Consider the following 109,719-nt stretch of genomic DNA (forward strand, 5'->3'; position numbering starts at 1 on the left):
ATGCAGCTAAATCAATGCTTAGAAAGAAATACATGCCATTAACTGCTTATATTAGACAAGGAGAACAAATTCAAATTCAGTGGTGTAAATTTCCACCTAAAGAAACTAGGAAAAGATGACCAACCAAACTTAGTATAAATTACAGACTTTGGTTAATAATGAAGTATCAGTATTGGCTCATTAACAGTAACTACTGTATCATAGTAATGGGAAATGGGATTGGGGAATTGGGGTTAGGGGCATGGGAAGTCTGTACTGTCTTTTCAATTTTTCTGTAAATGTAAACCTTCAAAAAAAATCTGTTAAAAGGAATAAATATTAGCCAATGTGATTCAGCCACACATTAAAGGGATGGTCCATCATGACCAAGTAAGATTCATTCTAGGAATGTGAATTTGCTTTAACATTCCAAGAGCAATCAGTATAATCCACCTGTTACCAGTTTCTTCTGTTAACAAAATTTGACAGAATTCAACACCCATTCGTGATTTTTTTTTTAAATTTCAACAGATTAGTAGTAGATGGGAACTTCTTCCACCTGATAAAGGAGATCTAGATAGATAGATAGATAGATAGATAGATAGATAGATAGATAGCCAGCCTTTGGCTAATTTTATATGAATGAATGAATTTTATATGAATGAATGACTAGATGTTTTTCCTCTAAAATCAGCAATAAGACAAGATATTTACTCTTGTCACTTCTACTCAACAGTGTACAGATAGATCGAGCTAGTATAATAAGAAAAGAAGAGAAGGAATGCATAACGATTGAAAAGGAGGGAGAAAAGCCATCAGAGTTTGTATAGGATTGAAATGATCAGTTGTGAGCCTGGGCGGAGAATCTGGCTCGGCCCAAGCAGAGGCACTCTGGTGAGGGAAAGAGATATGCTCCATTCTGGTGGTCGCCCGGCGCTGCCACATGGTTTTATAAACTGAAGGAGATCCAAATGCAAGGTCAGTATTCCCCCATGGGAGATTTGTGGTGTTCTGGGGAAGCGCAGGAAGCTAAGGTGCTAAACTGTAAAGACAGAGCGAAAACTCTTGGCGTAAGAGACCGACTCATGCTAGAGGAGGGACCCGTAAGAACCACACAGCAGTTTCTATCTCAAGACACGTGTCATATTTTGGACCCGTATGGTGTGGGAGGTGAAAGAGCTAAGCGCAAAACACCCAAAGGGCAGATTTTCAGGGCTGGGGAGACAGAGCACTTTTAGGTTCTTAACCAAAGACCTGGGAGGATCACAGCTGAAGAACAGGGATGAACCAGAGGTGGGCTGAACCCGAGTCATACAGCAATCCTTCCATTCCGTAGCTCAGTCTTAGACTGAGACAATCAGCCTCTCCCCTTATTTTCCTAACAGAGAAAAGTAGAAATCCTTGCTACTGAGAGACATAATTTGCATAGTCTCCATGGTCCTTTTATACACAAAGTCTAGCAGTGACAATTAAGAAAGTAGTAGACATGCAAAAAGGTAGGGAAAAGTCACCAAAAAATAGGAGACCCACTGGGGATCCAGACGGTGGAGTTAGCAGCCAGCCCATAAAGATAACTATAACTAATACGTGAAAATAAATGGAGGGATGCTCGGGTGGCTCAGTCGGTTAAGCATCTGCCTTTGGCTCAGGTCATGATCCCGGGGTCCTGGGATCAAGCCCCGCATTGGGCTCCCTGCTCAGCAGGGAGTCTCCTTTTCCCTCTCCCTCTTCCTGCCACTCCCCCTGCTTGTGCTCTCTTCCTCTCTCTCTGTCAAATAAATAAATATAATCTTTAAAAAAGAGAGAGACTAAATGGAGAAAAAGATGCATTAAATGGTAAAAAGGTAGAGAATTTCAACAGGGTATTAGAATATGGTTAAAAATCCAGTGACCATTCTGGAATTGAAAAAAAAAATCAGAATTTAAGAACTTTATCAGATAGCTTTAACAGCAGATTGGACACAGTACGTGATTGGTTCGGTGAATTCAAGCGAACTCAATAGAAAATATCCAAATTGAAGTATGCGGAGAAAAAATATAGGGGTAGGAGGGACAGAGCGGAGCATAAAGGAAGAAAAATATGTAAGGCACATTCAAAAGTTCTAACACACATGTACCTGGAGTCCCAGAAAGAAGAGAGTGACAAGGCACAATCAGTGTTTAAGAAATAATGCCTGAGACTTTTCCAAACACCACAGATTCAGTTATATTCCATTATATAAAGCACAGCAAAATCCAAGCAGGATAAATATAAAGTAAATCACATGTAGGCTTATAACAAACTGGTAAAAAGCAAAGACAAACTGTAAATGCAGTCAGAGGCAAAAGGAACCATTACCTTAAAAGAAGTAACAGAAAAACTGGTAACTGACTTTTACTGTAATGTCTGGAATACAGGGAATCAAAAGAGTAACATTTAAGGAGCCAAAAGAATAAGTTGCCAACTTAGAATTCTATACCTATCAAACATGTCCTTTGATGTTAGAGGTGAAATAAACATGTTTTTGACCAAACAAAAATAGAAAACGATTACCACCAAACCAGCCCCAAAAGAAATCAAAAGGAAGTCCTTCAGAATGAATGAAAATAACCCCGGAGGGAAGGACAGAACTGCAGGAAGGAATGAATGGTACCAAAAAAGGATAAATAGGTAGGTGAATATAAAACAATACTGATTACTTAACCCAGCCATAATGATGATGTAGCCTAAGCTTAGAGTAAATGTATGAGCACAAATGAACGTCAATAATAGTGCAAAGGACGAGAGGAAGTAAAGTTCTTGCCTTGTTCAAGAAGTAAAAATATGACCTTAAGGTAGTTGCAGTAATGCAGGGTTGCAATTTAGATCCACTAGGAGAAAAAAAAAATATATATATATATATATATGATGCAAACAGAAGTGAAAAATACAAAAATAGTTGATAAATCAAGAAAGGCAGGAAAGGAGGAATTCAGGAACAAAGAATAAGTGATACAGAAAAAAATCAAACCACACGATGGAAGGTTAAATTCAACCATGTCAGTAACTAAATTAATTATAAAGGGATAACTGGTCCAATTAAAGTTTTAAATTGTCAAATTGGGCTACAAATACAGGACCCAACTATCAGTGGTTTATTAGAGACACACATGATATATGAGCACGAAGGTTGAGTTAAAAAAAATGAAAAGAGATATTGCATGAAACTATTAGCAAAAAGCTGGTGATTATATTACTATCAAATAAAGTAGATTTAAAGGTGAGATGTATTATTAAACGCAAAAAAGAAGAAGCAGCTTTCCAAAATTCATATGCTCCCAGTTTAAAAGCTTCAAATATTTAAAGCTAAAATAACAAAATTTTTAAAAAGAAATGGAGAAATTCAAAATCAGAATTATAGATTTTAATACATTTCTCAGTAAATGATAAAACAAGTGAGCAAACAATGAAGTAGCAAGAGATGGAATAGTAAATAAAATGATTAACCAGCTTGACCTAGTTAACACACATATAAAACATATTCATTAACTTCAGAATGAATATTCTTTCTAAATACTTGTGGAACATTTGCCAAAATAGACTATATGATGTGCCCTAAAGCAAATAACAACAATTCTCAAAGGGCTAAAATTAAACAGATTATGCTCTCTACTAGAGTGAAATTCAGTAAAAAACCTAAACAAAAAGATAACTAGAGAATGTCCAAATGCTTGGAAATTAAGCAACACGTGCCTAAATAGTCCATAGGTCGAAGAAGTAATCAGAATAACAGAAAATATTTTGAACTAAAGGCTAATGAAAGCTTCTGAGATGCATCTAAAAGTAGTGATTACAGAGAGATTTATCATTTTAGATGCAATTATTAGAAAAAAAAAAGACATGGAAAATCAACTTTTCTTAACTTTTCTATCTCGGTAAGCTAGAGAAACAGCAAATTACACCTAAAGAAAGTAGAAGGAACGAACTAATAAAGATGAAAGCAGAGATCAAATTGATAGGAAAAAGGATAATAAAGTCAACATAGATGAAAGGTAGGCTTTTAAATAAGTAAATAGAATCTATAAACCCCTGGCAAGACAGATCAAGAAAAGAGAGAGAGAAAAAAAAAAAACACATATTATGTCACTGAGAAAAGAGATCATTGCTACAGATCCTACGAACATTAAAAGATATGGTGATATCAAGTACCATTTATTTATGCCAATAAATTTGACAACTTAGATTAAATGAGCAAATTCCTTGAAAACATAACTTAAAATACAAGAAAAAGTAGAAAGACTGCAGTCTGATATTCATTTAAAAAACTGAATCTTTAATTTAAAACCCTCTTTCAAGGAAACCTCCAGGGCCAGTTATCTTCACTAATGAATTCTTCCAAATATTTAAGGAAGAAATAATGCCAATCATATACAAATACTTTCAGAGAATAGAGACCAAGAAAACGCTTCCAAACTTGTTTTTTAAAGCTAACATAACTCTGATAAGAAAATCTGACATTTTTATTATTATATATTATAAGAAAGGAAGGGAAAATTACAGGTCAATATCACTCATAAATATAAATGTAAAAATCTCAAGTAAACTATTAGTAAATCAAATTTAGTGACACATAAAAAGGGGAAATAAATCAGGACCAAGTCGTTTAGTCGAAGAATGTAAGGTTACTGTAACATTCTTTCAATGCAATTCACCACGTTAACAGAATGAAGAAGAAAAATTATATAATCATCTCAATAGATATAGATTTATTCTTTGACAAAATTCAATATTTGTTCATAACAAACTACCGGAAAACTGGGACTAGAAAGAAACTTCCTTAATTGAATAAGTGGCACCTACCAAACAGCTAACATCTTTTAATAGTGAAATAGTGAATACTGTCCCCTGCAATTAGAAACAAGACGAGGAAGGCTACTATCACTGCTTCTATTCAACATTGTACTGAAGATTCTAGCCAGTGGAATAAGGCAAGAAAAAGGAAAGGCATAAGACTGGGAGGGAAAAAGTAAAACTAACACATATTCACATATGACTGATGGTATATGTCAATAATTCAAAAGGATTTGTGAACAAACTATTAGAATTAATAAATCCAGAAAGTTTGTTTAAACAAAGTGACTTCACCAATCAATTGTATTTCTGTATAATCTTAAGACAAATTGGATATAGAACTTAAACATCCACTATTTAGAAGGGAATTTTTAAAAATCAAATGTCTCTGAATGAAAATAATGAAAAAATTGCAAGATACACTGAAAACTATAAAACATTGTTGAGATAAATTAAATAAGACTAAAACGGAAAGACATTTCATTCGTATTGATTAGTAGACTCAATACTGTTTCCCTCCAAATATCAATTATCTCTCCTAATTGATTTATGGACTCAGTAGCATCTCAGTCAAATCCCAGCAGGAAATTGAAAAGCTGACTCTAACATATACACAGAAATGAAAAGCAACCAAAATAGCCAAAATGGTCTTGAAGGAAAAGAAAGCTGGGGTACTCACACCACCAGATATTAATACTTAAAATATAAAGCTACAATGCTTAAGAAGACTATATGGTTTTGGTGGAAGGATAAACAGATAGAAGAAGGAAGTGAGCTAGTGTCCAGCCACAGACCCACACTTCTATGGTCAACTGATCTTTTTTGTAATGGCCAACTGATTTTTGACAATGGGCCAGTGAAATTCAAGGGATAAAGGATGCTTTTAAAATAAATGTTCTAATGTTCTTCCATCAGTTGGCTATCCATATAGGTAATAAGGAACCTTGATCTTTACCTCACATCGTACACAAAATTAATTTGAAATAGATCATAGATCTGAATGTGGGAGACAAAAGGGTCTAAAGCTTTTAACTGAAAACATAGAAGGATGTGTTTTTGAGATCTCGGGATAGGCAAAAAATTCTGAAACAGGACACCAAAACCATGAACTAGAAAATAAGTTTCATTAAAATTAAGACCATCTGTTCATTAAAAACAGCAGGAGAGTGAAAAAGCAAGCCCCATACTGGGAGAAGATATTCACAATACATCTACATGAAAAATCAATAAAACAAAGACAAACAACTCATTGGCCAAAAAACGTAAGCACTTCACAAGAGAGGATGTCCAAAATGACCAATGAACACATCACTATTCATCAAGAAAAAGCCAATTAAAACTACAATGAGACATCACTACACACCCTCCAGAATGAGTAAGAATAAAGACTGACAATACTAAGTGTTATCAATTATGTGGAACACCTGGAACTCTCTCACCTAATGTTTTGGGGAGTGTTAACTGATAGGATTACTTTGGGGGAACTTTTGGACAATTTTATGTAAAGTGAAACATACACCTATCTCATCACCAAGCAACTTGAATCCAGGGTAATACCTAAGAGAGATTACTATACACGTGTCCCTCAGAAATGCTTAGAGTAGCATACAAAAATGTTTCTAGTAGCTTTGTTCAAAATAGCCACGGACTGGACAAAACTCACATGCCCACCAACAGTAAAACAGATCCCTGCTACAGTCACACAATGGAATACTACACAGCAATGAAAGCAGCAAACTTCTGCTCTTCTCAACAATATGGGTGAGTCTCACAGCAGCAATAATGACCAAAAGGAGTAGATGTTAAAATCTATGCACTGTTCGATTCCATTGTCATGCAATTCAAGACTTAGCAAAACTAACTTGTGGTGATAGAATCCAAATAGTGGCTGCCTCTCGGTGTTTTTGGTGGGTGGAGTCTTCTGGGGCTGGAAATGCTCCATTTCTGGACTCAGGCGTTGGTAATAGGGGAACATATAATTTGTGAGCATTTGTGATTTGTGCAATTTTCCTTACGGTTGTTACACTTCAGTGACGAGTTGAAAAACAGAACGCTAACAAGGAGAGCTGCTGACAATGGGAGGGGGCAATGGGTCGCCACATCGTTTGCTGGAATAATTATAAATCAACACAAACTTTTGGAGGGAAAATTAAAGAAAAACCTTAATAACAGACATACCGTTTACCCAGTAATTTCATTCTTAGAAAAATCCCTAGAACCAGACAAACTGGCAAAGATGTGTTCACAAGGATGTCATCACACAAAGCTGTGTGCACAAGGATGTCACTGTCATTATTATTACAATGTCAAAAAAAATTTGACAACACCTGAATGTCTTGCGACATGCTGAATACAATGCAGCTATTAAAAATCCTATTACAGACGAAAGGTTATGGACTTCTGAAGATGTTCGTGTTATATTGCGACATGAAGATATCATTTGACTCTTGCTTCTCCTCCAGTGGCCTTCCATCTGCTTACATTGTGATCTGAGATTTCTGATGCCTCCTCCTTCCACCCACGGTTCTTTAGACAGGCTTTATTTTTTTTTTAAACATTTTAGATTTGCAGAAACATTGCAAAGATATTACAGAGTTCCCATATACTCTTCACCCGGTTTCCCCTGTTATCAACATAGACATTAATATGAACATTGGTGACAGTTAACCAACCAGTATTGATACATTTTTGTTAACTGAAGTCTAGAGTTTATGCAGATCCCCTCAGCTTTTCCCTGCAGACGTTTTGCTGTGGGATCCCATCCGGGATAGACCTTAATACTTTAGTTAATGTATCTCCTTGGGTTCCTCTTGGTTCTGCCAGTTTCTCAGACTTTGCTTCTTCTGGGTGACCTCAATTTTGAGGAGTAATGGGTGGTATTTATAGACGGCCTCTCTATTGTGGTTTACCTGATGTTTTTCTCATGGTTAGATTGGGGTCATGGGTTTGGGGGAGAAAGCCATTGGGAGTTTGATGGAATGCCATTACATTTATAGGATAATTTGGGCAGAATCGACATTTCCACAATCCTGAATTTTCCTTCAGGGATGTGGTACATTTCTCCAACCGACTCCAGTCTTCTTTTACGATCGTCAGCGAAGTTTTATAGTTTGCTTCTTGTGGACCTAAACATATTTCTTGTTAGGTTTATTTCAAGGTATTTTATAGCTTTCGCGGCTGTGGTGAGTGGGATCTTTCGAAAGATGCTAAATTACATTTGTTTCTAAATTACATTTATTTCTAAATTGTCCTTGCTGGCCTCCTGGAAAGCCATTGATTTTTGTAAAGTTATATTCTGACTAGCCATCCTAATAAATTCACACATAGTTTATGATAGTTCCGACTTGATTCTCATGATTTTTTGATAGCCAAGAATCTCTTATGCAAATAATTATTTTGCCTCTTTCTTTTAAATATTTATGCATCTCAGTTCATTTTCTTTTCTTATTACATTCGTTAGCAGTTCCGAAGCAATGGTGGTTAAGAACAGAGACAGCAGGCATCTCTGGTTTTTGACTGACATCAGCTTTTCTCTTGCTTTTATGATGTTTCTTATAGGTTTCTGATAATCTCTTACATTTTGGAAATGTCCTTCTGTTCCTATTTTAGTAGGATTTTATATTCAGAATGAAAATTGAATTTATCAATGCCTTTTTTTAAAAAAAAAGATCTTATTTATTTATTTGACAGAGAGAGAGACAGCGAGAGAGGGAACACAAGCAGGGGGAGTGGGAGAGGGAGAAGCAGGCTTCCCGCTGAGCAGGGAGCCCGATGCGGGGCTCGATCCCAGGACCCTGGGATCATGACCTGAGCCAAAGGCAGACGCCTAACGACTGAGCCACCCAGGTGCCCCATCAATGCCTTTTTTGATATGTGAGAATTAGCATCTTTTTTTTTTTTTTACATTATCGTCTTAGTACGATAATTATTGCTCTGTTTTGTTTCTTTTCATGGTGCCAATTTGCTTCCTGGACCAGGCACCCTCAGGGGAACTTCTCTGTCAGCCTTTGCCCTCTGCAGCTGGCGTAAAGCTCACCTAAGACTCCCTGTACTTCTGGCCACCTCAGAGGGCAAGGCACATACGTGGAACTCAAACAATGACTGGCCTACACAATTGCAGACAAAGCTCACATCAGCTACCGATGGTGAGTGCCCGATGGGGGGCCATGGGAAAAGAGAAAGCCCATTTGCTCACCCAGAACCATAGGAAAGGCACAGGGATAGGAGGGACCAGGACCCTCAGAAGGTTGAGGTGAAGTCTATGGCTGAAAATACGGAATCTTTATTTAAAACCTATGCAAAAAGCAGTGAGACCCCCCAGATTGCCCACCCCATCCCCTCCCATGGCAGTCAACGGGCTACCCCTCTGCCACACCTGCAGACTACTAGAGTTGTCTTTTCTAGAGAAATGGACACAGAATCTTCTAACTTGACTTCACCAGGCATTGAAGAGGGTGGGAAAGTGCTAAATTAAAAACAGATAACCTGGGTGCCTGGGTGGCTCAGTCGGTTAAACGTCCCACTCTTGATTTTGGCTCAGGTCATGATCTCAGAGTCGTAAGGTCAAGCCCTGCACTAGGCTCTGCACTGGGCATGGAGCCTGCTTAAGATTCTCTCCCTTCCTCTACCCCTCCCCACCTCTCAGAAACAAAACAAGAAACAAAGATAGCACACACACACACAAAACCACAGAGGCTTAAGCAGAAGTCGGAGACCTCCAGCTTCCTCCCCACTCAAGTCCAAAATTCGAGGTCTTTCTGACCTGGCCTCACTTTGAACTCACCTAGGACTAGACTTATCACCCCAACTCCCACCTCTGTCCCCCCTCCCCATACACACTGGTAGAGTGGAGGATCACCATTTGCCAAGGAAGAGAAAGCCTGCATCCCACGGACCACATGGAACCAGCCCACGGTAACCTCCAGTAAGCCCTGTCTACAAATCCGCCCACCCAAGCACACAGAGCCCACTTATCGCCCCACTCTCAAGAAGGAAAAGGCAGCCAAGGATCACAGGACATTGGAAAAAAAAAAAAACCTGCAAGAAAGAGAACACAATAAATAGGGAAGAAAGCAGGTAAAGGAAGGAAAGAAGCAGATAAGACAGAGAATGGTGAGAGGGGGCAATATTCCTACGGAAGATAAAACATTGCACCCATTAAAAATAAAGGAAGCTGTAAGAAACAGAGAACAAGAAATCTTGTTTCTATTTTTTTTAAAGATTTTATTTATTTGAGAGAGAGAGAAAATGAGAGAGCACAAGCAGGGGGAACAGCAGAAGGAGAGGGAGAAGCAGGGGAGCCTGATGTGGGGCTTGATCCCAGAACCTAGGATCATGACTTGAGCTGAAGGCAGATGTTTAACCGACTAAGCCACCCAAGCGCCCCAAGAAATCTTGTTTCTTAATAAAAATTTTAAATATGAGAACCGAAAAAAATTTTAGAAGAGTTTAAATGTTGAAAGATAAGGTCATGGAAATCTCCCAGGAAGTACACTAAAAAGGCAGAGATTGTGGTATATTGATGGACTGAAACGCTACTCTATACTCAATATTAACAGCCTGCTGGTCCAAGCAACAACATGAATGAATCTCAAATATTGCTGAACAAAGGGCTGTAAAAAAACAAATGAAACAAACAGAAACCAGACACCAGAATAACAAGAATATGTGACAGAGGGGCTCCTGGGTGACTCAAGCAATTAAATGTCTGACTCTTGATCTCAGCTCAGGTCTTGATTGCAGGGTCATGAGTTCAAGCCCCACATTGGGCTCTGCACAGGGCGCAGAGCCTACTTTAAAAAAAAAAAAAAACAGAAGAAGAAGAAGAAGAAAAATACGTTACAGCAGTCATAGGTATCCCACAAAGCCAATAGTATTATCGACTCTTTTCAGAAGGTTTGCTGATCCCTGCTAGAGGAAAAAATGTCTCTAGGAAAAAACAAAACTCTGATATATGATCTAACAGTTTTGAGGATGTTGAAAATTATAGTGAAAGGCGTTCTCTATAGTGTTGGAGGTTGGATAAAAATCTCAGCTGTTAAAAAAATAAGCAAATGAAAAAAGACGAGTCGATCATGATCTATTATGAACTCTAGGAAAAACAAAAAGCTGTAAAATAAAGGAAATTTAATTATAGTGTGTCTTTGGCTCAGCAGCTCACAATATTCGTGTGGTCATTATAATGAAAACATTGAGTAGGAACACAACCCAACATTGAGATCTGACCAAAATGAGCCCGTGATGGTGGTAGGTGGGGGGCATCAGGGAAACAAAAATGAATTAAGGAAATGAATGAGTGAAAGACTCCCATCTACTGTGTCGGAAAAATCAACAGATAATGTCTCAAACTGATTCATCAGAAGTTAGCCATCTAAGCATAAAATTTAGGGATATGGAGGCAAGTACTAGCTGCACCAAAATGAATTCCAGATGGATCAAATATTTAAACAAAATATTAAAAGTCAATTAGAAGAAAATCGAGGAGAATGTTTTTATGATTTCCTGAAGAAGGCCTTTCTAACTATGCCCACAAAGCCATAAATAAAGGAAAAAGAGAAAACATTTGAATTTCCATATAGCAAAGGACGTCATAAATAAGCTCCCCCAAAAATTCTGAATTGAGAAAATAAATTGCATTATATATTTCAAACAAAGGCTTTTGCTATCCTTAATACGTAAACTGCATTTAGAAATCAATAAGAAGACACAAGTTTCCGAATTTAAAATGGACAAAGGATATGATCCAGCAATTCACAAAAGTACAAAAGATAAGTAACCTTGTGAAAATATGCCCATTTTGCCAAGAAAATCATGTCACTTGACACAACAATGAAATGTATCACTTGCACATCAAATTATTGAAGATGAAGCATCCTGGTGACACTGAGCCTGAGCGTGTGGAGAAACCAGCCCACGCACACAGAGTCAACGAGAACTGACATCAGTTCCATCTTTGGAGGGCAATTTGGCAAAATTGCTTCAGAATGTATAGCTGGACATATGTTTTGACCCTGAAATTCTATCTCTGGAACTTATTCCAAGGGAATAATGAGAGAAGCACACAAAATATACACGTAAGGACATCTACTTCAGCATTTTTACAAGAGAAAAATATGAACTAACCTAAATATTAATTTGTTTATGAGTCGTTACAGTGGTCTCCCCTGGGTGCCTGTGAGCTTCACGTGAGAAGTGGCTGTCTTGTGTACTATCCGGTGCGGGGTAGGTCTTAGTGTTTTAGGGACGGATGGATGGATGAGTGAGTCCATGAAAGAGGTGAGGGAAAGAGGGGGAAACAATGTTAAAGGTTATTTGCAGTAGTCTAGTTCAGTGATTCTCGTATTTCTTACTTTCACATACTAAAAATTTCCCCCAAAATAGAGGAAACTAATTGCTATACTTTTGATAACTTTTTATTTTGCCAAGTAAGGTCACTGGCGGGAAAAAAGCCACAAAGCTACCTCCATTGTTTACATATGCTGTAACCACCAGTTCATAAAGCAAAGAACATTAACACCAAATTAATAGGGAACGCATAATCTCAAATACAAGATCCTGTAAGTCGAATAGATTTGCTTTATGAAATGATCTGTATTGGTTTATGGCTTTCATCTTCTTCACAACCAAGGAGAAGTTCTTCTCCGGCAGATGTGTCTCCATGGAGAGGCATGTGAAAACTGCTCTGTCGTTTTATAGATTGTCAGACCGAGGCTCTGAGCAGAGGCAGGACCCAACTCTAGTCCCCCAGCAACCAAACAGCAGGAGGAGGACCAGAACCCACATCTCTTGACTCCTGGCCCAGCGCTGTCATCAGGACAGTGCCTATGACCCAGCAACGTGGCTGCACGTTCCTAGAATCGAGCTTTGGAGCTCATCAAACTTCAGATCTGACCTGGGCATAAATTATCTCCACAAGAGCCCCAGGCCTGGTTCCCATACCTCCGGTAGCAGGAAACTCACTATTTGCAGTAGCAGCCCCTTTTATTGTGGGAATGGCTCCATTGTTCTGGCAGCTGTCCCCGCCCTGCCCCCCAGCTGAAATCTGTCTGTCTGCGGTTGCACCCAGCAGTCTTGAATCTGCTCCCCCATCTGCACCAGGCCTGCAGGTTTTGGAATATGCGGCATTCAGGAGTCTTATCCTAGAGTTGGCGGGCACTGGAAAACAACTTCTCTGATACCTCCATCTCCACCCTGCCCTCCTTTCTTATCCCTAATGGACAAGAAGAAAAGAACAACACTGGGAACATATTTTAGCATTTGAATGATAACTGAGTCCAACTTTGCCAACCAGATTTAGAGAGGAGGAGACAGAGACTTAGGGAGAGGGAGAGAGCTGTAGAAGCCATCTGTTCCAACACCCCACACAGGAGAGGTCCCGCAAGAGGCAGGCAGTTGCAAAGATTCTTGAATTTGGGAGCAGGGCTGGAAGTCCAAGGTCAAGGCGCCGTCTGATTGGGTGTCCGGTGAGAACGCACTTCCTGGTTCAAAGATGGCTGTCTTCTGTCCATCTGCTCACGTGGTGCAAGGGGCGGGGGATCTCTCTGGAGCCTCCTTTGTAAAGGGCACTGATCTCATTCATGAGCACCCCACCCTAGGACCTAACCATCTCCCAGAGGCCCCAGCTGCTGATACGGACATATGGGGGATTAGGTTTCAACATATGAATTGAGGAGGGGGGAGCACAGACATTTAGTCTATGGCGCTGGGAAAGGGAGTTTTGGTGTTTTCAGCTTCTCCAGTGGGCACAGCGGAGGAGCACCCTGCCTCCCCGCCAAGCCTCAGAAGGTGGGAGACTCCCCAGTCACTGGAAGGGATGTCAGAGGCTGGGCAGCCAGAAAAAAAGAGACGTGTCCACATCAACCTCATCTCTAATGTGGGGCTAATTAAACAAGAGCCCAGCCTACTCACTGGGCACTCGTGAATGTAGGTTGTCACCTGGCAGCCAGGGTGATGGTGTGAAACCTGAATCCGCTCCTGCGTCTCCCCGGCTTGAAGGTGGCCAATGGTTTCCTCTGCACCTCAAGTCGATCCAAACTGTGGGAAAGCATGGGGCCAGATCCCTGCACTTTTCCCCCTCATCTCCTTCCCTGCATCCCCTCCATGCCACACGCTGGGCACACTGGCCTTCTGCCACCTCAGCTAGGTCCTGCCTCAGGCCCCTTGCATGGGAGGGCAACTCTTCCCAACTCTCGGTGCGTTTGGCTCCTTCATCTGTCAAGACCTCCACTGAAAAGCCACCTCCTCAGTGTGGCCTCCTGTCCTCACAAGGTGAAGTTCTCCTTTGCCACCATCCCACTACCCCCCACCGCCACCCCAACCTCCTGGACACATGGTAAGCAGTTGTTAAGTGGGGCTGGCTCCGGCAGAAGGGTCTGTTTCCTGCCATGCCTCAAAAGGAGGAAATAATGGGGGCTATTTCGGGGGTATAGGTAGGGGATTGTGGTTTGGGCTTCCTGGGGAGCTGGCAGGAAAGAGGCAAGCTGTTTGTCAGTTGAGCAAAATATAGCAATGCCGATCTGACCCAGGGCATTAGGTTTTAGCCATCATCGGCAGCTGGGCGAGGAATCCCTTGGTCTTAAGCCAGTCCCTCCTTCCTTCCAAGAGAGGGATCCCTCAGCTGTTGGGCAAGTGAACAAGACCAGACCAGGAGAGGACCGTGCCTGGCTTAACACAAGGCCCGCGGAATCCAGGTCCCTTCAGAAACTCTTCCAAATGTGGATTTATTGTAAATATTTATTTCTTGCAATTAAAAAGGGGGGGCATCTTTAATAGAAGGCAGACGAAACAAAGCTGAGTCACTAGGATTAGAAGAGGGAAAGAGGGAATGAGGAGGAAGCAGCTGCCAAAGTTGTTGGGAACAGGGGTGGAATTTGGCTCTGAGCTTCCTGGCAGCCAATGCAAAAAGGGAAACCCGATCAGTTATGGAGCTCTTCTTATTAGCAAAGGACATGCTTGCCAATTCCACGGGTGAAATGCAGTTGATTTTCAGGATTTGTGTTTTCCAGGCACTAAATCTTGAATGAAATCTCTCCCTTGAGGGTTTAAGAAGGATCATCAGTTGATGCCACGAACAACATGTTTTATAGCAAATGTGGAAGTGAATTGCTAGTGATCCAGGGGCTATTTAGTTCGTATCACTGGATGTATATTTTGCAGGATCATTATTAGCAGTAGGTCAGAAAGGCCTCACATTAGCTTTTCTTTCCAAAGAGCTGAGCTTGATTCACTTAGAGCATCTCAGTGTCCTCCCAGGGGCCTGGAGGTGACTCAGTTTGTTAGTACCTTGTTTGCAGGGGGACGTCATGAAGTACCTGACCTCACACCACAAAGTTCTGGTCACTTCCTTTTGTGTGATACGCCCAAGAGAGAAATTTGGGAAATAGTTTACCATTAGGTTGAAAAGCTGAATTATGGAAAAGGACAATGGGTCAGAAGTGTCCAGAGTGGAAGACATTGAGCTAGGGAGATCTGGGTTTGAAACTTATCCTACCTCTAACTAGCTGTGTGGCCTTGGACAAATTTCTTAACCTCTCTGAGCATGGTTTCCCCGGCTGTAAAAACAATGATGATGATATCTGCCTTGGATTATTGAGTCAAGTGGTAATGTCCTGAAAGCGTGTGCAGTGTGTTCTACTCGCTTCCATCCCCTTCTCCCCCTTCCCTGCTAGTTTCAGGGAATTCAAGTGGAGCTCCCACCCCACCCTTACTTCCTCGTTTTAGGCCCAACTCAGCCCACAGAGGGGAGCTGAGGCACAGCCTGCCTTGTCTAGACCGCTTGTCTGTGGCAATTACCTTCAGACTGAAGCCACTTTCTGTCTACACTCGCCCAGAGCACCTGTGCCGACCCTTGGGTTGCCATGGGCTCCCTTGGAAGATGGTCCTAGCAACTCCCCTAGCTTTGTTTCAGGTTCTTTCCTGTGCCTTGGTCTTGATTATGTGGCTATGGGGCAACTTCTTGAGGGTAGAATGTGGGACCCCTGGTCCAAACTCTTCACGTCTTGCAGGAAGACACTGGAGCCCACAGAGAAAGAGTCCCGTGCTCCAGGGTACACAGTGTGGGCAGGAGGTTACGCCTCCGACCTGGGTCTCTGACCCGTGCAGTGTCTCCCTGCTCTCCGAGGGTCACCCCTGAGGCACCTGCTCCCCAGTCTGCAGTGCCCGAGGACCCGGCCCCACTCCGCAGATGCGGCCCTGGGACCCAGTGTTCCTGGCAAAGGGAAGGCAGACTGGGCCACACGGATGAGATTTAAATAGAAAACCAGCACCACAAGATGCAATTCCCTCTTGCCTCACTTACCAGCTCGTTCCCTTAGAAGACCTTTTTTTTTGCTTTTTGGAGGCTGTGACCACACTCTCTCTTTATCCACTTGGCTTTCTGGCCTCATCTCCAGTTCCTCTGCCCACCCACTCTCCACTCCAGTCACAGCTGACCACATGCCAGGCACCCCGGGCACTTTATCACCTCTAGGTCTTTGCTTGCACTATTGCCCTTCCTGAAATGCCACCTTACCGCTGGTGGGAATTCCAGACGCCCTTCCCCCTCGCCTCCCTGCCCCACAAGGCCCACTTCTGACATCACTTCCTCGGTGGACCCTACTCCTTGAAGGGAACGAATGGCTCCTTCCTCAATGCTCTTCCCCTGCCTAAGCACTTGGACTCCGGTATAATGCTTAGGGCAGTTGGGTGTGCATTCATCACTGAATTATTTCCAGTTCGCTGTGAGTGCCTCCATCTTCCCACCAGGTGGAGACCTCCTAGAAGGATCCTGCTTAACTATCTTGGTACTCCCTGTACCCAGTACTCTGCCTGGCGCGGAACAGATGTGCACTCTGGGGACATTTGTTTGTACTGGATGTCATATAATTATGGCATTAGTTACCGTTACTTGAACATCTGCCATGAGCAGCCTGGTGATGGGCCCTTGAAATACAGTCTCAGGGCCCCTCACACAGAGCTGGCCGCAGCTCTAGGGTTCGTAGTGTCCCTCACTCTGCAGACGAGGGAACTCAGAGAGGGGAAGTCACTTACTCAAGATCATCCAGCTAGAAACAGACGTTGGATTCCAAGAAGCTGTGTTTTTGATGTCAAAGTTAAGGTGGAAAGATGATGGGGTACCTAAAGTTTTTTCACCCCCCCCCCCCCCCCCCCCCGCAACATTCAGACTCCGAGAGCCCCAATCACATCATGGGCCTCGACCATGGACGCCCTTCTTGAGTCCGGGCTCCCAGCCAGCAGCAAGGTTGACTGGGAACTTCATTCCCTTGGGAGGCGGCCTCCCTAGGGTGGTACCCACCGGAGCCTTCCTGTGCCAGCTCTTGCAGGGCTCCCATCGATGGACATTTTGGGGAGCGGAGTGGGTCTCCCCTCACTGGGCAGCGCCCCACCTAGGCGCCTTCGTGGGACGGAATCCCTCCAAGCAACCTCCGGACTGGGTGGGGGAGGCGGCTGTTAGGGCTCGCGTTTTAGAGCCAACGTAGCAACAGCCTCCCGGGGCAGGAGACCTTGCAGTTCCGCCACAAGCCTTGCAGACAATGCCAAGAGAAAGGGGTTATTTTGGGAATGGTTGTCCTGGTTACGCCATCCCGCGGTGTCCTCTGCCCCATCGCCACCCCTCTGGCTTTGTGGGCGCCGAAGGAAGCCTTTCAGACTTTTCAACACTTTGTCTTTATGAAAATTCCGCCCCATCTTTTCCTGGCTACCTTGCTCTCTGTGATATTGAATCCCATTCACAGATGGAGAAACTGAGGAACCGAGCAACGAAGGGAGGCTTCAACGTCTTTACCAAGTCAGCCAGGGACCCGCCTGCCCGATTCTCAGAATCTCAAACCCCCGGTAGCGAATTTCGATTTGAAGAACATGTGCCGTGCCCGACTTAAAACCGCAGCCCCACAGAAACAGTTAACCTATCCAGCGCACCCCCAAGTCCCTTACCCTCAGCTTGCCGCGGGTCTCCTATGTTTTACGACTTTAGTTTGTATCTCCAAATTGCTGGGCATTCAAAGGGTTAAAAGGGACCAGGAGGGGGCCTGCTGCGCGTGGCGGGGTGCCTCGAAAGGGTTAAAATTATAAACGCATTAATCCCCCCCTAACTATTTGGTTCAAAAGGGGCAGCAACGGGGCCAGGAGAGCCAGGGAGCCCCCCCAACGGAATGACTTTTTAAAATTCTAGAACTTTTAATTCCGACCAAAAAAAAAAAGTGTCCCAGTTCGAAAGTTCTTTTAACCTTTTCTTTTTTCATTTATTTTTTTTTTCTCGATTTCTCCGCGGGCTGGATTATAAAACTCGCCCTCTCCTTTTGGGTTCGAGGAGCTAGGTTCCCCCCTCCGGGTAGCGCGCGGGGCGGGGGCCGAGGGGGCCCCGGGGAGTTTTCTCCGGGGCCGGGTTGGGACGCGGCTGGTGAGTCCCGGCTCCGGCCCCTGAATTGGGGGGTCCGCGTCTGCCCCAAACGCCGCTTTCTTCCGTTTTCCATGTCATTTCCTGTACTAATAAGATGGTGGTCAAAGCAGGGGAGGAGAGCAGCAGCGAGTCGCCGCCGCCGCCGCCGCGCCGAGGCTGGCGCTGAAACTTTGCCTCGCCGGGGACCAGCGCGCCCGCAGCGCGGCCGCTCCCGCCGCGGGGGCCGCCAGCCGGGGCCGCGCCGCCTCCGCCGAGCCGCCCGCCGGGCCGCCCGCGCCGCCCGGGCCCCGCGGCTGCCGCAGCATTCCCGGGAAGGTGAGTCAGCCCCGGTAGCCAATGTGGCCATTGAAAATGGCTTCGGAAAGCGCTCGGCAGTTTGCCAGCGAGCGCGGGGGCCGCGGGTGCAGGGGTTGCGAGCGGCTGCGGGGGGCGCGGGCTGCCGGGGGCCAGTGCGGGCGGAGCTGGGGGCCCGGGGCGGCGCGGGCGCGGGCTGGGGGGGCGGCTCGTCCCGGCCCCGAGGTGGGTTAACCCTCGGCAGGTAGCTGCCGCCGCCGCCGCCACCGCCGCTGCGGGATTCGGGGGCCGCCCCTCCGCCTCCTTCCTCCCCGCTCGCTCCTCGCTCGCTCGCCTTGTTACAATGTAGCCTTTTCTCTGCGCCGACGTTCCGCCCGCTGACGGACGTGGCCGCCGACCAATGGGAGCGGCGGCCCGGGCCGAGCGTTCGGAATGAGAACGCGGTGACACGGGCGGGGCGGAGCGCGGAATGCTGGAGGACTCTCTGCGGCCGCTGGCCTAGTTCTCGGGGGCACTTTCGGCTCGGCGCCGGGGGCTTATGCGGGGGGCTCGGGCCCTTCAGGAGGCGATGGGGGCCTCCTCCAACGCAGCCCGCGATTTCCCGCGAAATGTGGCCGAGCCGGAGGCCGTTTCTTTAATGTATTTTAAGTCTGAGTTGCCGTGTAGACTCTTCGGGAAATCTCTCTGGAGTAGCCTCCATCCCCCACTCGCAATCCTCAAGGTGCTCTCTTATGCAGAAACTGCAGAAACTTAGCGGCCAATGACCTTTCTCAGGTCAAGGCCAGCGCGCCCTAAGCAAGTCGCTGCAAGGAGAAGACACATTTCTGGAGCGTTGGGCGATGCTGGTTGAAAAGTTGCTTGTGTCTTGAACTGGGTTGGGCGATAGGGGCTTGACCTTTGGGAAGGGCTGGGGCTTAGGAGAGAAAAATGTTAAATCTCTTCTTAGACGTTCGCTTCATGTGGAGAAAGGCTGTGGTATATAATTTAGAGTGGTTGAGAGGAAACACACCCAGTTCTTTGTGTGCGGGGATAGGAGGCAATAATGAGAGATTGCTCTTGATGCCTGGAAACCCTATAAACTTAGGGGTTTTTGTCCGTGCTGGGGCAAAAGAATTTTCCGTGGAGCCGGATGCCAGTGGCACCCAAGCTTGCCTTTGTCCCCAGTACCCCTTGAGGGGAAGGGTGGTGTTGGGGGTGTGCGTCCGTGGGCCCGATTCTGTAGGAGACTGTGGTGTCCTTACCTGTGTAATGGGGGCATGGTCTTCACCCACCAGCTCTCCGAGAGGTGGGCAGAGTTCTGTGTGGGCAAATGTGTAAGGACCTGCCGGGAAGAGCCCCAGCTGGTTGCTTTAGTTTAATGAAAGGGGTTTCTCTGTTGGAGTCCTTCCCCCTCCACCGCATAATAATTGTATGACTTTGGATTTGGCACGGTTACTTTTGACCTCTCTGAACCTTGCTTGTCAAGGCCCCATCCAGAAAATGGGGCCAACAGAGCCTGTCTGGCAAGGCATTGTGAGATTAAAGGCGATAGAGATAAAAGGCCAACTCCATGCTCCACACATGATTTGAGAAGTGCTGTTCTCTGGCTGGGATTATCATGGCATCTACTATCCCGGGAAAATCAGAATTGCCCGATGGGCCTCACCCACGACCATCCAGTTCCAAAGTGACAGGGTCTCCAAGGAGCAGCTGGGGCAGGGGCTAGTTCTCTTTCCTAATGACATTCTCAAAGATGAGGGGCTCCCCTCCCTTGTCCCAAGAGCCCTGATCAACCATCACAACTATCGCTTATATCCAATATTGGCATGAGTTAGAGTTCTGTCTTCTAGACCCCTTGGATTGATGCATTTCATAAATTTGTTGTCGTTGGTGTCTTTCCTCCAAGGAATCTGTCCTCATGGGGACTTGGATGGGGAGGTGGGGTTTCCCTGGTTCTGGGTCACTGGCGAGTGTAAAGGAAGTAAAGACCTCTGGACTAGGATCAGGAGTCATCCGTGTTTATTCAGCTGCCTTGTTGGCCTGTCCTCTTGGCTGTATCATAGCCATGACCAACGCATGACATCCAAGGCCATCCCTTGACTCCTGTCCATCCTCCAGAGCAGTGCTCTGTCTCCCCAGGACAACATTCCGAGCCTCCTAACTGTCTACCTGCAGCCTCCCCTCCTTGCCAGCCTCCATCTCCCAGCCAGAGCGAAAAAGATCACATCAGGCCTCCCATTTCTTGCTTAAAACACTGAAAAGTCTTCCCAGTGCTTTTGGGATAAAGAACCAAATCGTCCCCATGACCTAAAAGCTCTGGAGTGAGCTGGCCCCTCCCTCCCCTTTCCTAGGTCTCTTCTGGAACCCTCCCCATCTCGATCTCCCTGTACTCCAAGTATTGTTCTCTCCTGCCTGTGCCCCGCCCTCCTTTTGAAATACTGAACCGGTTGTGATCTAATGAACCAGTGGAGGCTGGCAAGGGCAAGGTGGAGCCGGAGAGTGTGTGTTGGTCCTTGATACTATCCCCTAAATGCTTCTGGTTCACCCAGGCACAGCGCAGGATTGAATCTAGGGCCCCTTGTGCTTGGGTGGGGCCGAATGGCTGGCCCATGAGCTGTGAGCTACAGTGACACAAATCACTTGGGCCAAAGCATCTAGTGGCTGGCACAGGAGTCTCCAGAGCGCTCTTTTCCTGTGGCATGGCTCTTTTCCAGTAGGTGGGACGGTGGTTGCTTTTGCTAGCCTGGGCCCCTGAGTTGCTGTGTAGGATGGAAGCCCTTGCTGCCCCACGATGGACGTGCAGCTGGAGTGCTAACTAAACCTTTGTTGTTTTCAAGCACTGAGATCTGGGGGCTGTTTGTTACTGCAGCATAACCTAGCCTGACCTGACCAATACAGGGTCTGGGGGAGCATTCCAGGCAGAGACAAGTACATACACAGGGACTCCGGAAAGCTCAGCCTTAGCAGCCAAGGTGACCCTTTTGACAAAAAAATATGAGTCTATCAACCCCTGCCTGGAAAACCTTTGGGAACTCCCACTGTTGTTAGGAAAAAGATAGTAATCCTTTAGCTGCCCTCCAGACCCAGTGGGGACACCCTTTTGCATCCCTTCATTTGCTGTGTTCCACCTGGCATGGTGCTTTCTTACATTGTCCCCTCGGCCCTGACCCATGCACCGCACCCCCCCCCGCCCCCCCCGCCTAGGCCTCCTCATCCTTCATCTTTCAGCTTCCACCTCACCTCTTCAGGGAAGCCCTCCCTGATTAGGTCGAGCCCTCCATGACAGCCTCTCATGACCCCATGTACCTCTCCTTTGCAGCACTCGTCTCTGTAGTGATTTTACAGTTGTGGGTGTGATTATTGACCGTGGTCTCCCCCTTGCATCAGACCAGGAGCTCTGCAGGGACAGGGCCTGGGTGGGCTGCTGTATTTCCAGTGTCTGCACACAAGGGCCGATTCTGAAGAATCCCAGAGCACTGACTGTAGGTTCACTGGGTGCCAGGGGCTAGGGACAGCATAAATGAACGCTGCTTCCCGGGTATGAGGGCAGGTGGGTCCGGCTGGAAGGAGGCATCGGGTATGGTGGGCAAGCTGGCCTGTGGAGGACAGGTACCAAGCTCCCCATACCTACAGGGGTCTGTGCCCCAAAAGGACCATGTTTTTGAGAGGTCTGAGAGGATACTCCAGAAGGGCAAGAGTGTGAGAGTTAACAAACCATGAGACTTTTGCTGATTTAGAGAGTATATGATTCAGTGAAGGGGACTCAGAGTAGGAGATCCGGGGGTGATGAAATTGATGATGATGAAAACAGCGAATGTTTATTGAGGGCTAATTGTGCCCCACTTAGGGTCCTAAGCATGGCTCTGTAGAAACCCACTCCACAAGATATGTATTATTATTTTCATTTCACAGATGGGTAAACTGAGGCCCCAAAAGGTGGAGTAAAGGATCCAGGGTTACACAGGGGTATGGCCATGATTGGAACCCTGGCATTCTGATGCTCCCTGAAGGATACTTTCTCAGAATGAGGGCAGAGAACCCCAGACCCACCAAGGAGACCCCCCCCTCTGGAAATGTCACATGGGGTTATAAAACCCTTCTTGGGGGGTAAGTTCCCGGGAGGTAACACCCACCTAGTGTTGGGGTTTGTGCAGGCAGGTTTCTGGCTCAGAGCTCCTTGGTGGTCTTGATGCCAGGGCTGGTCTAGAACCATCTGGTGCATCTCCACCCCTGCTGGGGCCTGAGAGTCCTTGGAGGCCCTGGCGCCCCATGTTCTCAGAGTGGGGCCTGGGAGAGGCTTCCCCACAGCTGGCCCAGGGGCTGCGCCGGAAAAATAAGCTGTGCAGAAAGAAAAAAAAACAATGAAGAAAAAAGAAAAATGTGCTGTTATTTTTAAAACGCCTGTTTCCTATTGCAGATTTGTATCTGCGTTAGAAAGCCCAGTGTTCGCGCGGTGCGGCCACACTCGTGGTGGTGTCCCTGGGCGAGGCTCTGTAAGAGGGGAGGAGGCCTGGGGCATCCTTCAGTCCTTCCTTTCTTCATCAGGTGGTTGGGGTTCGTGTGCTGTCCCTATGCCGGACACTGTGCTGGGCTCGGGCGTGTATGGGGAACCCAGTCTCTGCCCCTATGGAACTCATGGACCAGCGTGGGAGGTGAGCAGTTAACCAGGCAGTTACAGATTCTAACACAAGGGTATAAGGCAGATGGCCACCAACTCTAAGTCAAGGAAAGCTTCCTGGAGGAGGAGGCAGCCTTAGAGCTGAGTTTTGAAGGAGGAGGAGACAGCAAAGAAGGGAGAGGCATTCTAGTGTGGGGTATGGCTTGTGCAAAGGTCCGGGCACACAGAAGGGCTTGGAGAAGCTCAAGTAGTTTAGTTTCCCTTCCTATAAATGGAGACAGTAGTATCAGTCCCGTGCCACAATCTTGGAAGAAATTTTTTTTTCTCCCTGTTCTCATGACCAAATTTAAAAGGAACATATATCGTGTCCCATGAGGTCCCTTCCACATCCATTTATGGATGGGGAAGCTCAAGCAAGTTCAGAGAGGTTAAGTGACTAGCTCCAGATCACACAGCTATAATCTAATCTTCCCAGTCACCTTGAGAAACCCATGTTTAGAAAGGGAGCCTCAGGGGTTGCCTACCTGTGTTACCTAACGATTCCCAGCAGGTCTGCTGGGTGCTTTAAATGTGGGATTTAATTTATAAGCCCTTGGTTGTGGTTTCAGGCCCCTCTCCCCACCTGGGAATCTCATGAGTGTGAACTTGCAGGCACATTTGGACAGACCAAATGAGTCTCCAATGAAATGACATGGGGTGAGGGAGGAGAGGAGAGGGGAGGGGGCAGAAGGCTGTGGCCTGTCCTGCTCCCCGGCATCAGCCTCCGATCCCGGCTGGATGAGGGGTGAGGGGTGAGGACCCTGTATGCAAAGGCCCACCTGGGCCTCTGGAGCCTTCGGTGCCTTCTAGAGCTTTCCCTTGCACCGCTCTCTCTAACCTTCCCAACCCAACCCTGAAGGCCTACAGGGGCTCTTCCCAGCTTCGCCTTTTTCCAGCTCCCCATCACTAGCCTGTGAGGCCGGCAAGTGATGGCCCCCAGCTTGGAGCTGAGAAGTTGGGGGCTCACAGAGGGGAAGCAGCATGCTGGAGGTCGTACCGTGTAGGGAGTGACCAAGCTAAACCCCAGACTTAGGGCCCCTTCCTCTGCCCCCACCGTCTTCCTGCAATCATCGGAGCAGGATGGGGAATTCTGAGAACTTCTGGCCCCGTCTCTGTGCCCAGCTCTCCAAAAGGAGAGGCTGTGGGGTTCCTGGTGACTGTCTGCCGTGGTAGCAGATCCCTCCTTCCTGAGGGGACAGAGGCAGCTGACCCCAGGTCAAGTGCGTGAGGAGCTGGGTGGGGCGGGGGAGTGGCCAGCGGGGCTACTCTGGGGGGCTCGTGGTGTTGCTGGGAGCCAGAGTGGGACCAGCAGACGAGGCGAGCAACTTGACCTGGGCACTGAGCTGGGCTGGTATGGACGTCACCAAGCAAGTAAATATGGAACCGCCCCCACAGTGTCAGCTTTCCCAGAGTGGCTTCTCCCACTATCTCTCACTTTCCCCGAGGGAAAGGGGTGAGGGCCGGGAAGGGATCCTGCTGCCCGATGCTCAGGGGATGGAGATGGCCGGCTTGGGAGACTCTGGGACGGCCGAGGGGCCCGGGGAACAGCCCACCGGACCCTCGGCCCCAGCAGGGAGTGAGCCTTTCGTGGGGGCGGCTGACTGGGACCCAGCCCGGGTGGACTCAGCATTGTCATGGCCCAAGGTACAGGGAGGGTGGGCTCGGGTGGGTGGGTGGTGGTGGGGGGAGGCGTCTGCAAGCTGGGGCCTGTCCCTGACCTCGAAGCCCAGCCCTTCCGTGCCCCAACCCAAACAGGGTGGCGTTTTTCCGGGGCGGTGCAAGACACCTTTTCAGCCAGCTGTACCCCAGGGGAAAAGCCGGGCCAGCCAGAGGGGCTGGTCTTTAGAGAGGAGGTGAAGAGGTCAGAGGCTCAAGGCTTCCCAGGGATAGGCGCGGGGCACTTAGACTGGGGTGGGGAACGCCAGGGGGGCAAAATCTGCAAAGGAAATCAGTTAACTTAGCAGGCAGGGAAGAATTTACCCCCCAAAAAAGGACGTTGGGTCTTGGGTGGAGGAATAGCAGAAAGGGAGGATACAGGGCCGGGTTTTGGGCAGGGTGATCTAGGCTTTTATAAACATCAGTAATAGCCAGACTGAAACAAAGCTTGTAAGTGTGGATGGGCCCTGCCTGAAGCCGTCCGCTGCCCCCTCCTGCTGGTGTCATTAGCCTCCATTTACAGAGGAGAAAGTGAGGCCCAGAGAAGTGAAGTGACTTACCCAAGGCCACACAGCTATGAAAGGCAGAGCTGGGACTTGAACCCAGCTCTCTCTGAGTCCGGAGTCTGAGCTCTTCTCCACTGCGTGGGGCTGCCTCACTGTTACTGCCCTGGGAACTGCTGCTGGAGGCTGTGCCGGGAGGGGGTTGGGGCCTGGAAGACTTGCAGGTTCTAAGCACCTGCCCTGGTGATGCTGGGCAGTCCCGAGACAGTACAACGTGGGCCAGCTGCAGCATCACGCCAATCCCCCTCTCCGCACTTCTGTGTGCTCCCCTGAGAAAGGGGTAGCGTGGCCTAGCACAGGCGCTGCCCATGTTACTGGGTGGTTAGGACCTTCCCATCCAATATTTGGGTCAGCAGATGTTGGTGGAGTGCCCCCTTGGGCTCTGGAGGGTCATACATAAACACAGGATTTGATGGGCCCTCTATCCAGAGAGGGTGGCCTGGAGACCCCTGCCCATCTGTGAGCTGCGTGTGACTGGTCTGCAGCGAGATGGTTACAACATCGAAAGTAAGTGTCCAAGAACTCCTATTGCAACTTGACATTGCTGCCTTGTTTTTTAAATTGTAATTTACAAAAGCATCCGTTGGCAACAGATTGGAAAACTTAAAAAAAAAAAAAAAATCTCTACCACAAATAGTGTGAGCAGCTCTGGCCCAGATCCTAACTGTGATTGAAGGTAGGAAGTGCCCTACTTGCTCGTGGATGTGGTGGGGAGGGGAGCAAGTCATTCTGCCACCAGCGGTGGGAGAGGGAGAGCCTGTTAGGCTCCCTGGAAGAAGAGGTGTGGAGCTGGACCTGGAAGGAAGAGTAGAAGTTTGCCAGATGAAGAGGGCAGGACATTTTAGGCACTGGGAACAGTATGTGCGAAGGCAGACAACATGAGGATGGGGCGTTCAGGGAAGGGCGAGTGGTCTTGGGTGTTTGGGGAAGAGGTAGAGGAGAGGCAGGCTAGGGCCAGACTGGGAGGGCCTTGAATGCCAGGCTAAGGCAGGACTTAAAGAAGATAAGTGTCCAGAATGTTCTGGAAGCGGAGGTCCTGAGGTGGGAGATAAAGTCACAGCTGAGGAGGTGCTTTAAATGACCGAAGGGGCCATCCAGGTGGTGTTTCCTTTCGGTCTTCAGCCTTCCAGAAGGCTGTTTCTTGGCGCCCAGTGGGATAAGTTGCTGGAGAGTGGGCCTATCCTTGTCCCTTCTGAGACAGCTAGCCCCATGGTTCCGCTGGTGCCTGGCGCCCCACCCCCCCAAGTCAGTCCTGACTGGACAGGCAGGCAGTGCTCGGCTGTGAGCTGCAGGCCTTCCCAGGCTGTCCTGGTCAGTGGGTTGGCCTCTGGTGGGGTTGGCTGGCCATGGTGGAGCCCTTTTATCCCCCTGCCTGATGCTCCCAGGGCTATAAGCTGTCAAAGGGGGTGTGCCAGCCGCCCCAAGGAGTCCAGAGCCATGCCAGGGAGTGTGGGCAGGAGGAGGGAAGGCTGAGATCGGAGGCTGAGGTGGGGGGGTGACCAGGCACTGAGCCTGGTGTGTGATGGTGTGGGGTCCGAATAGGGGCTGAACCGTGGCCAGCCACCTGAAGTGGCTTCTGGCTCAAACCCTCTGTGGGGTCAGGGCTGAGGCCCGCATTTGTGGCCGGAGGAGCGAACGCTTGGTCGAGGTGCTGAGGGATGGTTCACGTCCCATCCCGGTTCAGCTCAGGTGAGCAGACAGCATGGTGTCGGGGAGCTGTTGCCGCGGTGCAGCTTGGGGAGGAGAGGAGCCAACCCTCCCTGTCTGGGGGCTGCTGGGAACAGCCATGGTGTGTCTGGGCCTGCATGTGGCCACAGGTCCACGGAGAATGCTGGCCTGCGGGGAGGGGAGCTACGGGAAGCCCGTCTCCTGCCAGCCCCACCTACACCCTCCTCCTCGGGGGGGGGGGGGGGGCTGTTCAGAGTGGCCTGGCCTCCCGCTCCTTCCCTGCAGCTCCCTGTCAGCTGGGCCCGACACAGCAGGCGGGACTGTCTGGCTGCCATTCACGGGGAGTCCAGCTGCCCGGGACCCCGAGGGATGGGGCTGGGACGCGTTCGCAGCCCGTCTCGGTGCTGGCGTCAGGACCAGCGGTCCCTGAGGAGCTCTGGTTTTGACAGTGGCCCGGGTTGTGCTTGGAGGCTTAAGGCTAGAGTCGTTGGACCTCTCGGGCTCCCTGCCTTGGGCTGGCCCCGCGCCGGACTCAGTACTTGCCAGAGCCCTCAGGTCTCCCCGAGGTGGAATAGGGTGGCCCCGGGACCCCTAAGCCTCCTATCTCAGGCCTTGTGCTGCTGCTTGCCCTTCCCCAGAGCTGGCGTTTTTCCCTGTGAGCACCAGGTGGGACCGCCTTGCATCTCAGGGGCCCCTCTCCCCACAGGACACCTGTTCTGCGGGGCCGGATCAGATCCTCCAGGGCTGTGCCCAGGACCCAGGGGCAGGTCCGGCCCTTTGGCTCATCGCAGACTGTCTTGGGCTTTTCCGTGACTGAGCACTGCTGTTCCTCTTCCTGATTCCCCTCTGTGGAGTCGCCTGCCTCTGCCCCAGTTCCCTGGCTACCGGTGAGGCAAGGACTCTCTGGCCCGGCTCCCAGGGTCCCCGCCCCCAGTTTCAGGTAGAAACTGTACTCTTCCTTGGCACCTGCCAGTGGCTCCCTGCCCTCCCTGAGCACCCTGGCCCTCAGCCCAGGACAGGGGCCAAGAAAGGCTCCACTGCTCTTTCGGACTCACTCCTGTCTCTGCCCATGCGTCCTTGTCTCCGCCTGGAGAATCCCTCTGCATGCCCTTCCTGGTCCCTGCCTGGGGCCAGAAACGGGCCCCCTTCTGGCTGCTCCTGGGCTCCCGGACTTGCAAGTCGAGCTGCTTTTGACACTCAGCTGTGGCCACCTCCTTTTCTCAGCGCCCAGTGTCCATGGTGTGGACGGGGGCCTCACATGTGGTGGGAGTCCACAAAGAGGCTATGTGGACGATATCTCATTGTGTCTACACAGCAGGCTTAGGAGTTAGATACTATCCGTCCATTTAGCAGATGAGAGGGTTGAGGCGCTACAGGGTTCAGTGACTTTGTCCAGGTCTCATGAGAAGTCAGGGGCAGGCGCAGGGACTCAAACCCGGATCTCTCGGCTCTTTTCTTGACCCCATTGCTGTCTTGCCAGGTAAGGTAAGGGCTTCGTCGACGTTTGCTTGTTAGACTGTCAGGGGCCAGGGCTATGGCTGGGGCTGGGGCTCAGCCCGCTGGGGGTTGGGGCTCACCGTGTGGCCATGGCCGCAGCTTAGGCCCAATGTCCCAGGAGCATCCAGCCTTGTGAGTGGTTTCTTCTCCTTCTTCCTTCCTGAACTCTTGTCCCCAGTGTGAGGTCCTCCCAGAGACACGGCCCCTACCCTGGGAGCCTAAGGCTAATACCAGGCCTGCTGGCCAGTGGCTAGGGGCTGCTGGGACTGAGGGGCTGGGGCTAGGAGTCCCTGGGGGGAAGGGGAGAGGGAGAGACTGGCCTGTGCGTCCTTGCCCAAGTCATAGTGAGGGCCCACAGCCTCTCCCTGCTCCAGGGTCTGAGGGTCTGTGCTTCCTTGAAGCCTGTCTTGATGCGGGGAGAATGCGAGCTTTGCTCCTACTCCCCTGATAAGGCTCTGAGGCTCAGAAGGGCCAACTAACCCACCTAGCCCTCGTGTTCTTCAAATTCTTTCAAATCCCTCCATCCCAGTGCAGATGCTTGCATACCAGTAGCTCACTGGTTCCAAGGCAGCCTGCTGTGTCTTTTTTATGCTGTTTTACTAAGTTTTTTAATGATGTAAGGAATATACAAATACATTTTTGTTGTTCTTAAAGTCAAATATTATTTAAAAAGTTAAATATTATCTTCCTTCATAACCACAATATTCCAGCCTCCTCTGCACGGTTAATCATCACTGTTATTACTTTGGTACATATCCTTCTAGATATTTCTCTGTACATCCACTCACAGACCTACAAGAAGATGTGCCATTACAGTACGCGTGCGTGTGTCTGTGCGTGTGTTTAAACAAATGGTTATAGATCATTCCGTAAATGCTTTTCTCATTTAACGTTGGATCTAGGACATCCAGTCATGGTTTTACCTAGTAAGCTATCATAATTCTTTTTCTTTCTTTCCTTCTTCCCTCCTTCCCTCCTTTCTCTCTTTCTCTTCCTTCCTTCCTTTTTCTTCCTTCCTTTTTCTTTCTTTCCTTTCCTTTTCTTTTCTCCTTCCTTCCTTCCTTCCTTCCTTCCTTCCTTCCTTCCTTCCTTCCTTCCTTCTTTCTGCTACACGGTAAATTTTGCCATTATCCTACTGGTGGACATTTAGGTTAATTCTGATTTTATTCTTGTGCCTCCCTGGGCTTACCTAGAGTAGCTACTGCTGGGTATGGGAGCCTGTTGCCTTTTTTAAAAATGGTCGCATAACACTTAAAAGCCGTCCACAGAAACTTTCTTCTCACCGAACCAAATGTCTCCCTGTAGGGCCCAAACTATTCCTGGGTCTCTTCTTTAGAGCCAGAGAGAAAGGCTGCTCTCCTGTCCCCTGGCGGTCCCCAGAGGGCTGGAAATAGTAGCCATGGCCCCTGGAGACTTTTCTGCTTCACAGTTGGGTGTTTCTACCCTCACTCAAAGGGCATGCTCTTGAGTGACCCATCTCCTCAGTGGCTGTTGTGGTGAGCGGACTCTGGGGTCACTTGGTTCTTGGTTCAGATCCTGGTGTTTCTGGGGAATCCCCTTCACCTCTACCTCTGTGTGCCTCAGCTGCACCCTCTGTAAGACAGAGAGGACAATAGCATCTCTGCCCCAGAGCGTCGGAGAGGACCAAGGAAGTGAACACGTGTAACATGCAGAATGCTGTGCCAAGCACTCCGCCAGATCCCAGTACTCGTCTCTCCTGGGCTCTGTCGTCTGTATTAGCTCCACGCCCCCTCCGCAGGCAGGCGCCCTGTGTCCCTGGTAGGCAGCCTGTGACAGCTCTGGCCGCTGCAATGGTTGGATCCCACTGTCCGCTCCCTGATTTCCCAGAGGAGGCTGCTGCCTGGGAATGCGGCGGGTGATTGGAATACTTCCCGGCCTGGCCCTGCAGGTTCTGGACCGGGGCCTACGGGGAGGGAAGGAGGTCAGCCTGACCCTTCGCTCGGTGGTGGTGGCCAGGAGCCTAGTAACGTAACCCCACACCTCGGGCAGATTTACTGGCTCTCAATGGGGCCCGTTGTGGCCGGGGATTTGATCTCCCTTGGCCTGCAGGGTGGGCAGGAGAAGAAAGCAGCTTGGGGCCAACCTCTCCCCGGAGAGCCCTGGGGCCCCTCTGGGCTGCACTGGCTGGTCCAGTGGGTTTGCCTTTCTGCTTATGGGGGGGGGGGGGGGCAGTGAATCTCTGCTGGTGATTGTCTGTTTAGTGCTGGAAAGGATGGCCCATTTGCTCTTTCCTCACTCCCTGACCACCCTGCAGGTTCTAAACCACCGCTCATGCCACCATCTCGCCAGCTTGTCACAGCCACCCTGTGAAATGGGTGGCTTGGCCGAGGCCATTTCACAGATGCAGACACTGAGGCTCAGAGTGGTTCAGTGATGCTCCCAGAGCCCCGCGGTTAGCCGCCGGTGGCGTTGAGAATATCCCCAGGCTGTCTGGCTTCGTGTCCAGCTCTTTTTCATCCGGCCACCGAATGTGATGGTCTTGGCAGAAGGTGCCCTGCCGGGCAGCCCGGCGTGACCACTTGCCCTACGGTCGGCAGCCTGTGCGGTCAGTGAGCTCAGAGGGTTGGGATTATTTCCTGAGAAGCGAGGAGCACCGTAGCTGGCCCAGGGCCCAGCCCTTCCCCAGCACCGGCCACAAACCCTCTCGGTGGCCCAAGGCAAGGGGGGACAGAGTGTGGCTGCTTCAGCCGCAGCTGTCTGCCCTACTGGGGAGGGGGCTTGCCCTCTGAGCCCATCCTGTGTGTGGGCAGGGGGCTGCAGCGCCCCTCAGGACTCGGGGTACTCCTCCCAGGGAAGCAGGAGCACAGTCATCCTTGGGCCCCTTTTAAAACTGGAGAGAGCAAGGCTCAGAGAGGCGCAGGGGCAGCTGTGAGCTGCCAGTTGGTAGGGGGGAAGCTCAACCCCCCACCTCCCAATTCTAGATGTACCCTCACCACTCATGCCGTTGGGTCACACCAAAGCCCTTAAGCTGGCCCAGCTCTGAATTCTGAGCATGGCTGTTGGGGTCAGAGGGCTGTGGGCTTGGGTCCTGGGTCAATAATAACTTCCTATTAATTGATCCCTTACTGTGTGCCTGGTGTTATTCTAAGTCTTGACCCGTAACATTTCACTTAATCTTCAGAATAACCTCATGAGGTGGATACCATTATTATTCTCCATTTACAGCTGAGGAAACTGAGGCACAGACAGGCTGAGTGACTCCCCAGGGTCCTATGGGGGTGACACTGGGATTTGAATCCCAGCAGCGTGTGGGAACCACTCCAGTGCTTCTTAGGGCCAGGAGGACCCCCCGGCCCCCAAGGCGAAACAGCCCCGTCTTATTCCCGGCAGTGCCTGATACACGGCACGTGTTGCTGCACGCGTGTCGGGTGGAGCCGCAGCTCCCTCTTTCTGGATGTCAGTGACGTGAATACCAAGCCACCTTTCCCCCAGCACCAATGGGAAGGGTCCGTTTAGTGTGTTGATATCTGAACGTGCCGACGGGCGCAGGGCTTGGGCCGTGGCACACTCCGGTCGCTCTGGGGAGAGAGTGCCACTGAGCTGCTCTGAACCACGTACCACGAGTGAGTGGTGCTGCTCCGAGCCACGGCCCTGGCGCTCCGCTGCCTGCCCCGGGGGTGAGTTCTTTCCACGTGGGCGGCTGCGGGATGTCCCCCATGGCTGGCCTTGGGCTTTCTCTGGGCCAAGCCAGGGGCCAGAGGGACTCAGGGTTGAGTACTGTGACCGCGTTCGTGAGGGACCCTTGCATTCCTGCTGAACACTCACGGCCTGGGGGCGATTCACACACACACACACACACACACACACACACACACACACACACGTGTTTTCTTGTCAATTTCCTGAGTCCGTTTCTCACCCAGGCTCGGGAGGTGAAGGGACTTGCAGGTTCCCACAGGCCTAGAGTGGGATCTGGTCTGCTTCCAACTACTGCCCCCTCCAGGTGCTCATGTGTCCTCTGGGGGTTCCAAAAGTGCGGGTGGGTATCAGACATAACCAGATAGGGGGGCCCCAGGAGGTCTCTGGATGACTTCTGCCTCAGCTGTCCCTCTAGGTGGGGGACCCCCTCCCACGCAGATTGCTGTCTTTATGCATAGTTTTGATGGCAGGCTCCCTGTAGCGGGACTCAGGAGCTGCAGTTCTATCCCAGGCTCTGCCACAGGTTTGCTGTGTGGCCTTGAGTAAGCCCCTTCCCCTCTCTGGGCCTTGGCGTCCAGCCCTGGACAGTGAGACCACGGGGTTTGCTGAGATCTGTCCGGTGCCTCCATGAAGGGGTATGATTTATGCCTCATTTTCTCAATGCCTTTTTAAGATACTAGGATATTGGGGACCCTCCACCTAGCCAAGCTGGGACAACTGGGCTTGCTTCTGGTGTTGACTAGTCCTGAGATGGTGAAAAGCCTGTCTGAGGACTTGCCAGGGAATCCCCGCCGGGTCCGCTGCCCTAGGCCCATCCTGAGAACTCGAAGTTCGGCAGACAACACCCAGCGTGGGGGGAAAGCACATCTTTTGGAGTATTTTGGGAATTCTGGCTTTGCCCCTGACCTTTGGCTGTCGACCTGACCTCTCAATGCCTTCCTTTCTCACCTGGGAAATAGGGAAGGTGATGCTGTCCTCCCGAGGTTGAGATGAGGATGGAATGCTTGGGCATCTCCCCAGCAACCCGCTGACACTTAGCAGGTCCCCGGTGGCAGGCATGGGTCTGCTGAGCGTGGTGGGGTGGGAGTCAGGACCGTTCCAGAAGCCTTGCCAACAGCCCTGGAGGCTGAGTCCCGAAATAGAAGACCCCAGAGACAGAGGCTCCCGATGGCCAGGCCGGCCTCTGCCAGCCCCCGGGAGGCCACACTGAGCTGGCAGCGTGGGCCTTCCCTCCCTCCTGGGCCTGTTGGCTGCATAAATTACTCGGCAGCCTTTGGGCTAATTTTACCTTCTTGGTTTTCATGAATCATTTCCCATCCGGGGGCGTGTGAGAGAAATGGCAGTGGCTCTGCCAACTGGATGCCCCGGTGCCAGCCGCAGCAAAACGGCTGTGCTGGGCCCTGCCTGTGTGCTCTCCGAAGCCAGGACAGGACACCCGGGGACCCCACGAAGCGCCCCCGAGGGCTGGCTCCTTCCAGCCATGTCCCTGGACCTTTGGGTTATCACGACCGGGAGTAAATGAGCCACAGCAGGTCCCGGAGCTGGAACTTGGGCTAACGCGAAAGAAATTTGGCAGGACGTGTGGCCTGACCACGATGGCCCCCAGGCTCTGTTCCGACCTCAGCAATGACGCGCTTCGAGGAGACACCCCTGTGGCCTTGGGGACTTCTGCGTGGCCAGCGTTTGCCCAAATGCTGAATTTTCACAGTGACCCAGTGCCAGAGCTGGCAGGTCCTGACAAAATCAAACCCAAGCACCTTGGAGGAACTGGGGCTCAGACGGGGGAAGGAATTGGCCTAAAGTCTGCCGATCAGTGGAAAAGGTCAGGCTCATAGGTACTTACGGACAGCTTACCCCTTTGCTCACAGAATCCTATGTGACTGCTGTTATTCCCATTTTATGGAGGGGTGACTGAAGGCGCAGAAAGGAAAAGAACTCCTCGTCCCCCGCTGCCCCCGATGACATAGTTGTAAGTGGTGGGCAACCATCCACACCAAGCCGTCTCACCCCGGAGCCCCGAGTTCTGCACCACGCTCGCCCGCGGAGTGCATTTACAGGGTGGCTCACACCCTCTCATCTGCTTCGTCCACTCACCAAGTGGGTGTCGAACCCCTGCCGGGCACCAGGGACCGTCCTGGGCCCCGGGGAGGTTGGGAGCAGCCGGAGTGGACAGAGGCTGGGAGGCTGATGAGGTCCCACCCCAGCACCCCATCCTGCCTGAGCCCGGTTCTCAGAGGATGGTGTCCATGTGGCTCAGTGGTCTCAGCCACGGGCCGTGAACTCAGATGCAGGGCCAGGCAGGGAACGCACCCGAGTGACACAGAATGGCTGAAGATCTGGAGAGGAAGCGCCTTGCCCATTTCAGGAGCCTCCCCCCCCCACCCCTACCCTCCAGCTCTGGCAGACTGGGGCCACGTGGGGCCACCTGCCTGCTGTTGCCAATGCTTCTGATTTTCCAGAAAAGCTGACCATGGGATTTCTACCTGAAATCATCTGTTTCTTCGGAGTTGGCAACGAAAGCGAAAATAAAAACTGTAAACCAAAACCAAAACCAAAAATCAGCCACCAGTTTGTAACCTGTGGATCCTTTCTGCTGCTGCCCTTCTACGGGCCTGTCTCTGGTTGGAGCAGGTTCTAAGGATCCCCTCCCCCCAGGGCCACCTCTCTCAGGAAGTCCTTCCCGACCTGCCATGAAGCCTGTGCTCACCGCGTGACTGTAGTTTGTCACCCCCCATGCGAGACCGCCACCTGGGAGTAGTGGAAAAAGCGTGGGCTTTGACTTGGATGGATTCTAGACAGCTGCTGTGCAGCCTTGTTCCAGGCACTTGTCTTCTCTGAGCCTCTATTTCCTGTCTGAAAAACAAGTAAAGTAAAACTGCGCTCACTAGGTTTTTGAAAGGACTAAAGCCAGTAAGACCAAAACTCAAGTCAATCAGGACTAGGCAAAAATGGAATTTTTGCAAAGTCCAGGATCATGTACAGCTTCAGGAACAGTTGGATCCAGGGCTCACACCGTGTCCTTGGGACTTGGTCTGTTCATCTTACTCTGCTTTCCTTTGTACTGCCTCCATTCATAGGCAGGCTAGTGTCCGTGGTACCACGGTGGCCGGCTGCCGGCAGATCCATTGTAACATCCCATCCTTTCAGCACTCCCTCTTCCCCGCAGATTGCTCCAAAGCCCCCAAATTGCCGCTCATGATTGGTGGGGCCCTTTACCCTTCCCGCACCGTTCACTATGACTTGCAGATTTGAGTGCTGATTGGTTGCTCCTATCCCAGAATGGAGCTCTGAGGGGACTCTCCGAGGACACCAGGCTCCTTGGTGCCAGCAGGGGGAATGGATGCTAGCAGGAAAACCTACAGACATCCTACCCAGGCTGCAAGCCTTAAGAGGGCGAGGACCTAGTTCACCCTGGGGTTGCTAGCACCTAGGACAGTGCCTGGCAGGCAAGGAAGTCAAGAGTGAATGAATGGATATCCTCCACAGTGCGCATCGAGCACCTGGCACAGAGCCTCACGTCAGCCATATCGTGCCCCTCCTGCCTCCTTCCTGGAGGGCTGGGATAAAGGTCTTGCACCCTTGCCAGCTTTAGCCGTCTGATGGACTGTCATGGTTCTGCAGTGCCTGCTCAGTACGGAGCTTGCCAGCTCAGCTGGGGGCGCCCCGGGACACCTGTTTGTTAGGGCCGGCTTGACAAACAGTAGTTGTGATCGTCGGGGATCACACGTCCTTGCATTCACATGAATGCAATCACATGAGTCCCCGAAATCATCTCATTCTTCGCTTCTTTACTGCCCGTGTCCAGGTAATTTATGTTTGTTACCATTTTGAGACTGAGCTACAGGTAGAGTCCGATTTCAGCAACTGTAAAAAGGGGCTGTAATGCACCCTGCAGGGCTGTGGGGAGGATGAGACAATATAATGAAAACGTGGAACACCTGGGTGCAAGGGCTGGCACAAAGTGGGTGCTCAGGCGAGGCCAGGTTCCCTGGGAGTGCCTTCAAATCAACGTCTTCGTATGAGCCTTTCCATGGAGACCTTCGTGAACGGCCACTGAGGACACACGGAGACACAAACACACACGCCTATGCGTGCACACAGAGAGTTAGGGGAGAATCCCAATCTTATGGCCAAGACTCTACAGGTCAGCAGGACAATTGACTCCAGCGCAGTGAACAGTGAGATCATTACATGGGGGCACTGGCTACTGCACCCCCAATCCCATGGGGTGACACGGTGGACCCAGACGGTGCCTGTGTGGACAGTGGCTTACACAGCACTGGAAGAATTCAGGGCTAAGGTCCCGGCCCCTCGGGTAGCCAGCAATGAACAAGCCAGTTCCCCTTCTCGGCCTGAGCGCCACACTGTGGTCGCTTTGACTTACTTACTTACCTCCGTGACTAGCTACCGAGATGGCTCCGCGGCCGAGGATGGTGAGGCCTTAACAGTCTACGTACTCAGCAGGGACGCTCAGGACCCTTGGCAGACCGCCTTGCCCATCTCACACACACACACACACACACACACACACACACACACACACACACACAGAGGCCTTACTTGTCCAAAGATAGGGTGGTGGCCTGGCCGCTGATAGTGAGCTCCTGGGGGAGGTATTCATCACGCCTCTGATGACAGGGGCCCCGGCTTGGAGCACCTTGCAGTTGCGATGGGTGCTTCCCAACTTTTCTGCGCATGCCCATCACCTCAGGTGGCCTCTGGTGCGGGAGGTCTGGGGAGCGTGGGACTCCGCGTTTCTAATAAGCACCAGGTGGTGCCCTACTGCTGGTCTGCAGACCGCACATTGAGAAGCCAGGATTTAGGTGACTTTTGGGGTTTCTTTTGAGATTCTGGGCAAGACTGGATGAAGAGAATAAATAGCCAGGGAGAAGGACAGAGGTAGGAAAGAGCAGCGAGGCAGGAGGAGGAGGAGGAAGAGACTGCTGGAGAGGTAAAGGCAGGGTGCCAGGCCCACTGGGCCCCCATGGTCCCCCAGTGACTCCCTCCATAGGCCTTCCCCTCTGGCCTCACGGTGCAGTGGGACCCCTTTCCTTGGAGCCGAAACGGCACGTGGGGTTTCCCCAGAACCCTACCTTGCTAAATGCAGTCTCCAGCTCCTTGGGGCAGGGGAAGTGTAGGTCTGAGAGTGCACAGGACACGCTGGACAGGGGCTGGAGAAAGGAGGGATGGGTGAGGGGAGCCTGCCCAGCATGGACGATGGCAGTGGGCTCCTATCTCCCACCACCTTCCTGTGGGAGGCCTTGAGCAAGTCACTCCCACTCTGGGCCTCTGTTTCCTAGCCACGAAAGGAGGGCCTTGGAGCCAGCGGCCTGGGGGCAGGCTCTCAGCTCCGAGAGCCTATAGGAGGCGCTGGGATGTGAAAGCTCACTTTCCCCCGCCCTACTCCGGAAAAGCCACCGGGGACTTGGGTGCAGATGGCTTCAGCTCCTCACCTTGCCTTCCTCGTGAGCATCGTGGGGGAGGGGACCTGAGAAGCTGACCAAACTAGAGGCCCTGGGGGTCTCTGACAACTGCCATTCCGGGCAAGCCATCAGCGTGGCATGGCCCTGATCACCCATCTGAGAGAGAGAGAGGGAAAGAGAAAGAGAGAGAGAGAGAGAGGGCATGGGGGGGGGGAAGGTCAGAGGGAGAAGCAGACTCCACGCTGAGCAGGGAGCCCCATGTAGGACTCGGGACTCGATCCTGCAACTCCAGGATCAGGACCTGGGCTGAAGGCAGTCACTTAACTGAGCCACCCAGGCGCCCCAGGCCCTGACCATCCTTAAATGAATCTACACATCCAGGCCTCTTTAAATCATGACCTCCTGCCCTCCCGTGGCACACTTGCAAGTGCGGCCTCCCCGAGACCCTGGCAGCCCCTGCCCAGAGACCCGACACTGGGGCAGCCAGACCCCGGCCCTCTGCGCAGGCACCCCACCTTCTTGCCCAAGCCTTCTGTGTCTGTGCTTGACTTGGGATCTTGGAGGCAGGTTGGCCTCGGGGAATTGGTGTGGACTTCAGAGTCCCCTTCCAGGGGGCCAGCAGGTGGAAGGGAGAGCCCCTCCGCCCAGACCTCCTCTATGGGCAGATGCCTTCTCCCCTTCTGCTCCCTGCCTGGGAGGTGGCAGCCTTTAAACCATAATGCCTTTTAAGATGCCTTTTAAAATGTGTTGTTTTGCAAAAAAGATAGATAGAAGAGTGTAAGACACTTCCTCCATAATCAATAACTCCAGAGGCATTACTAATCTTTTTTTTAAATCAGAAATACATGTATCTGGTGGAAAGTTCCATAAGAAGGCCGGCCCTTCCTCCAGAGCCCTCAGCCCCAGCAGCTGTCACAGCTCAGAGTTCTGTGCAGACATGAGCACGTATACATGGGTCTGTCCTTTCTATTTTATTAAAATAGGGCGTGTTTTTTTAGATAACATTTATACAGCTTACTCGCTTTATGTCAGATGCCATTCTAAGTATACTGCAAATCACTGAATCCTCCAAACAGCCTTACCAAGTAGGTGCTATTCATATCCCCCAAGCGCAGAGAGGTTAAGGAACTCCCCCCAACATCACACAGTGTTAAGTGAGGCAGTTGGGAGTTGAACCTCAGTACCGGGCACCAGGCTCTATGGTCTCAACCACCACTCGGGGCTGCCTCTCTCAGCACGCATGCGGTCTTTACCTTGGTTTTGTTTTCACCGCCCATTGCGTAATCCATCCGACAAACGTTTATCGTGTGCTCACTTTGCACCAGGCCCTGTCCTACTTGCAGGGGTAGAGCAATCAACAGAAGATAAACATCTCCGCCTTCCTGGCCCTTATATTCTGGTTGGGAAGACAGACAGCAAATAATATAAATGAGTGCTATGTAAATTTGATGGTGTGAGTGGCGTGCAGGAGAAAAACAAAGCGAGGAAAGCGGGGTAGGACTTGTCAGGGGACTGCAATTTTATCTCAGTGGCAGAGGATGGGACCTTGAGTAAAGGCCTGAAGGGAGTGACAGAGTGAGCCCTGCGGGTACCTGGGGGAGGAGCCTTCCTGGCAGAGGGGACAGCCGGTGGGTGCAAAGGCGCATGACGGGAGCCCTGTTGCAGACTGAGCAAGGCAGCAGGGAGTGAGGGCGCACGGTGGGAACAAGGTCGCAGAGGGCAAGACTGTGTGGCTCTGGAGAGCTTTGCTGTGTCCTGTGCAGGAGACGGGCTCCCTGGAGGGTTTGGAGCAGGGGCCCATTTGATCGGACTGGTTACAACAGGTTCTCCCCGGCTGTGGGCTGGAGAATGGACAGCAGGGGCAGAGCGGACACAGGGAGACAGTCAGGCTGCCCCTGCAGCCCTTCAGGCCCAAGGGAGAAGTGGCTCAGACCACAGTGGTGGCGTTTCTTCCATGACTTTCTCCTTTGACGGAGCCACCCATTGTCCAGAGACCCCGTCAATTTATTTAACCGGCCTCCAGATGGACTCGTTGGTTATTTCTAGGTTTTTGCTATTCGAGACGGTGCTGCAGTGAATGCACTTACACATGTGTCTCAGTGAAATTCCTAGAAGTGAAATTGGAGGACAGAAGATTATGTGCTTCTTTTAAAGGTTCCCAGGCTTCTACTGCGCTCCATAAATACACCAGCTTCTGCTCTCACCAGCAATGCAGGGAGAGGGTGGGGGGCTCGGGTGATAGCTTCGGGTCAGGCCTTGGGCTTAGGGGAGAGCCGGGGCTGGGCTGAGATGCGGCAGGCCTTCCTGATCTGCCCCTTTGGAGGCCGAGCCACCGCGCAGGCGGACTCCTCCAAGAGACACAGCCAGAGTTCTGGACCCCAGGCAGAGCAGGTAGGTGGGGGCCTGTCCCTGCGGTGCGGATGGTGATGGCTGCGTCTGGTGGAGGCCCGTCCTGGAGGGGCTTGAGGAACACGGGGGCCTAGCAGGAAGTGCAGAAGTAGGGCAGATTCCAGAAGCAGTCGATTCCGCTGTCAGTTCAAGTCCCGGTCTCGGAGACATTGTCCAACACCAACCAATTCTCCGATTCTCCGACACCGACTAGGTGCCCAGCGACCCCCTTCAGTTCTAAAACTCATGCCCCAGATCCCACAGAGGGAAGGCTCAGTCCCACAAGACAGTCCCCGCTTCAGACACCACCTGCGGGTCCTGGGACACCCGTGTTCCTGACCAGCATAAATCAGGGGGTTCCTATGATTTGCCAGAATGACTCACAGAACCGAGGAAAGTGCTTTACGGAGGATCACTGGTTAATGATCAAGGATACAACCCAGATGCAGGAGATGCATAGGGAAGGTGTGCGGGAAGGAGCGTGGAGCTTCCGGGCCCCCTCCAGGCCCTCCTCCAGGCCCTCCTCCAGGCCCTCCCGGCCCTGCCCCCTGTTCACCACCCAGGGAGCTCTCGGAATCTTGCGCAAGCCTTTTTGAGGTAACTTACTGAATGAGAGAAAATATCTGCAAATCATCTATCGGAGAAGGGAATTCATGGGGCGCCTGGGTGGCGCAGTCGTTAAGCGTCTGCCTTCGGCTCAGGGCGTGATCCCGGCGTTCTGGGATCGAGCCCCACATCAGGCTCCTCCGCTAAGAGCCTGCTTCTTCCTCTCCCACTCCCCCTGCTTGTGTTCCCTCTCTCGCTGGCTGTCTCTCTCTGTAAAATAAATAAATAAAATCTTTAAAAAAAAATTAAAAAAAAAGAGAAGGGAATTCATATCCAAAAGATGTAAGTCACTCCTACAACAGCAAAAACCCAAACAATCCGATTATAAAATGGGCAGAGGAGCTGAATAGACATTTTTCCATAGAAGACACACGGGCCAACAGGTACATGAGTCACCATCACTCATCATCGGGGAAATGCAAATCACCACCACAATGAGATAGCCAGACACTTGTCAGAATGGCCGTTCTCCGAAAGGCAAGAGCAAGACTTGGCCAGGAAGTGGAGGAAAGAGGGAGGCTTCGTGCGCTGCGTTGGGAATATACATTGGTATATTCTGGAAGATGATATGAAGGTTCCTCAAAAAATTAAAAGTAGAAATACCCTATGATCCAGCAATTCCACTTGCGGGTATTTACCCAAAGAAAATGAAAACACTAATTTGAAAAGATGTCTGCACCCCCTTGTTCACGGCGGGAAAATTTGCAACAGCCTAGGCTTGGAAACCACCCAAGTGCCCATCCACAGACGAGTGGATAAAGAAGATGTGGTAGAGATATACAATGGAACAGTATTTATCCATCTAAAAGAATGAAATCGTGCCATTGGTGACACCATGGACGGACCTGGAGAGCATTATGCTAAGTCACGTAAGTCAAAGACAAATGCCGTAAGATCTCACTGAATATGCGGAACCAGGACAAAACAAAACCAAGCTCATAGATACAGAAGACTCGTGGTGGCCAGAGTGGGTGGGAGGGTGAGGCAAAATGGGTGGAAGGGAGACAGAAGGTATAGACTTTTAGTTTATTTCATAACTAGTTTATTTATAAAATAAAGAAGTCCTGGGGATGTAATGTGTCACGGTGGCTGTAGTTAATAACAGCATATTGCTTATTTGGAAAGTTGCTAAGAGTGTAGGTCTTAGGTGTTTTCATCACAAGAAAACGAATTCCGTAACCATGATAGATGTTAACTCAACTTACTGTGATCATTTCGCAATATATACAGATATCAAATCATTATGTGGTACCCCCGAAACGAACATACTGTTCAAAAAACCAAAGGATTTTTGTAGATTTCAATCTCTGGGCCCCCTCCCCTCCCAGGAGATCAGTGGGTGGGGCCGGAAGTTCTAACTTTCTAGTGGGTTCTTGGGTGACCAGCCCCATCCTGAGGCTCTGTAGGGGCCCCACCCTTTGTCACTTATTAGCATAAACTCAGGTGAGCTAGAAAGGGGCTCCTTATGAATAACAAAAGGCACTCCTATTACTTGGGAAATTCCTAGGGTTTTGGTGCTCTCTGCCAGGAACTGGGGACAAAGAACAAATGTATTACTTATTATATATGCCACACCTTCGCTCTGCTGGGCTGTACAAGCTCCATCCTGAGGGTGCTTCCCGCTGAAGGACTTTGCACAACGTGGCTGCTATTTGCAACAATGGCTGCATGCTTTCTTGTTCAAGTCATGAAATAAAAGTCCTTTTCTTCCCTTGGATGGGCTTAAGTGAGGTCAGGTGTCCCACCTGGGGTGGGGAATGTCAGGTGCTAATGAATTAAAGGCCAGGTTTATGATCTGGTAACTGGGGAGGGGGAGCGTATCACCCTAATTGAGCATTTCGCAATGTATCTTAGATTATCAATTTGCAATATAATCTTAGATTAATCAGAGCCCACACCTGGAGCTGAGGGTAGGCTCGGTTTGTCCTGACTCTCAGTAGGTCCTGGAAGGGAGGTATTGCACCTGAACCATGTCCGGGTCTATTAGTGGGGCGCCATGGGGGAATGGGGTCCAGGTAAGCCACCAGCAGTGTCTCCCCTGAGAAGCAAACACAGGAAAAAAGTGTCCCCCTTGACCACCTTCTGCACTTAACTCCGGAACCTCTCCCCAACCTCTTTTTATCAAAATCGTATCAATGATGGAGTCAACCTGAAACCCAATCGGGAACCTCGCTGGCTGAACCCCAGTTCTCCAGGTGCAAAATCAGGGGCTGCACTGGGTCAGAGTTTCCCTCCCGGGAGCTCTTGGCCCCGAGAGCCCCTGCAGATAGTTTTCCCTTGTTACTCCTAATGTAAATACATATAGAAAAACGCACGTGTTACAAAAGCACGGCTCAAGATATTTTCACAAACGTAACACACCCAGCGGACCAGCACCAAGATAAGAAATAGAGCACAACCAGCATCAGACAAGCCCCTTGCTTACCCCTTTCTAGTTCTTCCCAAGGATTACCACGAACACTTCTAACACCATAGTTTTGCCCCCTTTTTTTTTTTTCAAAACCTTTCTATAAATGGGATTACCCAGCACGTAGTCTTTGGGGTCTCCTTTCTCAGCACTGTGACTACTACATACCATAGTATGTGGTTGTGGTTCGTTTAGTCTCATTGCTGCATAGTAATCGACCCACTGAGCTATTCTGTAAACATAAAGAAGCTTAATGAATATTGTACAGTTCCCTGTAATCAGCAGGACAAATGAATGAGCATGCCACATCTCTTTGCTTTTGCTTAGGACGATAGCAGCTAACCCTGGTTATCACGTGCCAGTGTGTCTAGGAAAAGATAGGAAAAGGAATGAATTTTTTTTTTTTAGATTTATTTATTTTAGTGACAGACAGCACATAGGGAGGGGCAGAAGGAGAGGGAGAGACAGTCTTAAGCAGACTGCCCGCTGAGCAGGGAGCCCCACGTGGGGCTGGATCTCATGACCCTGAGATCATGACCTGAGCTGAAACTGAGAGTTGGACCCTTAACTGCCTGAGCCACCCAGGTGCCCCGAAAATGAATGGATGATTATACAATGCATGCGGTCTTTTCGCTGGGCAAACACTTTCAAAATGGGAGTCATAAAGAAAAGTAAAAATAGAAGTCTCTCGTGGTAGAAATATCGGGGCCCTTACTGAGCCATCAGTCGATCTGCATTCATTCATCAGATGTGCAATATGCCCGGTATTCAGTCTCTGACTTGGAGTCCTCTTTCCTCCCAACCAATTGGTTGGGTCTCAGCATCCAGGGACAAGTGGGTAAGGATGGCAGAGCCTTAGACATTAGCTTCTCTAGCCATTCCTAAATTAAATGATGCTAAAGAGTTCCTTGAAAGAGTTTTTAAGTGACATTTTTTTCCCTCCTAAGCAAAAAGAAGAGAAACTCTATTTAACACACTGTGCCAAGTAACCACAAGCGATCCCCCAGAATACATCCTCCCAGACCTGTGTGTGCAAATCCATATGTGTATGTATTTCTAAAATGGGATTACTTTGTATCTATCTTTTCACAATTTTTCACTTTTAAAAATAGATTTTACTTTCTAGAGAAGTTCTAGATTCACAGTAACGTGAGGGGGAAAGCATGGAGCTTTCACAGTCTCCCTGTCCCCACACACCCGCTGTCGCCCCCGCTGTGGGAGAGTGAGCAGAGTGGTATGTTTGTTACAACTGATGCATCCGCACTGACCCGTCGTTATCGGCCGGAGTCCGTGGTTTACATCAAGGTTCCCCGGTGGTGCTGGACATTCTATGGGTTTAGACAAATGTATGATGACATGTACCCACCATTACGGTATCACACAGCGTAGTTCCCCTGCCCTACAAATCCCCTGTGCTCCTGCCTGTTCATCCCTCCCTCCTGCTAACCCTGAGCAACCACTGAACCGTTTTTACTGCCTCCATAGTTTTGCCTGTTCCAGAATGTCATAGAGTTGAAATCATACAGCAGGGAGCTTTTCAAATTATCCTCTTTCACTTAGTGACTTTTGCTTTTCATCAACAATATGTGGAGCATGTGTTTCTGTGTCAATAAATATTCTTCTAAAGCATTGTTAATTGCCATCTAATATTTCACTGTGTGCTGTATATTAACGGCTCTCCTGTTTTCAAGGTGTACATTTTTCCCTGTATGGTTTTTTTTTGTTTGTTTTTGTTTGTTTTTTGGGTTTGCTGCTAAAAATAGTGCTGCAGAGGATAGCCTTGTGGACGTCTCTTTGCACACAACTTAATTATGTCCTTAGGAGAAATTCCTAGGTCTGGGGTGGCTCCTACGAAGGTTTTGCTCATTTCAAGTCTTTTGATATGTGTGGCCAAATCACCCTCCAGAAAGGTCGTACCAATTAATTTTTCCAACCAGGAGGGTATGTAGGGTATTTTCCCCACACTCTTGCCAACTTGGAATATTATTGAGATGTTTTCATCTTTGCTAACCTAATAGAGGAAAAATTATGTTTATTTTAATCTATATTTATTTGGGTATTCAAGTTTTGTGGTTTTCCATAAAGCATATTGGCCATTTGTCTTCTTTTACAAATTGCTTTTTAAATATTATTTTCCTTTTTCTTTTTTTTCTTTTCTGTTGGGATAAGCATCTTTGTAGTATAGATTTTTTAAAAGTGTTCCTCTCCTAAAGGTAGTAACTGCTTATAAAGGCCCCCTTTTTAAATGTCAAAAAATTTTCATCAGTGTGCCCACCTGATGCCTGCTCTACTTGAAAACAACAAATAAAATGAACGACAATAAGAACTCGTCTTTCCAGAGTGCTTATTATATGCCAGGCGTTACGCTGTGTAAAACAGCCCATGAGATCAGTTCTGATCTCAGTTCCATTGGACAGGTGGGGAAACTAAGGTAGGACTGGTGGTTGATTTTCTCAAGGTTACCTAGCTTGTAAGTGGCTGTGCTGGTATCATTTGATTAACCAAATGGTGACATGGTGGCATGGTGACATTCGGCTTCTATGAATTCAATAACATTTTAAAATAAATCTATCATTTGTTCATCTTAAAAGTATCTACATACATTTACAAATCCATCTTACCTGTAAGTTAAAGGCATATAATTGATTCTGTCTATATGTTGGGCATATAATTCAGCAACTCCCTGTAATAATTCTGTGCTCTTCCTCCGTGAGCCTGGTTTTACTGTTAAGACCCATGTTGGACCTTTTATTTTTCAAGAAGGGGAAACTGAGGCTCGGGGCAAGGCAGGAAGGAACTGGCACAAGGTCACCTTAAAAAGTTTACAGCTCGGCCAGGACCGAAACCCAGAGCTCGGGATAGCCAGCCCGGGTCCCTGTGTGACTGGGGCTAGCCGTCTGATCTCATGTCCCTTAGTTATCAGAGGGAACAACACAGGATGCGGTGCTGGGACCGGCGTGGACCCGTCACATTCTCAGGGTGCCAGCCGCTAGGGATACCAAGTGGGCACGGATTCCCAGTCCTCAGGCCACATCGGCTGCCGGGCATTCCAGGACCCTGGCATCCCGCCAAGGGTGAAAACAGAGCTGTTGCCTCCTCCATTGCATTCTGCCCCCTCCTCTTGGGTTTGCATCTCATTGCTGGGTTTGCAACATGCCTAATCTCTGCGTGTGCAGACTCAGAGGAGCCAGCTGGGAGGGAGCATTGCCAGCAGCTCTCAGTCCTCCGTGAGGCCTGCTGACCACTCCTCCCCCAGGCCCCTCCCTGGGCGAACAGGTCCAGAGCAGACTGCAGGCATGGCTGCTGGAGCTTCAACTGGCTCAGGTTTTACGGGTGCCCGCTGAGATGGACCCAATGAAGGACACCAGCCTGGGGTGTTCTCTCTCTCTCTTCCCATATGGAAGTCCTGCCACATCCCACCCTGTCCCCACAGCCTTCATGACAGACGCAGGAGGGAGTTGTAATGCATCTCAGTCATGCAAGTGAGTCTCGGTGCTGGTTCACCAGGCAGCTGCACTCCTGCAAGAATGGGGAGAACTTCATGGTGCAGTCAATAAATAAGTGTCAAATACTGAGTATTCTGTAACCCATCGTATTTCCCTTTTTGCTCTAGCTGCCAGGAGGCTCAGAACTGAATGGGCGGCTAGATCATGAGCCATATTACAACAGATTCTTGGTGTAATTGGCATCAATGTTTCTCCATGAAATCTCTGTCTCGTTGAGTATTATGTGTTCGTGTTACAAATCATCACGATTCTTTTACATGATGAAGGTGGCATGTAAATGAAAAACCAGATATGAAAGGAAATGGCCAGTAGACATCTCTACTTTGAGATATAAATGAATGTTTTTCTCAGAGGGGATGGTTTTCCATTTAAGACTCAGACAAGTGGCTGCATGTCTCTGTTCCTCTCTCCCTCCCTTCTCTCCCTCTTCCCTTCTATCCTTATTCTCTTACTGCTGCTTTTCCCTCTTTCCCTTCCCCTTTTTGGGTCCCCCCCCCATCTTCTTCCTGTTCACCCCTTGCTTCTGGGTGGCCAGTTTAATACTAATATCCTTTACAGGCCCATAGCCCTTGGCTCTTCCCAAGGCCTCGCCCCAGCCTTTACCTCATTTATTCCTCGCGGGGATTACCTGGCAATTATGACGATTTCCACTTTACCAAGGAAGACACTAAGGGCTGGTGAGTTTAAGTGATGTGCGCATGCCCACAGGGTACACTTTATGACTTCCTATCAGGTTCAGGTCCAGGACTCACGAGTCTCATTCCATCACACTCTCCGCTGCACCTCACTGCCTTTCCACGCCAGCCGCACCCACCAGGCCACCCACCTTGCCTGGCCGAGATCACTGAGAGCGCCCCGAAGAAAAGAGGATTCAAAAACAATAACCTGCCCACCCTGTCTTCCCTTCTGAGAGCTCTTGAAGAGTTGAGATTCTCAGTAGGGGCAGCAGGACCTATGGAGGGGTGGGTGTGAATTGTGACATGGGTCATTTGGTCATTCATTTGGTAAATATTGAAAATGCACTGTTGTAGGCAAGGCTGAGACCAGGGTGAGGCAAGAAGGCACCTAAGGTGCCAAATTCGAGGATGTGTTCGCTTTCGGGTGCCATGCCTGCAAGTGCAGGACCTGGAGAGGGGGTGTCTCCTGAAAGCGTATGCCCTAGCACGGTGCTTACCTTTCACTAGTTCTGCCCTGGTACCAGGCACGGTTACGAGTGCTGGCTACTCAGAGCAAAAGAGCCTGCCCTCGTGGAACTTATAATCTGTTATGGGAAACGGGTGTCAATCAAATGATCTTGCTAACAAAAGACTGTTCTAAGGGCGACAAGTGCCACAAGGAAAGGGACATGGGGCTGGAGAGGGTATTATGGTGGCCGGGGGTGGGGCAGGAGAACGACAGTGAGGGCTGAAGGATCGGTAGGAGTTTTTCAGGTGTGTTCCAAGTAGAGGACACAGCAAGTTCAGAGGCGCCGTGGCAGGGTGGAGGTGGCATGGGGGTGTGGTGGGGGCATGCGAGTGAAGGATGGAGGGGCCAGAGGAGGCGATATACAAAATAATCCCAAGCAGTCTGTTCTAATACAGTGCCAGAGTCTGCAAATGATTGACTTAAAAAAACAAATCCAACTCAGTGGAGAGAATTCAAGGCCACCCCTTCATGAGGTCACTCGTACCCACCTTCCCGATCAGCTTTCTTCACGTGCAGCTATGCAGAGACTGTGCCTAACCCCCTCCAGACTCAACTTTGTCCGTTTCCACACGGCAATGTCTGTGATAGACTCGAACGCTGGCCACATTGTGCAAATGTACACATGAGAGCAGAGAGAAGCTGGGTAAGCGGCTGTCTCAGTCGGCTCAGGCTGCCGTAACAAAATGCCACGGACAGGCTGGCCTAATCAAAATTGCTTTCTCACAGTTCCGGAGGCTGGGAAGTCCAAGACCAAGGTGCAAGTCAGTTCGGTTCCTGGGGGAGAGTTCTGTTCCTGGTTTGCATACTGATGCTTTCTCGTCCTTACCTGGTAGAGAGACAGAGAGAGCTCTGGTGTCTCTTCCTTTTGGATTAGGGCTCCACCCTTATGACCTCATTTAACCTTTATCACCTCCTCCTAGGCCCTGTGTCCAAATATAGTCACATTAGGGGTAAGTGCATCAACATATGAGTTAGGGTGGGAGAGCACATAAACTCTCAGTCCCTAACACCCGGCGGGGTCACATAGCCAATCACTGGGATTTGAACACAGGCAGTGCCCTTTTGGGGACCTAGGCCTCTAACCACCAGACTTATTGACCTCAGGATGTGTTGTGAGTGAAGGTTGCCCATGGGAGTGAGCAGTGCTCCTCAGGGAAGGAAGTGTTCAGTGATCCTTTACAAATCCACAGGACCTTGTCCCCACCTGGCAGCTGGACTGGTGGACTGCCTGATCCTACCCCAGGGTGATCCTTCTGGAAGAGGCTGGGCTGAGAGTGTGGTATGGAGGTGAACCAGACCTGAAACATAACGCTTGAATCTGGGAGTTCTCCTGTTTCCAATTTACTAAGAGCAGGCCCCAGGCTCCAGTCTAGACTCCATCAGGAATGGACTGTGTGACCTTGGGGGAGTCCCTCAACATCTTCCCGCCCTAGGTTCCTGCCTCGGTGACCTCAAGTCCCCTGACCGGTGGCTGGGGGCTATTCCCTAGGCCAGGAGGTCGGTCCCCCTCCCCCCAACGCCGCCCCAGGCGCCGGGTCCCCACCCTGGACCGTGCAGGTGGGCCGAGGCGGCGTGCGGCGCGCCCAGCGGGCAGGGATCGGTGTCGCCCGGTTCGCCTCAGGCCGCGCCGCAGCCGCAGCGAGTCCGCTGCAGCCGCAGGAAGGGAGCGCGGGGCACTGCCCGCGCACGTCGCCAACCCGTTCCCCACGCCCGCCCACTCCGGGCCCGGCCGCCCCCCGCCTCGCCCCCAGCGCTCCCGGCCACCCCAGACGCCCGCCCGGCGCCCCGCGCCCCGGCCCGCTGGGGGCTGGACTCCCCCGCCCCCGGGCGGGCCCCCGGCCGCCGCCCCTCCCGGGCGCCCGCTCCCTCCCGCTCCCCGCGCGCCCCCCTCCCGGCCGCCAGCCAACTGCGTGCCCCCGGGGCCGGCAAGAAGCCACATGCCCCCGCAAGGAATGCCGGGCCTGGCGGGCGGGGGGCGGCGCTGGGCAGGGCCGGGCCGGGCAGGGCAGGGAGCTCCCCGCCGGGAAGGTTGGTGAGAGGGAGAGAGCGGCCCGCGCCCTCCCCGGCCCCCGCGCAGCCCCTGCGCCCGGCCGCGAGACCTCACACTTTCCCCGCCGGACACGCGGGCGGGACGCCCCGCGGGGCGGCGGGGGCGGGGGGGCGAGCGGCCGGGGGGCCGGGGCGGGGCGGCTCGGCCCGCCCGGGCAGCCCCCGCCCCCCTCCGCGCGCCCCCCGGCCCCGCCGGCTCGGAGGAGGGGGCAGGCCGTCGTGTTTCCCCGCACCCCTCCCAGCCGCCGCCGGCTTTGGGGCCCCGGTGGGGAGCAGGGGGCTGATTAGCCGAGGAGCAGGGGTGTGGCCAGCGGGGCCCCGGGTAGTGAGTCACACACGCTGCTCGCCCAGTCCCGGGCCGCGAGCGCGGTCCCAGCCCGAGCCGCGCGCCGCCCTGGCCCGAAGAGTGTCCCCGGGCTTGGCATGAGGACCCCGGGGTGCCGAGGGAGGGGCTGAAGCCCGGCGCGGTGGTGGAGGAGGGCGGTAAGCCGCGGGCTGGGGAGACTCCCCTAGAGAGAGCGGGTGGGGCTTGGAGTCGGGGCTGGCCCGCCGGCCCACACCAGGACCCCCAGGCCCCGCCTGTACCTGCTCTGAGCTGGCGCAGCGGGCCTGGCTGCATTCCCTGGCAGCCTCTGGGTGAGGGGGCCGCGCAGCCGGGCGCTGAGGGCTCATGTCATCTGCCAGTCCCCCTTGGCCCCAGCTGGACTTGAGTCGGTCCCTCCCCTGTTCCCCATTTGCAGACTTTTGTGCGGAGACTCCTGTGGATTCTTCATACCCTTTGCCCTTTGGTCTTGGGGTCCGGGCTGTGCTATCCAGTCCTGCCCCCTGGCCTGAGCTGCCCCTAGGCCTCTGACCCCATGGGGCTGGTGGCTCCAGTCGTCCCCAGGACCAGCCCGGGATAGAAATGGCATTTCCTCTTGGCCAGGCTACAGCTGTTTTTGTTGTCTCTGTTCTCAAGCGCTTCCTCTGGGGATGGCAGGGAGGGTAACCAGACTCCACGGGACCCCCGCTTGCCCTCTCTGACACTCACCCTTCTTCCCCTGTCTCTTTGATCCTCGTCCTGTGCTGGTCCCGCCTTCCGTCCCCAGGACAGAATGACTGACAACATGAAGGAGTGCCTGGCGCAGACCAAGGCGGCCGTGGGGGATATGGTGACCGTGGTGAAGACCGAGGTCTGCTCACCACTCCGAGACCAGGAGTATGGCCAGCCCTGGTGAGGCCCTTAAGTGGGGGCAGGAGAGGGAGAAGCGGGGAATCTCTGGGCTGGGTTGGTTGGACGCCCTGGGGGAGAGTTCCCACTCCGGGCCCACCGCCCTTCACCTGCTCCGGGCAGCTCCTGGGAGCAGATGTGAGTGAGGGCAGGCTCTAGAAGACTGGAAGAACCCACGCACTGGCCCTGGAAGGCCTAGGCCCAGGGCTCAGAACTCCTACCTTTTCACGATCCCCTGCGGAACCGGCAGCCTGGCTGGGACTCCTCCGCCCGCCCCGCATCCCTGTGTCCCCGTGGCCTCCTGGCTGTGTCCACGGCCCCTCTGCCCACCAGTCTCCCACTCTCTGATAGCTTCTCTGCTTCCTTTACTGGCCCCTGGCCTGGCCAGCTCTAGGAGACCAGACCCCTCAACCATGGAAGTGGAGCCCAAGAAACTGAAGGGGAAGCGTGAGCTCATCATGCCTAAAAGCTTCCAGCAAGTGGACTTCTGGTGTAAGTGGAGCCTGGGGCTGTTCCTGGCTTTCTCCTCCCTTCACCCCTTCACCCTGCTCCCACCCCCCCATCCCATCTCTGCTTGGGAATTTGCAGCCGTAAGACTAATGATAGGCCCTCGCCTATGATGTATTGGACACGGGTCTGGGCTTCAGTTAGCCCTCACCCTTAACCACCGAGGTGGCTCTTATTGGTCCCATTTTCCAGGTGAGGACACTGAGGCTTGCTGGGGGCTCAGGACCCTGCCTCGGGTCCCACAGCCCGCATGCGCACATAGTTGTGGTTCCAACCCAGACCCATCTGACCCCAAAGCTGTGCTGTAAACTTAAAACCCAGGGAGCTACTGACCTCCTTCGCCTTGGCAGGCATGTCTGCTGAGCCCCCAGGGAGGGTAGTGGGTTATTACCACTGAAGACGCAGGGGCCTGTGGCTGGCTGGGGTGGAGCCAGGGCCGGGACTCGTGAGTCCCACGCAGTGTGCTTTTCCCGCCCGATGCCATCCTCAGGGGGGGCCTCCCTGCAGCCCCTCAGCCTCCGCCGTGGGCGTCCTGCCTCCCTGCAGCAACTGAGGCTCTTTCGCTCTTTCCGTCCCTTCAGTCTGCGAGTCCTGCCAGGAGTACTTTGTGGATGAGTGCCCGAACCACGGTCCCCCAGTGTTTGTGTCCGACACGCCAGTGCCCGTGGGCATCCCAGACAGGGCTGCCCTCACCATCCCGCAGGGCATGGAGGTGGTCAAGGAAGCCAGTGGGGAGAATGACGTGCGATGCATAAATGAGGTCATCCCCAAGGGCCACATCTTCGGCCCCTATGAGGGGCAGATCTCCACCCAGGACAAATCAGCTGGCTTCTTCTCCTGGCTGGTGAGTGTCCCCTGGCCTGTGCCTTGGGAGAGGGTGCTAGCGAGAGCGTGGAAGGAAACCAGCAGGGGGAGCCATATGCTGGCCCAGCCTGGCCCGAGAGCTTTTCTGCCATTAGTCCAGGATGCAGGGATGATGAATCTTGCTATCCCCTTGCCCTGGCTGAGTGGTTTGCCACCCTGGGTGGCTCAGGGCCGTGCTGAGGGGCCCGTCTGGCTGGGGTCGGCAGAATCGGTAGTGGGGCTCTAGGGAGCCCGTGGCCAGCCTGCCAGGCAGAACTCAGGGCGATGTCCCCGTGAATGTTCATGTGTGTGTGTCTGGCGGGCCATTCTGTGGCATTGACAAAGGGTTTACCCAGGCCCTCCTCTGGAGTGGGTGACTTGGGTCTGGGGGCTGTGGGAATGCAGAGCATGACATTCAGCCCAAAAAGCAGTGATGCCAGGTGCTGGGCTGAGTGCCAGAGGAACCATGGCCCCTGCCATCAGGGAGTGGATGGTCTGGTGGGGACAACAGGTACTGGCCAGGTATGTGCACACGTGATCATTGCTACGGAAGGGGGAAGACAGGACCCTCTAGGAGCAGAGGGAGACGGTGGTGTTCGTGGTGCTCGAGGATCTGGGGCCTGGAGCCCAAGTTCATTGTGTCAGCCAGCTGTGCTATTTACTATCAAATGTGACCTCGGACGAATCATTTAACCTCCGTGTGGCTGTTCTGTAACAGAACAGTCGTAGTTGATGGTGGAAATGAAATAGGTTAACACTGTGAAGTCTTTAGAACCGTGCCTGCCTTTGGGAAGCATGCAGTGAATATCAGCTATCATTGTTGTTGTCGTTGGCCTATTTGAAGGGTTTGGGCAGGGTTCCTTTCAGCTTGAGACTGGAGGAATGAGTAGCAGTTGGGGGACGGGGCACGGAAGAATGCTGTAGGCACACAGAACAGCTGAGCGAGAGAAACTCCAACAGGTCCAGTGCTTTGCTAGCAATGAGCCCGGGAGTCAGTGTGGTGAGAAATCAGAGAAGGGGGCAGGGGCAGATCACACCACGTTTCATAAGTCAGGGTAGGTGCCGCTTCTCCTGCAGGCCAGGGGAAGCCTTGCAGAATGGGGAGGTTAGGTTGCAGAATGGAGAACCGGGATGGGTAGGAGGCCTGGGTGGGGGGCTCAGGTCAGAAAAGATGCTGGTTTCAGCTCAGGTGGTAGAGGCAGGCACATCTGCAAGAGACTTAGAAAGGAGAATCTCCGAGGTTTATTAATGGATGGGATGTGGAGGTGAGAAAGAGGGTTTGTAACGATCTGAAGAGGAAGGACTGTCAGGGATGACTCTGGGCTCTCGGGAGTCAAGTTTGAACAGAGATGGAAGAAGGCAGGGCCAGTAGAGAAAGTCAGGCTAGAGAGTGGAAAGATGATTCATTAGCCATTAATTAAACCTTTCTTGTGGGGCTCCTTTATGCTGGGCTGGGCACTGAACTGGCCTGTGAGATACAGTGATGGGCCAGATCAGACATCAGTCCTGCCCTCATAGAGCTTATTGTGGGGAAGCTGGAATGAATCAAAGAATAAGATAAAGAGATGTAAAATCATGATTTGGGTGATGAAGAGACAGTGAGGCTAGGAGAAAAGGGAACAACCAGAGGAACTGATGTGGCCAGAGGTCAGGGAAGGCTTCCTGATAGTGGAGCTGGGATTAAGGGGAGAGAATGCCCTCCAGGTAGACAGAACAGCATGTGCAAAGGCCCTGTGGCAGGAGAAAGAGGTTGGCACATTTACAAGGCTAGAAGAAGGTCATTGTGCCTGGAGGGTAGCAAACATAGGGGCTGGGAGGGGGAGACAGAAGCTTGGATGTATAGGGCCCAGTAGACCAAACTGGGACTTTTGCTCTTTAAGAACAATGAGAAGTTTCCTTTATGTTTTGAAAGGGTGACTTTGGCTGCAGCCTGGAGAACAGATGGGGGGGCGGTCATTGGTGTGGAGAATGGATGCCCACAGTCCAGTTAGAGGGCTATGGTCATTCTCTATGGTGATGATGGTGGAGGCTTGAGCTAGGGTGGGGTGGCGGCGTGGAGGCAAGTGAACTGGTCTGTGACCTATTTCAGGGATGAGCGATAGTGACTTGGAAACAGATTGATTGGCCTAAGTGAGGGAGAGGGAATTGGCCAGAGCAAGCCCTTCAGTGTTCTGCTCTCAGCAGGTCAGGAAGGCATCTCTGAGAAGTGAAATGCAGGGCAGGGCCTGGGTGGAGGGCAAGATCCCTATTCTGGTTCTGGACTCGCTGACTTTGGATTGACAGCAAGGTCTCCAGGGGCCGTGTTAACTAGGCAGTTAGCTACATGGGTGTGGAGCTTGGAAAGGAGGTTTGGAGATGTCACTTCCTGAGTTACCTGTGCGTGGGTGTGCGTGGGTGTCCGTGGGGCAGGGGGTGCGGAGGGCAGCCCCCAGGGAGAACAGGTGAATGAGAGGTGGACAGGACCTCGGTGAGCTTTGAGGAACATCCACGGTTAGCGGCCCGGGAGGGGAGTGACCCCGCAAGGGTGGCAGGAATTGCAGCCTGAGAGGGGGGGAGGTCAGAAGGGCCAACAGTAGCAAATTCTGCCAGGAAACCAAGCAAGAGAAGGGCTCCGACGTGTCTGCTGGAGTTGGTGCGAGGGAAGTCACCAGCCACCTTAGCAAGACCCGTTCCTGTCAAACACTGGTTCTCGACCTGGGGCGCTTTGCTTCTCCCTCCACTCTGGACATTTGGTAACGTCTGGAGACATTTTTGGCCATCACAACTTGGGATGGGGATACACTTCTGGCATCAAGATGGCAGAGGCTGGGAATGCTGCTAAACGTTTCATAATGCACAGGACGGCCTCGTACAACAAACAGTGATCTGGCCTCAGTAGTCGATGGTGCCGTGGTGAAGCCCTTCGAGAGAGCAGCGAGGTGGGAGCGCTGTTAGAACCCGGGTAACCGGTAGAGCCGCTTCTCAGAAGTCAGATCCGAGTGAGATCAGTGGAGGAGAGACAGGAGTTGAGAGGGTTTGGCTGCCGGCAGACACAGGTGCAGGGAGCTTTGTTCAGACAGAGACGTTAACATCCTTGAAAACCTGGTGGGAGGGCCCTACTGGAGAGCTGGTTGACTCTAGAGTAGCAATGAGGCGTAGTGGACAAGCTATTCTAACACCGAGAAGGTTCAGATGGAAACATTGCCTATGGAAGGGAGATGGGTCAACATTTTTTCTGTCACTGGAGGGATGCCTAGAGGCTCAGAGCAGATGGAGGGAGGGAAGTATAGTAGCCCTAATAATGGCCCCCCTGGGGATGGCCATGTCCTAACCCCTGGATCCCGTGTATATGTCCTCGTAGGTGGCCAAAGGGACTCTCCAGAGGGGATACATTAAGGCTCTTGAGATAGGGAGATTATCTTGGATTATCAGGATGGGCCCCGTGGAATTACAAGCATTCTTATAGGAGGGAGGCAAGAGAGTCAGACTCAGAAAAGATGGGAAGATGTTATCCCGCTGGCCTTGAAGATAAGAGAAGGAGCCAGGAGCCAAGGAATGCAGGCAGCCTTTAGAAGCTAGAATTCGCAAGGAAGTAGAATCTTCCTGCAAGTTCCAGAAGGAACTCAGCCCTGCCGACACCTTGGTTTTTAGGACCGCTGACCTCCGGAACTGTGAGATAATCAGCAGGTGGTGTTTGAAGCCACAGTATTGTGACAGTTCATTAAGAAGTGATAGGAAGTGAATGCAGTGGGCTTCCGTGTCTGGGGGGACGTCTGCTAACACGTGCGGAGAGGTGGCCAGGGGAACGGCGAGGGTGAGTTCAGCTGGGGTGAGCGAGCTGCAGGTGCCCGTGCCTGTGAGACGCACAGGTGGGCTGTTCGGGGGAGGCCGGCGCATGCGGGTCAGCCGAGGACAGGGGCCTGGGCGTAGGGGACACGAAGCAGGTGAATGGATGCAGCTGAGGCCCCAGGAAGGCATGGGCAGCAGGGGCCCAGCGGCGACAGAGAAGTGGGAGGACTGAGAGCCGCCGGGCTCGCGCAGGGCACGGGCTCTGTGTCCTGGCCACGGGCGGTTTCGTGGTGGAAGCCGTGCTGCTGGGGATGGAGGTGTGAGTGGGAGGTGACCGGAGAGCCAGCCAGGGTGGCTGGCTTGTTTTAAAAGTCTGGCCGCTCGTGAGCTATGATCCTAGGCCAGCTGTGTGCCATATTCCTCCTCCGACAGTCCTGCAGGCGAAGGTCGCTGGCCTTGTGGTTCTGATGAGGGAACCTGGGACTGAAAATGTTAAGCGCACAGCCCCAACTCCCATGGCTGACACATGGTTCCCACAAAGCCAGGCTTTAAGGATGGGAGACGAGGAGGTCTATTCCCAGTCAAGTAATTCCGAGGCAGAGTGTCACTGGTGGTTGTCGTACTTGTACAAGGCTGGAAGGGCCAGGGAGGAGGGGAGTGGATTTTGAGTGGGCGGACTGGAGATAGGTCTTGAAGGATGCGTGGAAGTTCAGCGGAGGCGAGAATCTAGGGCTGTGCTCCCTCCCCCACCCACAAACACCTACACCTTGGGGAGGCCCCGCGGGCAAGCTTGGGGCCTCAAAAGCAGGCAGCTTCCCCGGGTTTGTGGCCCGGCATGGGGCTGGGGTCTGGAGAAAAGGGAGAGGAGGAATCCCTGGAGTTTGCCGTCTGATCCTAGACCAGCTCTGCCAGTCGAGAGCGGGCATGGCCTGCACTTCAAGGGCCCAGGGGCCAGCCCTGTTGTTCCCTTGGAGGTGCCTTCCTAGGGCCTTGGAGCTGGGAGCTGTGACATGGGGATGGGTGCGGGGAGGAAGCGGCTGGGTTCGCGGGACCATTGGGAGGCTCTGACCTTTGTGATCCAGAGAGGTGAGGGGCACTGAAGGCCCTCACAGAAGAGATGTGCAAAATGGCTCAAGAAAGCAGAGCCTGTGCATGTGTGTGCGCGTTTATGTGTGTGTGTGTGTTTGCGAGTGTGCGTGTATGTGCGCATGTGTGCACTCATGTGCGAGTGTGTGTGCGTGTGTGTGCATGTGTGTGTTTCCGCGTGTGTTTGCACGTGTGTATGTTTCCGTGTGTGTGCGTGTGTGTCCTCAGTCAGGGTTTCGGCTGGAGAAACGCAGGAATGAGGAACAGCGCTGCCGCTCAGATGATGGGCTGGTTGAACAGACGGAGCGGGGAGAGGTGGGGTGAACCGCGGCACTGATTTTGGACCAGGATCTGGAAGCATCGCAGCCCAAGTAAACTGCATTCATTTGTCGAGTCCTGTCTCAGAGCCGTACTCGATGTTCTTTCTTGACCTTCTGCTTGCCTTCAAAAGCTCTGGCCTTCATCCCGCACAACACGTTTCCTTTACAACGCCTCCGCGTGTACGCTCTACTCCAGTCAAAATAACGGTGGAGCAGAGGATAAGCGACCTGCCCGGTTTCTCGAGCACTTTCCATGTTTCTGGGTCTGTGCTCAGCACTTGCCAGCGTGATCTCATTTGGTCCTAATAATGCCCCCATGAAGTAGGTATTATTCTACCCATTGTACCGCTGAGAAAACTGAGGCCTGGAGAGGAGAGTCATTCTGCACAAAGCTAAACAGCTAACGAGTTGCTGAGCTGGAGTTCCAAGCCAGCCGTCCGGACTCTAGAACCCGCCCTCTCGTTCTGCCTCCAGGTCCTTCTCCGTCTTCCTCCCCCGTCTCGCCAGTTCTTCCCTGCTGGCCTTGGGTGACTTTGTTCTACTCATCCTTCCTGCCCAGCACTGGTTCCCTGGCCACCTCCCCTCCACCCGGAGGAAAGCTGGTCCCACAGGCCAGGGCCTGCGTTTAGATGGACCCAGTGGCCATTTCCGCTTCGCATCTCTCCACAGCCTGGCCTCCCCTGCAGGAATTTTGCCCTCACCTCTGGCTGCTTAGAAAAGAAACGTCCCCTTCCTCCACCTTCTCATCTCAGTGGGAATGATAAATCCCAGGAATCCTTGCCAGGTTGCCAGACCGCCCTCGACCACTGGCAGCTGGCGACGATGCTGCGGGCCTGAGTTGTTCGGGAGTGCAGGAGGCCGTGGGGTTCAGTTACGGGAGGAAGAAAGAGGAGGCCAGCACAGGGTGTCTGTTTACCTTTCTCGCTTAGACTCGGTCTTGTTCCAGAAGGGATTTAGGGTAGCCTAGCAGGACACATAAAATAGAACATCATAGCATATTAAAACTGCGAGAGACAGAAGAGAGAAAAGCAAGGGCGGAGACCCTAAGCAGCGCCAGGAATGAGTCTAAAGATGCAGACCGTCATGACCCGTGTACGCGCTTTTAGCTATTGGGGGCCCAAATCCGGCAGCCACTGGGGAAGAGGCAAGCTTGGTCAGCTACCAGTGCCTTCTGTCCCTGTCCCCAGTTAGCTCCTGGGGAGGTCTGCCCTTCTGGGTACCGATACTGGACGGGAGATTTCCCGGGGGTCCTCATAACGAGGACTCCATGTGGTGGCATTTGTTCACCTGCTGTTGGTCAGCTCCTCCACCGGTGAGACGCCTGCTGTTCCAGGGGGAAACCGAGGTGCAATGGTATTTCCAGTGTTTTCCATTTCAAGTTCCACTGTAAAATGGAGATTTTTTTTTGAAACTTGGAATGGAACGTGCAGAAGCTCATGACAGCCTCCAGAAAAGTCTGAAAACCCCGGAGTGACTGGGATAGAGGGAAGTAGAAGCAGACGGTTGCGATGTCACAAGATGTCTGCGGGAGCAGGCAGGTGTCACCAAGTTTGGGAGAGCTCGGAGAAGGCGAGAATAACAGGCTTGTCCAGGAAGAATAACGGGCTTGTCCAGGAAGAAAAGAAGGAACATTTGAGACAGGTTGGCTGTGTGTGTGTGTGTGTGTGTGTGTGTGTGTGTGTGTGTGTGTTTGAGGAGATACTTTCCATGCTTGTTTGCTCTTTTCTATTAACTCTTTATTTTGAAATTTTCAGACTCTGTGAAAAATTATAAGGATCGTGTAATAAACACCCACACACCCTGCACCTAATTGACCCATTGCTAGCATTGAATCTCTCTCTCTCTAAATACCAGCAGGCGTGTGTATGCACACACACATTCTTTTTTGTTTTGTTCTGTTTTGTCTTCTGAGCTGCTTAAGATATGGTTGCAGACACCAGGCTTTCTGGGCCACGCGCTCTCATCAGCACGACACAACTCTACAGTTGCAGGGCGAGAGCAGCCAGAGACGGGCCGGGAATGAATGAGTAGTGAGGCTGTGTGCCAATAAAACTTTATTTATGAGCGCCAAATGTGAACGTCATGTAATTTCAAACGCAATTGAGATTTCATCTACATTTCACACATGAAATCACATCAATGAAATTAATATGAAAAAAAATTTTTATAATCATTAAAAAAGGCAAACACCCATGCTTCGCTCAGAGCTGTATAAAAGCAGGTAGGGGGCTGCATTTGAACTGCAAGCGGGAGTTTGCTGACCTCTGTCCTCTGCCCCCACAATAGAATTGTTATACTCAGGAAATGTACCCATGGATACAATACTGTCTCAACTGCAGTCCATATTCACATCTTCCCAGGGGCCCTGGGGAAGTGCCTTTTACAGTCTGCCCCCCATCCAGGACCCTCTCAGGCATCCCCCATTGCATTTAACTGTCATGTCTCATTAGTCTCCTTTATTCTAGAACAGGATATTGACACTTTGGAGAAGTCCTGGGCAGTTGTTTGCAGAATGTTGCACGGTTTAGATTTGCCTGATGGTTTCCTCATGATAGATTCCAATTGTAGCATTTTGGCACGAGGGATGTTGTGTCTTTCTCCCTGTAGATAACAGGAAGCATGTGAGGTCAGTTTGTCTTATCTCTTACCCAGTGGTTTTAGCAACTGTTGAGGATTCTTGCCTGCATCATCAATTATCATTCATGGTTTAACATGATTTACAGTCGACATTTACTACGTGACATCCTTCTGCAAAAAAAAGTGCTCAACTTTCTCCTCCACTCCATCCCTCAAAGTTATTTTTAGCATCAGGATGGACTCCTGAATCCTTCTTTTTCTTCTGTGTGTTCTAGTCCATTCCTGTCATTATTCATTCTGATGTTTAAATCGCCCTAGATTTGGCCAGCGGGAGCCCATTCAGTCTGGCTCCTTGTCCTTATTTTCATCCTTCCCTTACTTTCTGGTGCAAAAAGATGTTCTAGCCATCTCTCCCAGGAGCCCTAATTTGTTTTAGTGGAAATGGTGTGCAGAACTCAAGATCCCTGGGCACTAAGCGTGCACGTGGCTACTGGGGTCTCATTGCTTCTAGGCCTGACCTAGGTTTTGAGGAATGAGTTGCAGCGGGTGGCCGATGGCATCGGGGACCTGAGGGAACACGGAATCACGAGCAGCAGGCACGACGTGTACACAGGTCTAGGGGCACGGGTAGTGTTGAGCAGGGATAGGTGATAGGGGATAGCAGAAGGAAGTGTGCTTAGAAGGAAGAGTGGAAGATGATGCTAGAAAGAAGTTGCTTTTCTCATGTTCTAAGATGGGGTGGATCCTTAAAATACTATCAATTCAATATCAGCTTTTCCAGGAATAAAAGTATGGAGCTCAATCTTAAGATTCCTCTTACGATCAGAAGCATTAAATGGGCTTGCCTTGTATAACTATTGGACAAAAGCTGGTCGTTTGGTTATGAATCACAAACGGAACCAAAGATTCCCCGCCAATATGTACGATGCTGGTGAACCAGTTTTGGCTGGAACTGTCTGTCATTCTCATACTCTGGTATTTTGGAATAAAAGAGCATGAAAATGATTCTGAACTGGCCCAGTATTTCCAGTGTAAAGGAGCTCCGAACTTGACCTTCACCATGCCTTTCCTTCTCAGCACCTGTGCTGGGGTGGCGTTTCTCATCTGTCGTATTGAGGTGACTTTTAAATATATGAATAACTATAGTCACTATGCTGTGTGTTACACACCCAGGGCTTACTTATTTCACTCTGACCATCTTTGCTCCCCGCTCCCCTGACCCCTCTGCCTCTGGCAACCACCAATCTCCTCTCCTTATCTAGGAGTTCAGCTTTTGGTGTTTTTCTTTTTCAGATTCCACGTATAAGTGAGATCACACGGTGTTTTGTCTTTGTCTGACTTAGCATTATACACTGAAGGTCTGTCCGTGTCATTGCAAGTGGCAAGACCTCATTCTTTTTTATGGGTGAATAATATCTCTAGCACATCTTCTCCATCCCTTGATCTGCCGAGGGACACCTGGGTTGTCGCCACGTCCTGGTCATTGTAGATAATGCTGCGGTGAACGCGGGGAGTGCACAGAACTTTTCACTTCAAGCGTTTTCGTTTCTTTCTGATAAATACCCAGACATGAAATTGCTGGATCACGTGGTAGTTCTATTTTTAAGTTTTTGAGGAACCTCCGTGCTATTTTCCGTGGTGGCTGCGTCCACGCACATTCCCAGAGCAGCGCTCAGGAGTTCCCTTCTCCCCACATCCTGGCCAGTGCTTGTTGTCCCTTGTCACGTCGATGCTAGCCATTCTAACAGGCCTGAGCGGGTAGCTCCTTGTGGTTTTGGTCTACGTTTCCCTGATGGCCAGTGAAGTTGAGCACCTTTTCCTGTATCTGTTGGTCAGGTGACTTTGAATGTTCACGGGAGGGGGGTCCCAATGTTACATTAATCTTACGTTAATGTCATTTGAAAAGGCATAAGCATAGATCTAGATGCAACAACACTTCTTCTAGCTCTTAAATAGCTACAGCTATCCAAGACAGGCTTCCAAGTCTAAAATGAATGAACGATACCAACAAACGTAATGCAAATGAACGAAATCAGTGTAACGTGTCGGATGACGTTTGGAACAAAACTGCCGTTTATCGGGCGACCCCTTTATTTTCTTTGTCTCTATTGGAAACACTGGGGAATTTTTCAGTGCACCTGCCTCCATGGATCCTACCCTTTTCTTTGCCAGAATGTTTCCTGTGCTTATTAAGTTTGCATTTGCTCTTCTTTCGCTAGCTCGCGGCAGACAGCAGGAAGTGATGTTGTGTGGTCGGCTGTGCCCGTCTAGCAGGCCACTTCCAAATCTGGTGACCTAGAACTGGGGTTGCATGCTTCTTGTGTCAAGGGGCCGATCGTAAATATTTTAGGCTTCGTGGACCCTCCATGTCCTCCTCTGTTCTGCCCTTGTAGCGGGAGAACAGTCATAGGTGTGGTGTCTTCTAGTCAAACTGTTTATGGATACCAAAACTTGAATTCCATATACCTTTCACGTGATGGAATGTTCTTACCTTGGTTTATTCCCAACCACTGAGAAACATACAAACCGCTCTTCGCTGGTGGGCCATCCAACGCAGGTGGCGGCTGGATTTCCCTCGCAGGCCATAGTTTGCTGGCCTGAGGTGTAGAGCAGCAATCTTGCATGCTTGCTTGGGTATCTGCAGGTCCAGCTGCAGTTCCTCAGTTAGTCTGGGGTGTCTGCTGGTGGCCCCTGGGGGGCTGATTTTGCTGGGCGAGGCTGGGCCGCTGGGCCGCAAGCCACGGGGCGAGCTTGTCACCTCACCGTGGAGCCAGGTCTGCTCCATGTTCTGGGCCCAGGCTGAAGGAGCAGGGGCTCCGTGGGGAAGCTCTTCTCCCAGTCAAGGCGGAGGCCCCAGAGGCAAGTCCACCCTCGGGAGCACATTTCCAGTCTTTGCTGGAAATCCCATCGGCCAGACAAGTCACATGGCTGAAGCCAAGGTCAAGGAGAAGTAGTACCGGCCACCTATAAGAGAGAGCCCAGTGCAGAATCACGTGGCCGAGGCCCATGGGGAGGGGCGGGAACTGGGGCCAAGAATTCAGAGTTGACCGCAGGTGCCAACCGAGTTACAAGCCCAGTACTCTTGGGACGGCAATCTCCTAGTGATTGCTGTATATTGATTTTTTAAATGAAAACATTGAATTAAAAATTCTTGGAGTGAACTTTTGGATCTTGAGAACATATCCAAAGACCCTTGCTTTGAGAGACGCTAATTGCTAGTGAACTTCCTGGCTTTAATAATAGGGGACTTGGGGCCTTCTGGTGTTTGAAAATTCCTTTAGGACAGGTCTTGTTGGAGCCCGATTCTGCAGCCTTAAACCCGCAGGGGGCCTCAGCGAAAGCTAGTGAGGCTCGGCAGACAGCCATACCTCTAACAGCCGCCAAATCATTGCTGTTCATTGGGCATTCAAAGGTTCGTGTGCCATAACTTTGTACACTCACAACCGTTCTATCGGCAGGTGTCTCTCTCTCGCTTTGTCCAGACTGGGAAATGGGGGCTTCAAGGGCCAGGTTACTTGTCCAAGGCCATGTAGCTGATCTTGGGGTCAGGACTTCAAACCAAAGCTCGAGCGCCTCATCTCCAACCCCATATGTGAGTGCCCACATGCTGTCCCCTTGGTCTTCCCACTCACACGGAAACTTCTGTTTCTCTGGGGAGTACTTTTAGAGCAGAGAGTATAACGTGGTTTCCTTTTCCTTGTCTGATTGATGCTGATGAATATTTGGGAGATTTCTTTCTTTTTTTTTTTCTAAGATTTTATCTATTTGAGAGAGTGAGCGAGCAAGCATGAGTGGGGGGAGGGGCAGAGAGAGAGGGAGACAAGCAGACGCCCCACTGAGCGCCGAGTCTGGCGTGGGGCTCGATCCCAGGACCCTGATATTGTAACCTGAGCCGAAATCAAGAGTCGGACATTGAACCGACTGAGCCACCCAGGTACCCCTTGGCAGATTTTTAAAAACCGCTTTATTGCAATATAGTCACTTACCACACAGTTCACCCATTTAAAGTGTGGAATTCAGTGGTGTTTAATATATTCACCGCTGTATACAGCCACTGTCACCGTCAGTGGCAGGACACTGTCATCACCTCAGGAAGAAACTCTGTCTTTAGCTGTCACCCCACCTCTCCCTCCTCCCCCCTCCCCCTTTCAGCCCTCAGGAACCACTGATCTACTCGGTCTCCAGAGATCTCCCTGTTCTGGACTTCGTATGAAGGAGATCATAGGAGATCAGTGAATTCATGTGAATGACTACGTGGCCCTTTGTGACTGGCTTCCTGCACTTAGCTTGCTGTTTTCTTTTCTTTTCTTTTTTTTTTTTTTTAAGATTTTGTTTATTTATGTGACAGACAGCCAGCGAGAGAGGGAACACAAGCCGGGGGAGTGGGAGAGGAAGAAGCAGGCTCCCAGCGGAGGAGCCTGATGTGGGGCTCGATCCCAGGACTCCGGGATCACGCCCTGAGCTGAAGGCAGACGCTTAACCGCTGTGCCACCCAGGTGCCCCAGCTTGCTGTTTTCTAGGCGTTTCCAAGTTGTGGCAGGTCCTCACCGTGCGTGTAGCATGATCGTTCCTTTTTGTGGCCTTTTCATTCCATTACGTGAACACGCCACATCTCGTTCATCCATTTACCTGTCGACAGACGGTTGCGCTGTCTCTAGCTTTGGGCTCTTCTGCGCAGTGCTGCTGTGAACGTTGGTGCGCCGCTTCCTGCGTAGACCTGCTTGTTCTGGGGCATCTACCTAGGAGTGGAATTGCTGCGTTGCTTAGCCCTGTGTGAATGAACTCTGTGTTTCATCATCTGAGGACCTGCCAGACCGTGTCCCCGCGTGGCTGGACCATTGTGCGGCCCCACCAGCCGTCCAGGAGGGCACATCCCTCCTCCTCCCCGCCAGCCCTTGCTGTTAGCCAGTGTGATTCTAGCCGTCCTCGTGGCAATGAGGCGCTATCTCAGTGTGCAGCTTTGCTGTGTTCTCTGCTTTTGTTCTGACGCTCTCTTGTTCATTTCTCTGGTGATGAGGGGGTGAGCCGCCCCTGACGGAGGTGCTGCTTGGGGTCTGGACCACTCCGTGGGTGCTTTTCACACCCGCCCTGTCAGCTGCTTCCCTCTGCCCCGTTAACCTGGAAGACCCTTCACATCTGTAGTATATTTCATGTTTGTTTCTATTTACTTTCCCTCTGGCCACAGGCCCATTCTAACACCGCTGTTATGCCAGGCCTTTTGCCCAAGGCCTCAACCCGCTGGTTGCACCAGTTGGCAGATTTATTGAAGTTGAGTGTGTCCAGGGTACGGGGGTAGTTGGTCCTGAGGCTGGTAACAAGGCCGGGGGGGCGGGGGACCTTGAGTGGACTTGAGTGCAGAAGAGCTGTCTGAGTTGGTTAAGGGGCTCTGGACTCAGACATTCCTGCCATTTGAGGGACGTGTGTCCTGGGGCGAAGCGCTTTACTCTCTCGGAGCCTAGATTTCCTCTGCATAAAATGGGGATGCACAGTCTGTTGGAACTTACCCTCATGAGTTGTGAGTCTTGACGCTTGCTGCAGACAGGTGCATAGCAGGGGATAAGCAGATCACATCTCTCTATTATCTCCAGTTAGCGTCACATGGGCCTGGTGAGTGAAACTCCAGTATGTAAAACCCGGATGTGGAATTTGGGATTGTATGTAAACGTGCCGCATTTACTAGGTCTCCAGGCCTTTTTTGAAATTTAATAAAAGACTTTTAGAATGATCAAAGGAAGCACTAATTCCATTATCAGTTAAAAGGAGGTGAGGGCGGGTTAGATCTGGTTCTCAAGCAGCCCATGTCACCTAGGAAGTTATACTCATATACCAATATTCCAAGACTGCTGCACACATTTTAAGGGCTCTCCCCTTTGCCTTGCCCAAGTCCATCTGTAGATACCAGGTTAGCAGGCCAGGGCCTAAATCATCTCAGAGGCCCCGCTTCCAGCCCAAGCCTTCAGTTCAAGTTCAGGTTTGGTCCCGCCTCTGTTTCGCTCTGCCATTTCAGTTTGCTAGACTGGGGAGTGGCTGGAGAACAGAGGCATTGCCGTCTGTCTCCTGGAGTTCTGGGAGGAGCATCTGAGATGCGCAGAAGTGCTTTGTCAACTGTGAATAGGTTCATAAATCATTTTTGTAACCGCTTTGCTCCAAGAAGAGGAGCAGGGCTGAAAATTAGAATGCTTCGTGGATTCCATGGGTTCCTGGAAGGTTGCAAGCAAATCAGGTGTTTGAAAATCTAATCTCTGTAGCACCCGGTGGAGGCACCATTCAGAGGAGCCCAGCAGGGAGCCCTTGACGCTGGTGGGCGTTCTGCCACCGCGCAGAATGTTCCTCTGTAGTAAAATGCAGATCTTCACGTAGCAAATCTGCTCAAGCCAGCAGCCAGACTGGAAACTCGGGGGGTGCCCGGGGCTTTCCTGGTTGATTCCGAGGTCATTAGAGGGAGCTTGGGGATAACGTCTGTCTCTCTACTGAGTGCTTAAGAGGCGGGCTGTACCAGCAGACACGGGAGTGACCTCAGTTTCCTAATCTGCAGAATGGGAATCATGATCGGAGCTAGCTCACAGAGTTGTGAGAATCCATGAAACGGTGTGTCAGAGTCCATGGCACCGTGAAATTGCTTTTTTGGTTTGGTTTGGTTTTTAAACTGGATATTTCTTTCTTTTCTTTCTTTCTTTTCTTTCCTTTTTTTTTTTTTGAAGATTTATTTATTTATTTATTTTAAAGAGAAAGAGAACACACCCATGCACACGCACACGCATGCACGAGCAGTGGGGGTGGGGGATGGGGAGAGGGAAAGAGAGAATCTCAAGCAGACTCCACACTGAGCATGGAGCCTGATGCGGGGCTCGATCCCACCGACCCGAGCCGAAATCAAAGGTTGGACACTCAACCGACTGAGCCCCCCAGACGCCCGTGAAATGGCTTTTTGAACAGTAGCCACTGGTGTTTGGTTACTGATGTCTTTGTTAATCATTAACCATGGTCAGAAATAGCACTGGGATCCATGTGGACCATGCTGGCCCCAGGAGGCCCAAACTCAGGTTTTGTATTATTTTCTGAGGATCTGTCCACATGAAATCATACAATGTGAGTTTTAGACAGAATTTTAGAGGTCGTTGAGGACAGAGTGAAGATACCACCTCACAAAGAATACTCATTCAGCCCTGTGCCCCTGTAAGTTGTGCTGCCCCCCCCCCCCCCGACGTGGTGGTCCTTCCCATTTGATGATGGCCCTGCTTCCTCTCGCCTCTTCTTCTCCGGGCTAAGGGACCCCCTTACTGGGCTAATCACCCTTCTCCGGTCAGGCCCAGGCTAGCAAGGCCTTTTTGACATCACTAGGGTTCAGAGCCCCAGTGGGTGCTAGAACTACTGGGTTTAGAGGGACCAAGGAGGGTAAGGACCAAGGGTAAGGTGAGGGAGACACTGAGAGACCAGCCTTCTGCGGGCTCGATCCCGAGCACCGGGCCCTGGCTGACCATTCCTGGACCATCTTGGTCTCAGGCCTGGAGGCCTACAACTTGCTGTCTACTCAGGGTGGCCCGGGCTTCTCAGTGACATGTGACATGGTCTGCAAGCTCTGTGTGATCCTGCCCACTCCTGCTCCTTCCACCCAGAACACCCACCCCTTCCTATTCTCCCAGACCTCAGCTTCGATTCCACAGTTCCCAGGAAGGTCCTCAACCCACTCCCAGATGCCACCTCCCGCTCTGACTTCCCCTTTCCGCAGATTTGCCTGCCACCGTGCTGACCACGGGCTGTCACAGTGGTCTCTCTTTTGTGGCTCCCTGGACTGTGAGTTTTACAAGAGCAAAGACATTGTCTCCCTGAATTACCATTTTATCTGCAGAGCGGAACGCTATAGCTACTCCCTCGGTGATATCTGTTATGTGAATGAATGAATGCTTGGTTTGAGAAAATCCTGATTGGTGGGAAAGATAAGGCCAGAACTATCCCGCAGCAAGCCTCCAGATCGGAGCCAGCATCAGAGGCCCGAGGCAGTTCCCCCTTCCCCACTCTGTCCCTCCCAGCTCCCACCAGAGCCTCTCTGCCCAGTGTAAGCCGTAAAAAGGCAGATCGCAACAACTCGGTGTTGACCCCAAGACCTCCCACTGCCCAGAATTAATGATAGCTAACAGTTGGTCTCTTCATTAAGAGACCAGAGATTGCGATTACCGTCCTGACCAAAATGCTAAGGACAACTGTTGACTAAGTGCCTCCCACGTGAATCATTACAGCAGTGCTGCAGGGCTGGCCTTTACCCCATTTTACAGATGTGGAAGCTGAGGCCAAGGCCACCCACTTCATAAATGGTGAAGCTGAGAGTCTAGCTGATTCCTCTGGCTTCGTGGCTCTTACTAGCACTCGGTGCTCCCGTTACTGGCTGCAGGGCCTAGAGATGCTTTTTTCTTTTTCCCCCGGAGGGAGAGGAGCAATCGGAAAATAATAATGTAGGGGGATTCATATTATGATCAAGTACAGAGTTCTGTGAAATTCCAGGGCAAGGTCCCTGAGGACTGGGGCACCATCTGGGGAGACTGATGGGATGTAGATGGGGAGGGCGAGGTCTGAGCTGCATGTTTTCTCGTTTGGTCTAAGAATTTTAAACCCCAGAGGCAGTATAGCCTCATAAACAGACAAATAAAGGAGAAGCCTCCTCCTGTTCTCTTCTTTTGTTTTCCTCTAGAGGTAACCAGAGTTGAGAGCTTGCAACGTGTTTCCCAGACTTTCTGTGCACGCGCTAGTCACATGGTGATGGTTGCGGGGGGTGGGGGGAGCCCATGCCGATTTCCATGGTGTAAACGCTCCCGCCGTGGCCGATTTCAAGGTACTGGTGTGAAGTCACTGTACCGTGCGGTGGGAAGAGACAGGCAGTAGCAACTCTTCCATAGCATTTCTACTGTTCAGACACAGTAGGTGCCCACTGCCCTCAAGAACACCGATGATAGTCAAATAGAAAATAATTAGGAAGTGGTAAGCGTTGAGTATTTACTACCTTCAAAATACTGTTTCTTGAATTGTAGGTTTATATCATTAAATTTTTAACAACAGCTGTTCAACAACCGGTTCATGAAATTCTGGAAGATTTCAGAGTCCGTGCTCATTAGCCAGCTCCAGCACACCACTCGTTTCCTTTTCCCTGAAATATTAACATTAGATCGTTTTTTTTTTTTTTTCTTTAATTCACTTTTTCCTTACAAGGCTCTTCAGCCAACCATTCGTTCGGTCAGCCAGATTCTGTCATGCGCCATGTGCTGGGTGAGGGTCCAGGGCCGGGCCACCGTCATGAACAGGATAGCCACGTGCCTTGCCTTCGTTAGCTTATGGTCCCTTGAAGGAGACAGTCGATGGCCAGACTGACAAATGAACCCCATCGATGTCAAAATTGCCCTGTGCAATTAGGTCTCTAAAAGGAAGTGACAGGTGATGTCATAGAGATAAAGCTGGGGGGCGGGAGTGGCGGCAGGCGGAGGGCAGGAAGTGGCAAGGGAGAGCCTACTTTAGGTTCCGGCCAGACAAAGCTTCTCCTGAGGAGGTGACAGAAACTGAGACCCAAAAGATAAGAAGGACCAGTCACGCAAAACTCAGTGGGGAAAAAGGTACAAAAGGATATGTTCACTGGGGTGCTGTATCTGGGAACTGTACAAACCTGCAAAACCGTCTGTACATAGAAAACTCCTTGTGTAGTAAAAAGGGGAAGGCTTCCCACCAGCTCCACGATGGTGGTTAACCTTGGAGAGAGCGGGTGACGTTGGAGGCAGAGATGGTCTTCAACTATGTCGAGGTGTTTTCTGGAAACGAGCGAGGTGGGGGACACGTATGGCTGGAGATAATTTTTGTTGGCGGCCACATTGGTCTTTATAATTTCTGAATGCGTGAAACATTTCACGATTGTTAATTTTTTAAGAGTGGGGCCAAGAGGTCATAGGCAGTGAACCGTCCCAGCGTAAAGGCTCCCTGTCAGGTCCTGTGGCTGCAGCCCGTGAAGGGGAAGAGGGAGACCCACGTCAGGGAGGTCGGCGGGCATGGGCCTCGGAGGCTGTGACCACGGGAGCGGATTTTATCTTAAGTGCTGCTGAGGATCCTTGGCGAGGGACGTGAGGGGGTTTCCACTCATAAAGATGACAGCTCTGAGGAGAGCGTGGAGCGTCAAGAGTGCAATCGGGGGAGGGGAGTTAGGGTCTCCTGTGGTTGTCTGGAAGAGAGCTCATGGCTCAGACCAACATGGAAGCCGCTTTGACATCTGATGGCAGGACTTGCTGAGGAATCGGACGGGGGGCGTTGAGAGAGCAAGGGAGGAAGGGTAACTTTCTTTGTTTTTGTTTTTGTGTTTTTTAACAGCCTTTTCAAGATATAATTTACGTACCAAACAGCTCACCCATATGAAGTGTGCCCTTCACTGGGTTTTGGTAGTAGAGATGGCTTTCTTTCTGACACCTGAGTGGATGGTGGTTGCAGATGCTGTGATAAGGAAAGTAGGAGAGGAGCAGGCTTGGGGGTGGGGGACCTGGGGGGGTACCTTGGGGGAGGTACGTTTGAGGTGCCCATGAGACATCCAAGGAAGGGAAGTCACGCGGGAAGTCAGATATTCACAGCTGGGGCTTGAGGTGAAGATTGTGAGTAATGAACAAGCTGAGAGTCTGGAGATGGCTGTGGGTGAAGAAGGTGTGTGCGGAGGGGGCACAGGGGCTTCTAGTCCAGATGCATTGAGAGTTCATGCTTTGACCAGCCCTCACCCTTTTACCCCAAACATTACAGTGAGAGTTCAAAAAAAAAAAAAAATGAGCCTCCCCAAGACCAAATCTCTGAAGCTAATGAAGACAATGTTAAAAAGACAGCCTCTGGATATCAATAACAAATGAATTCACTCTGAAATGAAAATTATATTCTGAAAATGCATTTAAAATAACCGTTTAGGCTCCATATCAGGAATAGGTTTGACTGTGAGTAACTGAGATTCTAAATAATGGTAGCTCACGCTAAATAGGAGTTAAATTTTCTGTTATGAATACATCCTAGGCCTGGTGCGGTGGCTCTACCCCACTAAGCCCTCAGGGAACCAAGCTTGACCCCAGCTCATCACTGTCTCAGTGCTTGGATTATCCTCATAGTTTAACTTTGGTTGCTAGGACTCCAGCCATTACATCTGCATTCCAGGCAGTAGCATGGTGGAGAGGCATGTATCAGCTGTCTTTCAAAGAAGTTTTCAGGAAACTGACACATGACACTCCCACCTACATCCTATTGGCTAGAACCTAGCTAGCAGAGAAACCAAGAAATATATTCTGTTTTTTTTAAATTAGTTTATTTATTTAGTAATCTCTACACCCAATGTGGGGCTCTAACCCATGACCCGGAGATCAAGAATCATATGCTCCCCTGACTGAGCCACCTAGGCACCCCAAAATATATGTTGCTACAGGTAGCCAGGTGCCCAATTATAATCCAGGGTTTCTGTTACCATGGACGAAAGAGATAATAGATAATGAGGGGTAATTAGCAGTCTCAGCCTTAGGATCCTTGAAGAAATAAAGGAAGGATAACAAGCATTAAAAAGAACAAACAGTGGATTTTTGTTTGTTTGAATTTAAAACCTCTGCTCTTAGAAAGATATCATTAAGAGAATGAATAAACAAGCCTTAGATTAGGTGAAAACATTCATATATCGTATGTCTGATGATGGACTGGATCCAAAATATATTTTTAAAAAACTCTCAAAATTCAATAATAAGGAAAAAATAACCAATTTTAAAAATGAGCAAAGATTCAAATAGACTCTTCACCAGAGAAGATATGCAGCTGACAAGTGACTGCATGAAAAGATGCTCAGCGTCCTTAGTCATCAGAGAAGTAAAATTAAAGCCACAATGAGATACTGCTTCGTGCCTATTAGAACGGCTAAATGAAAAAGACTGTCGATACCAAGTATTGGCAAGGTTGCGGACCAGCTGGTGGGTCCATACACTGTTGAATGGGAATGTGAAATGTTGCAACCACTTCGGAAAACAGTTTAGCAGTTTCTTGAAAGTTATACATATACTTACCGTGTGAGTATACTTACATTCCCCTGCAAGGTGTTTGCCCACAGGAGATGTGCGTGTCTACAGAAAGACTTGTAACCGGATTCTCTTAGCAGATTTATTTGTAATAGCCAAAACCTAGACAGAACCCAAATATCTACCAAGAAGTAGATGAAACCAACTGCGGCGCATCCAAACAATGGAATGCTGCTTCCCAGTACAAAGGAATGAAGTCTGATACACACATCAATGTGGACAGATCTCATGATAATTGTGCTGAGAGCATGGCTTCTGTTTGATTTCATTTATATAAAATCCTAGAAAATGCAAAGTAATTTATAGTGATAAGAAGAAGCTCACTGGTTGCCTGTGGACTGGGGATGGGAGGGATGGAGGGGGTAGGAAGGGGAGATTCTAGGGCACAAGGAAACTTGGGGGTGATGGATATGTTTGTTTTCTTGATTGTGCCAATGGGTGTATACAGTTGTCAAAATTTATCAAATGTACATTATATGTCACTTATTGTTTAGTAAAGCTGTAAGGAAAGGGAAGAAGAAGGAACGTGACTTTGTGAAACAGAGAGGTGGAATGAAGAAAAGATGGCTATGAAGATGCTGAGAATGAAAAATACTCATTGCATTAAAAGTGCTCATTTAAAAAGAAAGGAAAAAGAAAGGAAGAATGTTAATACGTGGATAAATTCTCGACTGGACACAGTCAAAGAGAGAATTAGTGAATTGGAAGAGAGTTCTGAGGAATATTCTCAGAGCAGTGCCCAGAAAAAGAGAGAGAGAAAAATAGAAAAAGGTAGTTAAAAGATATGGGGGTAGTCCCAAATATGTTTAATAGAAATTGTACATGAAGAGACTGGAGAAAGTAAGAAGCTGTATTCAAAAACATAAGAGTTTTTCAGAATTTTCCAGAATGGAAGAAGAGATATGTCTTCCCTAAGTAATATGCTTGTCAAATAATGAGAATTTTAAGGAAGTAAATCCTCCACTTCAAAACCACAAAGGGAAATTGCATTAAATCAAAAATGAAGGGAAAGTCTTAAATTATACCCTGGACAGCCTATCCACGAAAGAACAACAGAGCTTCCCGAACAGCCTATGGCAGCCTTTTGGGCAATCTTCCAGGGGCTGAAAGAAAATTGAACAGTCTGCCTAGAACTCCATACCCAGCTGAACTCCGAGTCACGGGTGATGAGGACATCTGGACATTTTACAGAAGAGAAGGGCCCAGCCCAACCCTGTGGCTCTTGACCAGTTCGAGGTTGGGGAGAGGAGGAAGCCCCTCTCACGTGTGCTCGGTCATCCAGTGCTGGCCTCTGTTTCTCACAGAAGCTAGAGGGAGAGAAGAAGGGCTGGATCTAACTTTCATCGTTGCAGTGCAGGGCTCCTGGAAGTGCTGCCTGTCCGCCATGTTGTCAGTCTTCCGTTAGGACAGGAGAAGCAGACGGGATTCCTGGCCCCAGCTCTGTTTTCAGTCCTTCAGCAGTAGGGGCATCGTAGCAGGAGGGCAAGCAGAAGGGAGGGAGGCCCTGGCTTGGGGAGGAGCCCAGGGACACGAGAGCCTCTCGAGGGTGGCACCTTCTAGACTCTCTCTCTGTCTTCCAGATTGTGGACAAGAATAACCGCTACAAGTCCATAGATGGGTCAGATGAGACTAAAGCCAACTGGATGAGGTGAGTCCTGCTTTCTGCTGATTTCCCGGGAGCCTTGCCCAAACTCCACAAAGGAAGCCAAGGGAGTGTGCTGGGGCCTCTGGGGCCTCCAGTGGTGGATACTGCTGTTTGCAGGGTTTGGGATATGTGTAGCTCTGGGGGACCCTCTTGCTTTCCCAGCCTTCCATCAGGGGGCTCTGGAGGAGGCCTGTGGGTTAACATCTGCACATTCGTCCCTGTGTCTGGAGTGCCCAGTGCCCCCAGCTCCGGGCAGCATTCCCGCCAAGGAGGGGGCGGCCCTCCACCTGGGACTCTGGCCCCTCTCCCAGGGCCGACTCCTGCCGCAGGGGTGCAGGACTCATCCCAGTGCAGCTGCCAGCACTCGTTGACGTGGCCCCGTGGAAAAGGAGGCTTCTGGCACCGTCTCTAGCTCAGTTTTCGATGGTACTTGCTGCCCAGGCGAGAGTACTTCCCAGAGTGGTTTTACTGTGGTACCATGTTTGGGACAGAAGTTTGCACCAGAAGGATCCCTCCTGGCCGGCCAGAGAGAGCCGGAGACTGGCCCAGGCCTGCCCTGGGGTGGCTGACCGGAGCCTGGGACTGAGGACTCAACCCACAGCTCTCCTGTTGGATCTGTGCTGCTGGCCCGGGCGGGGGTGCCAGGGCTGTGCCCCGAGGGGACTGTGCGCTGTGTGGGAGGTCAGACTCGTACTGGCACCTCCTGGATGCCCCTCTCTGGGCCCCAGGAGCCAGGACAGGGAGTTTGGATCTGGGTTGGGAGGGCAGGGAGGGCCTCGGACGGCCGGACCGGGGACACCATGGATCAGGCCCCCTGTGGGCCTTTGTGCGGTTCTGTGACCCGTGGCGGCTGGCGGGATGCAGGAGAGGTTGTGCCCAGAGGGAGGGCAGTCAGGAACTTCCTAAGAGGGCGCTTGCGGCATCGTGACTCTGCCACCTTCCAAGCACACGAGGAGAAGTTGGTCGGAGGTGGGGACGCTGCAATGAGGTCTGCTGTTCTTTTCCCCGGAGCCTTCCTACCCACCTGTGCTCCCCACCTGCCAGCTGTGGAGGAGGGTCAGGGGAGGGACAGGGAGGGTGAGAGGGGCTGCGGTTTACACTCTCCAGGGCACGCTAGGATTTGTCTTCTTATTTGTCAGGGCGGCTGTTCTCACCGCCACTGAACAGCGGCAGAAGCAGAGGTTCCCCGGGGACAGGTGGACCCCTCCCTCCAGCCCCCTTGCACACCATCTGGTGAGCCGGTGCCCTTCAGGGGGCTCCGAGAAGGCCATGGACACGCTCCTAACCGCCCTCTGCCGGACCACCGGGTGCCAGTCAGCTCAGCCCTTGCAATTCCCCACCCATTTGCAGAGCCGACCGTGTAATGGGGTGCCCGCGGGGGACGGGCCCTCCCAGTCCTCCCAGGATGTCCACCTTCCGCCGTGGAAATTGTTTCTTCCTACGGCAGTTGTTGAAGGAAGGTACAGACAATGTGCGGCCAGCGCCCAGATGACAGAGCAGGGGGCCTTTGAGCTGGGCCCTCCAAGGGGCCAGGATTGCGTTGGAGGGCACTGTGACCAGGGACACAGAAGTGGGGACCGGACCGCCGGCCTGGGCTTCTGTTCCCCGTGGCTCCCATCTGGCTGTAGGCAAGCAAAGGAGAGTGTGTCTGAGTGCAGTCTGGCATCAGGGCCTTTCTGCACCGTCGCCTCCGAGGCTCCGGAAACGTTGCCGGCTAAGTGGCTTCCGGGCCTCGCTTCCACCCATCTCTGATCTTTCACCCTGGGGACAAGGCTTTACCACGAGCCCTAGGAAAGACATCATCTGAACTAACTGAGCCATCATCCGACACCCCAGACATTCTCACTTCATCGGGCTGAGGATGGGCCCACGGTGTTGGTATTTGTAAAGCTTTCCGTCGTGAGTCCAATTCGCGGCCCGTGTTGAGAACCCCTACTCTGTACTGCCCTTCCTGCTACAGCGGTAAATCGAGGCCCAGAGCAGGGCAAGATCTTACACAAGATCATGCCTCAGGGGCAGAACCAGCACTTGAACCCGTCTCGGGGCTTCTGGGCCCGTGTTCTTTCTGCTTGTGTACAAGGGCCCAGGCAAGGCATGGCCTCCTGGGCTCTGTGGGGGGTGGGTTGTGCTCCTACTGCCTTGCTGGCCTGGGGTCTGTCCTCGGCCCATTCTGTCCTATCTGCCAGCCCCATTCTGAAGCAAGATGGCGCCAGGGTAACCACAGCTGGTGGGGCCCCTCCCATTAAACGCTCAGGAGTAGGTAGGGGCTTGGGGGTGTGGTTTGTTGCCATGGAAATGTCTCTCTGGAGGTCATAGGACAGGAAAGCCAGTTCATCCTGGGAATCTGCCTTCCCCCTTAATGTCTAGCTTCCTTTTGCGATAGCGCGTTCCAGTGTGCAGACATCTTCTCTTGTACCGTGACAACTTAGGGTCTCGTGCATGAGTGAATGGAGTTGGCGAGCTTTTTCAAAACATTAAGTGGTGGGCCGGGAAGAGAACGGCGTAATGAGTGTTGACTTTATGGCATCCCTATGCTAGGGGCTCTGCATTCGTGAGATCGGTGGTCCGAAACCAGGGGCTGTTTTGCTTTGAGACACGTTGGGTGGTCACAAGTGTGCGGGTGAACGCAACCGGTTTCTATCGGGCAGAAGCCAAGAATGCTGAGAAACGTCCTCCATGGCCCAGGATGCCCCTTGCCACTCACAAAGAAGTTTCTAGCCTCAAATGCCAATAGCGGTGAGATTGACACCCCCCCCCCCCAGGAATTCCTTCCCTCCGCTGGAAGGTGGCTTCAGAATTACCAGCCTCATTTTATAGAGGGGGAGGCGGGCTTGCGCAGGAGACCCGGCGTCTAACTCCAGGTCTGTCTGAGTGCGGGACCCGGGAGCCTGTCACTGTCTTGGCCTGGTAACAAAACCCCAGCCTTCCTTTCTCCTGAGCTACGGTGCTCTGGGTAGGCCGTGTGGGGAGGTGAGGGCTGAAGGATCTCTGTGCCCCTGGCCTCTCGCCGCGGTCGTGGGAGCAGCCAGAGGAGTGACTCGGGCTCCGGGTTTCCCCTCCGCATTTTGGGTTCCTCTCTTGGGCGGTTCTCGCTCAAGGTCTCAGTCAAGCAGCCCCCGGCTCCTCTGTGCAGATGGAAGCCAAGGTCACTCCTGGTCTCCGTCACAGCAGACCTTGTCTCCCGGTGGGCGCTCACGGACTGTTCACGTTCTGCCCTGAGCTGCAAAAAGGCCTCAGCAGCCCACCCCCAAAAAGGCTGCTGCTGGCCAGCACTGTAGTCGGGGGGGAGCCTACACACACCCAGAGTGGGAACCTGGGGGGCACTTGGGAGCCTGGGAGGGGGACAAAGAGAGCCACAGGACAGAGTGAGCTTTCTGTGACCACGCCCTCATCACAGGCGTCCCCAGCGAGGCCCCACACCGGGAAGCCCGCTGTCAGTAGTCACCCTGTGTCCATATTCTTCCTGTGAGCCATCTGTAGGGGCGATGGCCTGTTCTGACCCCAAGAAGGGCCCTTTGTTCCCGTGGAGTGCTTGAAAGCTCTCGGCCACCTCTCTGCTTTCCCCTCCCTAGTCGCGACCCCGAGCTCCGTGTGCTTGTTGCTCCTGACCTGGCCGGGGACGGGGATCCGGGAGAGGCTGAGTGCACGGCCGGGCTCTCCCCGCTAGCCAGGGCTAAGGCAGGGGCCGCCACCGAAGGCGTCTGACTCGGGCCGCGCTCCCACCCGCTACGCCGCACCTCTCCTGCCCTCCCGCCCTCCGAGGAGTAGGGGAAGGGGCCTCTCGCTAGGAGGAGGGTGTGGTGGTGGTGAGCAGGCGAGGGTGCCCAGGTGCCTCCTGGCTCCCCGGCTGGGGGCCGGCAATTAGGAAGGAGGAGGACCACCCGCACGGACGGTCATTTACCCAATTGTGCTTTGTGGGATATTCAACCCAAGGAATGTGGCGCCCCTGGCCGAGCGCAAGAGGAAACCCAAGTTCTCCAAGGAGGAGCTGGACATTCTGGTCACGGAGGTGACCCACCACGAAGCGGTTCTCTTTGGGAGGGAGACCATGCGGCTGTCCCATGCCGACAGGGACAAGATTTGGGAAGGCATAGCTCGGAAAATCACCTCCGTCAGCCAGGTCCCCCGTTCCGTCAAGGACATTAAGCACAGATGGGATGACATGAAACGGAGGACCAAGGACAAGCTGGCCTTCATGCAGCAGTCCCTGTCGGGCCCCGGGGCTGGGGGCCGGGCCCCCACCATCGTGCTCACTGCCCACGAGAGGGCCATCGAGTCAACCCTGCTCACGGCCCATTCCGGGCACAGCTTCCCCAGGGCAGAACTGGATGGCACCGACAGCCCCTCGACCAGCTGTGAGTACCGCCGGCCTCCCCTCCCCGGGGCTCCCGCTGCCTGCTCCCCGGCCTCCTCCTCCTCCTCCTTCCCCCCGCCCCCGCCATCCCCCCCTTCCCTCACCTTCTCCTTTCTTCTGTCCCTCTCTGTCTCAACCACTCTTCCCATGCACCCTTCCCTCCTTCTCCCGCTCTGTCTTCTCCGCCCCTTTCCGTTCATTCATTCTAGAATATTTCCTGAACTCTGTGCCAGGAACTGTGCTGGGAGCTGGGAAGAGAGTTGTATATAAAACCTACACTGGCCCTGCTCTTGGGTCGTCCCTAGACTCGTGGGAATACAAGAGCTTTAAGTCGTTGTACAAGGACAGTCGTAAGGAAGGGATGAAGGGTGGACACAGGAAGTCCTGAGAGCAGGGCTGACTTCCTGGGCATATGCCCTAGGCCACCTGCGCAGTGTCCCTTGGGCTCTTGCACGCACAGGGGCACCATGCTGGCTTTAAGGCGCTGCTCTTGCCTTCCTGAAATTCGTAATAGTTTTTGAACAAGGGGCCCTGCATTCAAATTTTGCGTTTGGCCCTGCCAGGTCCGTAGCAGCCCTGTCTGAGGGCCAGGGGCCATGGATCTGCCTCTTCCCGGGGTGGGGGACGGAGTGCGCCCTGGAGTGGCAGTGGAACCGAGAGGCGCAGGATGAGTAAGAGTTAACTGGGCCTCGGCGTGGGGCGAGGGGAGGGGAGCGGGGAGCCTCCAGGCCGAGAACTACATGTACAGAGGCCCCGCATCAGGAAGGCGCTTGGCACGTTCCAGGACAGAGAGGAGCCAGGGAAACCCAGTGTAGCAGGCGCGGGGGAGGGGGCGCAGGAGGAAGCCAGCCAAGTCTTCAGGGCCTAGGCCACGGTGGGGGGGGGGGGCGGAATCAGTCCTTTCTCTCTCTCTTCCTAACGTCTTTACTTCTGTGATCTTTTGCTGAGCTTCTGCGCCATGCTGCCCACACCCACTCCTCCTGTTCCTCTGCCTCTCTCTTCCCCGCTAAGGTGCCCCCAGATCTGCCGCTCCCTGTCCCTGCTGCCCCCATGCCCCCCTCCACCTCTCTTCTGCCTCATTCTCCTGGGCTTCCTGCATCCCGGGATGGACTTGGATGCCAGCGGCCTGACTGCGGAAACTCCAGGCCCAGCAGGCTATAATTGGGGCTGTGGTTCGAGCTGGGGCTCCCCTTGGGGGTGGGGGGAGCAGTCAAGACCCTTCTGTGCCGGGGCTGCACCCCCTTCAGTTCTGCCTCTGTGCACACCCACTCCCCACCTTCAGCCCACAGTCCCAGTGGGAGCCTGGCTTCTGAGAGCTAGAGCAGGGCAGGAGGACTCCAGGGAAGTCAGCCGCTGGCCAACCCCGGGGAAGGTGGTTCACAGAAACCCTGCTTCCCTTCCAAGGCCCCTTGCCGTTGGGATTGGGATTGTGCTAATTTCCTGTTTGGCTAGGGCTCCTGACAGGTGGCCATGCGGAGTCAGTGCTTCAGGACTGAGACAGGAACAGAGACCATCCAATCTGACTTCCTTGCTATGCAGACCAGGCAGCTGAGCTCCAGGAGCAGACGTGGCCCCCGAGCTAATTCAGAAGCGGGACTCGAGCCCGGCTCTGCCAGCTCTGGTCTGCCAGCTCCCTGTGAATCAGTGTTTTGCTAAGTTTTAGGGTGATTCTACCCAGTTATGAGAAAAAGAAGGGGGCCTAGAACCCAGTGAAGTCCATTCCCTAAATCCTGCCCTGCTCTCTCTTCCCTCTCCCTAAGACAGAAGGTAATGAGGTTACCAAATGTCACCTGGGCTGGGCAGGGGGCCCGGGACCCCTCCCCTGCAGGCTTGGCCAGCCCCCCTTTCCTGACCAGTCGACCAGCTGGTACAGCATGAGGCCAGGGCTCTGTGGAAGGAGGCCCTGGAGGGGAGGGAGAACCATCACCTCAGCCCCGCCCTCTCTTTCCAGCCCTGCCACGCCAGAATGGGTGTCCTGGGATCCCCGGGGTTGGGGGGATGGCAGCTGTGCCACCAAGTGCGGTTATGAATAACTGGGCTCTTCCTGAGCCGGCCCAAGGGAGGCGCTGGGGCCCTGGGGAGGCACGCGTGAGGCTGGAAGCAAGATGGGTCTGTCTGTCCTCCCCATCACCTTCCCTGGGGGGTGGTTCTGAATTTAGACCCTCTGGGACAGGCAGGGAACCTGTATATTTTTTATTCCTGCCATGGGAATCAGCTCCTAACCTTGCTCCCAAGAGAGCCAAGGCCTGAGTGTGCAGGGGCTAGGCCCCTCTCCCTGTGACTGGCTGCAAGGAGCCATCTGGGTGAGGGCGTCTGCAAGCTGTTAGATACTCCCGGGTTGCCCACCTGGGGGGTCGTGGGGGACATCAGGGCTGGCGGCCCAGGTGGCTCTCCTGCACTGCACCCTCCAGTCTGGTCACTCCCGCGCCAGCCTGGGCCTCCCAACTCCAGCCTGCAGCGGCGCCCTGTGCTGACTTAGAGCTGCAGATTCTTGCAAGGCCACAAGGTGGCGCAAGCAAGTCGGCCTCGGGTGCACAGAGGCTGGAACTCAGAGCGCCTTTTGGCAGGTGTGGCTCCTGAGGCTTTGCCAAGCACCTTCATGTCCCTTCTCTTGTTTAGTTTCCTTGACAACCCTGCTAGGTGGCCGAGTGGCTGGGGAGGTGGACAGAGCAGGCACCATCTTTGCTCTGCTGAAACTGAGTCACAGAGAGATGAAGGGAGCGACGGGATCGATCTGCTGTCTGGGGACTGGGCTCTCCAAGTCCCCTGACCTGGGCTCTCCCGCAAGAGCGGTGCCATTCCTGCAAGAGGAAGGGGGCCTGGGCAGTACTCATGCCCCCCTTCTCTCCAGGGGCTTCTAGGCCGCATGCCTCAGGAATTCGGGGAGCGGGTGCTTCTCTGTGGATGGGAGGGGAGCAGGCAGGTGCTGAATGAGGCTCAGGGCTGGCAGGGCAGGGGGCCAGAGAGTGACGTGGGGGTGGGCCCAAGCCCAGGGCTGCCCCCTTTCTGTCTGTTGTAATCATCTGCCCTTCTTTGTTTCTGTCCCCCAAGATGATGAAGACGAGGAGGCGCCCGGGCCCTCGAGGCAGCCTCTGCGCGTGTCCCTGCAGCGGTCGGCGGAGGAAGAGGCCCACCTGGCCAGGCCTACCCTGCTCCGCTCCTCCTCCTCCTCGGACCAGTCCGAGATGGTGGGCCCCAAGCCGGAGGCCCTACCCCGGCCCTCACCGCAGGCCCAGGCCGCCTGCAGGACCCCTCGGCCGCACCCCAGCCCGCCCGGCACGGGCCTTGACTGGCAGCTCCTCCATGCCCACGTGCAGCAGACTGAGGCGTTCCAGCACTTCTGCCAGGAGCTGGTCACCGTGCACCGGGACATGGCAAGCAGCATGCACGCCATCGGCCAGACCATGGCCGAGCTGACCAGCCGCGTGGGTCAGATGTGCCAGACGCTGATAGAGATCCGAGACGGGGTTCGGGCGTCTCAGCGGGGACCCGATGGGGTCGCCCCCATGGGCCCAACCCCTCAGGCCGAGGCCCCCCCGGCAGAGCCCCCGCAGGCTCCCCCGGCCCCGGCCCCGGCCCCGGCCCCCTCACGGACTACCAGGTCTCGGAAGAGAAAGCACAATTTCTAACCCAGCCCGTCTCCAGTAGGAGGAGGAGAGATGGAGGCCGGGTGCCTGGCCTCCAGACAGGAGCTCGTCTCTCATGTCCGGGACCAGTGACCCCTGTAGGATCCCGGGGAGATGGCCATCTCCTCCCCACGTGCAGGTCGGCGGCCCTGGGCTCCCACAGTGTGTGTGTGCAGCCCTGGTCTTCGGCCACCGCCGAAGGTGCGGGCAACGGCGCCTGGGGACGCTTGCGTGCGGCCTGCTCCTGGTCTGCGGCTGCGGCCGCGGCCTCGTGCGGAAGAGGCTAGCGAGAGCGGGCGGGGTCGGAACGGAATCCTGCTTGCCAGCCTTGGGGCTGCCACCGCCGCCTCCCAAGCCCTGAGTCTGCTGCTTCCGAAGGGGGGGAACTTGAGGATGGGCAGAGGGAAATGAGCCCTCCCAGGAGGGGCCCATCCTCTCCTTCCCCAGGGCTCCGAGCGCGGCGGGTGGCACCCCTGCCTTGGCCTTCCGCTTGCCCTCGCGGTGCGTGTGCTCGGCTGCTGTGCTTGCGTTTTGTGGAATGGGGAGAAGAACGGGATGGCGTCGGAGGAAGGAGAAGAGGCCCTGGCGTTCTCAGAGCACCTTCTGCTTTCCCTGCATTAGCAGAGGTGTGATCTCAGTGGGCTCTCAGGACGGCCGGAAAGGCAGCCCAGCCGGTCTTCCTGTCACCATTATGACCACCATCACCTGCATTTCGTAGATGACAGATGCCACAAGAGTTAGTCGGGGCGAGGGCGAGGGGCGGGGGGCAGGCCCGGAAGCCGGGTCTGTGGATTTGCCCGGCTCCCCTGGTCAGAGGACAGATGTGGACCGGGGAGGATGCTGCTCCCTGCCCCCGCTCTCCTGGGGGCCCGTGGGAGGCAACAGCAGCATTGAGGTGGGTGCCCAGCCCTGCCCTGGCCCTAGGGCAGAGGGCGGAGGCGCTGGGGAGAAGCTTCCACACCCACAAGGTGACTCGTCCTCTGGCTGCTAGAAGAACCCAGCAGGGCTCCTGTCCCATCCAGGTCCCAGCATGCCTTGCCTCCGCTTGCTTGGGCTGCATACGCATTAGCGACACACATCTCCAGCTTCCTGTTTCATTTCGGAGTGTGGTCAGACAGCCAGGTTCCTCGAGTCAGGGAGGGAGGAGGGGTGGCAGTTGGAAGCTTAGCTCTGACCCAGGTGTAGCTCAGCTCTGTGTCCTCTTTGCTCCCTGGCCTGAGGCTGACCCTAGCAGAAGCTCTCCTCCCCCCCCCCACCCGGCCCACCGTCTCCCACGTCTGCACCCTAGAGCCCTGGTGGGGGTTGGGAGGACCGCTCTCCCCAGTGCCTGCTGCGGCTGTTTCTGGAGTGCTGCTTCTAATCCCAGACCACGCTTTGTCCCATGTCAAGAGCATGGGGGACATCTGCAATGTCCCTGTGTCCTCAGCTCCATCTCCCCACTCTGTGGTTCTTTGGGGGCTCCTGCTACCCCAGACCCAACACTCCCCTGTCCGGCAGCCCAATGGCTTGATTATTGCCTGGCCTTCCCCTGCCCTAAAATGCTGGAATCCAAGATTGCCTTCCCAAGTCTTTTTGTTAAGATGGCAATAAAAAGAAATTGATCTCACACTTGGAACGCACCCAGTCTCCAGGATCTTTCTTTGGTGTATATTCTCTTTCTTCGCTTCCTGTGAAAACCTCAAGGCCCCCAGAGCAGGGCTTAGGTGACTGAGGGAAAGCATGCCGGCCAGAGGGGCTCCAGCGCCGCCGGCATTTCCCGATTCCGAAAGTACTCAGATGCCCCTGTATGGGGCACCATGCTAGCTCCCGCCCTGTGAGGGAAAGAACGGACCTGAGGAGCTGAGCGAGACAAAGCAGCCACATAGGAAACCATTCAGCCATGTGTTAAGTCTCTGCCCAGCACAGGCAGGATGTGGCTAAGTGAATTTTACCTTCTGCTCCCTAAAAAAGTCACCCTTTCCGACAGAAGACTCCGGAAGGGTCCAAGGCTGTGCATTTGCCAGTGGACTTCAGGGACCACCGTGAGGCATGAACTTTTTTGAGGGTCGCCTCCCCACTGATCCTGGTATCTATCTGTCACAGGCAAGACCCTGCCCCCCCAAGAGCTGAGGCTTTCAAAGTAACCAGAGCGGTTCCTCCAGGTCCCTTTGGGAGTCTCCTTAGAAGAGAAGGGACCTCCTAACCTGGGCATTGCCCTGGCTTTACTCCCAGGCACACAGAGAACTCCTCCCAAGCAGGAAATCCTCAAGTCCTGACTAGGGATCTGTCCCCTCTCTGGAAAGTTCCAGCCCGCCTTTGACCTCTTGGAATCCAGGTCACCCTCTTCTGTGCTTGGTCGAAAACCATGGCCATGGAAATCAAACTTTTCGAATTTCTGCCACAAGCAAAGATAATGTGAAACTGGGCCCAGGATCTTCTCCAGAGTGGTCTAGGTGCTGAGCAGTACCTGGCCGGCCCCTCGCTCTGGTCCTGGGGAGGGCAGGGATCAAGTTGGAAGCAAAGGGGACAGAGAGATGAAGAGCCTGTGCACTTCAGAAGAAGTGTCTTTAGTTTCTTGTTCTTGGCTTCAGTGGGGATGGTGGGTCGAGCACATCAACACAGGAAGGCGAAATCGGGGCCAGTGGTTGAAAGTGAATGGGCAGCCAATTTCAGCGTAAGATACGGAAGTCCCACCGAAGGGTCTGAGGCCTCTAGCCGCTTTCAAGGCGGGCTCGGCGATGTTCTTTCGGAGCTTGGGTGACCATCTGGTGGGTGCATGCAGGACCCAAAGACCCGCCCAGCTCGGAGACCTAAACGCATGTGAAAAAACAGAGCCCAGCCTCTTGCTGGTCACTCTTCCCCATTTTTGCCTCCGTGGCCGGAGCAGCTTTCTCTCCGTCGGGGCCATACCCACTTAGCAGGGACATCTGAGCCTGGCCTTTGTCTGCCCTGACTCCAACAACACGGAAGCCCCGTGGGTTATTTTCTCTGTTCTGGTGGAACCGATAGTCGTTTCCTGACTCAGCTTAGAAAATACGGTGCATTTGATAAAGCACAGCGGGTGAGGTGGAAGAAGTGTTGTCTTCGTGCTTATCTATCCAGTACCCAGAGTCAGCAAGGAGTTCAGAATCAAAACAATCCATTCTCATCGCGAACTGTTCAATCCAGAACACACGCCCCCACCACCACTACCACCCACCCCCTTGATTGCTGCAAAGGGCGTCAACTCTGTGGGTCTGGTGTGAAAAGCCATCAGACGAATTGTAGCATTTGTAGATGGGCCTGTGTGAGCCGTTTTCTACCTTCTCCCGACATACTCCGTGCCTCCTCTCCCACGAAGCAGTGACCTAGCAACTCAACAGATACAGAGAGTTGAACTCTCTAGAAGCCTTGGCTTCCAGGGAGGGCTCTTGCTTGTGTGCAGCCACGGAAGGGGACAGGCGTGGCTCTTAAAGGCATTGTCGTATGGGGACAGATTCTGGGAGTGCATCAAACCATGGGGTGTTACCGCCAAATACTTAAAAGAGGGAGATCGAATTCGAGGTCATTTGTGTTAGGACTTAGCTTGCTGCCATTCAACGTCTTGAGGGGATGGGTGGTTACGATTTGCTGAGAGTTGCCGTATATGTCATATTTCAAGTGCCAAGTTTCCAAACAACCAGATACAACCAGCTGCTGACCAATTTTTATCTATCTTTGGAAAACTGTGATCGCTACAAAGATTTGGAGTTCTCGTCCTAAACCTTGATTCTTATAGGGCAAGAAACCACCAGGAAGTAGAAAGGGAAATTGACCTGAATCTTTCTAAAGCTTTGGACGTATTCTAGAAGTTGCTCTTTTGAAGAAATCCCTGAGAGTTACATGTTCCTCATCTCTTTTTCTCCTAAAGTCGCATGCCAGAGAAAATAATTCTAGCTTTTAGAGCTCGATGATTGCTTAAACACCCCCCCAAAAAAGAGAAGAGCGTCTCTTTCCTTGTGCTCTGTGATCCAGGCGATTCTTGTGAGGGAAGAGGAATGAATGGTTGGCCTTCTGAATCTGGGAGTAGGAGACTTTGGATCTACCCCGGTTCTGTTCTGTGCTAACCACAAGGGTGATTAATTTGGGGTGTCAAACCCCAGGCTGTGACTAAATTGGGGACTAGAAAATATTTTGCACATTCAGGAGGAATCTCAGATCCAGAGAAAAGCAGACCCCCGCGCTGGGGAGTTGTGACTCGGAAGTATTCGTTCGGAAAGCCTTCTCTAGGCTAGGGGTCCTCTTTTCCTTTTCCCAGTTTCTTCGTTAGTGGCATGGCTGGGGGTCATGGAGATCACAGTGTTGTCTTCATGGCTCAGGGAGACCGGAGCTCGTGTCTGGTGCTGACAAGCACAGATCCGTTGAGGCTAAGTTCCTGGACCCAAGCAAGTTCTGGGGTCTAAGTGCCAAAAATCCGGCAAGTGTGACTCCCTGCCCCCCTGGGTAGAGCTCATGGCTGCTTCTCTCAACGGGAGTGAAGCAGCCAAAAGCTCACATTTGCACTCCTGCCCCCCTTGGCCTCACTTCCACAACCCGGGGCTCCGTGCTGCAGCCAATTGTCAGATGGATTGGTCCCTGGACTCTAGTGGTCCCCTTTGAAGGGTCATGGCCTCCTCCAGGGCAGAGTAGAACAGAGTCCACGGAACTGTCCCCGATGACAAGGGGCAGGATGTGCTCAAAGGTGTTATGCCTGAGACTGTGCAAATGCAGATTCACAATGCGGCTGGCTGCCAGGACCACCACCAGTCCTGGAATTGGCGTCCGTGTGTGTCTTTTTTTAGGGGGTGGACATGGGGGGTAACTGTAGTAATTGCTTCACAAGGAAAACTTGGAAAATACAGGAAAAAAAATGATAAAGCAGACCCACCTGTAATGGATAGTCAGTCCCTGGTAAAACACTGGTATGTTTCCTTCAAGTAACTTATGGAGGCTTGTTTTTAGAGCGTGACTGGAACGGGAGAGTAGATAGCTTCCGGTCCTACTCTTCTCACTCCAGGTTCTATCAGGACTGTTTTCCACGTCATGAAAGGTCCTTGGAAAACATTGTCTTTAGATGAGTAACATTCCATCGTATGACTGTATCACAGTTTGCTAAACTATTTCTCCAGTACTAGACGTTTGGGTGTCTTTGCTTTTGCACTGTCGTAGACAGTGACATAGGCAGGGTGGTGGCGGGCAGAGTTTGTCTACTTGGTCTGCGTCTTATGGTCCCTTTTTAAATTTTGCACACATTGTGACAAAATGCACATAACAGAAAATTGACCGTTTTAACCACATTTTTTTTAAGTGTCCAGTTCAGTGGCATTGAGTTCATTCACATTGTCCAGCCATCACCACCATCCATTTCCAGAGCCCTTTTCATCTTCCCCAGCTGAGACAGGATACCCATTAAACCCCAACTCCCCATTTCCCTGGCCCCACTGGGCCCCCCTCCCCCTGGCCACCACCGTTGTACTTTCTGTCTCTATGAATTTAACTGTACGTATAAAGTACCTCATATAAATGGAATCTTACGGTATTTGTCCTTTTGTGACCGGCTTCTTTCACTTAGTATGTGTCTTCAGGGTTCATTCGTGTGAGAGCTTAAATCAGAATTTCCTTCTTTTTAAAGCTAATTAGTATGCAACGTGTGTGTATTCCACATTCTGTTTCTGCATGTATCCATTAGTGGACACTGGGGTTGCTCTCACTGCCTGACAGTCATGAGTCACGCTGATATGAACGTGGCTGCACAAATACTTGGTCGAGTCCATATTGCCAAATCTGTGTCCCAAAGGGTCATGCCCATTTACTCTATACCGTGAGTATGGGAGATGCTTTTCTAGCCAATATGGATGTTATCATTAAAAAAGAAGAGAGAGAAGTCTGTGCCAAGGAGACAAGGAGCTACTTTGTGTTTCAGATTAACGATGCTGAATACTTTTCATTTGTTCGTTACCCACTTGGGTTTGCTTCTGTGAATTACTGTTTACCCTGGACTGGTCTAAATGCACCTCTTTGGGGTAGGCCAGTCAGATGGACTTTGACTTCTTCCCTGGCTTTTAGACAAACCCTAGCATAAGGAAAAGAAGTTTATTTTTGGCTCCAAATTTCCTAGATGCTCGCAGAGCACAGATCCTTTAAACTTCAAATGATTTCCTCTTTTGATCTGTATGCCTCTGCTTCTCTGTACGTGTTACGTTGTCTCATCTTTTGGAGATGGCAGGTTGGATGTTGGAAATGTCATTTGAGGGAGAGTTGGGGAAGGGAGAGCTTCTGAGGGTTGGGCAGAACTTTCAAGGTTGTCTGGGTGTTGCTGAGTCGGTGCTTTACAGGCTCACAAAGGAGTCATGAGTTCTAGTGGGGAAAACGGACCTCAGAGTTCCACCTCCCATTTATTAGCTGTGTGACCTTGGGCAAGTCACTTACCTTCTCTGAGTCTTAGTTTCCTTACCTTAAAATAACTTGGACTAGTGAGTGGTTACTAACCTTCTCTTGTCTCTTATTTACCACCATCTTCTATCTGCATTGGACACCCACTTTTTAAAGATAGTGATCTTTAGCATTTATTAATTGACCTTTTGGGCACGCGCTTTGTGAAATACTGGAAAGGGTCCAAGAACCCCACGTTTGCCACCATCAGAGACCTGAGGGTGTCTGGGAATCCCTGCACTTAAGTTAGTGAGGAAGAAATGACATACATGTCTTTCTGGTGCAATCATTTTTGTATCTGGTGTTGATTTGTGTATTTAGCAGAATCTGGGAGGTAGGCAGGGCAGCTGTCATTTCTGGTCTCAGGAAACAAGAGATTCTTAGAGGCTCGGAGACTTGCTCGAGGTCATACAAAACAGTAATGTTGAGACCAGGGACTGGCCCCCAGCTGGCCTCCCGATCCTGGACAGGCAGCTGCCCCTGGACTTTTTAGTACATGCCACGTGCTTGGGGACCTCTGACCTCCCACGCCCGCCCAGCACCGTGCCTGGCCCCGGCAGGCGCCCAGCGATGAGTGGCCCGTGTGTTCTCACCTGTCCCCCTCGCCCCCAGGTACGTGGTCATCTCCCGGGAGGAGAGGGAGCAGAACCTGCTGGCGTTCCAGCACAGCGAGCGCATCTACTTCCGAGCGTGCCGGGACATCCGGCCCGGGGAGCGGCTCCGGGTCTGGTACAGCGAGGACTACATGAAGCGCTTGCACAGCATGTCCCAGGAGACCATCCACCGCAATCTGGCCAGAGGTGAGTGCCCACCCCGAGGCAAGGGCCATGCCCGCCACCCGACGCAGGGGAAGCCAGAGCTGCTTCTCCAGGCGCTTCCTAAGAAAACTGATGGGAAATACAGTCCACCAGCAACGGGGAGACCCAGAGGGACTAGGGGGTGAGCGGCAGCTCTGGGCAAGGCGGCAGGCACTCCCGAGTGTTCTCCGCCCTCCAAAACCCTGTTACAGGCATCTGCGAGTATCAAGAGAGACGGGGCCCCAGAGCCAAGTACATACGTTTAATCAAAATTGATCTCTTTCCCCAAGTCAGACTGATGGAAAGATGCCACAAGGTGCCACTGTCTCAGTAGTAGCTAATACTGACCACGTCATAAGGGCAAAGCAGCTGTTTGATAGTGTCCTCGTGCTTATCACAACAGGAGCGCCTGCCTCGTGAGCGTGCTGGGACAATTAGGTGGGTACTGCATAGAACCCATCGAGAACAGCGCCCACCCTGACCACTGTAAGCCCTCAACTGGAAGCTTTTGGTTCTGATGATGCCGTGTGGACTGTGATCCCCATCTCACAACCGTAGAAACCGAGCATCAGATAAATCCAGTGACTCCCCCGGGGTCACGTGGCTAGGAAGGGCAGTGCTGCGTTTCTCCCGCACGTCGGTCTCCGTGCAGGGTCTAGCCTCTAACTTAGTGTTATATGGCCTCCCTGACAAAACTAGTTTCCTCCCTGCTTCCTCCTGGTCTCCTTCCTGGAATTCCTAATGCCGTGCTGTGCACAAACAGTCTTAGAAGAAGAAGGTTGGAGGAAGGTGGGAAGGGGACCTTAGGTGTGGGGGATGGCTTGGTGGGTGAGACGTCCATCCAGGCTCCATTTAAATGAGTCATTGGAAGGGGGCTTAAAATACTCCCCAGCCCCTAGCCCTTTGCCTCTCTACCCCTTCCTCAGCCTGGCCAAGGCAAACTGGCGAGTCCGGCTCCTTCTTTCCGGGGACCTTCCTTGCACTAAAAATACACATTCAAATACTCAGAGTCCATGTGGTTCCAGGAACCAGGGCTATACCGAAGCCCCACCTGATTATCACATTCCTGACTGACCTACTTATTGGAAGTAAATCTTCATGAAGAGGGGGTGGGGTGGCCCATTGCAATTAAGCTATTTTTAAAAACAAAACCGAATAAACCAGATTGTGGACATTGAATGCACAGCTGCTTCCTGACTTGGTAAAAGGTATCTGTGATTGGATGGTCAGTGAGGAGACCCAGTAGACATACTCATCTTTTGTCTTCTTCGGATCTGGGGTTGGGCACAGGCTGATTTCACTCGGGAAGCCATGTTTCTATGATGAGATGGCCACAGCGTCCATTTGCCCTCTGAAGATGCCTTGTATAAACGTGTCTGGTACATAGTAGGAGCTCAATAAATCTTTGTCGAATGGATAAAAGAAGAAATGAATGTAGACAGCCAAGAAGTCTCCAAAAGAATCGTTATCACCAGAAGAAAAGAAAACCAAGAGAAGTCATGTCTGAGGACTCAGCTTCCGTCCCTTGGCCGTAATCTTCTTGAATTCTTCTGGATTTGTAATGTCCTTCCCCCGCCCCCAGTGTCGTCTCCAAAGCACCTCAAGCTGCAATCATCCTCAGAGAGCCCTGAGACCCGAGGGGAATGCTCAGAGAAGGGAGTGAGCTTTTTCAGGAGTGGTTCAAAGGAGGCGTGGCAGAGAGATTTGAAATGAGATCCGCGAAGACTTGTGAAGATACGGGAGGAAGGAGGGTCTGTTCCTGGCCAGGCTGAGCAGTAGGAAACAGGAAGGAGATGGAAAGGCACCACCGTGTGGGGCAGGGCCAGAGCAGTGGAGGGCGGGTAGGCTTGGTCCTAAAGCCCTTGGGAGCAGTGGTGAGCTCAGTGGCCTTTGGATGTGGAGATGTCTTTGTAGCCCGTAGCTTTGGCAGACTCTGAATAGTTGGTGGAGGCTTAGATTGGTGTGCCAGCCCCGCTCTGGAAAGGGGATCCCTACCCTCAATCACTGAAGGTCTTGCGTGGAAGGAGGTTTCTTCGTAATTGGAGGCTGGAGCCCTGAGAAAGGCCAGAGCGTGAATTATTAGTCCTTCTTAAGTAGGGACATTCCTCGGAGCCCAGAACTGCTTCCTGAAGACAGTGTAAATTATGCCTTTGTGGTTATCTTGTAAGAACAGGACACATCTAATACAGGGTATTCAAAAAATTTATGTTATTCAATCTCCTTCAAGTCACTGATTCACTTGGTGGTGTTTTCGCCCATATTTTATGGAGGCTTTGAAATCAATTTCATGCTGCTTAAAGGTCTTTTTCGGCCCTTAGATTTTTCTGGAAGCCTTGAGTCCAAAGAAGTCTCCCACACATCCTAGGAAATCTGAATGACCTTGTGTTTGAGCAGAGAGGCATGAGGACTCCCTGGTGATGTGTAGCCTTGACCTCCCGACATCCTCAGCTCTTTGCTGCCTGATTGGTCTGTGAGAAGCGGAAGGGTGGCCCTTGATGTTTACAGCTTATGAATGGGCAGATGTCCTGTCTGATCGTAACATAGATATGTTGCGTTTTTTACAAGCGTTCATCTCCACTCTTTCTGCCCCTCGGCTGTTACAGAAATGTAGGCTGTGAGAGCCACCTGACCTTCAGGGTCCGTGAACATGGGGTTGCTCATCGGGCATTCATGTGAGGACAGAAGAGGGGCGTCCTGAGTCGGTTACCCCCATTTGTGCTCTTACCTGTAGGAAACCCGGATTCCTACATGGCCCAGGGCACAGCACCCCTCGCCAGCTGTGGGAAGCCAGCGCTCTGTCGCAGCCGGGAACATCTGGATCGCTCAGAGACCCCTTGGCCTCCACTCCGAGGCTTTTAGCAAACCCAGCTTTCGGAAGCCTAATGGCAACGTCCGTTCGGGCCAAGTCATTGCGTAGAGTCATCTCCCAGGGCCCTGGCCTGATCTAGGAAGGCTTTGAGATTTCCCAGCCCCATGGGCTGCCGTCAGGACCTTCTGAGGGTCCCCCTTTAGCATCTGCACCCCCCAGGGAGCACCCTTCTGTAGCAATGTATGAAACTGTGTCGGTCATTTTAAAGAATGAGGCTCAAATTACTGTTAGGAACTCACCAACGTCTTTGAAGTCAGTCACATGATGGAAAGAGATAGAAAAGGGAACGTCCTTTGAAGGATCAGGTAAGGAGACACAGCTGTATTTCCAGAATGCTTTGGGTCAGTGTGGTCATGCTGCTCTTTATCTTGTTGGAGGCTGTCCCCCCACCCCCCGCACCCCCGGGAGCCCTCAGCCGCCAGAGGGGCCCTGTCTTCCCGTTTTTTCCTGCCTCGGTTGTCAGGGAGAACCACAGACGTTCAGGTCACTTTCTCTCACGTGCACCTCGTCTTTCGATGTCCTGGGAGAGTGAGAGAGGATGGTTGCTGCGGGTCGGACTTGGCCCTACAGGGCTGTCTAGAAGCAGTCAGGGAGCAGGAAGGAGGGGACGCGGTGTTTCCTGTGTACCTTTTACCAAGTCGAAGCAGCCATCTTCCAATCGCCAAGACTGGACAAGAAGCCTGGAGGGTGGGCATCCCCACGCGCTGAGCTCTGAGACGCACTCCCACCTGCCCAGTCTGATTCGTGGGGTATCAGCTTCTAGGGTGACCGCACTTCTAACTGCCCTCCCCTCCAGCGTTCCCTCAACCTATAAAGGTGAAGCTTATAGACCTAAGGCTCCCTTGAAACAGTCTTTTTCAAGAATTCTTCCCACTTGTTTGGGTCCCACTTCAGACCCCGCGATCCACTGAGTGACCCGCCTCTCCCTTTCTGTCCCACCTGCCCCCACAGGGCCAGCCCCAGAGGGATGTGTCCAGTGACTTCCTTGGCAGGAGGCCTGCTTTGTTTTCTGTCGGTTTCTCCCACTTCGGGGCTTTTCCCCCACGTCCTCACACCCTGGTTTTCCTTCCTAGGAGAGAAGAGGTTGCAGAGGGAGAAGTCTGAGCAGGCTCTGGGGAACCCAGAAGACCTGAGGGGTCCCATTCAGCTCCCCGTGTTGAGACAGGGCAAAAGTCCGTACAAGCGTGGCTTTGACGAGGGGGACGCGCACCCCCAGGCCAAGAAGAAGAAGATTGACCTCATTTTCAAGGATGTGCTGGAGGCTTCCCTGGAAACCGCGAAGGTGGAGGCTCATCAGCTCGCCTTGAGCACCTCGCTGGTCATCAGGAAGGTCCCCAAGTACCAGGACGACGCCTACGGTCGGTGTGCAATGAGCATGTCACATGGCGTGCAGAATGTCAGCCGGACCCAGGGGGAGGGGGACTGGAAGATCCCCCAGGGGGCTTCCAAGGAGCCAGGCCCGTTGGAAGATGAAGAAGAAGAGCCTTCGTCCTTCAAGGCCGACAGTCCCGCCGAGGCCTCCCTTGCGTCTGACCCTCACGAGCTTCCCACCACCTCCTTTTGCCCTAACTGTATTCGCCTCAAGAAGAAGGTCCGGGAACTCCAGGCCGAACTAGACATGCTTAAGTCTGGGAAGCTTCCGGAACCCCCCGTCTTGCCAGCACAGGTACTGGAGCTCCCAGAGTTCTCGGACCCTGCAGGTAAGTTGGTGTGGATGAGATGGTGGTCGGAGGGAAGAGCAGCCCTTGGGCAGTGTGAGGGTGGCCTGGCGCTCTCTGCGGGAGCCATGTTCCGGGACACCCGAAGCGTGTCCCGTGGAGGCGGGCTCCGGTCACAGCCCACGCCCGCAGGTGCCTGCCTCGGACAGGCTGCTCCGCGGCCCCAGGGAGATGCTTCATGTCTCGCCCTTGTATCCGCCTCGTCAATAAAGGAAGTTCCACTGCAGGAGGGGTGTGTGCTGTGTTCTTGACCCGTTGCCTTCCTCTGGCTGTCCTGGTGGTGTCGTAGCCCCACGCTCAACTTCTAAACCCCATCTTTGTCTCTTCCCCAGTCCCAAGCAGGGCAGCTCAAACTCAGTCCCTGGACACGGCCTCGTTCTTCTCTTCCCAAATTGCTGTACTGCCACACGTGGTCCTAGCTCCCCTGCCTGGAATTTTAGAAGGCCTGGAATACGGGACATGGGGCTGCACGCCTTGGCCCTTTTCCGTTGGCTGCCTGGGTCTTTTAGGAACCGGTCGACGACCAGGAGGGTTTTTTTCAGTACACAGCTGCAGCTGAGTCCGAGTATTTACATAGCATTTCCTATTTTAACCACATCCCTTAGCTCAGAATGAGGTGTTTCAGATATTCAAAGCACGCGTCTTAACTGCATTCTGATCCTGAAATAAGCTGGAGCCGTGGCAGGCTGCCTGCGTTCCAGGGCAGCACGCCTCCCAACGTTAGCGGTGAGAGAAACGAGCCCCACGTCCTCCCTGCGTGACTTGGGCAGGCTGGCCCATCTGCTCCGGGCCAGGCATGCGGCTCAGCTGATCGAGAAGGTTGAGTTCCTAGAGCGCCCACTAGTGGAGGGTAAAGGCAGGCAGCCTGGAGCAGGGCGGCCACCAGGTGTCCTCCCCAGAGAGGAACCGTCACACGTGGATAGCATGAGTGCTCATTACAAGAAAACATATATATACATGTATGTATACGTATATATACATATACATATATGTATGTATATATATTCTAGACTGGGATTCAGTCTGTCCTCGGAACTGGCCTCTGTTTCCCCCGCTGTGGCGCCGACCCCTCGGGCAGCGTTCCCGTGCCTTCCGGAAAAGCCCGCGTGTTTGCCGCCGGGGTTTACATGTTTCCTTCCCGTTTGTCTTCCAGCCTCCGAGAGCATGGTCTCCGGCCCCGCCATCATGGAGGACGACGACCAGGAGGTCGATTCCGCAGACGAGTCCGTCTCCAATGACATGCTGACCACCGCCGACGAGCCCTCCAAGATGTCATCCGCCACCGGGCGCCGCATCCGGCGCTTCAAGCAGGAGTGGCTGAAGAAGTTCTGGTTCCTGCGGTACTCGCCAACCCTCAACGAGATGTGGTGCCACGTGTGCCGCCAGTACACCGTGCAGTCGTCCCGCACGTCGGCCTTCATCATCGGCTCCAAGCAGTTCAAGATCCACACCATCAAGCTGCACAGCCAGAGCAACCTGCACAAGAAGTGTCTGCAGCTGTACAAGCTGCGCATGCACCCCGAGAAGACGGAGGAGATGTGCCGCAACATGACCCTGCTCTTCAACACCGCCTACCACCTGGCCCTCGAGGGCCGGCCCTACCTGGACTTCCGGCCGCTGGCCGAGCTGCTGCGCAAGTGCGAGCTCAAGGTGGTGGACCAGTACATGAACGAGGGCGACTGCCAGATCCTCATTCACCATATCGCCCGCGCGCTGCGGGAGGACCTGGTGGAGCGCCTCCGCCAGTCGCCCTGCCTCAGCATCATCCTGGACGGGCAGAGCGACGACCTGCTGGCCGACACGGTGGCCGTCTACGTCCAGTACACCAGCAGCGATGGGCCGCCGGCCACCGAGTTCCTGTCCCTGCAGGAGCTGGGCTTCTCCAGCACGGAGAGCTACCTGCAGGCGCTCGACCGCGCCTTTGCCGCCTTGGGCATCCGGCTGCAGGACGAGAAGCCCACCGTCGGCCTGGGCATCGACGGGGCCAACGTCACGGCCAGCCTGCGCGCCAGCATGTTCATGACGATCCGCAAGACGCTGCCCTGGCTGCTGTGCCTGCCCTTCATGGTGCACCGGCCCCACCTGGAGATCCTGGACGCCATCAGCGGGAAAGAGCTGCCCTGCCTGGAGGAGCTGGAGAACAACCTGAAGCAGCTGCTGAGCTTCTATCGGTACTCGCCGCGCCTCATGTGCGAGCTGCGCTCCACGGCGTCCACCCTGTGCGAGGAGACGGAGTTCCTGGGGGACATCCGTGCCGTGAGGTGGATCATCGGGGAGCAGAACGTCCTCAATGCCCTCATCAAAGACTACCTGGAGGTGGTGGCCCACCTCAAGGACGTCAGCAGCCAGACGCAGCGGGCCGACGCATCCGCCATCGCACTGGCCCTGCTGCAGTTCCTCATGGACTACCAGTCCATCAAGCTCATCTACTTTCTCCTGGACGTGATCGCCGTGCTCTCACGCCTGGCCTACGTCTTCCAGGGCGAGTACCTCCTGGTGTCCCAGGTGGACGACAAGATCGAGGAGGCCATCCAGGAGATCAGCCGGCTGGCCGACTCCCCGGGGGAGTATCTGCAGGAGTTCGAGGAGAACTTTCGAGAGAGCTTCAACGGGATCGCGATGAAGAACCTCAGGGTGGCCGAGGCCAAGTTCCAGTCTGTCAGGGAGAAGATCTGCCAGAAGACCCAGGTGATCCTGGCTCAGAGGTTCGATTCCCGCAGCCGGATCTTCGTGAAGGCCTGCCAGGTGTTCGACCTGGCCGCCTGGCCCCGGAGCAGCGAGGAGCTGCTGAGCTACGGCAAGGAGGACATGGTGCAGATATTCGATCACCTGGAGGCCATCCCCACCTTCTCGCGGGATGTCTGCAGGGAGGGGCTGGACCCGCGGGGCAGCCTGTTGATGGAGTGGCGGGAGCTCAAGGCGGATTACTACACCAAGAATGGCTTCAAAGACCTGCTCGGTCACATCTGCAAGTACAAACAGCGGTTCCCGCTCTTGAACAAGATCATCCAGGTCCTCAAAGTCCTGCCCACGTCCACCGCCTGCTGCGAGAAAGGCCGCAATGCCCTGCAGCGGGTGCGCAAAAACCACCGCTCCCGCCTGACCCTGGAGCAGCTCAGCGACCTGTTGACCATCGCGGTGAACGGCCCGCCGATCGCCAACTTCGATGCCAAGCGAGCCCTGGACAGCTGGTTCGAGGAGAAGTCCGGCAACAGTTACGCGCTGTCCGCCGAGGTCCTCAGCCGGATGTCGGCACTGGAACAGAAGCCCGTGCTGCAGACCGTGGACCACGGGTCAGAGTTTTACCCGGACATCTAGAGGGCCGGCGTCCCCAGAGTTCACTAAGCTGTTGAATATTTTTTTAATCTATACTCATAAGCTTTGATATATTATATAAATATATATTATATTTTATATATATATACATATGTATATGTATATATATATATATATACATATATAAACCCACACTGAAAATTTTTAAAAACCAAGGTGACGCCTCCACCCGAAGCCACTGGGAGCTTTCACAAAGGAATGATATTGGAAACAGACCCTCGTCTACGAGATCTGGCAGCTGCAGCCTCCGTGGCCATCCTTTTCCCTCATGGAAGCTCATGCTGGGGCCACACGCGTTCCCACCCAACAGCCAACCAACAGCCTAAGCTAGAATGACGGGTCTCTGTCATCACCTCTAGGTGGTTTGTTGTTTGTTTTTGCTCGGGGGTTGAGGGGTTTGGGTTTGGGTTTATGTTCTTGCCTTTCCTTTTCTCGTTTGGTCTGCGATGCGGTTCTCAGCCCCATCGCGGACACGCCGGTGGAGCTGAACCCCGTCTTTGATTTGGGAGGGGGTGGGTGGCATATCTGGATTGGGGTGTGTGACCCTTTCCCTCTCCCACCTGATTTCAGCCTGGCAGGTTTGTATGCATTTCCTGATGAGCGTTCCTTCACTGTCTTAGAAACAAACGTGTCGGTCAAACTGTGACACCCGCCACTTCCCCACCTCTGTCGCCTCTCCCTTCCCCAGGTTATAGATTCCCTCCTAAAGATCTTACCTGTTATACTGAAGGCAAAATTGCCTTACCACTGAGCTTGAAGCCCTGGGGAAGGGACAAGGTGTGTGTGTAGGGGGGGGCGGATTTTTTGCATTCCTGTTCTTACGTAGTGTTGGGTAAAATAATATAATTCCAGTCAGATCCGGGACTGTGGGGGAAATGAAGAGCCAAAAAATCCAGACCCTAACAGGGCAGTGATTTTTGGCTAAAAACAAGTAAGATGAAAGGTATGTATTCCATTTACATGAATTATTTATGCTCTGTCTTTATAATCACATAACGTGTTGGGGGTATTTTGTTGTTGTTCCCTTAATAATCAAATGCCTGCTCTGGTTCAGTGGCAGGAGATGTCAATGCAAGTTGTGCCCTGGGTTATGCGTGACTCGAAGGAGGTCTCTCAAGCTTGAGGCCTCCTTTTGTGACAAGGCCGGTTACAAACCCTTCAGCCTGGCAAGGAAACAGCGGGAAACCAGGCATCGCGTCAATGCCGGTGAATGCTTCCTTTTTTTGAACAGGGTAGAGATGTCCTAAAGAAAAAGGAATAAACTAGAGGTCAGACAGGACTCTCAAGGCATCAGCCTACACACACACACCCACACCCACACACAGGCGCGCGTGTGCACGCACACGCACACACACACACACACACACACACACACACAACCATGATATAAGCTTTAGAAATAGCCACTTGCCTACTCCCTGGGGCAAGTAGTGGTTTAAGCTAGAGGAGTCAGATCAATGCTCTTTTGTTCATTTAACTACCAGTATACCTCGCAAGGGAGTTAAAAAAAAAAAAAATGTGCGCGAGCTGTTAAAACCTTCTGTTCATGTTCCCACATCTGATTTATGCATATCGGATATGCAGAGGTCTTGCCTGGTGGGTGCAGGTCCTATGGGGGGGACGGAGGAAGACCTGCGTTGTCCATGGTCAGTTCTACTGGGAGCCACCCCTCTCACTTGGCAGAGGGGGGCAAAGGACAGTGTGATCTGACCACAGGCGAGGCCCCCTGTGTCCCCAACCTGCCTGGCTCAGACATAAAACTGTGGTGGCTTCCTTCCTTCTTGGTTTATCTTGTCTCCGAGGCCTCACGCCACTGTCGAGAACCATAGTGGAAATGTCATCAACACTGAACATGTCACTCCCCCTTCCTCGTCCTGCCGGTCCCCTCACCCCCCACACATCCCTTCCCCCCACCCCTATGGTCTTGGTGCTAAGATAACTTTAGAATCATTGCTGCTAGTCGATAGCTTTTCATTATATAAATATATTATATATATATATATTATATATTATTTTTGAAACTTTTTTGTTCGTTTTCAACAGTGATGTAGCATGTTAAAAAACAAGAAACAAAAAAACTGGTTTTCTCCGACTGTCCCACTGCCAGGCCTCATATGCTGCCTTCTTCAACAGATCGATGCACCCCGCCTGGTGACGCTCACCCCCCAGTCCCCTCCCCAGTCCCACACACTTCCCCACCCTCCTCTGAACAAGGAGAGAGCAGGAACTAGCAAGGAAACGCCCAGAGCACTTTCTGAGGCTTTGGAATTCTCAACCTTGTATTGTGTCCCTACTTTAAGCTAATGAGCACCCCCGAATAACCACCAACCCCCCCTCCCCCGCTCTTCCCATCTGGGTCAGTAATTGTGGTCAAGCGGGAGGCTGTTGCAAAGCACAAGGTTTCACCTTTCCCTCCCTGACATCTTCTCCACCACGCACGCGAACTATCACGTCTGTGTGAGCTTTCTTTGAACACCGCACAGACTAAGTAAGATGGGTTGAGGGCACACATGGCTGGCAAGGGGGCCTCGGTGGGGGCCAGAAACAGTAGGTTGGGATCCTTTCTTCTAGCCACCAGATGCCTTACGCCTTCTCCTTTCCCCTTCTCCCCCTCTCCACCCACTACATGGGGAGCCATCCCCTGGGTCACTCATTTGAAAACCAGAAAGAGAATCATTGATGTCTGCCTGAGCGCTAGTCAGGGCTGTGACCGTTTCAAGAGGGCCGTGGCCAAGATGAACTCAACTTTCTATCCAGAGGGGCAAAATAAATCCTTTGGGCCTATGCCGGCGTCTACCCCGTGTCTCCCGAGAGAGCTGCCCCTGGGCTAAAAGCGAGAGCTGCTGCGAGCAGCGCGGGCCGGCAGGACTCCATGCGTCGGGCAGGCCGAGCTCTCCTGGGAGTCTCCAAGTTTGGCAGGCGCTCTAAAACCCTGGGTGCTCACAACTTCTGTTGAATCCAGCCAGGCCTGGGCTGTGTCAGGCCCTCTGATGGTCACTTTGCCTTGGGACAGGGAGTAACCGGGGAACAATTCGGGTGACACACCACTGTAATTTGCACAGGGTCTTTTCCAACCTGGATGCTCGCGGGAGGCTCAGGGCTTCCATCCTGTGAATGCTGCCTGTGATTCCTATCCTAGGACTCTCCACTCTTCTGCCTCCTTGGGAAAGACTCTTGGGCTAATGGGACCCACAGGGTCTAGCCTAGGGAACCAAATGCTTACCTAGCCTAACCTCCCTTTGATGGGTGGAAAAAGCCGTGGCCAGGTGGTCACGGCTTCTCGAATGTGGTCACTTCAGATGCGATCGAGCCCTTTAGCTCAGCCGCTGGCTTAGAAGGACATGTTTGTCTCTGGGGTGGAGACTCGTCGCCATTGGGCTGGCTGATGAGTAACTTTCTTTGGCTTGTGCGGGGGGGTGGGAAGTGAGTTCAGGTTCCTGGCCGTTTATGTCAAGCAGATACATTGCAGAGCCCAGGAGCCCCAAGCCCTTGTGATAAAGATGGTTTGCGTCTCCTCCGTGGCGGAAAAAGACAGCCGTGGCCATACAGAGTCTGTGTACCCTGAGAACAGCCGAGCCCTGTCTGCCGCTCTTGCCACATCAAATGCCCACGTTTTGCCTGCCTGGTTGAAGGTGAGAGTCCAGGCATCCAAAACAACCGCTTTTTCTTTTTCTTTTTTTCACATCCTGTGATTCAGGGCAGATCGTTACTTTCTCATCCTCGCTGGGGAATGAGAGTGGCTGGAGCTGCAGGGTGTCTGCGCGGCTGGCTTGGGTGCTGGGCGCGGAGTCCAGGGCAGTCAGGGGTCGCGCCCCAGCCCCCACTACATGTTTCCATGTTGAGTTGTCTTGCTGAGCCCCCTCTCCTTGACTTGCTTATGTCAACCCTGTCATTTGGAGGAAGGACCTTGTAATTAGTTAAGGTCATGTTTAAATATTTTCCCTTTGTTTGGACGTGATTCCAAGAGGGAGAAAAGAGGGAAAAGCATGTAGGATGCCAAAAATGATCGTGGCGACACAGAAATGGACTACAGGCTTGGCCCAGCCGGGCTATGGGGCTGCTGGTCACCTGGAGCCCTGCGGGGTCCAGGAGGCAGCCTGGGGGTTGAAGTAGAGCTTCTAGATTCCTCCCCATGCCTTCCCCCCCCCCCAACCCCACCCTTCCAGGAACAGGAACGCTGGATCTGGATCTGGTTTTGGCATGTGGTCTGGGTTGATTTCCAAGTAGAATTCATGCTTTTTCTAGGCCCCACGCCCAGTGTGTGCAGAGGGTCCCAGACACTGGACCTCGTGCCCCTTTGCCCCTTTAAGTGGCTGCCCTAGCCAGGCCAGGCCTCCTTAGGTGGGAGTGGCGCATCTGGAAGGCAGGTGTCCTTGGGGACGGTCCCATTCCAGACACCAGCCTCCTGGGGGAGGTGGTGCTGGGTCGTGGGTTCTGGTCTGGTTTCCTCCTCACATCCTGAGGAGGGCAGATTTTGTCCAGAGACACACAGGGCCCTCTTCTGCTTGGAGGGAGACCCCTCTCTTGCTCTCTGTTCACAGGGTCCTTTAGCTGAGTGGATGGAGCTGTGATAGTTTAAGGAGCCTCTGAGGTGATCCTTGTGCGGTAGCCAGAGGGAGAAAAAGTGCCCTTTGGGGAGGAAAATGGTACGGCCCTCCTCTTCCATCTGGCTTTCCCTCCCCACCCCCCCATCCCCTGAAGTGGCGTTTTCTGGAAATACCTATGCAATCCAGTCTCCCTAGGAGAGCGAGCGCACGGAAGCGGGGGATGTGCAGAGTGTAATACAAATACTGCGGCGTATATATTGTATATATGGACATACACAGTACGGATACACACAGAGTAAGATTAAATCACGTCTATATATCTATAAATAATATCCTATATATTTATACATTTCTATGTTTTAAATAGATATAAAAATAGAGTCTATAGAGAGCTGGGAGAGCAACGGGAAAGCCTGTCCCTGTCGCAGCGCCCTGCGGAGGGAGGAGGCAGAGCCTCCGCGGAGGGAGCTGCGGAAGCCAGGCAGGTTTGCTGGGCACGGGGCCTCCTACCCGGAGCGTAGGAGAGGACAGTGACCGGGTCCCCGCTGTCTCCATGCACTTTTGTATCCCTCCTCACCCCCTGCCCTCCGACGCTGCGGTGGTCAGTGCCGCGTGGCACTCGGACGTGGTCTCTGGGCCCTGGTGGAGGGACCACCGCACAATTTCCCCCAGTACCCTCCTCCCCCACCCACAGGAATGAGCAGCACTGGTGGCAATAGGAAAGGTGCCAACTGGACCCAGAGGGGCCCAGGGAGGAGGCCACCCTCCCCACCTTCGGTGCTTCTGCTGCCCCCTAGAGGCCCAGCCTCCCTCACCCGCTTCCACCGCTGTCACCACCACCACCTTCCGCCAGGGCCCTGGAGGGGTGAGGCGAGCAGCGGGAGCGGCGCCAGCCAGTGCTGCCCGCGGTGCAGGGGGCACCAGCGGAGGATGGGAGAGACCTACCCACACACTCATAACTTCAGTGGCAACTCAAGTTCAGAAGCAGGGCTTTGGCTCCGCCCACTTTGCACAGCTGCTGCGGCTGGCTGTACTCAGGACAACGCTCCCCCCTCCCCCGCGTGGAGGTTCAGCGACACCCCCCCCAGCCCACCGCCACCCTAACAGGCAGGTTTAGTTCATGTACACTGTTCTCATTCTGTGACTCGAGGCAGCGGCTGAGCCGGGTGCCCCAAGCTTATCCGCTTCCACTGGGGAGGATGCCTTCCCCGCCTGGTCCCTGCTCCCACCCCACCTCCAGGGGGTGCCTTGAGGCCTGGGGTGGGGGGAAGGGGGCACTGGTGCGGCTGGCAGCGCGACGGAGGGCTTGTGCGGCCCTGACTGAATCAGGAGCCCGTGTAGCTTCCAGGTTTCTCTCTAAAGTTTCTTGGCCCTGGAGGTAGAAGAGGAGGGGCTGATGGGGCTGCATCCTCTGCGCCCCAGACCGGCCTGGGCCTTTCAGCTCTCCAAAGGCACTTACCTCTGTCCCCGAGCCTCCTCTGACCCCATGTCCTCCTCTTTCCTGCCATGTACCAACGTACCTCAGTGTCCAGCAGACCCCCCCCTCCACCTAGAGTCTGGGGCCGGTCTGTTCTGCCAATGCCCACCTCTTCTCCCCCCCACATCTGCCTGGGTCTCCTGGAGGCACAGCTGGCTGCCAACCGGCTCTCGGAACACCCTCCAGCGCCTCCAGAGAGACCAGCCCAGCCCGAGCCTTCCCGCCGCGGCAGTGGGTCAGACCCGTGGCCAGGGGTGGGCAGCCCCGGGGAGCAACCCACGATGCACCGTACCTCAGAGAGAGAGCGTACCCTGGGGCCTCAAGGGCACCGGGCCCTCCGTCCGGGGAGGACAGCCCGTTCCAATACTGCTCGCTCACAAGAAGACAGGGGCCGCACTGCCCGCGGGCGCCCCTCCATCTTCACTTTGGTCCCCTGGGAAGAGCCAGCAGTCTGATCTGCTCTTTTTCCGCCCTCTCTCCTTCTCTCCACCCCCACGCTGCTGAACCGGTTCATTTCAATCACAAAGGAAAAATAAAGTGGGGGTGGGGGGAAATACCTAGGAGTCTATTATCACATACATATTAATATGTTAATACTTTCTTTCGTAAAAAACCTCTTGACGTTATTATTTGGAGACTACGCTTTATAGTACCTGTGTGATGGGACCTAGAACACTGGATACAAATAGAGCTATGTTGGTTTATCACAATATGTATGCAGAAACTTTCCTTTTGTCATATTATCCTTGTAATGTAAGAAGATTGTTAATAAAAGCATTTAAATTTACTCACCAAGGTCAAAGCTCTGCCTCCTTGCCTCCATCCCAGGCCCGGGCCCTGGGCAATTCAGAACGGGTTCCATCACAAGGGCTCCAGGGTCCAGGCGAGGAGCCTGCCTGCTACCACGATGGAAGGAACTAGAAGAGGCCTCGAAGCCCCTTCCTGCCTGTCTCTTTTCCCGCAGTCGAGTCCATTTCCAGCAGGTAACCCATGTGCCTCACCCACCAAAAGGAGGTGTAACTGAAACCATTTAAAATAAATCTAGCTGCCCCCACATGCCTTTACCCCACAGAAGTGCTCGGAGGAAACCCACAGAGCGGTTGCAGACAGACAGACTGTTGCTCTGATTCTCCCTGCGACTTCCTAGCTCAGTTCTCCACGGGCAGACCCGGCCCCTGGGGAGAGTCTTTCCCTGGTAGTTTGCTAACGGCACTGACGTGGCGGCGGGTGATTAGCGATGCTTTGCCCAAATTGTTTTAGAGCGAAGATGGGCATAAATTCAATAAAGACAGATACATCCTTTTATTTCTTCTTCTCAGGATGCTAAGTTGTCCTGCTCTCAGCTTCTGCTCCCCCTAGTCTGGCTTCCTTTCAGGGACCGTCCCTCTCCCCCTTTCTTAACCTCTGTCATCTTAGTGCCTGCCGTCTTCCTCCCAGCCTGTGACCCTCCCAGGCCCCCCCAGTTGGTCGCTCAGAGGCTCCCTGTTGTGAAAGCCACTTCACCGTTCCCATGGAATATTCTGCTTCTCTTTTTTTTCCCAGAAGAGGGGGAATAGGGAAGGAAGCAACGAAGGGGCATAGCTGTCCATGTCTGAGCAGCCCAGGTGAGCCAGGGTCAGCCCTCGCTCCACTGCCGGCCATCCAGGTCTGACGTACATTGGCGGCCATGTCTGGAGCCTGTGAATGATTCCATCACTGGGAAGCAAGGAACGGAAAGATCTTCCATCTGCACTTGGCCATGAGGTCGTCCTCCCCAAAGCAGGGCTTGGAGGCTGGGGTAAAGACAGTGAAATCTAGCTCACTCCCGTCCTTCCCCTTCTCCCCAGCTGCTCCCCAGCAACCCTCTCCAAGATGCACAGGACAAGGCAAGTTCAATTCAGAGAGGACTCAGGACACTGGCCAGTCGTCCGAAGACCTGAGGGGCGCTATGTAACAATTTCTACAGTGATCTTTTGAAAACACAGATCTAGTCATGGCATCCTCTCTGCTTACCCTCTCCCGTGGTTTCCCATCGCCCTTGGAGTGCATTCCGAAGTCCCGAGCATGACCATCGCCTTGTGCAATGTAGCCCTCGCCTATGTCCCGGCCTCAGCTTGTATCCTCAGCACGGGGCTCCAGCCAAGCTGCCCTCCTCTGTTCCTCAAGCTCACCACGCTTTTCTCTGTCTCAGGACCCCCCAGTCCCCGCACCCTCTTCCTGGGATGGTTTTCCCCAGGACAGTTGTATGGCCGAGCTCTTCTCGTCTTTTAGGGTCCCTCTCTAAATGGCCACCCTCAAGGCGCTGTCCACTGTTCCCCCCTGGTATTTCCTTTCATACATTTATTTCTGTTTGTGGCCTTGTGTGTGTGTGTGTGTGTGTGTGTGTGTGTGCAGTTCCTGTCACATAGTGGGCATTTAATCAATGTTTATTGAAAAGGTGAATGAATGACTTTAAGTAGCCCCTGATACAAGTATAATCCTGTTCACTCTATATTGGTCATGGGGGAAGTCCTGGATTCTTCCGCTTCCTCTGTCTCTGCATTGGTTACTTCATTTGACCAGGGTGACCCTGCACCTGACCCCTGGCTACCCCTGGCCTTGACCCAGCCTCTTCTCTATATGAAGCTGGCGGTTGCCCCTGAGGGGCTTCCTTGAGTTATACTCCACTCCAACATGCTCTTTCCCTTGAATAATGGTCCCTCCCAAGCCAGGCATGTGTCCCCTCTTTTCCCCGGGAAAGAGAACTTTCCAGCTCCTTCCAGCTGAACAATTCTCAGTCCACAGTTCTAGGCAATATTTGAAAGCCACTGTGAGCGCATCTAAGTTACCTTTGCAATAAAGACCCTTGGTCACTGGCCGTGTGTCAGAGTCTGGACTTCAGGGCTAGAGAACACCCCATTCAGTCCCCCGGCTGCCCCTTACAAGCTGTGAGACCTTGGGCAAGTCACTCGTCTGAGTCTGTGTCTTCAGTGCTGACCACAGAGCGGTGGGCTACTACAGGAGGACTGTGTATCCTTGTTATCGTGATATTATTACTTCTTAGATCAGGATGGAGTAGGTGCTAGCAAGTTGTGTGGCTTCCCACTGCTGTCCTCGTTCACCCGGAATTCCTGCCGCTACCCTCGAGGAGGGGTTGCCTGTGACTTTTAACACAGAGCCACCTACGCTTCCGCTGCCTGCTGACTTGGACGCCTCTGCCTGAGAGGGGGTCACCTTTCCCTTCTCAGTTTAGAGACCCTCTGGGCAGCCTCTTCTGCTTCCGGAGCTCATCCCGCCCGGCTTTCAAGGGAAAAGGGGCTGCAGAGAAGTTTTGTTTGTTTTTTTGGCTGGAAAAACCAGTTTCTCCTTGCTTGTCCCTGGTTTGAGCCCCCGGATGTCTGGAGCAGGATTTCTGCCAACACCCACTTGCCAATGGGCTGTCCTGAAACACTGAAAAGGAGTGCTGGGAAATGGGAGTGGGAAACCATGCAGCCTGGGCCGCTTGCAAGGAGACCACACCCAGCTGAAGAAGAACCATCCCAGGACCCTGAGCCCATGGTGGCCACCACGAGACCGGTTTCCTTGGCAACGCCTGGCTTCCAGCCCCAAGACTGACTTCCTCCCACCTCCCCCCCAGATAGGTGTCTGCCTCCATCTCTGGCTTGGGGAAGCTTCTGAGGTTCCCGCCGAGGACCATCTGTGCTGGCCCACCTGCAGGAGGACAAGGAGGGGAGAAGGGGGGCCAGTTCTTCAACACTCGCACCAAGAAAATGCCCAACCGCCTGGATCTAGCCATAGCACATCCGGTGGCTGGCTCTAGCCTTGCCAGGTGTCTGCCCTAGAAGGGAGACAGAACAGATGCTAGGGTTCTGAGCTTCTGGAACGGTGGTGCTTCCAACTGGCGGTTAAAAAAAAAAAAAAAAAGAAAAAGAAAGAAAGAAACTCTTGGGTGGAAAATTACCACGAGCTCCATGAGCAGGGGAGCACATGAGAGAGGCTGACTCAGAGCTTCAGGTGACGCTGTCTATTGTCTCAAGGAGTGGGTGACTGTTGGAAGATGCTAGAGGGACCTACCAGGCAGGGGCAGAGAGGGCAGGTGCACAAGCAGGTGGGTTTAGTTTGTTCTAGGCACCAGACAGGAGACGGGAGCTATGTGTGAAGGGTACATTGTTGGCAGTCTAGATCACAGAATCCGAAAACCTTAGAGCAACTGATCCTTTGGCCCAAATTGATTTCACAGATGTGGACACTGAGGCCCAAACGCAAGTGACTTGCCCAAGGCCACGAAGTGAATAGCCACGCTGGGTTGTAGGTTCTTGGCTCCTACCTGCAGTGCTCTAGACTGGAGTCAAGTTTATCTGCGGGGGCAGAACTGCTTATTTCAGGCGGGTCAGTGGGAAGCCCTGTACAAAGTGATTAATGAACCCTTCCCCGCTCTTCCAGACTCTCAGATATTAACTCTAGGCTCCGGCCGGCCATGTTCATAGTTACCTGTGAAACATGGCCTGTATACTCAGCTCTGTGGACTAGGACTTACTTCTATTTAATTAGGAAACTAAAAATCCTGGTTGTCATTACAATATAATAAAAATGTGTATAATATAAAATAAGGAATTTCATGCACAGACCTGGAAAGCAAACACACCCCGTGGCTTTCTTTGTGGATCATTTCTCCTTGATAAGAACTTCGGTTTTCATCAGCCCTGGCTAATTCCCTGCTGACTATAAAATTCAGGACCTGCCCTTTGCCTGATGCCAGAGGCTCTCCCTCCAGAGGCCAGGGATGCGGCAGCCACCAGGAGGGCCTAGGGTGACGGGCCTCCAGGAGCCCCCTTGTCCCTGCCCACCTTCTGGAGCGCAAGAGAACCACTGGCTGACCTTCCAGTGACGGGAGTATTTCTTTTGGGGACATTAGAGGAAAGTCTCTAGTACCTACCTGATTTTTCTTCTCAAGAATAAAGTCAGAGCCCCAAGAGGCCCGATGCCTGCATTCCTGCTTGTGTGTAACCCCTTGGATTCGGTGCTCAAGCAAAGCCACCAGGGGCATGAGTATACACACACACACACACACACACACACACACGTGCAAGCATACGCGCACAGAGAGCCCTTTGTGATTCAGCAATTCTGCTCACTCCTAGGGACATACCTTGGAGAAACTCGTACACGGGAACAAGGGGACATGCGCGAGAATGTTCCTAGAAATCTTGTAATGGAAAAAAACAAAGAAATGTCTAAATGCACGTCAATAAGAGAATGGGACTGTGGCCTCTCCGTACGATGGAATATTATACAGCAGCAAAGACATAAGTAATAAATAAATAAATAAATGAGCTGGAACTACATACGTGTGGATGGGTCAAGCTCAGAATTTTCATGTGGAGCTCAAATAGTGGGATGCAATTTAAATAAAGTTTAAAACACAAAGATACTCTTCTGCTGCTCAGAGTTTATGTGGACATGGAGGGAAGGGGTGAAGACATGTTTGGGGTGGGGAGAAACAGGGCGCTGTCCTGAGTGAAACCGAGGGGACTTCGATGGCATTTGTCAAGTTTTATAAAATTCGGCAGTGGCTTGCGAGTGTTTGTCAAATTACTGTCTGTGCCTTTTATGTGTCTCAAATATTAAGTGAAAAGGAAAAAGAAAACACCGGCCACCTGATCCAGCTAGAAATGATTTATTTACCATTGAAAGGTTTTTGCTCCCAAGTGTGACACCAGACATAGGACTACAATGTCTCATGCTTCTTTTTGTGCTTCGGTTCGTGACTGCAAAACAAACACACACTTAGCACTGACAACAAGAAACACAGGCGGCAGAAACAAATCACAAAGGCTAGGTCTCTCTTTTGGGGCTCCTCGCCTCGATTTGGCTTAGACTGCAGCTCCCTCCCCTCAAGACTCCTTCACACCCCAAAGGAACTGCCGCCGGAGACCCTCCCTTGCATCTTACCCTCCCTACATAGCATCATTTGGAGAGCTGGGTCACTCAACCCATGCCAAAAATCCTATCGCAAAGTGAAATGGACAGACAACGTGCAAGGTCTTGACCGAGGGAGGCGTGGCAAACGCACACCAATTTGATGTGAGAAGGGGAGTCACAGATTAACGAGGATGGACTCCCCGTTCTCAACCCCTGTCACCATGTCTAGGAAAGAACCAGGTCACCCTGGGGGCCCCAGTCCTATCTACGATGGGTTCTCCCTTTATTTTCACCTGGCTCCATGCCCTTCTTAGAAAACACTCCCTGGCCAAGTTACAAGGCATGCCTTTCAAACACGATCAGTTGATTTCACAGAGACTCAATTACTCTAAGTCGGTAGTAAGTCACAAATGTGTCTGGTACAAGCTTTGCCGATGCGAAGATGACTGAAGTTTGTTGATTCGGCTGTCTGATGTCTCTGGGCAATTTAAAATGTAAAGTTCCGAGATGGCTGATGCTTTCACCATTGAGAACACTTACAGTGTCTTTTTCTGTCTAGTCCCCCCCTCCATCCCTCATTCATTAATTCATTCAACAGATATTTATTGAGGGCCCACGAGCTAGCTTTATTCTAGGTTCTTGGAACACGCCAGTGAACACGACGCACTAAATCCCGTGCAAGACTTCCCCCTTCCTGTGCATGCCTGCCAAGTGAGGTGACGGGCAACACTGAGATGGTCTGTGCTGGCATTTGACTCCTATCAGGGGCAACCTTGAGGTTGGATTCTGGAAAACGAAACGCTTGAGATACAAAGAAATGGAAGCCTTGTGATGGAATGGCCATAGGCAGAGCTGACATTTCTGGCATCGGAGGCTCCCCGGCCTGCCTCAGACATCCTTCCGTGATAACTAGGAGGCAGGTGCATAGATTCATGAGGAAGTAGAACCTGTGTTTCCTGATGTTAAGTCTAG

At 52.3% G+C, this 109,719-nt stretch overlaps 1 protein-coding gene across 5 annotated transcripts; it reads left to right on the top strand.

The window, feature by feature from the left end:
- The first annotated feature begins 18,430 nt into the window (after positions 1-18,430).
- Positions 18,431-96,871, top strand: PRDM11 (PR/SET domain 11). Of its 5 annotated transcripts, none has more exons than XM_048217449.2 (8): positions 18,431-18,500; positions 50,812-50,936; positions 51,322-51,425; positions 52,022-52,284; positions 73,671-73,738; positions 88,736-88,923; positions 92,863-93,489; positions 94,661-96,871. In XM_048217449.2, the coding sequence occupies exons 2-8, from the start codon at positions 50,818-50,820 to the stop codon at positions 96,823-96,825; spliced, it is 3,534 nt and encodes a 1,177-aa protein (XP_048073406.1). In that variant the 5' UTR covers positions 18,431-18,500; positions 50,812-50,817; the 3' UTR covers positions 96,826-96,871. The 5 variants fall into 5 exon arrangements, with proteins under 5 accessions (XP_048073406.1, XP_057173359.1, XP_057173360.1 ...); XM_057317376.1 differs by lacking the exon at positions 18,431-18,500 and adding an exon at positions 49,915-50,206; XM_057317377.1 differs by lacking the exons at positions 18,431-18,500; positions 92,863-93,489 and adding an exon at positions 49,915-50,206.
- Positions 96,872-109,719: the final 12,848 nt, after the last annotated feature.

This window comes from Ursus arctos, unplaced genomic scaffold (genome assembly GCF_023065955.2).
Source record: "Ursus arctos isolate Adak ecotype North America unplaced genomic scaffold, UrsArc2.0 scaffold_23, whole genome shotgun sequence".
Classification (NCBI taxonomy): domain Eukaryota; kingdom Metazoa; phylum Chordata; class Mammalia; order Carnivora; family Ursidae; genus Ursus; species Ursus arctos.

What these genes read in the sequence shown, in the direction of transcription:
- PRDM11 (XM_048217449.2), top strand. Translation starts at nt 50,818, where the DNA reads ATGACTGACAACATGAAGGAGTGCCTGGCGCAGACCAAGGCGGCCGTG. An exon ending in CAGGAGTATGGCCAGCCCTG is followed by an intron (nt 50,937 to 51,321) that starts GTGAGGCCCTTA and finishes TGGCCTGGCCAG; the next exon opens with CTCTAGGAGACCAGACCCCT. An exon ending in CCAGCAAGTGGACTTCTGGT is followed by an intron (nt 51,426 to 52,021) that starts GTAAGTGGAGCC and finishes CCGTCCCTTCAG; the next exon opens with TCTGCGAGTCCTGCCAGGAG.